Consider the following 144,179-nt stretch of genomic DNA (forward strand, 5'->3'; position numbering starts at 1 on the left):
CTTCGCAGTCTCTCTTATATAGATGTGTTGTTGAATAAGCGGACATTCATTCTTCGCGTATCTACGATAAATACTTTTTTATTAACATCCAGTATAGTTATAGAAATTTGATTTTCCAAATTTGGTGTTAAAATGTATATTTGAAGATGACCAAAAATACGAGTTCATCATTTAAAAAAATAAGACAGATTTATCAAAGAGGATATATCAAAGAGGCACGTGTGAACTTCTGGAAATCTTTAAAAAAGTCAGGACACAGCAAAATATGCCGACGCGATCAGCGGGAAGGATTAATTATCTTGGCCCAACCACTTACTCGAAGCTAGCTCAAAGAAACTTTACCTTCCTGGCTCCGAAATTTTTTAATCAAATTCCGGCAGCCACAAAGAACTCCACAAGTTCCAATGTTTTTAAGAAAAACGTTTGCAATTGGTTGCTGCACATCGATAGAGAAAAGGTTGTCAATTTTTTTTGTTATCAGCAATTAGCAAAAAATTGATAAATCTGCTTTCCTTCCATACTTTAACTTTTATTTGCTTTTTATGCATCTTGATATTTTTTAATTCTGTATTTTTGTATTATTTAATTAATTACATACTCTTATTTGGCAAATTATTTATAACTCTAATTTCTTAAATTTCTTATTATTATATAGGGTATAGAGTGAGTTTTTAGAAAACATACCTCAATTATCATTTTAATTGTGTTTACATATATATTCCTTTTTAGTGATTTCAAAGATACTGTTATTTTGTTTTTTTTTTTAAATAATACTTTATTTTACTATTATTTTATTGATTTTAATAATAAAATTATGCTGTCTATTTGATTATGGATGAATCTAAATTTGTATAATTTATATTTTACTATTTGTACCTGATTTTTTGTATTGTATTCTTTAAGAATTTTATTATTTATAACTAATCCCTTGTTTTTCTAGATCGTAATTCTTTTGCATCACATGTCATTATAATTAAATCTAATCAATTTTATTATGTATTTTTATTGTGAATTATTATGGCTTGACACAGCGGGCATTACCTCAAAAGCCTTTATAAGTACATTTATATTTTTTTAAATCAGTGAAACTTTAAGAGTCCAACCCTCTCCTCGGTACAGCAACACTAACAATACGTGAGCTTTTATTTATCTCGTTTGAAAAAATTAATTCCAATATTTTGTTAATGTCAGAATTTCTGTGAACAAAGACTGGATTTCACATTTTAGGAGTTATTGGGGTTGAAATATAACAACAGGAATGAAGAACAATTAAGAAAAGAAAGTATGGAAGTCTGTGCATTTACATGGCATATGACTTTTCCAGGTAAAAGCGGGCACTATACATATGTAATGTTCACCATTCTGCCTATTTTCAAATACTCATATTCCTATCATTCTTCCGTTTGTTAATTTTTGAATATGCAAGTAAACACAATTTCTGCTACAATTCCTGTTTAAAATGTGGTCATGAAGACAAGTGAGAATATCTGACAAAGAACCACCAAGTAATTTTCCTAACTCACGGTGAAAGGGGCAGTGGAAGTAGTAGAGGTGAATTAAATTAAAATCGTGAAACATGGAATTGAAAATTGACCGACTTAAAAGAATACGCTTTTATTGACAAACAACATTGCTTTTTTCAATTTAATTCAATTCAATTCATTTATTTATATAATACATATACATTACAAACTTACATTCAATACGTAGATATTATAAAAAAGAAAAAAATACATGAAAGAGATTCATGTCAAAGTAGTAGGAGAATCCTGCTCCGGAAAATCCCTTCGGATACATGGAACAGATCAATATCCAGGGAGATGTTGTTCAGCATAGCGGTAGCCCTTCCAACAGGCATAACCATCGTCAGGTTGGTTCTGTATACCGGAATATGAAACAATCTATGAGCGAAACCGATACGAAGACCCAAGGCTTTTAAAAACAATGTTCGGGTATGTGGAGGAAGTACTTTCACTCTTTATTTTTGTGAAGGTACACAGTGGGCATAGTGGCCACTAAATTCAGCCAAGGACAGGTCATAAGCCCTGTAAATGCCTCAACTTCCATATTTCCTTCTCAAAAATGTTTTTTTCTCTGTTGCAACAAATTAAATCTTATATAGTTTTATTTATTTTTTATTTATTAAACACTTTATATTACATATACAATATATATACATATAAGGGCGGGCATATTGCCTTAAAGCAATTTCTTCCTACCTACCCAAACCGTTCAGTTTGAGAAAATTACGAATACATAGACATATTGAATCATACAATTTTATACAAAAATTAAAAGCAAAGATCAACAAAATAAAAAATATATACATAAAATTAACACAATACTAAGAATATAGAAAAAAATAACACTATACTATGAAAAGAGGAGAGGGGATGGGAAGGAAAAAAGAAGGATAAAAGAACAATTTAAATATTTACAAAATCACATTTTAATCTTGACTTAAATGTAAATGAAGAAGGGGAGTCTTAAACATTAGTGGGTAGATTATTCCACAATCGAGCGGCTACTACTGTGAAAGAGGAGGCAAAAAAATTAGAGCGATGACAGGGTATTAAAAGGGTTCTCTTGTTACTAGAACGAAGAGATATTCCGTGTTGTGAAAGAGGTTGTAAGAGCTTTCTCAGATAAACAGGCGAAGTGGGATTATTTAAAATATTGTGAAGAAGTGATTGAATGTATATGTTTCTTCTATGCCTGATACTGAGCCAGTGCAGTTGCGTGCGATACTTGGTTATGAGGTCAAATTTTTGAAGACCAAAGATATAACGTATACAAATATTCTGCAATAGTTCCCTAAGGAAGAAATCCAGATTGTCTACGATAATTTGGACATAATCAAAACATTGTTAATTTTTTAAAAGCTCACTATTAGAAAATGAAAAGTAAGACGTGTAATAACGGGGTTTGAACCTTGGACCTCTGATCCGTGTGTACGCGACACTTGCCACGGGACCAAAACCAGGTTTACGTTAAATTTATTTGATTATCCTAAATCTTAAAATAGAGCGCACATAAACAGTTTATTTCGTGTGCTCTTATAACAACAGTTCAAATGTATCATTTGTAAATATTTTTTAAAAAGCTTAAAATTTTAATGTTTTATTATCCCAAAATGTTTTTTCCTCATTTCGTAATATTTTTTCACTGCCTCATATAAACTTTTTTTTTATTATTATTTCACCCACTTAATTGTATTTGTTATCCGCTAGGACACAAAAATTATGTTTTCAACGTTTATATTCAACTGAAATGTTGAAAATGGTAAAGAGAAGTTAACAATTTTAAATTGGAATGCTTGAATGATAAAACATTTTTTTGCATAAAAATTACTATCATTGCACACAAAATAACCAATAATTTATGCGCTGTCTAATGAAGTTCAATAAATTCATCCATAATTAGGGCTGATCATTAAGTTTGGCCGTTTCTATTAGTGCGATTCGTAATGCAAATAGGGTTAACAATTTATGTTTGAGTATTCATAAAAGGGGCTTATTTATTTATTTATTCATATTGTTCTCTTACAAACTATAAACAATAATAAAAATAATGTGACCTGACTGAGGTTACCCGTGCCAAGGACACTTAACAATGTACCTTTTTGAAATGTTTTTACATTTGAGATTAAACAAAAAAGACTGACTCAATAAACAAAGATAATTAACTAAATATTCACAGTTTTAAAAACATATGAAAAAGATATGTATGTACATCTATATTATTTATATTACAAAACGCGCAATAAAAATAACAAAAATCTAACATAAGCTATACACTTGTGGAGCAGTTGATTCAATATTGGTTTGGGTGAATGAAACAATCCATTTTACTTCTACCTAGCTCCACTATCCATTTGTTATAGCCTTTTTAAACATTTTCACGTTACTAATTGTTTTGATAGATAGTGGAAGTAGGTTATAGATTTTAATTGAATAATACTCAAAATCGCTTTGTCCGAAAGTGTTATTAATTTGTATTTGTTTAAGTTGTCTTTGTGTTGAGGATCTAGTGATTATATTATTTGTATGTTATGTATTGTAGGGGTTATGTCTTTCATTTGAGTAAAAGTAGTATTTGAATCTGTAAATGAGTATTATTTTAGCATATAATTGTTTTGGTGTCATAAGTTGTGATTTGTGGAATATTTCTTCAGTAAATTAATAATGATAGATTTCTTTGCAACAAATACACTATTTTAAACTGTGTCACTCGCACCACCCCAACCGATTATACTGAACTCCAAAATTGATTGGCATTTTTATGACCGATATTGTTTGTTTTTATCATATGTGCATGCTTATAATTTAATTTTAAATAATAATATAACACCCAATTTTACCATTTTTTACTGTTTTGCAAACAGTTACAATGCATTATTTACTAAACGCCGATTTTCGGCACTGAACTGAGCTGAAGTGAAACATTGCATTTCATAACAAAATTGAAATAAATATTTAAAATTATTTTTGCTGTGTCAGAGTTGCTTCACTTTAAAATTGTTTGGCTTTAAAGTTAATTCCGCAATCAATTCCCCTCGTAGAATTGAAGAAAGTGTTTTGTCTAAAACAAGGTGTTTTATGATGTAATTCATCCCCGTAATTGGGGTTTCTAGCCTGTTGTGTACATATCAAATTAATAAAAAAGAAAAAAAAACAGGATGGAATATAACGTAACGGAACGGAATATAACGTAACGGAACGGAATATAACGTAACGGAACAGAACGGATAGGAGTGGAACGGAAAAGAAAATAATGAATCGGAACGAAAGAGAAATAAAGCAAAAAATAAATAAGACGAAGAAAAACAAAATAAAACAAAACAAAACCAAAACCACAGATAGAAGAATGAAAGAATAATAATTTTTCAAAAATTGGCACATAAATAAATAGTTCGACCCGAAGGAATATACCAAGGCCGAGAAACAACAACTTTTATGATACAAGTAGAATTATTTTTATGTTTCATTTTTAGTACTTCGGTTTTGTTAAAGAGTTCTCCAAAGAGCTCTAGAAACGATCTCTTGTCAGCAGAGCAATAAATGAGTCTGCCTCGGAATATTCCCCGAAGCCGCATTACCGCTCCGATTGGGCTCATTAATGCTTCTATGAAATGAGTTTCGGTACCGATATTTATTTTTGTACACAACGATTGAATGATACAAGATATTACTCATATACTTGGTGTTAAGTTACGCCTAGAGATAGTGGTAGAACTCATATGAAAATATCATCTTGACACTGAGTTTTAAAATATTTTTATAAACATATTTATATATTGAAAATGTTTTTTACTATGTTTTCACTACATTTTTTACTATGTTTTCACAACACTTTTTACTATGTTTTCACAACCTTTATTACTTTTTTTTAGTATTTTTTTTTGCTTAATTTTTTTACTACATATTTACTATGTTTTTACTATATTTTTTCCTATGTTTTTACTTTGTTTTTCACTTTGCCCACTATCTTGATAACACTGTTTCCTTATATTGATTACTTATAATACCAATAAGAGTGATTTATATGAAAATTTTATTGTTGTTTAATCTTAATAATTACTTCTAAAATAAACGTCAATAAATTTTTTTTACATTAGAATTTTGTCAGTTTTCCTATTTTTCACATTCATATTTATATTAAACATGTCTTGTCTTAATGTCTTCCTTTTATCTACGCCTGATGATACATAGGTACTGCATTGGTTCATCATATGCAGCATAATTGATCATTTTTACGTGAAGGTAAATAAATAAGAGTTGTCCTTTGGGCGAACAATGAAATATTGCGGTGGAGAACTAACTTTGAAACTAATATTTGAAAATAATCATCAAGAATTTAGGTTTTATTTCATAAACAGAACGGCACTCCTTTCGATTGATTGTTTTCTCAATAAAATACAATATAAATAATATGTTTCATATCTCTGTTAAACGAAAAAGGATGCCAGAAATTTATTAAAATTGAGTTATTTGCACTATCATGTTTGTAAACTGTAGTAACTGCATCAATGTTTTTACTGCTAAGTGTTAGAAAATCTCAAAAAGCTCTATTCTATTCGATGCTCTTTTAGTACTTAAACAAGTAATTCTGGTACTAAACATGTCAAGAGCAAGAACCTTAATTCGTTACTCTCTGGCTTAAAGTAATATCCTTTAGGAAATTACACTCATGAAGAAAAACGTTTATCTTTTCAATTGCTGTTTCAGAGGAGTAATTGTAAAATAGACCTTTATAAAAGACACATTTTTAATTTGTATTTATAGCGGTCGCGTTGTAGTTTTGCATTACAATGAGAAAATAGAAGATTATTTTTGATCTAAAAACCTTGAAGTCATTCAAGTATCCGAAATATTTGATTTATTTTACTGTTTTTGAAATGTACAGAGGTTCATTGTTTCAGGTCTCAAAAAGTTAGGAATCTCCGACGTTTAAGCATTACCTCTTTAGTACATGTTTTAAAAAAAATTGAATGATGATAAATCAATTATTTTTTTTATTTTTTTTCTTTCTTTCTTTCTTTCTTTTGACGTCCATGGGGCTTTTACATTATACATACTATAAAATAAGAAAAAGTAAGACATTAAACATAATTAACATTTCTTCAAATATAAACATTAAAAAAAAAAATATATATATATTTAAAAATAAAATTTCATAGTTAACATAATACACTATTAAGACATAATACAAACATGATATTATGTTTATAATATAAGGCATAAAAGGATTCAAATAAAACATTTATTTTTTTATTTTATTTTTACACCGGTAAACTAAACTTTAAAGTGAAGTTATCCAAAATGTTGAAAACTGAAAAGGGTTTTATAAACTAAAAATATAAAACATAACACGGGCTAACTTTTAAGCATACATAAATACGATCGAAGATTTATTGACTAGACTCCGTCGCGTCGGTCGCCTGTAGTACTTTGGTCTTGAATATGCTCAATGAGTAACGAAATATATCAACATCGCCATATTCATTACCAAGGCGATGGAGTCTAGCTATAGGTGAATTTACATAGTAGTTGTGCCCGCTGGACACCTCGACAAACACCGACTTATTTCGTGTGCGGCGGGAAGGTATTTTAATATTAACTAGTCCCGTTAAATCAGGGCTGTCCAGCGCGCCATTTACTATTTTATATAGGTTTACTAAATCGGTTAAGATTCTCCTATTCGAGAGAGTAGACAATTTTAAATTATTTTATAGGAAGTTGTAGTCGATTTGGTCAACAGGAATATTAAGTTTAAAATTTATGAAGCGAAGGAATGTATGTTGGACTTTTTCTAATTTTATGTTATGTATTTAATTAGTAATATGAAATAAAGAAACACTGACAAAACATAATGTGAAAGAAAAAATTCACAGGGTAATAAAAGGTCTACATTTTTATCCACCTGATTATCATCGTCTTACATTATCTTGACTGACAGACGTCTTTGTGTCACGGTCCAACATATTAAAAAAATCTGTGGCACAATAACGGACCCACGGATTAATAGTTATTGAACAATTTTAAAGTTCATGTCCCGTCTTGCTAGAAAATTTTATGTTAATTCAGGACTCTCTTTCGCTAAAAGTCAAAACAAAGATATTTTTATAAATATTATGACAGACATCAGTGTATAAAACACATAATAAAAACAAAAATTAAATATTTCAAACATGCTACTTAGTAAAACATGGTATACTAGGATGAAGATCTTTAAATTTAAATTTTACGTAGTTTCATAATTCAATTGACTAAATAATTGTCACAATAAAAACAGAAATAAAATAACTCAATAAATCGGGTAGTGGTCCAAATCAGGTCCTGTGGCTAGTGTCTCAGACTCACGAATCGAAGGTCTGTGGTTCAAACCTCACTCTAACCTAACTTGACTCCCATTTTCTTATAGTGAGTTATTTACAACTCGCTGAAAATGCCCCTCAAAATGAAATATTTGGATAAATAATCAGAAAGAAAAAAAAATTTTTTCATTGAAAAAAAAAAGAATAATAGTAATGTAACATTTATATGGTACACTTTATAAATAAGTACAAAAACTTAAAAAATAAACGTAATTGGCAATATTAAGTTTACATTTGAAGCAATAAGTTTGTGGTTATTCATTATAATAAAATAAATAAAACAACTTTGTTTTTAACCACCAATTTTTTATTTTTATTTTATTTATTATTATTCGAAGAAGCTTGTTTGCTTTGAAGCCGGTCAGTGGAAGAAAATAATGTAATGTAATAAGAGAATAATATTTGTCAATTCTCAAGAGTTAATACACATATTTACAAATAATTAAATATTAATTACTTTTCATGATCCCAACTGTGTCACCAGAAGTTTAAATGAACTATTTAACAAATCGTCTAAGTGCAACTTTTGTTTTTATGCCCAAATGTCCAGAATGTGTACATTAGTCAATTCGTCACACAACTTAGAATGCTTTGGGATAGATTTTCCGGCTTTTTGTAAATATTTTTGCAACAAACACAATGTGAGATGAAGATTGATTGGCATGAGTTAGCTCAAAGTCTTATATGTTGACCGTGTTTATGAATATATTGTATATTATTATTATTTTGCCCTCACTTGTCTTTGCTACATGGTTGAATGTTATTTTTATAAAGCTTCTTGTACATTTTTCTTCATATTTTCTTGCGGTACTTTATCAAGTCCCCCCGACGCTGGCGATCACTACAGCAAAAGCATCTTGGTCCTGCGCTACTCCGAGGCCAATACAACTGCTTGTTGGATGTATTTGCCGTAGTGATTCCTGGGAAAATATGACTTGAGTGGTTTCCCGTTGCCTTATCTGGTGGAATTTTATGTCGGGGTAACCTTCCCTTAGCTGGTTGGTTCTGGTTTTGATGCGCCAGAAACTCGACTTTCATCTTCTCGTTATCTGCTGTGATCACACCGTTATGAGTGTGATCCCATTGTCCGGGGTTCGCGACGTGGGCGCTAACAAGTTGGACTAGTCAGTAGTGTTTCCGATGGAATGCAACTAAGCATTCGCAGCATTTAATAGAATCACACCCTCTAGCAAGATGTGACTTACTGTGACCAGACTGACGGATCAAACCCTTTACTTCATAAAAACTGTTGTTATCAGCTAAGGCCGTATTTTCAAAATAAAAATAAATCAATGTTAATAAAGATACACCTTGTGTAAAGTGTTCGTGGTTGGCATTTACAAATGTCGTCACTAACTATAGTAGTTACATACATAAATATATTATGCGAACACTCTAATATCAACCACAATCACAACACGATGACACTCCAATAGGGATCTGATATTAAGAGAAGTGGTCAAGAGGGTTCTGGAACGAAAGAAACATCATTATACTGGTAAAATGGATATTAAACGTTTTCCGGAATAGTGGAAAAGTGGGAGTGTTATAAAGTTGAAGAATGTGTTAACCTTGCCTTTTTATGATGTTGATCAGAAGAGTTATGTTTTACCTTTCTTCTACCTTTATCTATCTCGGTGTTATGAAAGTAGCTCTATCGACATGTTGACACGTGTTTTCAGGAAGATAAGAAAAAATGAAATTATAGTATTTACTTTGCATAGTGGCAATATTTATTTCAAAGTGTTGCTATTGCACCTTACGGGGCACGCGCAATGAGCATTATGTTATCTCAAACGTCAGGCAATTTCGCGCATGCGTTGAAATTACCACAAATTTTCAAACTTCGATCCCTAAATGTTGCTGTATAAGCTGGCATTAATTTTTTTGTATGATAAAAGTAGCGACCTCAAAACGATTTAAAATTTAAATAAGTATACCGCAATAAAGGCCAAAGGTTCTCCGTTGAACATAATTTTACTACTAGTTATGTACTTACCTCAGCATTTGAAAATACATGGTCAGTAGTGTATTTTTTCAATCGTTTGGGGCAATTTCTCTTCAGCTATTCCGCCACAGAAAAGATATGTCAGTTCTGGGCTGTGATTATGAACGGCCATCTTCATCGGTATTTGCTTAAACGGTTTAAACTCATATCGATATTTGTATACTAAAGTGTTTATTTGTATAAAAATCTGAAATATCTTCGTCGGTAACCGGTAATCAAACATGTTTAGAAAAAAAATATATTTTTCATACAGAAAACTTATTTTACTTTGTAGATAAAATTGAAGATAAATTTTAACTTCGCATTAGAAAACGTACCCAGAGCGAAGATATGTGTACCGGTAGGTACGCGTTTTCTTGGTATGTATCGATGTACCTACTCAAAACATGAAGATACAAGGTCGGTAGTGTATCTTCGTAATCGCTCGGGAGAATTTACTTTCAATTATACCATCGTTGTGAAGGTTTAGCTTGCGTATCTTTCTACTGTAATTCCCTCACTGGTTGTGTTCAACTTTTCTCCTGTAAGAATACATATTTTTAAGTTATGTCACTATTATTCTTGGGCCGATAAGCAAAAACATTATATCATAAAATCAAATAAAATAATTTTCCTGTCTTGACACATATCATAAAATTATATTAAATAACGGATGACAATTGAAGGTAGTTATGTTAAAAGCAGCCAGCCATAGAAACGTGAAACTGAGATACTCGTAATGGCACTTTTACGAAAAGAGTGAATAATCAGATCTTCACAACAGTGTTTGTGGAATGTTTTCAACTTTGACAAATGAATAATAATACAATATTTGAGTGTGTCCAAATGTTCGTAGACAAAATACTGGGTTTCACCCCCCCGGTAATAATACTTTAATTTGTTTTGTTTTATAACAAAAAAAAAAATAACAACGTGTTTTACCAGTTTTCATGATTTTAAAAGTAAGGCAGACTATAAATTTTCAAGATGTGTATTTTGGAGAACACATCCAGCCCTAATAAAACTTTGATGTATGTTGTGTCATTATTTATTAAACATGTAATTTTATCTAGATTTATTGGAATAGAGGGAAAATATTTTTGAGAAAGAAATATGAAAGCCTAGGCATTTGCAGGGTTTATGACCTGTCATTGGCTAGTTTAAGTGGCCACTTTACATTCACCATTCTGCCTATGTTTGAACATTTACATTTCTCTCACTCTTCCTTCTGTTGACTTTCGTGAAGTAAAAGAGCTGAAATCCTTAGCATGTGGGTGAATTCCATCCGAATGAATCAATTCACCTACTAGGTAAAGCTTAAAATTTAAATAACTCTTTAGGAAGAAAATCCAGCCTGTTTATAAACAATCGGACATACTAAAAACATTGGTAATGTTATTTAACTTGATTCTTTATTCTGTTTTCAAACATGTTTTATTAATCTGGGTATTTTAAAAATAATGAATTTATAAAACTAAAATTTTTAAGTATTATTTACTTAAATTTATTAAATAAACTAGATTTCTGAAGGCATTAATCTCCCCATCAGCATCTATACCGTAAAAAAAATATCGAGCAGTGGATGTTTTCTGCCAATTGAGAAATGTCGTTTTTATAATCAAAACTATTTCAAGATGGTAATTATTACAGTTTTTTGTATAAAAGTGGCGTGGCTATTTAAATCAGAACACATCAATAACAGAAAATATTATTATTATATTATTGATATTTAAATCATTAACTGTACAGTCAAACATTTTAATAAATATTATTAAATATTTTTACATAACTACTTAGCGATTTTTCGACGTTTTACTACGTAAATTTTCACTAAATATTACCAAACCTGCTTTTTATAAAAACAACAATTCTAGTTAATTATTGTTTATCAATTAATATTTTAAAAAGTTGATTAAAAAATTCAGGTGTATACAAATTAAAATGCAATTCTTGTCCTTTATTTAACGTCGGAAGAACATTAAAAAATTTTGGTATCAGAATCAAAAAAACATTTAAACAGGTGTCTTCACAATAACCATTTCTCCGAATTCGCAAATCACCTAGTTAATTTCAATTATGATTTAATAAAGATACACGCGTTAAAATCTTACATATGAATAATAGAGGGTAATAATAAAGGTCAAAATTTGACACTATGAAAGCTTTAAAAAATAATGTTACTTTGATCAATAATCAAACAACCTTTCAATATAGCTCATTACACGATGTTTCATTGAAATGATCACCCTTTACCTATTAAACTCACGCCCCTTCTTTCATTCCCACCCTCTTTTTTCAACTATTTCTCAAACAGAATAAAATATGTTCATGTGTCGGGTTGTGGTCCCGTGGCTAGTGTTGCGGACTCACGGACCAGAGGTCCGAGGTTCAAACCCTACTCTACCCCAATTTGATTTCCATTTTCTAATAGTGAGTTATTTACAACTCGTTGAAAATGGCCACCAAAATGTATGTATTAGGGTAAATAATAAGAACGATAGTATTTCTTTTTCAATAAAAAAAATAAGAAAAAAAACCTATGCAGTGCATCTAAGGTATGCTTATTGAAATGCGTGTCATTTTAAAAATATTTTTGTGCAACAACTATGATGAAAGTGAATGGTGGGTTGTGAATGTTGGTTTAATTGGTGTCCTGATAAAGAAACGGGTACATCTCGAAACCGGTAGGCAAAGAAAAGTCTGTTAATAGTTATGTACAAATATTTGGTAACATTTAATATCATAATTACCTTACTGCACACGATAACATCATTCCGAAATTGTGGACTGGCTGTTTTCTGCATAACTACGTCCAATTTGTCCGCTATATACATTTATGAAATGAAAGAAATATAAATGGTAATCTACACAGCACTTTAAAATGAATTTATTGTAAGGTCTGGAATGTAAAATATGATACTTGACGTGACAGACGATTTGGAAATGGTAAGAATATAAAGAACACTTCGGAACGAATGTGAAATTTCTTGTTTGTGTAAAGAAAATTCCGTTTCCACTTTACATTTTATTTTATCCAAGGGATTTTGTGATTTTACGATATTTTTATGGCATTCTGGCGTTGAAATATTCGAACATTCTTGATCGTTTTCAATGTTTGATTGATAAATCCCTAGTTTTTTTTCACTCACATAATCGCTGCCTTAAAAAAACATTATTTTGCCATCGTTATTAGTAAATATATCACGGTAACACATTTATTTTTTTTATATGAAAATTAAATCACTTATCGCTTATATTTCCGAGTTTTTTCACAACATAAACGTTTAATGTCTCGAAATTTTAATTAAGATTTATTATAAAACTAGCTTTAAGCCGCGGCTTTCTTCGCGTGGTGTTAAAGAGAAATTAACAAACTAATTTGTTTTGTCGACAATAAAACAATAAAAATCGTCCCAATGCGGTGAAACTATATAAATTTTTTTTTTTAAACAAAGAAGTGTTAAAACTACTGGTTGTTAAATAAAAAGTCGTACGATCCCTCAATGCGCTATGCCTTTTGAAGTGGCTAAACCATTTCCATCACCCATCTTGCTGACCTTTGACATACCAAGATCATGACATGTCATACTCAAAGTACATAAATGAAAACATTACTCCTATTTCTGCTGACTCTTTTTTCTTCAAACGGGCCTATCTTGATATAAGTTTTTCAACTATTTTTATAAAGTTAGATAAAGTGATTTCATCAAGCCCACCAGTGTCGGGTTTATCTTCTATTGACTCTATGCCATCTCTAAAAAGACTAAACTATTATTAAATTATGATTTTTCTAGGAAAAGGGTCCCTCGCAAACTGCTGATATCTCTTTCAAAATAATATGCTCAGATTTATTGCGCTTAGAGAGAAATTTAAAGACGGTTCGAATTTAAATTTTATCCATACTTGATATTTTTTTCGGAATGTTCCACTTATTTGGGTATAACTTGAAAACCGTTTACTCATTTTTGTCAATACCAATGGTTAGTCACACTATTTTTTTATGGATATTAGAATCCGCTTCTCTCTGGCAACCTTTCCATTCCGACAATTTTCGGACTTACCTACGTACTTCAATGTTTCTATCAACAATTTACCTACGTGCAAATAATAATTATGGATTTATTTTTATACTGTTACATAAATAAACACAATTTTATAATTTTGTGGATGAATAGTTTTCTTTTCATAATATTTAACAAAAAATTATGAATTTTATTTATCTTTCAAACAAAAATAAGACATGATCTAAAACAAAGTCAATTTTTCAGTTAGTCTTAATGAGTTTCGTCATAATATTTTTATTATTTTTTCAACATGTAAATATTAGGAGATTAGAGATCGGGCTAGAATAATTATAATTTGATTGATTAAAGTATTTTTTTATTGTACAATTACTTTTAAATATGTATGTATTTCAAGTAATTTATAATGTGCATAGTACGAGTATATTAATAAATCATACTTGATTTTTTTTTTTTAATTGTTTTCAAGCACTTCTTAGACTACAAATGTGTAAATGGCAGAAATTCCGTATATTAATAAATAAATAAATAAAGTAGAGTGCAAGATACTGGGGATAAATCAATGTTGAAACTTTTGAAACTATCTTGATACAATGCAAAATCTTAACCATTATTTTTTTATTTTCAGATTCCTTAATGAAAAATGAAAAGAGTTTTCATTTCTTGCCTTATCCCTGACTGGAGCAACATTTTGAACATCAGCAAGACTCGGGACTTTGTATGATTTCTCAAGAGACTCACATTCTTCACCCCATAAATTATAGTCACAATGTTGGCCATATACGTAAACAACCATTTTATGTCTGTGAAATGCATACTAAAAGGGCAATTATCAGCATGGCTGGCACAGAGGAAAAATTGACAGACAAAGCAATGCTAAAATGCCTAAAATATGACTCACCTCCAAAAAAGGGAAATAAGTTTACAAAAAAAACAAAGTTTATATAAATGAGTTCGCTAAAATTGTGCATATTATATTAAATACATTTTTAAGAAATGCGTTACTTAAATCAATTGATCTTAATTTTAGAAATGGATTTGGTTAATTGGTGACTAATTCTCAATAAAAATGAACTTCCAAGGCCATGGATAATCTGGAAGACCTAGATTTTCAAACTAGTGCATCATTTGCGGACTATTTCGAGATGATGAACATTTCGGAAGAGCATTCAGACTTTGAGTACGATCTACAGGTGTTCAGAAATTATAGCAATGGCTGGGGACCGAACAGGGACCCACTTTTCATAATAATACCAATCACAGTGATCTACATAATAATATTTATAACAGGGGTAATCGGCAACGTCAGCACGTGTGTAGTTATATCAAGAAATAAGTCTATGCACACCGCTACAAATTACTACTTGTTCAGCTTGGCAGTTTCTGATTTGTTACTCTTAGTAAGTGGGCTTCCACCGGAAATGTATTATATTTGGTCCAAGTATCCTTATATCTTTGGAGAGGCTTTCTGCGTAATACAAGGGTTCGCCGCTGAAACTTCTGCCAACGCAACAGTCCTGACTATTACAGCGTTCACTGTGGAAAGATATGTGGCAATTTGTCACCCCTTCCTGTCACATACAATGTCCAAGCTGTCGAGAGCAATCAAGTTTGTTATGGCGATTTGGTTGCTAGCTTTGTGTTTGGCGATTCCGCAGGTAAGCAAAACCTTTTATTATACTTAATAAGACTATGTGTTGACTTTTTTTTTTATTCAAGGAAAAAAACATCAGTAATTTTTATTACCATTTAATATTTTTAAAAGTAAATTTACGGTACTTTGCGCGTATTTTCCTCCTGATTTGTTTTTTTTTTAAATGGACTACTTTAAGCAAGATATAACATCAATACTGTTTTGACTATGTTCAAATGCTTGTAAACACACTGGATTTCCTTCCTAGGGCTTCAAACATCTGGACATATTCAAAACATTGTTGACTGTTATAAAAAAGTATTAAAATAGAAAAACTCTTTTCGGGCGTTGCCTAGTAGGTGAATTGGTTCAGCTAGATGAATCTTGCCCACACGATTAAATTTTTCAGCTCTTTTACTTCCCAAAAGTAAAGAGATGGAATATATTGAGGAAATGCTGAGGAAATTCAAACAAAGGCAGACTAATGAATGTTTCACTGTCTGTAAAGTAGCCACCTTTACCAGCCAATGACAGGTCATAACATAAGCCCTGTAAATGTCTAGACTTTCCTAGTTTTCCCTTCTGTTGCAACAAATTTAAAGTCTTTCGTAATTAAAATAAATCAAACATAACTTTTGATATTTTTTGGTTCACGAAGGTATTAAGGTAATAAGGATTATACTTGGCCGCGTGGTGCAGTGGTCAGCGTGTTTGTCTACCATGAAACAGGTCTAGGGTTTGATTCCCGACATGGTTGAAATGAAACATTTATTTGAAAGGGTGTTTTCACACTAGAATATTTCATAGTCCCTGGACTGGTACCTGAAGCGTAAGACTGATCATCTTACCTTCATGAAACAAAAATGATCAACATACACTGCGATTGGTGAACTAATGCGCACGGCATATGCACCATTAGGTGTCGAAAGGAATGATGATTATGATGAGTTATGAAAATGTACCACAACATCCAGACCATTTAAAAAAAACTTTTCTTGGATTTTTTTTCTTGCAATTGCTTATAATGCATTGAAACATTGACAGCAAAATGAATTATAAATGTTAAACAGTATCTTAAGTGGCCCCTATAGTTCATGAGCCCTGTAAATACCAAAACTTATGAACTCCCTTCTATAAAGCTCATTGTATTCATCTTTTTATCAAAATTTTAAATATTTTAATAAAAATAATAATAAAAAAATGTTCTTCATTTCTGTTGTAATATGGCAATATTCTTAGTATATTTAAATATTTATTGACGAATATATAAAACTTTTTTGCTTCAATTTAGAAATGTAAAAAAATTGTCTGATATTACAAATATTTAATGCAGATACTTTTTTTTCAAAGAATTACTAAAAAGTATTTTTTAAATTCTAAGTGATACAGAGTAGAATCAAGATATACGGCATGATATAAAGTCGGTTATATGAAATTGGTTTCTTGAATACAGAAGGCAAGAAACGACAGTTTCCCTAAAACGATCTCAAAAAGGGTAATGACTCCCGAAAAAACTACGTAATCGAAAACTTAAGTCATTCCTCCACTTTCATATCGTCGCTTACGCAAAAATAATCCTTTTGAGAAGTAAAAGTTTGGAGACCAAGAAAAAAACTGCTTTTTGTGTTTCGGAGGTTTTATTTATTCAATTAACACCCGGAGGGCTTTTACGTATTTTAAGTATGGTACATAAGTTAAATATACAAACTAAGAAATAAAATTAAACATTTGGTACATTCAAATACATATAAGTAGTAAAATTATAAATAACATGATATACATAAATTATAAAAGCATAACTACTACCCATTCTAGATTACGCTGATGTTTCCATGACTGATTTAAGCTTAAAATAAAAATCAAAATTGTAACTGTAAATACACAAACAGTCGTAAGCGGGTAGAAAAAAAAATGCACACAAATTATGTACACAACACAATTCATTTACATTTATTTTATGGTTGTTTTAAAATTTTTCCATCTATTATATTAAAAAATCTTGATAGTTTTTAATAAGGGAAATGGCTAAAATTTAGTCAAGTGACTTTTGCTTGTTTTTAATCTGACTATCTGACTATAAGAGTAACTGAAAGGAAGAAAATAGTATGAATAATTGTGATAATGCTGTGGTTAATAATTATTTTTTATTCAAAGAAATATTTTCAAAAATGTTTCAATTGTGAAAAATAATTAATTCGAATAAAGGTAACTTTTTTCTTATTCGGATAAGTTACTTTGGTGACGTTTGCCACTTAAATAACATAACTTTAAATTTCTAAGGACACATTGAACGGGTTGGTGACTTAGTTATCTTTTACAAATAGTTTTTTATCTCTGCTGAAATAAATATCAATCATGAAAACCTCCCGAGGGGCATGAATCCAATACTAGTATTACAACATTAGGGATGTAATAATTGATATTTAATTGGAAGCCCGTGGTGTAATAGCTAACATGCTTGATGGAGTAATCCAGGTTTAATTGAAAATAGATAAAAAAAATAATTGAAAAAACAAGAGTTTTTTACTTAAATCATTCGACAAGTATTAAATAAAATCCTATTGTGTTGGTTTATAAACACTCATCAAATTAGTATAAAATATTTATGGTAATAATTGTACACATGTTGTATACAACATTATTTACAAAATATATGTTTAAGTTCTCAGAATATAATTTCTTTATAAAGAAATGGATAGCGGAGGTGGGTTGCGCACGGATCGATAAGTGGATCAAGCCAAATAGGTAAAATGTGTGTACTTTTTATAAAATTTATTCCATTGGTCTATATAAATTAGTTATGTTTTTTGTGATAATTTTAGTTTTTTATTGTTTATTATGTTAATGATAATTAAGTTAATTAGTTTAATTACGTTTTTTTATTGTTATTATTATGTAAACTTTGTTGAAAAGCTAATCTTAGGCATGTTTCACATTTTGTAAAATGTTTCCCTTGGCACGGGACACCCCAGTGAGGTAACAGCAAATACAATGCAAATAGAAGTGGCGCGAATCGGAACATTGATGTTAATTTTAGATCTTGAGCGTCCTTCTTCCGGATAAAATTTTATGTAAACTATTAATGAAGCTAAAGTGCTCCTGAATTCCAGGCTTTAAATATGAAAACATTTCTGTCTGTCGAAGTAATTATTTAATGGATTGATTAAATCGTTTCGATGGGTAATTGTTTTTAGAAATTTGCGTTGCACGGATTCCACAGCTTTTTATGGATATCGTAGATAGGAGACCATATTGAAGAATTGAATTTTAATATAATCTTTACCAAAAATTTACAAAGAGTAAATCCAATAACTGGACTATTAAATGGTTTTAATGTTCGTAAAATGAATTCGCAAATTTCAGAAGATTTTTATTTTTTATATTTTATAAAAAGAAATATTTTCTTTCTTATGATTTACCCAAATATTTCATTTTTAGGGCCATTTTCAACGAGTTGTAAATAACTCACTATTAGAAAATGGAAAAAAAGTTGGAGTAAAGTGGGATTCGAACCACGGACCATTGATCCGTGAGTCCGAGACACTAGCCACGGGACCGCAACCCGATTTGTTTTGTTGTATAGGCGATTTGGTGATCGCATTATCTTGTGTGATGCAAAATCTCTTTTAGTTAAATCATTTTCTAATATATTATTGTCAATTTCGTATGACTAACAAGTTCTTATTACTTTATTTCTGAATTGAAAGGATATGCATTTATTTTTATTGAAGTAAAGGTCATTATCGTTGCGCCATGTGACTAATGAATCAAATTCTTTTTGTAAATCATGACGGTCTAGAACTTTCTCTATGGTTTTGAAGATTTCTAGATCGTCAGCAAACAAAAAGAATATAGTGTCATTTTTATCAGAAATAAAAGGGATCCGAGGTTCGATCCTTGTTGTATATTCGAAGTCACGAAAGATAGATCACCAGAAAACCCACTAATTCCTATGATCAGTGTGTTCCGCGTGAGATATATTTTTAATCAATTCAGTAGTGAACCATGTATACCAAAACATTATAATTTTATAATATATTTTGATTGATTCTGTCTAAAACTGTACTGAAGTCTGTATATACGGCATCTACCTTTTGTGTATGAAAAAATAACATATTGTGATAGTAACAATCAATATGAATAAAATCGTATTCAAAAATATACCTACTAATGTCAGCGACGCTACTTTACTCACATTTTAATCACGATTAGAAAGTCACGATCTGAATATTTGCGTTATTACCTTATTCTTTCATTCCCCCTGGAGAAGCCGTGTAAATAGACTTCTCCTTTTGCGATTTACATATATTTTTTATATAGCGGACAATTAAATTATTTGCTCCAAAACTGCCAATGTGAGCTAGTGGATTATGCAGCCAAGAATCTATGAAATGTACTCAAACCAGAGAAAATCAATATGTAAAAACACTGACTAACCGGGTATTGAGTCTTCTTCTTTGTCGGCGATCAACTCACGCGCTAACGGGAAAACTGGTGATCGGGAAAACTGCACACACACAATTGTCTGGAGTTTGGAGGCGGCGCGGCGGATGATGAATGATGGCGATAGATGATAAAAAGGTTCGTGGCGTTATATTGACTTTTACAGCGAAAATGCGAAATACTTTCAACAATAAGAAAAGCGTGTGAACATAACTCGTTGAAAAAAGCGAAGAGTGTCGCGGAGGACGAGCAATGTTACCAACCAACAAATGCCTCGTCAGGCGTGGCAACCTCACAAATCAAAATTAGCCAGTGTCTACTTACATACGATTATTTATTTTATTTTATTTTATTTAATAGCATAATTCACTTGTTATATTTTCACTAAAACTAAAGTCCCACCAAGCCACTTTTTGTAGCTTGTTGGTGAAGATTATATTTATACTGACTTAATAATATTATTTACGTTTATAAAAACCATGAATAACATATAAAAATTAACAGCCGAAAAGATCAGAATAAACATGTTTATACAAATAATAATATATAAATTTATTTTTTAAATACAAGAAAATACATGAAAAAATAAAATATTTACACCTAAGCTACTATTCATATATAAACTCTTGATCGAGTAGCCACTCTCTTATTCTTCTGGCTAAAATACATTGGAACAAATTATCGGCTCAACCACCCCCTTTTACCCCCCTTCTTTTCATAATAAAGTGTAGACTTTTCATTTAATTAATTTATTTTTCTTAAAAAAAAACATGTACAAAAGTATTTTATTTTTTTATAAACCAAAAATTAAAACTGATCTGTATATTTTTCATTCACTATATATTATAAATTTTAATTCAATACTTCCATCTCTTTTATGTATAATACATTAATATTGACTATTTATTTTCTCAAAACAAACGGTTTGGATGGGTTTGAAAAAATTGCCTTGATACAATATACCCGCTGTTTTAAGTAATTATATTGACTGTACACATTTTTTTTTTCTCCGCATAATAATCAAATTTGTTGAACAACGTATAAAACAGGGCTGAACAATCAAACAATTATAAATATTGTGTATCATTTTTATACGCATGATTTTAATTTTATCATTCATTTAATGTAATTAAATGAATGAATAATGGAAACTTATTTATGTAATAAATTAATAGTCATTTTTTTTCTTGGAGGCTTCTGACTTAAATCTCCTTTAAAAATGCCAACTCACGGAAAAAATGGCAGTAAAAACCCTACAATTTAATAAATTCAAATCACGGATTTAGAATATGAAATTAAAAAAAATATTCGGTATCCGGTATTCGGAAAACAAATGTTTTCAGTATGAGTGATATTTATAAAAAACCGCCAGTCAATAGTTGTCGGGTATGTAGAGAGAGTGTTTTCGCTTTGAATTTTTTTAGACTTGGGTGTTCTGAGCTGGTTTTCACCAGGTACTGTAATGAGGCCTCCTGTTCTATTGATCTATAAAATAATACAAACACAAAGACGTAATATCGATGTAAGATTGTGTATGCATGTGGCAAACATACGGTGATAGTATTGCGTAACCAAATCCCACGGTTTTCGACCTTTGCTTTAACAGTCATTCATCTTCCTAAAATATGAATCTAAATATATCGTCCCCTTTACCTTACGACACAAGAATGGAAACATCGGCTACCCTTATCTGGAGAAATTGACAATAAATTCTTGGGTCAATGTACCGATTCATTTCAACCATTACTTCAACCAAACGTTTTTTTTTTATTGCATGTGATCTTATTAAATAATGTTTTTTTTCTACCATGAAATCTTATATGGCTTAACATTAAATAATTTCACAAAAACAAACTTTGCGTTCTTAAATAATTGAGCTGTGTAAATTTTCATCTCTGTCTCCCTATCTGCTCCTAAAAGATAGTGCACTGAATTGGAACAATTGTATTTCAATTATCTGCTTCATGAAGGTAAGGCGATAAGTCTTACGCTTCAGGTGCCCGTCCAGGAATATATTTTTTTTGTGCAAAACTTTTTCCGTAAATATTATAAAAATATATTCAGAAGCCTTGACTTAGGGATGTTATGTTAGTTATGGTATTATAATAAAGTGGAATTGTACGACAGGTGTCTTAATTTCCTGTCGCGTCGATGTGAATTTCGTGATCACTAGCCAACTATCTAAATATTTGAATTGTTCCTTTATCCTTCTTCTTTCCTTCCCATCCCCTTTTCTCTCTTCATAGTATAGTGTTTATTTTTTTTTTTACATATATTTATTTTTGTTGATCTTTGCTTTTAATTTTTGTATAAAATTGTAAGATTCAATATGTCCATGTATTTATATTTTTTTCAAACTAAACGGTTTGGGTAGGTAGGAAGAAATTGCCTTAAGGCAATATGCTCGCCCTTATATGTATATTTATTGTATATGTATATAAAGTGTCAAATAAAATAAAATAAAACGCCGCGCTGGGTAATTTTTGAGTAGAAAACAGCACAGATGACGTAGCAATAGTATTTTTAATGGCGTTACTAAATTTTCTGTCACTACAGCTTACCATTAGGGAAATTGTCCCGATCACCAGGCAAAGATGGGTAATTTTTTTTTCCCTTAATAATACTATCGTCCAATAAATACTAATTTTGACGACGTGTTTAAATTCTATATCACTGCTACTTACCTTTGCTGAGATTATCAAATTTACCAGAATAACGCCGAATAAATTCAAAGTTGGAAAATAAAAACAAATTTAATTTTAAATTGCTTTTAAAGAGTCTTAATTTCACACTTCTGCATCTTATCATTTGGGATAACCAGTTTTAGTTAGAATTTAGATTCTTTTTCGGTATAGATCAGTAACGCCGGTAAGTTTAAAGCTAAAAAATAATATCTGGCCAAAAATATCATTTAAAATGTTGATTTAAAAGTTTACATTTCTACGGTTAATAAATAAAAATATAATTTTATGATTGTATAAATAATACAACGGTTGATTTAGAAATGTTTCTATTATAAACTTCTTCTCGCTACGACTTGCTGTTAGAAAGTCGATTTTGTATATAGGAATTCCGAAAACAACTATATTTTTTGTAGTATGGTTGATCTTGAATTGGAATTTTCAATTTCATGTCGCTTTGATGTGTACCTCCAAAAAGTTTCTTCACTGAGTAAGGCCGAAAAAGTTATTGCTTGAAAATGGCGAAGTTGTAATGACAATGACATGCTGTTGAAACGCTTAAGGGCGGTAAAAATAAAGCTTTGAAACAGCATAATAATTGATGTAGAAATGGCATTTTAAATGCTGATTCCTAACTTTACGTTGCAACGACTAACCGTTTAAAAGTTTGATTTTACCGAAAATGTCGGAAAAAAATAACTATAAAATGGCGCATGCCGAAAATAAATTGGCTAACAAAAAGGATAGTTGATCTAAAAATAGTATTTTACATGTTTATCAAAAATTTCACGTCTCCACGACATACCGTTAAAAAGTTCGATTTGGTAGCAAAAGAGATAGCGAAGTTTTTTTTTAGATACGACCATGGCCCCAAAAATTTCATCCAGAAAAACGTGTCCAAATTTTACTTACTCACTTCTTTACAATATTACTGTTTTGGCGGAGTTGTGACGGATAAAAAGACAAACATTTTTTTATTTTAGTTTTTTAACTCTTGTGTGACTGTGGTTTAACACGAGCTTATATAGAATACAAGACTTGATATATCTCTCTTATTTTTTTAAAGATAAAGTTGTATTTGTTGTTGTCTTCAAACGGACATTTTCACATTAGATTTGGAAACCAAAATTCGTATGAATTTGAGGGATTTAAATACAAAAAATATTTATCCTGACTACGCGAAGAATAATTACATTAATAAAATTGATGATAATACCACAATATTTTTTTTACTGTACAAGAAAGAGCAATGCAATAGAAATTATAACTAGCAAGACAGAGACGCGCTGTTCTGTGGCCGGTATACGCGAGCAAGAGACAAAAAAAAGAAGAAATTTATTTAATCAGGTGGTTATTGGCATTAAGCGGGAGTGCACTCTTGTTTTATGACTGGCGTATTCATGTTTTTTTTTCCTATTACAGGCCTAAATTATATTTTAAGTTTTAAAAGATTCATTTACCAGTGTATCGCAATGTTTTTTTATTTTTTTTAAATAACTAAGCTTTAGAATATTCTGTCTTTCTTTTGAGGTACCACAATTTTACATCACCGCGTGTAAGAGAATTTTCAAGCACGGCCTTCAAAAAGATAATATAGATTTAGCAGGCCAATTTTTAAATTCGTCTTTAACGGCTGACATTATACGGATTTTACATCTAGCAAGTCGGGGCATGAAATAAAAAGAGTCCTTTAGGTGTTTAGGTGTATTTCCAATACGGTTATTTACAGTTTTTTCACATTTGTTTTCTTATTTTTTTCACATATTTTTCTGTTTATCAACAAAAACGTTTTGTCGATGTAAAGTTTAATTTGTTTGAAGAAAACAGTCCACACTAGCGCGCTTTTGTGAAGTGGTTTATTTGTTCAACTCCTTAAATGAAAAGTATTTCTAAACGTGTCTTTTTGTGTTGTTTTTTGCTAATGAATAACATTAAAATTAAAATTGAAGATGTCATTTGATTGAACTTAAAAAAATTACACTCACCTCATATGATGTTCGTTAAAAAAATAGCTGAAAGTTTTTTTAATTATGATTGTTTTTTTACGGCAAATAATTATTTTTTACATTTGTCCGTTTTCACAATTGAACGAATATATTTAGGAGATTTTTTGCCTTACGCAAGTTGACTTGCTATTGTATAAACTTCCTGTCATAACAAGTAAGAAAATTTATTTTTTAAATACAAAATACAGTGACTATCAGAGAAATAAATGTTCAGTTTGATATGACAAACAGACAAACAATTAAGTTTTTTGAAGTAAGAAATGATCAAATATATTTTTAATTTTGATACGTTCTTTAAAAATTTCATATTCAAAATGTTGATGGCTGGTTTGTTAGAATAATCTACAAATAAGCCACTTAAAGATTTCTTTATCTGAGAAGATCTTAGGCAATAGATTATCTCTTGCCGTTTTGTCAGCTTTAAGCTTTTACCTTCTACCCTAATTAGTGGAATCAGACATGCGTAAAACCCTTCTGTTATCATAATGCCTACACATATAATTTTATATAAACACTAAATCTTTGTTGATCCTTGTCTTGAACTCTAGCAAAGTACAGAATGCAATATTTATTTTATAGACACGTGTATTAGGTTGAAGATATAGGATTTTTTTTGATATTAATCAATCTCTGCTTATTTAAACTCTTTATGAAACCATTTTTATCTAAATTTTTCAGCATGCCGTGTCAATAATAACATTTTAAAAAACCTTTGAGATTGAAGAAATATTTTTAATTCGCGCATATATTTGTCAATTTTTTTGTAATTGTATTTCAGAAAAAAGTGTTGCATAATATATTTCAACAACAATTGTCTCGACTCAAGATATTAAGATAAATATGTTTTTAAAAAATGAAGGCCAAATTGACTGATTAGTAAACGTAAGGCTGGGTTTAAAGCTACTACTTAACCCATCCGATGACATATCGTAAGTTCTGTAAAGACGTAAACTTCCATTTTCATTAAAAAAAATATCCTTTGAAAAAATATCTTATTTTATAAGAGAATTAAAAAGGATGGATATATAGACCTTTTCATCTCCTCACTTAAGAGCCAACCAATCACGGGTTTATAAGCCAGAAAATTCCCAAAATTTTTTTTGGGTTTTCAGTAATATTTTTTAGTGTTGAATTAAGCTGAATATATTATGTAACTCTTAGAAAAGTATTTTCAAACCTATTTTTTCACTGTTATGACTTAAACGTCATTTTGACATCAATAAATTATTCAAATAGTACAAATTTCGCACAGGGAATAAAACAGAAACAAAAAACAAAACTATTGGAAATAAACAAAAAAAGGTAATAAAATTTTATTGAATAAATAAAAAATTATACCCGAACACAAACTTATGCCCTTTATGAATAAAAATATGTATTTCTGAATAAAATGAATAATTTTACGATAGTCTGACAATTATTATAAAAGCTTTTGATGGAAATGGAAAAATTTGCATGCCTTTGAATGTAATTTAAAGATACAAGTTAGATCGTTATCCTTGTAATATGAAGTCCATTCCGTGAAAAGGAATATTACTAAAGTATCGACAGTCAAGGAGAAGATAAATATTATAATAACGAGAAAACCGCAGACCAATAAAGATCACATCTGATTCGTCAATAAAACCAAATCTTTATTTCTTCGCTGACTCGTTTATGGGAACCGTAAACCAAAAAGTGACATCTTTAGACGAAAAAAAGTTAGTGAATGGATTTCATTTAGTTTATAAATAATGACTTCCACAAACGACATCATGTCTGTTATCAGGTTATTTGTATGTCATTCGTTATGAGAATTACTATTATTTAGACTGACTAATAAAGCAATAATCCATAAGATAAAACAAAGTTCTAAGTTGTATTAATCTTACTTATCTCTTGTGTGGCCGTGATGTCACACTAGTTGATATACGATACATGACTTGATATATTTAAATGATGAGGTTGTATTTTTTATAATATTTTTTTATAATCAAATTGACATTTACGCACTAAAAGTTTGTGTAATTACGCTGGATTTTAACAAAAAAATATTTAATCTTGCTACCCAAATAATTATGTCCACAAATACAGCAATGTATCTGTATCGGAGAGAGTACGAAGATAGAACACAAAACAAAAAAGACAGAGACGCTGTTCTGTAGCCGGTGTCGTGTGAAACTAATTTAGTCGGTTGTTTACAATAATGGGGGATGCACGCGTGAATTATAAGCGGCGAATTTATGTTTTTTTTTTTGCAATAACACGGCTTAATCATATGTTTATCATATTTTTGTAAATTATCGAAAAAGAATTAATAACCATTATGTCTCCCTGTTTTTTTTCAAATGTCTGAACTTTAGAATAATTCGTCTTTTGCTTGTGGTAACACGATGTTACATCACCGCGCGCTAAGGGCCTATTTAACAGCCTTTTAAAAGTTATTTTACACGTATACTACAAACGATTAGATGGTTTTTGGACTGTTTTCCGATATAAAATGCGAATTAAAATGAAAGTCGTAGCTACTTATAAATGGTTATAATGTTTTTAATTTTACATTAATGGTTTTTTTAAAACAATAACCCGCTAAGCCTCTATTTTGAGGTTCGTCAGCAGGCAGGATAGAGGGGATACAGGAGAAGGTAGTGAAAAATACACCACAACACCCAGATCAATTGAGAAAAAATAATTCTTTCTTGGATTTTTTTCTTGTAACTAGCGAAAATCGAACCCGCGACGCCAGTTTTATAGTTGGCCGTTTAACAAACTGCGCCACGGTGCCTAGTATCAACAAAGTGACGACCAAATTTATTGTAACGTTATTCTAATACAGATATTTATTGCCCACTATTAAAATACATGTCTGTTTCTCTTATATCAATTACTTACCCGATAGAAACTGCTTAGATTTAATAAAAAGACAGTAATTAAGTTGAAAATGCTGTAACCAATTTCATCATCATCATTTCCCCATCCAGATCCAATGGTGCAAATGCAGCGTAGTTTGATCATCTGTTGCGTATGAAGTCCGATCACCTTACCTTCCATGTTACAAAAATTATCTAGATTGGAATGCCGATGCAGTGCCCAACGCAACACTTGGTGCGGATAGGGAAATGATGATGGTGATTTGAATTAAGGGACTATTGATTAAAAAAATCAATCGTATCTTCCAAAAGGTACAACGTAAATGTTACACTGTGACAACGACAAACCATAATCTAAATTACAATATTTGAGTTTGTTCAAATGTTTGTAGACAAAAGACTGGATTTCACCCCCTCGGGAGTCATTAAGATTAACAAATTACAACAGGGATGAAGAATACCTTAAAGAAAAAAAAGGAAAACCAGCCAATGTCAAGTCATAATCCCTGTAAATGCTTAGACTTCCATATTCCCTTATTTAAGGTATTCTCCATACCTGTTGTAATTTGTTCATATAATCTTAATGCTTTTTAATTATTACATTTTACTATCTCTGTTAGAATTCGAATATGTACAAAAGTTTAAAAAATCCTTATTTTTCCAAAGTTTAAACACGTCCAAAAAAAACGTAAGTTTTATACACGCATAAAAGTTTTCTACTAAATTAATTTACAACCTTAAAGTTATGCAAATAAATTTTCACTACATTTATTTTTGTTGAAATGTTTATTTTCATCCCCAACGTCAAGTTAAACCTCTTTTTATTATCATAAGAGCCAAAACTTAAGATTCCCACCTTTTTTGTTTGAAATCAACTTTTATGTTGGTAAACCTTCTAATATGAGGACGTTGGGATTTCAACGAAATAATATTTGCTAAATAATATATAACAATAAACTTTTACCAGGAATTACTACTAACAAACTTGAATAATAAACTTTTAAAGCTACACAGGTTTAGCCTTTTGCGTGCAAATTAAATGAAAAAAGAGACCTCAACCTTGTTGACCTTATTCTATGAAACACTGTAAAAATTAGAGCATTAAATTGTATGCAAAGTTTCTTGAAAATGTACGGAATTTTTTTTTTTAAATATACATATTGTGTATTTTTTTAAAGGTAAAAATAAATATTTACGTCCTTATGATTGACCCAAATGTTGAATTTTGAGAGCCATTTTCAACGAGTAATAAATAACTTACTATTAAAATAGGGGAATCAAGTTGGGGTAGAGTGAGATTCGAACCACGGACCTTTGAGCCGTGAGTCCGAAACACTAGCCACGGGATCACAACTCGAGCAAATATAAAAATGCTTTGAACAATATCACTATTACATATGAATATCGAATGTTTTTATTTTCCCGTAGAAAGCAACAGCCATTCTATAATGTTGTTATCAACAGAAAAAAAAGCATTTAAAAGTAAACCAAAATTTTAGGATTCTATATACAGGGTGGCTGGAGAGGCGACGTCCAAAGGTAAAATGTAGATGCCTTATGCTGAGGGGTATCCGAATAGCCCCCATATTAAGTTCTGCGATTTAGCGTAGTTTCCGAGTCATGATTTTTTAAATGGGTTTTTTTGAAATTTTCGACCGGATTAGTTTTTAATTTATATTTTTTAGTTTGTCGGTGATATTGCAAATTTTTTTTGGAACTCATTATTTTCAATTTGTACCTTCACACATGAAATATTCACTTTCATAATATAAGTGGAAGCTATGAAAGTTTTGACCTAACATATAAAATTTACGTTTGAGCGAGTTAGTCTTGAATTTTTCAACTTTAATTTAAAAATCTAAAAAGGCAATTCCTTAGTTTTTGACTTACTTTAAAAACTGCGTTAGACTTTAGGTTTTTATAATAATACAAAAAAGAAGTACTTAAAGAGCTTCGCTTAAATAAGCCTTCAAATATACTGAGGTGGAAAATTCGTAAGACAGTAATTTTATTAAAAAAATAAATTACTCAACTCAGCTAAATTACAAACTCATCGGGACGTCACGCGCAGAATAATTTAAAAAATGTATGACGCTGATAATACGATACATAAAAAAAATGCATAGTTTAATAGTCTCTTGACTAATAAAAAATATTAAAAAACCGCTGAATTTCCTCATTGGAGTATAAATGCAATGCCTAATGCATGACTGCATATGGATCGAAAAGTGATAATGTATTTATTTATTATTATTAAACTAATATGTTTTGAGAATTAGACATTTAAAACCGATAAACGCTTTCTGATAAATCCGTGTATCGATTCAACTTCATTGAGTACAAAATCAATAAAAACGACGATCATATTTTCCATGTAACAAAAATGATCCATATGCAGTGCAATAACCAATGCAGTGGCATATGCTTTAATGTGATGATGATGCTGTTTTCGTCTTAAAATCTGAATTTCCTTAAGTTACAAAAAAAACATGATTTACCCTTCATTTCACTTGGATGTAACATAATAATTTTCACCAGTCTGATAATGTCGGTCATGACGAAACCCGGTCACTAGTGAAAACGATTACAGTTTTTATTATTGCGAGCTTTGCAGTATAATTTATTGTTTGTAATGCTATTATATTATAGAAAACATGATTAAAATATAATTTTAGGAAACAGGTTATTGTACAAATAATAAATAATAAGTAAATTAAGTATTTTTATTATAAAACCGGACACCTATATGACTGAGCATTATCTTTGTGTACGCAAATATTTATCATCTCAGTAGAAATATATATAATATGTCACTTTTTTAGGCATTTCAATGAATTTTCTTGATGCTATTTACAATCTAGCAAAATACGTCATTGTTTAATAGAGTAAGAGTGTACCATGTTTTCTTGTCACTTTATAATGTGTCTATTTTTCTATTTCTGAAGACAACTAATTGAGATATGCCACTTTAAAACTAACATAACATGACAACAGATTTGGCTTCCCATCTTTAGTAATGGAATGATGGTTGACAATTTATGATATGTCTAGTTTTATCGTCATTGTTTAAGATGGAAAAATATGATATCTCAAACATATCTGGTTTTAACTAATATAAGTTAATATAAGAATATTATCACCAACCGATTTTTTTATTTCTGCCGGTTTCAAGAAGTACACGTCTCTTCGTCAGGATACTCACCTTTTAGTATCTTCACTTTTACCTTCAATTTAGTAATAAGTACATAAAAGTATTTACGAAAAAAATATATACCATGTCCAAAAATGCACTAAAGTAAGGTTAATAATATTTAAGGATATGTTGCAGAATGTGTGGAAGTAGGAATTAGGAAAGGGAGAGGTTTGGATGTTTGAAACTACGTGATTGATACAAAAGTCGGAAAGTTTACTATTATTTACTAACATTCGTTGAAATGTTTAACCACCAAGCTAACTGTTTGAACTTAAAATTATGTTTTGTCAAGTATAACTCAATTTTTGAAGATGATATATCATGTCCGTTGAAAGAAAGCTAAATATGGTAAATCAAACATATATACTGTTACCGTTTTTGTTATTTTTCTTCTTTTTCTCCACATCCGCTCTTAAGTGGAGCATGTGGACATCACCAGATGTCAGCTGGAGACTCTATCGCCAGCCAACACTCTCGCCTCCTCCCAAGTCAACCCAGCGCCCCTTAATCCCATCAAATAAAGTCAAAAGATCGTCATCGACGGCTTCTCAGGACAGCGCGAGCCCGCAGGTTTAAAAAGAGGCAACTTGGGTTAAGGCTCTTCTTAGGCATGAGCAGCACCTGTCCGAGCCAGGTGGATTGCCTCAAAACGCTCGTTATAAGGAGGCTGCTATTGCTGTTGTCTTTGTTTTAGACGGCTAAATATGATTGTCAACACGCTTAAAAAAACTATACTTGTATAATGCATTAATTGGCACTAGAATTAGGATTGTAAACTAAAATTCTATATTTTCATAGCCAATCAAACTTTAAAAATTATCTGCTTCAAAATCAACAAAAAGTGACATGCCATAATTAACCGTCTTTGAATAAATAATACAATAAGGTGTTCGAAGGGTTGTCGTTATTGCGGGAATAAATTACGTCATTTTATACATCTCTTGCTTCAGATATCCTCATAAATAAGAGGCAGTAATTCAGGCCTGTGGTCTTAGAAACCAATATACTAACTTAGGGGGGTAAACTTAAATACTTTTAGCATAATATACGTGGGTTGATAACATTAAAACTCTTGCAAGGTTATTTAATTACAACACTCTGTATATAATATGTATCACACCCAAGTTTAATATCAGAACACTAGTTTCAGGTATTCCGAATTACCCATCATCAGGTGTGAAATCAACTAAACCAAAGTTATTATTCAGATTAGTAGTAAGGTACTGATAGCGTTGGATTGAGGGGGTTAGGTTGGGAGAGTTTGAGGGGGTGAAGCAGGGTTTTTACTTATAAGGGGATTATTGATAGCGGTGGCGAAGAATTTCGGAATACAATATTATTTAATAAATTTGCAAGAATTCCTTTTATGTAATTATTCTTTATTATGCCTGCATTTGTGACTAAATGAAAAACAAATATTAGTATATAACCATTTACCGCATTTTTGCGTCTACTGGTTTTAAGACGTTTCAAGATGTTCCGAAGAAGAGACGGGTGTCTCTTCTTCGGAACACTCACTTCACCAACATGCAAATACTAAAATCTCTTTCACCTTTACCATCACAAAAGTAAACATAGTATTTACGAAAAAAAAGGAGGATTCAAACACCGCCATGTCCGAACATGCACTTAAATAAGGTTAATAATATTAAGTGGTATGTTGGAGAATGGGTGGGGGGGTTTTGAGCAAAAGAGGGGCAAAGAGGTTGAAAGTTACACGATTGATTAATTTTTAAAAAAGTAGGCTTTATTGAAGGTATTTGATTGTTTTTTCAGGAAAATATTTTTTATAGCTTTTTTAATGTGAAACTTTTCCATGTCATTTAATTTGATTCCTTTTTGAGCAAGCTCTGTAAAATTATTATTATTATAAACATCTCACGTGTTTTAAAATGCGAATATTAAAACTACGTAACGTTCTCCCAATATACCTTGATGTTATTGCATTGTAGTTGATACGTCCCGAAAAATCCCTTTTATCTATAAAATGAAAGAAAAAAAATATTTATGCTACTGAAAAAAATGATTTGCATGTATAATAAAAAACTGTTACGTGGTCGGCATGAAATTAATTTCGGGCTGGTTAATTTAAAAATGCTACATGCTTAAAATATTGAATGTTATTTTTGTGCCGAATTTTTTAAGTGCATCCAAAAATATTTGAAGACTTTGCTGGATTTCACTTTCTAGGAAGCTATCAGGATTGATGCTCATTGCAACAGTGAGAGAAACATTTTTGGAGAGGAATATGGAAGTCTAGGCATTTACGAGGCTTATGAGGTTTACGATGCCTTTCTTTCTCTTTCTCAATTCATCATCTGATTCCACGTTCCTCATCCTTTTAATATGTAAAACATAATGTTATTTTATTTTAATTAATACTTGCAAGCTTTATCTCTTTATTAAAAAACATCATGTAGTACGAGGTTTCATCACCGTGCGTATGGAAATTATTTACCTCAGTCTTTTTAGACTAAATCAACTCGTGCGCGGTGCAAAGTAATTTAATGTTTAATTAATGCCGTGTTTGGTTTATCAATGCAATGTTCTATGCACCATTGTGTGTGGATAGGTAGTAAATGAAGTACACGTGATTATATAGCCCAAAAACCTAAGGGTCGAGTAGTAAACAAACCACCGCATTATGAACTACAAAACTATACATAGTAACATATTCCGTTTCACTACTTAAGTTAATCATGTCATTTATCTGATAGTTTCATCCAAATAAGATAGAGAGAGAGTTTCCATTGACGTCACAGAAGGTCTAAGGGAGGAAGTAAAGGGGAGATAGTGCTATCTGAAAATGTAAAGGGGAGGTTTTACGGTTAAATAAATCATTCAATTTTCGTGGTGAGAATTTTATGTTACAATTATGCTACCAAAATAAATTAGTTACGTTTATTTAGGTATTTTAACCCGACAGTGTGAGGTAGGGTGTGTAACATACCGATGTTTTTGGTGAAATACTCAAGAAATAGGTGGACGGATTTTTTTTAACTCTCTGTACTTTTAACCTTCATACTAACGTTTTGTTTAACGACAACGTACTTTTTCTGCTTGCCGCTGGCGCTTATGACATGTGAGCTTGCCAGAAAGAGAGAATTTGCTGCGATTCTCTCGAGCGTAATACGCGCGACCGTTGCGTCGAGAAGGAGCGTACCGACGCGCGAGCATTTCGGGACAAATTAAGTCAGTAGAAAACATGGAGATGAACGAAGCGCACTTGATATGGGCACTCGCTCTGGAGTTCGAGCGTCAACTGGACGCAACAAGGCGTCTCTAGTACCTCGACTCGCGCGCAATATGCGCGAATCAAGCGCGAGTCGAGAGTTTGGCGAAGTGCACGCGATTTACGCGTATTTTGAATTCGCGCGATGCTTGTGGACGGGATGTATTGGCGCCTAGTATCTCACCAACGCGGGAATGAATTCGCGCGAAACGTTTCGCGGTGAATTCGCCCCTTCTGGACAAGCTCTATATTAATTGAATGGATGAATTTTAAATTTGTTAATGTTGAAAAAAAAACCTGATATTTAATATCAGTCATTCAATTTATTAAAAAATATTTCATGTTTTTAATGTAACTTATTCCTTTTTTTGAAAAATATTTCGTTAGTTCGTTACATGTTACAGTTCGTTACATTTTTAAACCATTTGATTTAAAATATTTAATTTATCAAATTTCAACAATCAATAGCTTAAAATTCAAATAATATAATCCAGACACAATAAAGTATATAATATATAAAATAATTCATGGTATATATTCGTGATGCTTTAATAGTAAAGATAATAATGAAAAATAAAACTTTTATTTTATTTAAACAAGATGAAATAGTTGCTAAATAATAACTGCAATTCTTGGTAACAAAGGTCTACGATGTATGCAAGAGAAGCGATTTGCTGATGAACGTCGATAAATCGAATGTGATGGTTTTTGAAAGAAATGAAAGTATAACTAAATGTGAAATCACTGTGAATGGAGTTATAGTAAAACAAATAGAGGAATTTGTGTATCTGGGAAGTATGTTCACTAGGGATGGAATGACTGAGAAAGATATTGAAAGGAGGGTGAGTGCCGGGAACAGAGTGAACAGTGCACTTAAATCGACCTTGGCAAATAAATGCTTGTCACAAGAGGCAAAATTGACAGTTCACAACAGAGTCCTGGTCCCGTCCCTGATGTAAGTAGGCTGAATGCTGTTAAATTGCGATCTTTCAGGCGAATTTGTGGTAAAACTATATACGATAGATCCACAAATGTTCAGATCCGTACATTATGTAAGGCTGAGACAAGCATTATCGACAAAATCAAGAAAGGAGCTCTGCGCTGGTTTGGACATGTAGAACGAATGGACAGCGAGAGAACCGCTAAGAATATTTACAATGCGAATGTTGATGGATGCAGAAATAGAGAAAGACCGAGAAAGACATGGCATGACCAAATCCAACAAATACTTAAAGATGGACACGTCAAAAGTTGGAATAATCGGCGCGCGTGCATGAGAAGATGTATGAATGTAGAAGAAGCGAGATGTGTATGCAAAGATATGGTGTTGTGGCGTTCTATCCTCTCTGCCTACCCTTACTGGGAAACGGCGTGATGGTTTGTTTGTTTGTTTGTTCGTTTAAAATAGTTTAATATTTTTAAGAAGTGTGAAAAAAAAACGCAAGTAAATTAAATAATAAACATGACATATCATTTTATGCTTTAAACGCTTTTATGAGAAAAATAAAAGCTGCTCATAAATTTAATTCAAATACAATAAGAAATAAAAATAAAACGCAAGTAAACCTTGATAAAAAATAAATAAAAAATATTGTATTCAGATTAGGATCTAAAAATATATAAACAAAAAAGAGAAAAAAAATCACATAAATTATTCTAAACGGATAGAAAAATTTTCATTTTAAAAATAAAACTGTTAGTGAAAATGAAAATGTTTTGGCTATTTTCCTTTATATGTGGAATTTAGTTAAGGGGTTTTTCGAAACCCGCCTCACCTCTGGCCCTTTTCACACATGCCACGCCAATCCACTCGGCGCGGTAATTTTACCGAGTTCACCCTACAAAAGCTGACACGTGTCAGTTTTTGTAGTATGAACCGGTAAAATTACCGCGCCGGGTGGATTTGCGTGGCATGTGAGAAAAAGGCCTCTGCCGTAACATATCACTGCTTAAATACAAAAGGGCCATAAATGCAAGACCCCGAAATTTCGTTCAAATGCAAATATTAGATTTCAGTCAGTTATATTTTTTATCGGAAAAAAACTCCAGTGAATTTAGAAGTATAAATGAATTAAATCGCACGACAGCTCTTTTGGCATTTTTCGTTTTAGTGGCTAACCTCAGAATTTTCTGCGTAAACTCCATAATTAGATAGATTATGTTGCATTTAAGAAGCAAGCGGTGTTATACTCCTGACTTGGGTTGACACACTTTCCATGTATACCAAAATCATACCATGATTATACCCATTGTAAATTTAAATAGATTCTAGATTTATTATATAAATAAAACACGAGTGATACTTTAATCCACAAATTTGGAATATCCAGTGACCGATTTCATCGCTTTCGCGACATCTTCGAGACTGGTACCTTTATTAAAAAGTTATCTATATTTTAATTATATATAGTTAATGATTTTTATTTTTATTAGTTAACCCATAGAAAATTTGTTGATAATGATCCTTAAGATAAAATTAACTTAATTTAATTTACTTACATATAACTTTGAATTATGTATCCTTACCTCGGTTTTGTATACACTGAATTCCTTAATAAAGATACCAGTCTCGAAGATGTCGCGAAAGCGATGAAACCGATCACTGGATATTCCAAATTTGTGGATTAAAGTATCACTCGTGTTTTATTTGTATAATAAATTACAATGAACTTCCATCAAGAATTTTCACTTACAAACTTAAATGTTTTAGATTCTAGATTGTTAAGGTTAAGCTTTATGGCATAAACGCCAATCTATAAAGGCTCTTATAAGCCTGTTGATTGACTGAAAAAAAGGTACAGCTTTAACTCTTAAAAGACTGTGGTAAATAATCCCTTTGCGCGCGGTGATGTAACATTGTGTTACCACTAGTAAAAGATGGAATATTCTAAAGTTCAGACATTTGAAAAAAATGGAAAACATGGAGACTACTGTTTAACAACTCCTTTTTCATTGTTTATGGGAATAAACATATTATTTAACCCTGTTATAGCAAAATAAATTGAAAATCACGAATACGCCGCTTATGTTACGCGCGTGCGTCCCTCATCATAGTCATTAACCGACTGAAAACTAAATCTGTTTTAGATGACACCCACCGCAGAACAGCGTCTCAGTCTTCCTAGTTGTGACTTCTATCTTCGTGCTCTGTCTTGTATAAGGTATCTGTATTTATGTGTTGCTGAATTAGCGGACATTCATGCTTCGCGTAGCAAGGTCAAATATTTTTTGTATTGATACAAATTTTACTTTCCAAATCGGGTGTGAAAACGTCCATTTGAAGATTACAAAAAATACGAATTCATTATTTTTTTAAAATAGGAGACATATATCAAATCTTGTGTCCTATGTCGACTAGTGTGACATCACAGCCACACAAGAGTTAAAAACGCATCAAAAAAAATTTTAAACATAAACATAAAAAGCAAGATTATAAAGAAAGTAAAAATTCATTTTAAACAGTTTGACTGACTTAACTGAGAAAAGACAAATTTCGATTTATGGTCCTTTTGAATTTAAGCGGGGATAACTTTTTACCTTACTACTGGAGGGTTAGCAGAGACCGAGTAAATTATTTGAAAAGGAATATTAAATGTCTAGACACTTAATAGTTAATGTACTCAAAAAATGTACTTTAAGTACGCAGGTAAAATTTTTTGCCGACGTGTGCTTGATTTAACCGTCTTAAGGATTTTATCGAAATTGAAAAACATGTCCATAGATTTTTAAATCAGGAGTGTGAACTTAACAAAAAACGTAGTGATTACCTTTACCAGCTGAAAAAAGCGTCACTTAAAAAATGAGCTCTGGAAACACCTTAAAAATTTGATCGTTGTACATTATATTTTAACTGTAATTTTTTACAGTTAAAATATAATGTACGACGGCATAATTTTTAAAACGTATTTTTAATATTTTTTAACTGTACGGTGTCGAACGAATATAATCGTTTTTGGTGTTGACTTTTCCCATGTTAGTGAAATTGCATTTTTCAGACTTAAAAAAACCCTTAGCGGGTAATAAACTTCTTGTTTAGAGGCTTGTCAGTGGGGAAGCAATATAGAATATTAAAGGAAGTTGAGAAAAATACAACATAATAGAAGAACAAGTTTTTCTTAAATTTTTATCGTAAAACTAGCAGTCAGTTTTATTTTCTGTCTGCTGACGTACGGTGTAAAAAATATGTTTACTTTTTTGAAAAAAATGATAAAGCACCGACAAATTTTACTACGGTACTCATTCTAATAAAAACGACAAATCGGTTTAGTTTTGAGGTGCAGAAAACGGGACAGTGAAACGTCAATAAGAATAATCAGTTCGACGTGCACTTGTCTTTTTCACACATGCATATTCATCCAATTTTTTTTGTAATCGCATAATATCCGCTTAAAAAAAAAAAAAAATCATTCAAAAATTTTCATTTGAGCATAGAAAAACAGACTACAGCTTTAAGAGATATGCATCATAGACTGTTTATTATTTCTGAATGCAGAACAAATTTGCCGTTGATGATGCCTGTGGAAAGAATGATTGGTATGTTGAACAACCTACCGAGCGAGGTGTCCCTTTTTTATGCTGAGATTACCAGTTTTAGCCTCTTCCTCTCTAACTATGTATCATAATATGGGTTAGTGACTTATTTGTCCTTGTTTTCTAATGTTTTTATTAACTACTCCATACTTGTATGTTAGACCTTAACAATCTAACATGGTTTTTTGTAATTACTTGATAATATAATATATGCACATTGTAATTAACAGTCATGCTGTATTGTACATTTAAATAAATATTCCTTATAAAATTTCCTATTTCAAACATCATAAACTTTTCTGCTTACACAAATTTAAAACTTACATTTAATCATGAAATTCACAACTATAATACACGACATGCAAAAAATCTTCACATTTCTAAATTTTGTTCCACGAAGTTCGGCAAAAGGTCTCTGGAATACATTGGTCGTATACAATTTAATAAACTGCCTGATGACCTTAAAAATGAAATGTCGAGTGGTAAATCTCAAAGACCAGAAATGAAGACCTATTTCTTGAATCTTTTTGAAAGTGATAGTTTTTAGCTCAGTTTCTGTGAATAGTCTATATATTGTGTTTTAGGTTTAAATGTTTTTCTTTTCTTTTTTGATATTAAGTTCACAGAATGTTTAAATGTTTTTATTTTCTTTTTTAATATTAATTTCACAGAATGTTTAAATGTTTTTCTTTTCTTTTTTAATATTAAGTTCACAGATTGTTTGAATGTTTTTATTTTCTTCTTTAATATTAAGTTCACAGATTGTTTAAATGTTTTCTTTCCTTTTTTAATATTAAGTTCATAGATTGTTAAAATTTGTTTAAATTTTTATTGTTTAAATGTATACTATGTATTGTTACAAGAAATGTACTATTTTTTTTATGTACCGTCCCAAATGAGTTTTCTCGTACAACTCCTGGGAATATAATATCATGATATTCATGTCTTATATGTTTTATTAATAAATAAAAATAAAAAAATAAATTAAAAAATAAACTATATTACCATACAGTCACTGTTTACTTAAATATATAGTACATCTTCATATACACATAATTGCCGTAAAATATTTTCTCTGGATTTAACAAAAGGTTTCTCCTTTCTAGACGATTTGCGGACCAGTTAATTCAGTAAATTACGCCCAAATTAATAGCCTCTATTATTTGCTAATCTTTTCTCATTTGGTGGATAAAATAAGCTAAATATATTGCTTTGCGTATATTTTTAAATACATTTCATTTAACTGAAGTACTTCTAATTAAGAAATGTTGGATTAACCTCATTGTGATTATATTTAAAAAATGTAAGAAAATAAAGATTCATTTGTTATCCAATAAATGTATTTATTTTGTTAACAAAATAATTTATTTTAATTTATATAACCACATTTAATTATTAACGAAACATAAATTTTTACCAGACTACGTCTTATATGTATATTCACATTAAGAACTTTTCATAACCATATTACTTATTTTTATTTTACTTTTATATTATTTGTCTTGCAGGATTATGAAAATTATTATTAGGAAAGCTCTTATACCGGTTGGAGATGCCAGAAGAAAAGATGTTGAAATGTTGATAAAATTAAATTGTGAATAAATAAATATAAAGGTTTCAGCTCTTTAACTTCACAAAAAACAACATATTGTAGATCTGATGGAATATATATGTTCAAACAGAGACAGGACGGTGAATTTTACACAGTGTGTAAAATGTTCACTTCAACAGCGAATTACTAAGTAAATGCCTAGACTTCTAAATTCCCTTATTTATCTATTTATTTATTAATGAAATCATACAGTCTTTATATAAAACAAGGTACAAAAGAACAATTTTATAAAGTAAGACCAATTACAGATTTCACACTAATGAATGCAGGAGGAGAGGGGAAAAATAATTTAATTCTAAAAAAGTAAAAATAAAAATATTACATAAAAAGTTCATAAAAAGGAGAAGACATTAAAAACTTTCCTCCCTCTCTCTCTGCTTCCATGAACATTTCAATTTAATTGTAAAAAAAATCACAACTAACAATAAATTATTAGATGCAGGTAGTAGATGTAATTAAGTATAAATTAAGAGTTGAAATCAAATGACTTATGTAATATGTTTTTCATTTTTGTTGATATGTATTTATATAAATAACTCCCAAGGGGTTAAATCCAGTTTTCTTCTACAAAAAATTGGATAGACTAAAAATATTGTGGTCACATATATAATGTTTAAATTTTTATTCATTAATTCATACAAATACATATATATTAAAAACAAAAATAACAATAATAGCGTATCCCCAAGAGCCCTATGTTGACTTGGGATACAGCAAAATGAAAAATGAAAGCATGTACATTATGACATAAAAGCAAATATTAAAATTAAAAATGATTACATATACATGTATTTCAATGAACATCTTGACAACACGCTTAACAGTATATAAATCTATGCAATATCTCGCAGCAGTCTCCTACCATGGTCTCCTTCCATAGACACAACCCAAACTTGTACACCTCTCCTGAAAATGGCTTTCGTTTTGGAGCACTTAATATGTTCATCCGGGACATTAAAAACTTTTGGAGCCACAAAAGAGAAATTTCGTACTTGTTTTTGGTATTAAATCATTCAAAATACAAGAAAATCAAATATCCAATTTTATTCAAATTACAAGAAGAATGAATTGAAACAATGTCTTATATGGGAAAGTGGAGGGACATCGAAACATCACTCTTAAGTATTAATTTTTGTTCACTCATAATAAACGCCGTGCAACCTCCCCAGCCCACTATATTTTGCCACTGACTGGAAAATATCATAATACACATTTCTGAGAGTGCTAATATCCAAGATGTGCCTAAGTGGGCAGAATACACGACACAGATTTCTCAATCTGGAAATCACCGATTGGACCTGAACCTCTCATCGTAGATTTCTGTCAATAATTATTCTTAGATATCTTTTCTGGCACAGACAATCAGATCTTATTTCCAGATTAAAATGACATTCATGTGGTAATTCGTTACCTGCATATACTAAACGCGATGTACTTGGTTTTATCTACTTTCACGATTTGCAAATTATTATATAGCCAGGTTTTAACCGCTCTCATATCACAATTTTCTTTTTTAAATACAAAGTTCCATGCTTCAAACTACGAAACTCTGTTATTGGCAAATGCTTAATAATCTGGATTGGTATTTTTTTCAACAAAGAGGAATAACCACTTTGAAAAGAGGATATGGAAGTCTCTGTTTTCATAGAACTATCAACATCTTATTATCAAGTATAAGAGAGAGATTTTGCGCACTGTGTAAATTTACCATTCAGCATTTAAACATAGTATAATCCAAAACACTTTTCTTTGATTTTGTGAAGGTTCTACATATATTCTCTGGGGGGTAAATAAATATCTTCAAAGATTCGAATGCTTATATCAAAATCTTTTTTTATACTTCATTATTAATTTTTAATTGATCAAAGAACTTTTAGTTATTTCACAAAGCTTTATTTTCTTGTTACAAACAAAAGGTCAAGAGGGTACACTTTAATTATAAAGCTCAAAGAGTCTATCGAGAATCTTACAAACGAAAATAAAGTGTAACAAAAATGAAATTGATTGAATCGGGTTTGGTCCTGTGGCTAGTGTCTCGGACTCATGGACCAAAGGTCTGTGGTTCGAATCCCACATTACCCCAACTTGATTCCCATTTTCTAATAGTGAGTTATTTACAACTCGTTGAAAATGGCCCTCAAAATTAAATATTTGGGTAAATCATAAGAACGCAGATATTTCTTTTTTTTAAATAAAAAAAAAAATATAAATATATAAATTCTGATAACGTCGTCAATAAATATATTTCTCAACATAAATCTTTTTGTTAAATAAGAGATAATTTTTTATCAAATTCCTTAGTAATAAAAACTTTCATTTAGTTAAATGCACGGCGGTGTTTGTTTAGCCTAGTTTTAAGGTTTCGCGCTGTTTGTCCAATATAGACTTTTTAGCATTCGCATATTCGCTTATCATGCGAATAAGCATTCGCTTATCATACTATGTTCCCTTTGCGACCACCCTCACCGCACTCACCCTCTTAGACCCGCGTCTGTTAACACTCTCTTAGCCGAGCGATGTCTTCCCACACATTAAATCTTAGACTTACTTATTGCAACTTCCACTTATGTGCTAAATTTTAAGAAATAAATTCGACTTAATGTTCTGTCCATGTTTTCATATCTGTACTTCAGATAACCATCCATTCATATGCCAACACCTTAGATAAGAATAAAACCCCCCTACTCTAAGTTTCACTGATTAATCTGTTTATTTTTTGTTTAGATTCGATGACACTGTGAACAATATTCTGTGCTCATTATATTAGTTTTATATCACCCGTCGATGGGAGGAGTGCTCTCCCGAAACTATAGTTTTGTTCTTGTAAAAGAATAAAATTGTGTAACACTGATAACAAAGTTTTATTTTCATAATAATTTAGAACTGTACTTATTTATTATCCATTATCAAATGAAATTTCACTAGAAACATGATTTCAAAGTTATTTTATCGCTCGTCAATGTCAAAATACGTTTTTGAGATTTATTTAATGCAAAATGTTTTTAAAATCCATTAAATGAACTTAAAATATTTCTAATAACATGTAGATATGTGTTATGTCAAGGGCAAATAATCATTATAAATGTTGCAGTGTCTCAGTAAAACATTTCATAATATTCATACACAAAATATTCAACGGAAGAAGTCTGACAAGACACAACAAAAGTCTACGTGTGGCAAGAGAGCTAGAGATAAATACGGATTTGTTAATCTAGCCACTTTTTCATTTGTCTTTGTAATTGAATTGTCGGAGGGTTTTCAAGAATGGCATTATGACAAAGCAATCGAGAGACCCCATTGACTATTGTCGAGTGGGCGAAAAAATGTCACATCTTTCCGACATAAGACTCCTGACTGTTTTCTGCAAAATGCTAATTTTAGGTTTTGTGGTCACCCAGACTTCAAAAATATCACCAAAATGCACATTTTAGGTTGCCAGCCAGACTTAAAAAACAATTAAAACTGGCCAAACACGTAATTCAATTCTTATTCGTATTATAAAAAAAGCAGGTGCTGCATTATTTATCACATGTCAAAGTAAAAAAATATTCCAACTGATGGTGTAGATTTGATTATTTACTCTTTTCACAAAAGTGGTATTATCTCAATTTCAATTTTTTAAAGCTGGCTGTTTTCTGCATAATTACAAACAATTGACCTTCCAGTGATAAGAAAAATGAGCGTTAAAATTAAATTTATGCACTACTTGCAGGAGACAAAATAAATTGGCATTGTATTTTTGCACTCTTTTCCGTCATGACCTCGAGTCGCCTATCTTAATTTGTTATTCCATAAACCAGTGCATCTTACTATTATTAACCATTTAAAGATATATTTTAGCAAGTTAGCCAAGAAAAACGTAGCAAAAATCCCGAAAATATTTTGATGACAACCCTTCACAATTAAACACGATTTCAATGGATTAGTTTGAGTTTTAGTTTTTTTTTTTCGATTTATCACAAACATTTACTTATCTTCCAGGCCCTTTCATTTGGTATCGTCTACCAGCATTCTGAAGACGGAAAGATTCTGGAGAATGATCACTATGTCTGCGCAGTGAAGAGGGAACTGGTTCCTCACGCCTTCGAGATCAGCACCCTGGTCTTTTTCGTGGCTCCGATGAGCCTCATCATCATCCTGTACGTCCTTATCGCAGTTCAGCTCCGGAGGTCTAAGCTCGTGAGAAGAGGATCCAAGGGTAGAAGCATTGAACTGAAGGTATGTTGGAAAAGTTTTGAAATAATACGATCCGTTATAAGTCTACACATTGGATCTAGAGTATTCTATTATAAAGAAAGTTTAACTACTAGAATTATTCAATCAGAGAGATAACAAAATACTCCTTTATAAATAACTTGAAACTCTGCCAGAACAAGGAATTTTGTGGTTTTGCATCATTTTAGAATCATAATCACAATACTCGTTTTACGTATAATGATGTTTTAGTGATCCTTAAAATTGGTATTAAACATGGCAATAAAACATTTAATTATATTGTACCTTACATTTTTATTTTATTTCTTACTGACCTTAGATTTAATAATTTACTCGTATGTAACAATAATAAAATTAGAAATTGATGGATTTTTGAAGATTGAAGATTTGAGAAGATTTGAGAAGATGGAGAAATTTGTGGATTAAAGTATCACTCGTCTTTTATTTATATAATAAATTACAATGACTTTTCATCAAGAATTTTCACTTACAAACTTAAATTAGAAATCGGCTTTGTAATCAAGAGTTTTACAGAAATTGCCTATAAATAATGTGTTCAAATTTGATCAATATGTTTATTGTTTCGTTTCATTATATAAGTATTGTTTTTTTTTCTTCTTATTTTTGATTAAGATGATACAGTTAAACTACTGCTCCTTATTTTGAATGTAATTGTTTATGTTAAGATATTTAAAAAAGAATGAATTTATGTAAATGTAGGTTTACTTCACCAACAAACCACAAAAAGTGGCTTGGTGAAGTTTTGGTATATTTTCAAATATACATATAGTATTCCTTGTTTATGTTACTTACTTTTTATCCATGTGTACTTTTTAATTGCAAATATAAAAGAAAAAAAAACATTTTAGATTAAAAGAGAAAACAAATCGTTTCTGATCACGCCACTTGCCAGATATTGCTCGAATTACATTTTTGCTGGTTCGCGGATTTTGTAGTTGCAAATTGCGTTATCTTTATACATATATTGCGCTACTGAACTTCAACACAAATTAATCCAATAACATTCCTTGTTATGGGAATTTTCCGACCTCATTGATCGAAATTCTCTCACGGCATGCCCTATCAAATGTCCTGTGTTGAACTAGGAACTTTTCCTTTTCCTGATTCGTGATGCATGCAATAACACGACACATGGGATTCAATAACTTATAGATAGCATAAATAACTTTTTAGCAATCCAGCGTTTACAGCGCGATGTATTTTTACAAAGAACATATCTACATTCTTTTGCAGTTCTGGTTTTGTTGGCCGAAAAGAATAAGAATATTACCAACAGTAGAAAAATTACAACAGTCCGACCGGGGCTTAGAAGGTTTTTAATAAATGTACGCAGCAACCATGGAATTAAGAATAGTCCAGAAGGAGCGTAGAATCATATTTGAATGCATCGGACTTTCGGTGCGCGCATGCGTGAAGTCGCCATTCGATGTTACCAGATCGCAAAAAATATAATCATTACACAAATGAAAGATAATTATAAATTTATATTTTTTTTAATTCTCTAAAATTTTATTGTACATGCGGAAACATTGATTGACACAACAGGGTGCATTAGGACAGGGTCATTTAATAAGAATAATAGAATCAATGAACTTTGAAATTTAAAGATGTAACAACATAAAGCGCATATATTTTGTTGTATATAATGGCAAAGTAGCATAAAAAATTGACTACCCTAGGTTGCCCAGCAAAGTTTCCATTTTGTTTTCTTTGACAATCTGACAGATGGAAAAATAATTAAATTTTTAAGTTATTCATTTGCTTCTTATACATTAAGTGTGATCCCATTCATTTTTTTTTTCTATCCCAGCAGTATTTTTACACTTAAAAACGACACGACACGGCATAGTTAAATTCAAATCGGGACTTGCGTACTGAGCGAATACAAATAAACTAATGGGTCAAAACGTGAAACTACTCCTTTAAGAAAAGTTTAGTTGCCTTCTGTTTGATGCGCGTATGCAGTTTCTGTACTATTATTAATTCTATGGGTCTGACATGCAGTTGTCAGCAATTCTATGGCAGCAACTAATTAAATGTGAAAAAAAACGATAATCATAGCTTATATGGCACAACCATTTTCAGATCAGGAACAAACCATAAATTACCATAATTTATACCAAACATGTATAAAAGAGGATGTAACACTCAAATTTATCCAACAAAAATAGATTTAGTTCTTTTGTATGCTGATGATGCCGTGTTTCTGGCTTACAACCAAGAAGAACTAAATTTTTTGGTAACAAATGTCTACGATGTATGCAAGGAAAGCAATTTGCTGATGAATGTCGATAAATCGAATGTGATGGTTTTCGAAAGAGATGAAAGTATGACTTAATGTAAAATCACTGTGAATGAGGCTATACAACAAGGAGAGAAATTTGTGTATCTGGGAAGTATGTTTCCTAGGGATGTAATGAATTAGAAACATATTGAAAAGAGGGTGAGTGCCAGGAGCAGAGTGAACGGTGCGCTTAAACCAACCTAGGCAAATAAATGTTTGTCGTAAGAGGCAAAATGAGTAGTTCACAACGGATTCCCGGTCTCAGACTTGGACAAACAGGGATGAAAATAGGCTGAATGCTGTCAAAATGCGATATCTCAGGCAAATGTGTGATAAAACTATGTACGATAGATGCACAAATGTTGAGATTCGTACATTATGTAAAGCTGAGATAAGCATTATCGACAAATCAATAAAGAAGTTCTGCGTTGGTTTGAACATGTCGAGCGAATGGACAGCAAAAGAATGGCTAAAAATATTTACGATGAAAAAGTTGATGGATGCAGAAATAGAGGACCGAGAAAGACATGGCATCTCCAAATCCAACAAATACTTGTAGATGGACATGTTAAAAGTTGGAATAATCAGCGCGCGTGCATGAGAAGATGTATGAATGGAGAGAAAGCGGGATCTGTATGCAAAGATAGAGTGATGTGGCGTTTTATCTTCTTTGCCTACCCTTACGGTTAAACGGCGTGATAGTTTGTTTATTTATTTGATTTAGTTATTATTGCAATATTTTTAGCATAAATTCTTTTGTTTTATTTTCAAAAACGGATCTGAGTCTGTATGTGTTAAAACAATGCATTGAGCCTGAACAATGAGGTTCAACATACATACACAAACACGACTCTATCAAGATTTAAATACTGTAAAGAAACTATAACAACGGTTACTAAGCCTCTGATGAAGTTATCTTAAGTACATCACAAAAAGTACTTAAGGGTGTAAAGTCGTAATAAAACACGAACGCTTTGTAAGTTTGGAGAAAATTTTGAGTTTAATGAGCTATTAAATCCTACTTCAGCATTTAATAAATTTTCCGCAGAAAATTTGGTACGGTATAATTTTGTTTACAATTTTATTATAGTTTTGAAGGTAAAAGCAATAATAAATAATTTAAAAAACATGTTACAAGTCAAAGAAAATGTCATTTTATTTCGTCGGTAGTTCTTTCCATCTCTTTATTCTCTAATAAAACTTTATGGCGATAAGACGTTACGCTACGCAGAAAAATCTAGACGTGAGCGATGATAAAATACTTTAATAACACGGTTACTGCTAAAATTAGCTCAGATTATTTGTTTCATATGTAAATACAATCCCATTTATTTAATAAGAAGGACATTGGTTATCTTTAAAAGCTTATTTTAGCTATGACCTTTCATGAGCAGAGCATTGTTCCAACAGCCATTAAAAAAGAGAAAATTACTCCATTTTTTAAAAATTTACTGTTAGATGTGGAAGATCTTTCCAATTTTTGCCCTATTTTAAATCTTCCCATCGTATCAAAATTATACGTAAAAATAGTTTCTCATAGGCTCGTTAATTATATCAAACAGAATTTATTATTTCCGGAAAGGCAATCGGTATACCGACGTTTTCATTCTACGGAGACAAGAGTGATGTCTAACATTATAATGGCGGTTGACTCTGGTTATCTGGTGTTTTTTGATCTTACGGACATAAGTGCTGCATTTGATACTGTAGACCATAACATTTTGCTTGAGCGTCTGGAATAAACTTATGTTATCCGCGATCAGGCACATATGTGGTCCGATTTGTTTCTTTATGAAAGAGAATGTGCAGTTTTGTTCCAAGGTTATAGACCATCTTACTTTCAGATATCCGATGGAGTACCTCAAGGGTCGGTACTCGGCCCACTCCTCTTGCTCCTGTACACTAACAATATAGAGAATATTATCAAAGAATGTGGATTGAGATTTCCCTGTTATGCGGATGATATATATATTTATTTTTATTGTGAACTGGGCGAAAGAAATGTGCTTGTTAATTTCATTATTGGCTGCATTGAGAAAATAGGAAACTGGATAGCTGAAAATTGACAAACATTAAACCCATTTAAGACGAAACAACTATAGATGGCTTTCTACTGAGTACCGCATAACCCACCGTTAAACTACTGAGAGTTTCCTTAATTCTAAGCTTTCTCTTGACGCTCAAATGTGTAGAACAATAAGTTCATACTTTTACCAGCTGAGACAGATTAAATGCATACGCAAAAATTGGCCAGTTGATGCCGCCCGTCGCGATGTTGTGCATTTGTAGTGTCTAGAGTCGATTATTGTCATGGTATATACGCAGATCTACTGATGAATAAAATGACTCACCTATAGTCTGTTTCGAATGCTGCAGCGAGATTTATTTTGGGAATCTCTTAGTTCAGTCATATCACTGCACTACTTCGGGAATAACACTATCTTCGTTTTTCAAAGAGGGTGGAATACAAACCTTGTTGGCTTATGTATAAGTCACTGCACAATTCTGCTCCAGAATGTCTAAGGGAACTTTGCATTCCAGGTGAACTAGCTGATATATGTTTTACGCATAGATCAGCTACATTTTCGTCGAGAGGAAAAGTTATTATACCTTTAATCAAACATTGCACTTAATTCGGCGAACGAGCATTTGCGGTCACAGGCCCTACGGCATGGAAACTGTAAAAGTGAATCGATGTTTCGGAAAAAACTTAAAACCCACTTTTTTCTAAATCATTTGAATAAAACAGCAGCATGTGATAACAAAATTAATTATTTTGCTTAAATTACAAATTAAAAAAAGTTAAAATTAAACATATTTCTTTATATAATCACTTTGTCAAGCGTCTTTGAGGTGTTATATTACAAAAATGATGCCTTATAACCCTTACACATACGATGTACTTATTATTCTATATACCATAAAACAAGAAGCAAAATAGATGGGAGTTGCCTTCTAATTTACTTTGTTTATTGTGCACAAGGTTGAAATTTTATTAAAAGTCAGTTTTTATGTTTTTTCATAAGCTTATATTTAAAGTGCAGGGATCGGGAGAGCAATTCTATAATGGGCCTATCAGGATATTTTCAGCATTTCCAAAACTGAAGAGGAAACCACTTGAAACTCTTCAGGAAAAGCCAACCTGTTGACAGTCATCAACAAGCCTACGGTTCAACTAGTAGAGTTTTCAAATTGAGACGTACTTTGGTTTATTTTATCACCAGTGGGCCAATGGTTGAATCTGAGGACGTGAGAGCACTTTCTTCCTACATAATAACCCGATACTTTAAGGACAAACTTGACCTTGAAGGGAGAGATTTATTAATAAATATGAAAGCATTGACAAGGACAATAATAAAAATAAAGTACAAATTATAAAAATTTAAAGTGAATAAAACACTTACAGCCAGTATTTTGGCTATGGTTAAGACAACGCAGCATAAGTTGAGGCCAAAAAACACACACAAACAGGTTTGTATTGTATTGGTGTGTCTGTTTAGGCTTCCGAAGTCTACAATAGTCATGACTACCGATGTATTTGAGCCATACCAATTATTACGCCACGACGATCAGTCGCTTTATGATATTGGTTGGACTGCAAGTCTTTTTCATTTTATTTACAATTTTCAGCCGTTATCAGATAACGGATCATCCTATTTCGTTGGTAAAAAAAATTCAAGACGCCAAATTAGTTTTATTTACTTTAAATGTTTTTAATAATAGTTATTAAATTTATATTAGGATGGGCGTTTCGGTTATTTTAAAGGAGTAGCAGTAAAAGTAACTGTTTCACAAATTAAACTGTTTCTATGTTACAGTTTAGGGCAGAGCGTGAATGCAACCCTGGTAGGTTGATGTATAAAACACTTATTCTTCTAACTATAGTTTTAAAGATAATATTGCAGATATTAAGATTTACAAACATGCGCAGCTCAAAGTTCAATATTCTGCGGAAAACTGCACTGAAGTTGGTTAAGCCGTTTAGGAGTTAAGTGACATCGCACATATATAATCGATGAAATTTAACTTCGAACCCTCTGCAAAAAAAATCCGTTATGAATAAAATCATTATAACTTTCTCTATTTATTAATTCTTCCTTTTATAAAATATTTTATCTTTTTAAAGTAACGCGAGTGATTTAAAATAAGTATGTCCGGTGTTGAGGAGTGGACGAAGTGTAAAGAATACCTCGTCCTAGGAGGAGGAAAATTTAGATAGTGGACTGTATTGTTAGGGAAGTAAGGTTGCGCAACTCTACTAACCTGCTGATGATGAGGCGTGACGTGTGCTGGAACCTGTTGAAGCTGGCGGTCATAAAATAAGGTTCACGTCCCGTAATTCTGACATAAACTGCCGATGAACAGTCAGCAGTGGACATCCAGGACGTCGAGAACCCGATGCCTTGTAAAGTAGACAAACCGTGTCGTCTTCGCTCGATGACAGTTGTCACCAGAGTTTGCTGCGTCCGTTTTCTTCTTACTTCATTTCTCATAAAGTCAAACCACCGCACACCGAAAATTCTTCTGAGACGCCTATTCTCAAAACTTAGTACTTTGTTCATTATGAGTGAGGTGCCACGATTCGCATCCTTAGAGGAGGAAATATATCAAGTAGGCGTTATATAGGTGGCATTTGGTTTTCAGCGAGAGAATACCCGATCTTTAGACAGTCTTCTTACTGTTGAACATGTTACGCCGGCTATTATTTTTTGATGCTGCCATTTTCTGTAACATATACTACTCTACTACTACTAATTTAATCACGCTATTTCCCTGTAGGGGTAAGCAGAGAGAATGGACTGCCACACACGTCTATCCTGGCATATATTTAATTATAACTTCTTCCACATTCATACATCTTGTCATACATGCCGTTCGGTTCGGTCTGCTTTTGACTCGACCAAACTTTAGGTTTTAGTTTATCTGATCATGCCACGTCTTCCTTGGTCGTCTTCGTCTCACGTTACCGTTCATTATCGCCATATATACTTGTTTTACTATTCTTTCATCGTCTATTTGTTCTACATGACTAAACCCTCTCAGAGACCCTTTCTTAATCTTATTAGTTATACTTGACTCAGATTTACACTCTCGCCTGATTTCATCATTTGTAACTCTATCATACATTGATTTTCCACACATTCGTCGAAGAGATCGCATTCAACCGCGTTCACTCAGCTTTCATCCTTCCTCTGTTAGTTTCATATTTTACTTACATGCATAAGTGTTGGGAATAAAACTCCGTTGTTCATTGCCAGTTTGGCTTCGATTGACATATTTTTATTGGCAATTACTGTTCCTAATGCGCAGTTTTTTTTTTGGAACATATACACCCAGGTATTAAACTCCCGAGCCTTTAAAGATTTGGTTTGACAGAGTCAGGGAATTTTGAGCATCAAGGCACAAAGTATTACACAGTACATGAGTTTTTTGCAATATTGAAATTTAATATATAAGAGTAAAATTAAAAGAATATATTTTAAAAATAATTTATCGATTCGCATAAGATAGGGGGATGTAAAGCTAAGGATGAGACCTTTGTTCGCCATTGAACCCGAGGGTACTGATGGTGATAATAACTTCCAAAAGTTGTGTAGATGTGGAAGTTACAAACTTTAGGTGTAATACTCAATGTGGCAGTGTGTAAATAAATGATGACCTAACCCGGCCCATGCCAAAGCATTTATATTTTCAGCAGTTTCATCTACTTTGATGAATATCTAAATGATTGAAAAATATTCTCAAATCTTCAAATCGTCATTTGTTGGCTTGTATTTATTAACTTTTTACGATATTACTATACTAAAAATAAAATTGTTATTTTATCCTCCGTCGCACGGAACGCCCTATAAAAATATATTGGATTCACATTTCTGGATATAAATTCGAATCCTAAGCATCCTAAACGCCACGCTAGAACCCTCAAAAACCCTGCCTGGCAAATATTAACAATGTGTCTTTATGGGCTATAAAATTATTTGATCTTTATGTTATAAAAATTAAATAAATGATTAAAGTAGTCGTCTCATGAGCGCAATAATAATTATGTTAACTAGACTTTAAGTCTGTATTTTATCTGAATTAATGCAACTCTATCTGTAAATCATAATATCATTCGATTTTTAAAAAAAACATTATTTGTTGTTTTCAATATTTTTTCAAAATAATTTGTTTTATTCAAAAAAACATGGTCATAAAAAAATAGTAATAAAAATGTTTTTCCAAATAAAAAAGACCTATTACGTTTTAAAAAATTAAATAAAATATCCAACGTGATAATCCATGTCATCCACACATATATGAACGCATACATGTATATTATATACATATTATGCATATGCACATTTACATGCGCATATAAAACATTCACAAACACATACATTACGAGCGATACATACACATATTATAAACCACTCAAAATGTACATTTATCAACTATCCCAAATAATCAACTCCATGAAGAAATTTTCTGTATAAATGTGCAGTTAAAAATGTCTACATTACTTACATATAAACGTGTTATATCATAAAACGCTTTAATTTTCATTTTATGCCTGTGGTTTAATAGCCCTTTGGGCGTTTATAAATAAATTAATACATTTAAAGCTATTGTTTGAATTTACGATTAATAGTACAAGCTGCTTATTTATTATTCTTAACATTAAACTAAAACTTGGCTTTTTATACATATGTATTGATATCATTTACAGTATTATTAAAAATATTTTCATTAAAAGCAATGTTTTTACCATTTCCAAATACCCGTAGACAGGCTGGATCTCCTCACTAGGGAGTCATTCAGATCGGAATTTGATGCAACAGAGAGGGAAAATATTTTTTTATTAAACCAGCCAATGACAGGTCATAAGCCCTGTAAATGCCTAGACTTTCATTTTCCCTTCCCATAAATATTTTTTTTTACTGTTGCAATAAATTTATATCACGGTTTTTATGTTCATTGCCCTATTTGGTGACAATAAAATCTGTGTTAAGTCGGAACTTTAAGAATATTTCGGTACTTATTTAAGGCTTTCTAATACAGTGTCCTCTTATGCTTCTGTCCTAGTGTGTGTCCGGGCAGATAAAGATTTATATTTAAAAAATATTGAAACCTGGACGAGCGTTAAGGGTTTTATTGTTATGTCGTGTTGTGTTGGAAGCTATCGTGGCGTGATGTGTTGGGGATCTATCTGGCGCGTACCACTTTTGCGTATTATTATATGGTTAGAATCACACAGTTTTAGCATGGTCTGTTGTAGCGCACTACAATATAATCTCGATCCAATGAATTTTAAGATTACGCCAGAGTGATGGAAGGGGATTATGGCGCGTCACAACTCACAACACACCACAACAATGTGTTTCTAAAAACGTCTCCTTAACTCTTTAAATCACTGTTCATGGCTACTCAACCAAGTTAAGCGAGTTAAGCAAACACAATGAATAACATAAATTAAAAACGACAAAAACACTCAACACACCTTACTACTCCACAACTCGACACAACAGTATAATCCTACCTTTATCGACTCCATAAAAAAGCGGAAAATAGCCATAAAAGAAAAATCGAAGAATCGAATCGAAGATAAGTTCACCTGGCAGTGTAGTGGTTGGTGCATTTACCTACCATGCATAAGGTCTTGGGTTTGATTCGTAGCGTGGCGTACGTGAACTATTGGTTTTAAATTTGGAAGAAAAAAAATTTTCGTCGAAAACCTAAAATATTTTATTGTTCCTAGACTATCTGAAACTTAACATCTAACAAAAATGATCCAGTGCCCTATGCCCCATAGGATGCAAATAACGAAATTATTAATAAAGTCTATCTCTTTATACTTGAGAGTTATTGTATGTGGAAGAAGCTAGGAATGTATGTTGGGAAGGACGTGTGTGGCGCACAATCCTGTCTGCCTACTTCTACGGGGATAAGCGTGAGATGGTTTTAGTTATTTTACTTATTTGATCAAAACGGGTTGTTTGTCATATGAATATTTATAAATTTTATGTTTACCAGTCTGAAGATTCCTGTTCGAGGGTGTCGTAATTGTTTAAATAAAAAAGTAAAAGTAAATATTTTATTTATTATATACTACTAAGTCATTCCCTAATTACGATCATGTCTGTACAGAGGAATTTCATAACGAATTAAAAAAAAAATCTATACTTTTGTAAATTAATAACATTAACATAATAATCGAACAATTTACCGCAAACTTATTTATTATTTTAATGACAATGAAATGAAGGAACCTTTTTGGAAAATATTTTCAAAGCGTTAACTGGTCCCTATTAATCAAACCGAGTATTAAAGGGGTTGTTCTTTAAAAGGGGTTGAATTAGATTTTTAATAAAGTTAAAAATAAAGGAAAATAAAATTTGACCTAGCATTGGGTCGCACCAAAAAGTTAATAATTTAATTACGCCGGCACGGCGCGGCGCTGTGGACGAATCTCGAGTAGAATTTAAAATTGAGTTATTGTCATATTTCAAAATTGTTGCGTACTGTTGATTGTTATGAATAAAAAAAAAACGAATATTTTCTTTGATTTCCCTCAAATCTGACATAATTGTTTTAATATTTTTTTACTTAATTTAAATTTAATAAATATATACAAGCTAGTGATTATTTGTTAGATACAATACACGAATTTTGATTAACTGCACATCCTTTATAGATATACTTAGTTTTATAGTACCGTATAAAAAACTTGAAAAGATTTAATGGTTTCTTTATTTGAGCTACTGAACAATTCTCTCAAGATTAATTTCATTGATTTCTTTGTGTGCCTCAAGCAATGAATCTATTTCTGTCCTTTATTTTCCTATCTCAGTAACGCAATTATGTTCAAGACTAAAGTATTGCCAGAAAATAATGAAAGTAAGTGTAATTGTTACGATTAGATTATTATTTTGCCTAATTATTTAATTGACAATTTGATTATTTTACTGTAGCAAAAAAAATATTTATTTTATTTTATTTCATTATAAAGCCAACAGACATTTATAAAATACAATATTAAAATATATAATTCCTCTGTACGTGTGATGTCACTGAATTCTCCTAAACGGCTTGACCGATTTACGTGCGTTTTCAGAGAAATATAGATCTTTGCGCTGTGCGTGTTTGTAGACATTAAAATCTTCAATCTAATACGAAAAAATCAAGTAAGGCGCATAAATGATTTATTTATCGATCTATCAGGGTTACATTCAAAGAGAATGCATTTACAAAAAAAATTAAAGATGTTTTGTTTTTGTGTACTAAAAAAGTTTGTTTTTGAATTTTTACAAACAACATTTGTTTTTTGTGGATCTTAATCAGATCATTTCCCTAAATTCCTTATTACTTCTACCCATTTATTTCTTATTACTGGATTTTTAGTAATACTTAAATAATATTAAATTCAACACATTTTTCTAAATCGTTTCCCTACATACATACATCCCTCTGTTGGTGAGAACACCGGAGTTTGACGTTTTCAAAAAGAATGCCATATTTAAAAAAAATATGTATTTTATGTTTTAGAATTCAATCATAAACAAGTACCTACTTAAATACAATATTTGAATATTAACAATTTTTAGTTTTGGAATTTAATCCTAAACAAACCTGGGTACCTACTTATCATTGAAAAGTATTTTTCAGGCTAATGGCAGGTAAGCCAACGTTCGGGCAGTACAACGTCTGTCGGGTCCGCTAGTTCTATTATAAATACACATCACAAAGTCCAATTGGAGGCTTCCACATAATATTGTTGTCACATAAAAATTATGCATATCATAAAATATTTAATCATACAAAACTTATAATGAAAATGTAATACATATTATTAGAAACATCTATCTACTTCTGAATATTGGTCACACAGTTGGACATTATAATATATAATACAACTATAATTACCATACAGTGTACATTTATTATTTACCTACATACAGAACTGCAAATAACCTACATAATATAGGCTGCGAATGCAAGGCGCAGCATCATGACTCGAATTTTTTTGGAAATTTAATTTTCAAAAGAAGTTAACGATATGTTATTAACAACAATATAATTTAATTTATGATTACAAATATTGCAGGTTGTATTTACAAATTTATTTCGAAAAGATTTAATGGAACATTTAGAAATTTTAAATAGAGTTTTTGGTTTGCGTTACTGGGACTCTAGAATTGATGGGTGATAGAATCTTAGGGCAATTAATCATGTTACTGGAAGTTTTATAGATAAAAATGGCGTCAGCCATGTTTCTGCGAGTTTGGAGAGTTTGGAATTGATGTAAGTTTGTAGATTCATCTGAACCTGTATTCAGAGTCAACCGTCTAAAATTGCAATACGATATAAAGTTTGATTGTAAATATTTAATTTGGTTAAAGTATTTTTTGTAGTGAGGGCTCCAAGCGGGAGATGCAAATTCTGATAGACTTTGAACATATGTGAAGTAAAGAATTCTGAAAGTGCGCGCATTCTCTCTCTATTTGGAAGAGGAAGCCTAACATTTGATATGTTTTTTTTACAATTGAGTTTACATGTGACTTAAACGTTTACTTATTGTTAAGTAGAACCCCGAGATCCCGCATCTCATTAATTTTAGTAAATACTCGATAGTCAAGGCAATAATTATGGATAATTTCAAAGTTATTCTTTGATAATGTGAGCCTAGAGCATTTTTTAAAATTCTATTTATACAATCACCGTACGTTTGACTAATGGTTGTATTTAAACTAAAATGGTAATTTTAAACAGATTAGAAAAACTCCTTAAGCAGAGAAACATAATTTTAATATCTAATGATCTGAAATTAGCTAAATAGTAGCGTAAGATTTCACGTCACTCTATAAGTCTTATCCCGTATAACTTGGATTCATCCCGACATTTCAGCTACCATTGCATTAGTCATCTTAAGGCTCATCTGTGTGTTTGTGTATAAACAATATGTATTTATGTACTAGTCGTTTATACAGTATCGCCATATCGCCATCAGTAGTAGGCATATTCTGTGTAGTTTTGTGGTTACCGGTAACCAGTGATGGGCACCCTGGAAAATCTGCAATAGCGGAACCTTTTATAGACACAGAACATCTTTTCGCCTTCGAACCAAAGCTTTTGCATAAGCCTATAAATTACAGAGCACAAATAATAAGAGAGGCAATTAAAATATACAAATATCCAAATATCAAACAAAAGCGGCTGACTAAAAATTAATTCAATATGGTCCCGGCAATAAACACTATAAAAATGATACGGAATGTGCCGACTGCGACACGGTACAAATTACAGTAGATAAACACTTACGCGGGATCACACAAAAAAAAGCGATGCCATTAGATAGTTTAAATAATCGCTTTATACATTTTATCAATAATTATTTTGCCTGGGTTTGAAATTATGCAATCCTTTTTTTCTCTTTCTTCATCTATTGATTTGTGTCAGGTGAGAGAGTGGAAAATTTTATATAAGTATGTGCAATTCCATATTTTAAAGATTATATGATACGAAATCAGGTTGATGAGTTGATTCATTTAAAGTTTTGAATATTCTGCGAGTAAATTTGCAATATTACATAAATTTATTTACTAGCATAACACTAGATTAGTAATCAAAATAAATGTACCTAACTATACTGTTTCTAGAAATCTGGATAGTATAACATTATGTATCTCTAACGTAAACAAAGTAAAGATTGAAAGATGGGGAGGCTTTCAACTTCCCTGGGACTATTTAGCAAGTCAGTTAACATTTTCCAACCTATGTAGTCAAGGTTGTTTGAAATATTAATGCCAGTCTTACCTTAAAAAGCTTGAAATCCCGTCCACTGCTCTTTCCATACTTGTGAAAATCCTTATTTAATTTAATATTTTTTAACATGTATCCGGTAAACTGTCCGTTTTTTGACTTGTGAATGATACATGAATACGATTTGATTCTTATAAAAAAATGTACATTCACATGGCTATTTTGTGACACTGTATTTGACATTCCCTTAAAAAAATTACAATGGCATTTTTTAAAAGCTTCAAGTCTGTTTCAAATTACAAAATAATAAACACGTATGCGAAAAACAAAATAATGTTAAATGCTTCGGAATAAAAAGACAGCATTTAAAATCAATCAAAACATCACGCTGTTGTCAATAGAATACCACTTTAATCAATCTTTCAGAACTCGCCTTTTTTACATTTATGCATCTTCTCATTGAGATTTTACATATCTTTCTTCAAGTTTATACTTGTTTTAATTATCAACACTATGGCTGTCTGGAGATTGGATATTTACTCAGTGAAAACCAAACGCCTCATGAGAGCCTTAACCACTAGCTTACTTTACAAGGCATCAGGTTCTCGACGTCCTGGACGTCAACTGCTGAGTGTTCGTCGGCACTTTATGTCAAAACTGCGGAACGCAAAACTGTCTTCGGAGAACGCACAGAAGCTAGCAGCCGATTGAAATGCATGGAGGTCTTTTGTGGACAACATACGCTCCAACTAGGGAGCGGACATGGAATGATGATGATGATGATGATGATAATTAAATCATGCTATTTCTTCCTTGGTCTTCCTTGTTTTCTGCACCTACTTGTATAAAAATTTGAATTGTAAATCTTTCAAATCGTTCTTCCGCTGACTATTTGTTCTACATCACGCGGCACACCTTTTAAATTTGTTAATGATCTTTTTTTTTTAAACCAACACAGTCATAGTAATAAACAAAACATAAAGAATAACAACAAATAACACAAATAACAGCTTGTATATTACATGGATTACGCTTTTGTGCACCTATAGTGCATAGTTTTACCACACGTTTGCCTGAAATATCGCATTTTGATAGAATTTAGCCTGTTTTGTCCAATTTCGTAATTCACTTCCATATAATGAAAATTATTAGTAGGATCGCTTCCGAACATTAAATGTAATCAAACATGTTAAAAAAAAAAAAAACAAACTTACTTTTTTAAAACTATAAGAAAAATAATCAGCCTAAAATAACTTTCTATTACATATTATTTTCTATTCTCTAGTTTTATTTAAATTCCCTGGTTTTAAATATGTATACTTATATTTTGTAATAAATTTATAAATAAATTATATAATCATTAATATGTTTGACAAAAACTTTTATAATATTCCATAAATCTTAAAATCAACACCAAATATTGATACATTTATATCTAAATTTTTAAAAACGCATGAGACCTACCCTATCCTGAACTCCATAGAGCAATAAATTGTGTTTATTTTTGAAAATAACATCTCATTTCAAGGAATCTGTTTTAGATAGTAAAAATGAAATGTTAATAAAATATAAAACGTATGTTCATAGATTCAATATAATATATAATTCTACAAAAATAAATGTAAAACGAAATCTCTCTCTAAACAGCTGTGTTCACTCAATAAGAGAGATAGAAACGTTATTATTAATTATGTATGTACTAACCATTTTGTAGTTTCATAGTTATTTTGTCAAGAATTTTTGAGTTCGACTCTCGGTGGGATCAAAATACATAATTCAAAAAGTATCTCACACCTTATGAGTGTGTATTCAAATTCAAATCAATTTATTTTATTTGAATAACATAACAAATTAAATAGAGTATTTAAGCCGTTATATTGGGACAACATATTAGACAAGAAACCCCTTTGTTCGACAATAATAAGGTATAATACTTTCCAATAGCGAGAGTTTTTGCCTCTTAAACATAGTTTCACTCATGTGAAAAATGTCGATCTCCAAAGTCATAGAGTTTAGTTGCCTGACTGCTTTTCTAATCGGCATAACCAGAGGCAGGTTGGTCCTGAAAACCGGGAGGTAAAACAGTATGTGCTGGCATTGTCGGAGATAACCATCAGTAACTTTAAAATGTATAGTCTCCAAAATTGTAATAATATATTTTGGTGGTAAAAACTTTTTACGTTATTCTGAATTTTCTTCATTTCGAGGCAACAAACCATCTTTCTTGTTTTTGTTTACATTCACATTTCATTCAGTTAATTAAGTAATATAAATTAAGAAATAAGACGTTAAATGCTGTAAAAGGAAATTGTAGGGTATTTTCTTAACAAGTAAAACAGGAAATGGTACGGGGGCGGTTGAAACAAAATGGCCTAATTTTTATTGTTGAGCGCATCGTAAAGGAAAATTGACAAAGTAAATAACAATGGTTTTTCGTATTTTACATTGACTGTATTTATTTATTTTAATATATAAATACTACAAAAATTTGTAAATAATAAATTGAACTAAATATTGTAACGAATTAATTTCTATGCAAAGGTACGATATGTTAACTAGACCCAATATTCGCGGCACATTTGGAATGTCAGAATTGTTTTTTTTCCGAATAAAGGTTGAACAACTTAACGGGACAATTCTCTGTTTCTTAAAAAAATCCGTGGACGAAGGAGGTCGAAATTTAAAGAGCTGATCTCCAAATCATTACCGCAACGGGGCCATCTCAAATCAAAAGATGTAAGCTCAAACAAAACCCGTCGGGCGTCAAAAGTTTACGTAAGTCCTTGCTATTTTATTTTTTTTATATCGAGCTAGCTCAAAGATCGATTTATCTCATATTATGTGTAATTTTTAAATCATTTGGTCCTACTTGACCACGTGAAAACCTTACTTTAACCATATTATTAAAATCGTCGATATATTTACATTTAGAAGATAAAACCATGTATACAATTTATTCAGCAAAATGTCAGGAGGCATTAATTCTACAATTGACGAAAATTCCAACCCAAAACCTCGATAGTCAAAATTTCATTTTTAGATGGTGTCAAGTATTCCACAAGAAATAATAATTTGCATGAAAAATCACAGGATGACTTTCTCCGCTCAATATTACAGACGTTTTCAAAGGCAAATCCATTAAACTTATAATTACCCAGTAGACGTGAAAGAAGTCATCTTTAGGATGAGAAAGCATAAATTAATTTTAGGAGTAAATTCCGTTTTATTAAATTTGTCTGAAATGTTAAATTCACAAAATACCTACATTAGGAGAACTAAATAGCTGATTTTGTTTTGATCTCTATATGCACGTTATTCATTTACAAAAGACATTTTATTTAGTAAATTTAAATAATTAATTCATCTTTTTGATTTATATACCTATCTGGTTTTAGACAGTTCATTTAAATAATTTACCTTTCATTTCTTTTAATAGACAAAACATAAACCCCTGTAATATTATTGAAAGAGGTAAATAGTTTATAGAACTTTATATTCATTTATACTCATGTAATTTCTGCCTAATCTCGATGTTTTATTGGCAAATTCGAGTGTGAACTTCTTGTTTATTTATATACGTAATTTGTAAATGTTAATCTCCATCTGTCTTGATAATGGTTTTATTCACTTGTATGTTCTGATGTGAATTCTTTCTTGGTTTGGGGAAAATACTTTTCTGGAATTGTAGATCAAGTTATTTAAATGTTGTTTTGTTACCATTATATTATAAATACTTGTTACAATAAAATGATTTTATTATGTGATTCCGAAGGCCATTCAATTCATATGATTGAGCACTTAAGATATCTTCTCATCAATATTTTGAGTTTGTCCAAATTTTTGTCGACAAGGACTGGATTTAACTCCCTGGTGAGCTGTTTATATAAACATTTTACATCAGAGATGAAGAACATTTATGAGAAGGTAATGTAGAAGTCTAGGCATTTACAAGGCTTATGACCTGTCAATGGCTGGTTTAAGTGGCCACTTTACACACTGTGTAACATTCACCATTCTGCCCATATTTGAACATCCATATACCTTCTATTCTTTCATCTGTTGATGATTGTGAAGTTAAAGAGCTGAAACATTTATTTATGCGGGTGAGATTCATCTAATTGAATTATTTCACCTATATACTAGGCAACGCCTGAAAATGTTATTTTTTTAAATTTCTATACTTCTTCATGGACCAGGTGGATTTATCAACAATATTTTGAGTTTTTCCAAATTTTTTGTAGACAAGGACTGGATTCAACTCCCTGTGGAGCTGTTTATATTAACATATTACATCAGAGATAAGGAACATTGAAGAGAAGGTAATATAGAAGTCTAGACTTCTAAATTACCTTCTCTTAAATGTTCTTCATATCTGATGTAATATGTTAATATCTTCTCATGTTTAATTGTTTAGAATGTTACTTAAGTAATTGTTATATTGAACTCGCCTACTCCTTAACAACTTTTCTTCATAGTGGGGTCTTATTTTCTCTTGACTGATCTAGACAATAAATACGGGGCAGGCATTAGCTATTTAGTATTCTCTTAGATTTTATTTATTTTTATTTTTCCTTCTAGTCCCATAAACTGTGTATTATATTGACTTCTTCATTTTATTATAGTCCTCCTCTTTTAGGATTTCTTGGAAAGAAACCTTTTGTTAAAGTCCTCTAGAAGACAAAAGTTTCAATTGTCTAGAACCAATTTGGTATTTGTGGGTTATTTTATGGAAGGAAAGCCTTTATACGGGATACTTGCCCAGCTGGTCATTCATACCATGTAGGTTATTTTATGACCATCTACATGCGTAGAAAAGGCCAATACGATATGTTTCAACATACTGCAACAAAATTTGTAACATCATTTTACAAACATATGTATTGATGTGTAGATAATACAGTTAACTCTTAAAAGACTGTAGTAAATAATCCCTTTACGCACGGTGATGCAACATTGTGTTACCACAAGCAAAAGACGGAATATTCTAAAGTTCAGACATTTGAAAAAAATTAAAAACATGGAGATTACTGTTTAATATAACATTTTTTTACAATTCATGCGTATAAATATATAATTTTGCTCTGTTATAACAAAATAAATGATTTCTGATTTCATCATTTATATTTATATTTTTATCTGTCATACATTGATTTCCCCCACATTCGTCTTAGAGATCGCATTTCGACCGCGTTCACTCGGCTCTTATCCTTCCTTTGCTCTTTCTGATAAACTTCAGTTTTGACGATGACATCGACCAGAGATAAAATTAGTGCCCTTCTACAATATCATATCATATCGCTGAGGGAGCAAGGCGACTTGTGCCCGTATTCCATGTTACAAATTCGATCAAAATATTTGTAAGAAAGCACGACTAGAGTCAGGTCAATTGTCTTTAATACTATTTTTCAAATGTCGGCTTAGACCCAAATGTAAGATCGCTTTTTTATCGTTATGGTAAGGATTTTTTTTACGATTCTTCATTTTATTTATGTTTGTAAATGGAGTTTCAAATTATATTGAAAACTCAATTAGGCAAAAAACCCGACTTGTGCCCCTTTTTTGTGTCAGCACAGATATACACAATACAAGACTCAAAAAAACATCTAGACACATAATATTTATTTGCAGTACAATAATTTTTCATAAATGTCTATCTGTGTTTTCCTTACTAATCCAAGATCTCAAACCTACTTCAAACTTTACTAAAGATTAAACATTTCGCGATTCCTTCGGTAGGAGAGTAAAAGATCTTGCACTGTGGAATGAGTACCTTTGTGCGCATTTAACTCTTGTGTGGCTGTGATGTCACACTAGTCGACATAGGATACTAGACTAGATATATCTCTTTTATTTTTTAAAATGATGAATTTTCATTTTTTTATCTTCAAATGAACATTTTCCCACCGAACTTCGAAAGAGACATTTGGATAACTGTGCTAAATTTTAATACAAAAAATATTTATCCTTGCTACGCGAAGAATTAATGTCCGCTAATTCTGCAGCACATATATAAAGATATTTTATACAAGAGAGAGCACAAAGATAGAAGTCATAACAAGGAAGATATAGAAACTGTCCTGCAGCGGGTGTTGTCTAAAACAGATTCAGTCTTCAGTCGGTTAATGTCAGTGATAGGGGACGCACGCGCCTAACATGAACGGCGTATTTGTGATTTCAATTATACTAAAACAGGGCTCAATTATGTTTATTCGCATAAATTAAAGAAAAGAAATTATTACACATAATGTTTCCGTGTTTTTTTTTTCAATGTCTGAACTTTAGAACATTCCGTCTTTTACTAGTAGTAACACGATGTTACATCACCGCGCGCAAAGGGATTATTTACCATAGTCTTTTAAGAGTAAATTCTGCATCCTGGAACTGACAAAAGACTTTCTAATCTGTTATCATGCCTTGTTTGCGTGTACATATTTTTGGCAGTAAAAAAAATTCACATCTGCGCCGCAGAACCTACATTTAAAAGTTTCAGAAAGGTTTTTTATTTAAAAAAGAAAATCTTTGCGTTCTTTCGATTTATCCAAATATTTCTGTTTTTGGGGTCATTTTCAAAGAGTTGTAAATAACTCACTCTTAGAAAATACTAATATAATATAATTATAGCTCTTACTTGCTTTCGGCTGAGCTTTTTTAGAGCGAAGGAAGACCTTTGCGAGTACCCTTGTAGTAGTGTTACAAATCTTCACAAAAATCAACTAATATGAGAAATATTGATTTTCAAACATAAGCAGAATGGTGAACCATTTAATGAAAGGTCATAAGCCCTTTTATGCTTCGATGCTTAGGTCAATATGTTACGAAGAAACTTTTTTTTCCCGTGTATTTTTATATGAGTTGAAATTTTGAACGGTTCGATTTTTCTCATCATTCATCATCTTTTTAGTATTTTAGTACACTTTTTTTGTTCCTCGGGAAAGAAGCGTGTTTTTTTCATATAAATAAAAATAATTAATTCAGTATGACTTAATGATTGGAATCTGAATTTTTGTATGTTTAATATGTTTAATATTTATGATAAATAAATTTAAAAAAAAAAAAAAAGTGACCTTAATTTCCATATCATATTTTTAAAAATATTCCGTAGTGATTAAATATTTACAAAAAAGTAGTAAAAATAGCCCCAAAACAAGTGTTTTTAGAAATCATAAGAACGCAAATTAGTATTTCGATACGGTTTAAAACTCACATCTCAATTTCAATCGATCAATTGGAAATTTTTCACCCGTGACCAGGCTTCTTCGAGACCCACCAAATTAAATTAAACTTAGTCAGTCCCAAATTAAAATGTCAAAACATAAAACAATTATTTATTCGTTGAATATTAATTTTAATATTTCCATCTTAATTTGTTGTATCAAAGAGGAAAAAGTTTTGCCTCTACTATTCCATCGTTGACTTTTGTGTAAAATTAATGAGGTAAGATTCTTCAATAATTACAGTTAGAGTTGGTATGAGTGGTGGCAAAAGTTGGTTTGCAACCAGTAGTCTTTGGGTAAGTCTGCTGCTTTTGGGTGCGCTGCCGGTGACTGGCCTTGACTGTCACCTGGGGGCGTTCTGGTGCCCCAGAGAGTAGTAACTAACGTTTTCTATCACTGTCGACATAAAGGGGTTTGAAATGGGTGAAGGATTTATTTATTTATTTTATTTATACTTCCCTTTGTCTCTACCTTGTAGAAAATGAGGGGTGGTTTAAGAGTGACAGTGAAAGAGACATTGAAAGTTGTAAGTGTAAATATTTGTTCGCGCTTTTCCTTACTGAATTTGGTTAGTAAAGGATACAATATAATCGATTTGTAATGAAAAAAAAAATGCTTGCTTGTATGAGTGAATCCGAAGAAAGACATTTAGTCTTTAAAACGGATTCGGGTATGTGGTGGATGCTTTCAAAAACCTTTTTTTTTTAATTCAGCCAGTCTTCAAACATTTGGAAATACTTAAAACATTGGTAAATATTTCAAATTTCAAAATCTGAAAATCGTTAGCTTGATATTTATTTATTTACTTATTTAAACGGCTTATAGGCTTATATATGTTTTACATACATGTATACATATAAAGACAGAAATGTAGTTAATATAAAAGTAGCCAAATAAAAGATGTAAAGAAGATTAATTTAAAAAAAAAAATAAGAAAAATCATCTTTACGTATTAGTATAAAATACACGGGTATACTATTTATATAGTACATACATATATTCGTTATTTAATCGTAATAAATCATTCGATCAAGTTCAATTCGAAGTAATTTATTTTGTACGTGTTGCAAGAGTTAAATCGGAAACATTGATTCGGATACTGTATCAATAATTTACGTGGATAGCTTCCGTGATAAAAACAGTAAAAAGCCAAATCGTTTGATGTTATCTTTACTGCCAAACCAAAATACTAGAACGCAACGATCTAGGCGGATATAAAGTTTATTTTTTCATATGTGGACACTCGGAATAGGACACTGTGGGTTTTATATAGCCTTTCAAAATATATTCACATAAAAATGACTTATTCGGAAATAAAAAGTTATTTTTGAAAACAAATAAAACTGATTTTTCGACTTATTTTTTCTTCACAAACTTTTTATTTATAAAATCACATTAACTTTTTAAAATATTTTATTTGAAATTAACTTATATACCTTTACGGATTGTTACACTCATTTACCAAAAAACGTCCTCCATGCTGTGGTGGTTAAGTCTATTGACTCACGTACGGAAGGTTTCGGGTTCAATTTCCGGTGAAAACACAATTTTATTTTATTTAGATTTTTCTCCAGCCTGGTTATTCTGTACCGCAAAATCACCAGCGTAATTGAGCTTTCTGTGAGGCCTGTTGTGGTGCAAAAAAAAAGTTTTTTTATTTTAATTAAAATCACACTTTTTTGTTAATCAGAAAATTTCTGACACCTTTGTAAAGGTTGTTTGAGTATTTTGTTTAGTTTTGTCGGGTAGTTTATTGAATAATTTCAGTCCCTTGTTTATGAGGCTCGACTGTTCTTGTCTCATTTTAGATATTGTCCGGATATATTCGTATTGTGTACGTGTTAATTAAAATTTTAGTTCTTTATTGTAGAAATAAAAGACGAGTGACACTTTAATCCACAAATTGGGAATATTCAGTCACCGGTTTTATTGCTTTCGTGACATCTTCGAGACTCGTATCTTTATTAAGAAATTCAATGTATTTATTCGAAACAGGGGGTATGAATAGAAAATTTAAAATTATATGAGAGCAAATTAAATTTAATTATTTTTGTCTTAAGGATCTTTGACAAAGTGTTTCAGGTTAACTAATGAGTTAATATCATTATATTTCTAATAAGTTTAAGTATTATTTACATATTATTTTCAACTGTCTCATCCTTCGTGAGTTTGATTTCTGAAAAACAAAAGGTAAAAAGTCGAAATAATTTTTCTATTGACTTTCTAAAACTCACTAAAAATATGACAATTTAATATTAACAAATTAAACTCATTGGAAATATCATTATATCAACTAATTAATTAACCTAAAATATTTTGTTAATGATCCTTAAGAAAAATATAATATAATTTAATTTACTCTCATAAAATTTTGAATTCTCTCTCCTTACCTCTGTTTTGTATAAATACACTGAATTCCTCAATAAAGAAACCAGTCTCAAAGATGTCGCAAAAATGATGAAACCAGTCACTGGATATTCCAAATTTGTGGATTTAAGTATCACTCGTGTTTTATTTCTTTAATAAATTACAATGAGCTTCCATCAAGAAATTTCGCTTAAAAACTTTAATGTTTTAGTTTTTTGTCTACAATTATATCAGTGACTTTTTTATGAATAAATTTTAAATATTCTAATTAAATCAACTTCCTTTAAATTAACCTCAACTAATTCTAATATTCTGTAATTGTAGTTCAAGTCATTTCGGTTTCGTATTTCCTATATTGATTTCTCAGCTCCGTGGGAGTTGAGTCCTTCGTTGGGTTCGAACGAATAATATACTACAATCATATACATCAACATAGAGAAAATAAGTAAACATTTTAATGAAATGAAACAAAAAACTCAAATAATCGAAAAATCTTTAAGGAATTTCAAACTCAAATTCCCCCAAAAAAATCCAGTCCTAAAATTCTTTCTTGAAATTTGATTTTTTTTTCCTTAAAAACTTAGTACGGCCTTCCGAAATATTAAACAACCTCTCTGCTGGCGGCAAAGAGAGGTGCTTCTGAGCAATAGTCACACTGGCAAAATAAAATACAATAATTTATTTATTTATTCATATAAAACTTAACTTTAAAAATATTTGAAAAATACTGTAATATGGTAAGTGAAAGAAAACACATTATTAAAAAATAAAAAAATAAAAATTATATCAACAAAAATCATAGTCAACATCTAGACAACACGATTAATAGTATATAAATATATGCAACATCTCCCAGCAGTCTCCTGCAATAGTCTCTTCCCTTAGACAAAATCAAAACATGTAAACTTCTATTTAAAATGGCTTTCGTTTTGCAGTACCTAATATGTTTATCTAGGACAATAAACACATTATGCTGAGACCTCTCTTTATTCTTTGACCAAAAATTTGTCAATGCTTCTTTTAAGTAAAATTGTTTTTATAATATGTATCTCCATTGCTGTTTCTTGGTGATGCTGCATTTTAATTATACAAAATGAAATAAGTTTTTAAGTGACGACCACTTTAAATTCAGAACTTTTAACAATTGAATAAGTTTAATCGTGACCGACATCGTCAGAAGGGTAGGAAAATAATCATTTTATAATTTTATTTTAGAATAAAATATCAACAATTATGTTTGTGTCCGGGCAGAAGAAGGATAAAGTTCTGTGTGTAAAATGGACCCAGAACCCTGGACAAGCGATTTTGGCTCTAAAGCTACTCTAATAGTGAAAATTCTGAAAAAAAATATCGATTGAAAATAAGTCCGCCTCGTTATTAAGTGGTTGGTGTATTTGCTAGCCACACTTAAGTCCTGGATTTGATTTCTGAGAAGACCAACATGGAACATTAATTTATAAATTGGTTTTACCGTGCAATACGCCATTGTCCCTGGACTGTTACCTGAACCGCAATAGCCATCACTTAACCTTCATGTAACAGATAAATCAAAGTTCTAATTACTTCATAAATTACAGCAGAAAAAATTACATGAAATTTTAAATCAAATAGTACAGCTCCCTTAAAGAGATCACATGCAAACTCAGCGCTATAGATATGGTGAATTTTCATAATTATTTTTAAGAAATGAGTTTAAAGTTCAGTCAAAAAGACAAAGATCGTTCCTTAAAAAATACGAGTGGTTTGTCAGATGAGGCGCGTAGGGCCAAACGATTAAGACCCGAGGGATTAAATAGCTAAGGTCAGTAAGCCCAACTTCCTAGCGTGTAACATTCGGCAAAATAAGTATTTTTTAGTTTTTATTTTAATCTCCCTTAAAAAATTAAATTTTATGAAATAAAAAACATGATTTTTTAACTTTGAAAAAATAAATTAAATTTAACATTTAGATTTGATTTAATACAAAAAAACGATTTTTTTTACCTTGTAACATATCACAACAGAGATATATACAATTTGAGAGAAATAGATATTTAAGTCTATGCATTTATAGGGTTTATGACTTAATGGTTAGTTTAAATGTTCAATTTAATATTTTGCTGTGTGTAAAATGGCCACTCAAATCAACCAACGATATTTTATAAGTTCTGTTAGTTTCTAGACTTTCCCATACTTCCTTCTTTAAAACGCCTACTATTACTGTTGTAGTATTTCAATGAGTGATAAAAAAAAACATTTAAGTTTGTAAGTAAAATTCTTGATGGAAGTCCATTGAAATGTATTATAGGAATAAAAGACGAGTGATACTGTAATTCACAAATTTGGAATATACAGTGATCGGTTTCACTGTTTTCGCGACATCTTCAAAGATCACTCTTAACGTATCACTTGTCTTTTATTTCTACAATAAAATAATAAAAAAGTGATAAAATAAAGATGGAAAAATTCAATGCCTGCCTACAAAACACAACATATTATTTACAACGGTGCACAAAAAACACTCACAAATTGAATTAATTTATGATATTATTTATAACTTGTAAATGCGAGATCTTATTTCATCAAAACTTTTATCCAGGCGGTCTTTGTGGTGTAATTAGATACATGATTGCTATTTTGCTTTTCAAACTTTCTAGACACACTTAACGAACTTTTAAATATCGTAAACTTACCTCACATTAAATTTCACCTTACAATTTTGTACATATTTTATCACTGAAATTTTGAAAGGAGTTAAACACATTTAATCAAGACTTAGTTTTTAACATATTCCAAAAATAAAAAAGTTTTAAATAAATATATAACACACCTTTGTTTTTAACCACTTATTTTTTCTACTGGCCGGATTAAAAATCACACAATGTTCGTTATTGAGGCACTTATGAATTATATCATACTTTTAACAGAAATAACGAAATATAACATCAACACATATGTTGCCATGTTTTTCTTGTAAACTTACTAGCCAAAACCGCATTGAAGAAACAAGGTTCTATGTGGATTCATATTTTTTTTGAGATACAAAAGTTTGAAATGAAAACTTCATAATACCTTATCTCTTTTATTGATACTGTCTTAATAAATTTAATAATTATTCAGGATTGATTTCGTTTTTCTTTAAAAAATTTATGTAGATAGAACCGATATTAAAATCCAAATACAATAAAAGGTAAATGAAAAAATGTTTCCTTAATGCGACAAAAGGTTAAGACCAAGATTGCCTGCTTAACAAAGCATCAGGTTCTCGACGTCCAGGACGTCCGCTGCAGACTGTTTGTCTGCAGTTCATGTCACTTCGACTATGGAAATCTGACTTGGGAGGATTCACAGAATCTCGCAGCTGACAGAGATGCCAGGAGGATCTTCGTGGACACCATATGCTCCAACTAGTTGATTTAAACTTTTAAAAGGCTGTAAAATTCCATTACACGTGGTGGTGAAGCTTAAACTTTTCAAAAAAAAAAAGCATATAGACACACTGTTCAATTATTTCTTTTCCATAATTCATAAAAATTAATGATTTAAGCCAAAATAAACTAAAAATCATAAATACGCCCGTCACGTCACTATCGTATACTCCCGCTAACTGCCAACAACCGACTTATTAAACGGATTTCTTCTTTTGTTTTTATTTCTTTTACACAAACACCAGCCTCAGAACAGCGTCTCTCTCTTCCTAATAAGTTCTTTTCTCGTGTTCTTCAAATACAGTAAACAATATATGGATTTATATTGGTATTGGCATCACTTTCATTTGTATATTTATTATTATTCGTATGGTAAGGATAAATATTTTTTGTGTTAGATTCCAGCATATCTAAAATATGAATATTGGTAGAAAAATATACCCAGGAGATACAATATTAATATTGATAATTGAAATATAAATTCTGTGGACGAAATAAAATATCTCGGGGTTTACTTATAAAGATATTTGAATTTCAAGACACATTACCAATATGTAACAATTTTTTTTTCTTAATAAATTTTTATTTATTTAGAGATATATTTATTATAAGGTCACAATATTTATATGTACATTTATTTGATAAAATGAAATATCTTGGTGTATACATGACCAAAACGTAAAATGGAAAGACCATTGTAGTGAACTAGTTAAACGTATTAGAAAATGTATAAACATATTTATAAGATTAAAGAAAATTAAAAACAATCAACAATTTTAAAATAGCTTATTACTCAATTGGACAATCTTTGTTACAATATGATATTATAGGATGGGGTGGTGCAAATGCCAATATAATAAACCCTCTTAAAATAGTACAAAGATTATTTTTAATAAAGTAATTTTAAAGAAACCCTCAACATTTAATACGGAAAGTCTATATGACATATTTAAGGTTTATACAGTAGACATTCTTTATAAAATAAATTCCTTTCTACAAATTTATAAAGAAGAAAAATTAAAAGAATTTGAGATGAACAAGTCACTCAAATACCAAAATAATTTTAAAACTCCTTAATTCCACACAAATAATGGTCAAAATAGCTTTGTCTTCAAAGGTATAAAAAAATATAATTATCTCCTTAATGAACTAAAAACAATTAAATATAATATATTTAAAAATAAATTTAAAGTAAATACAAAGAAATTTTTCGAACACGTGTAAAAACTGTATTAAATTGTAATTAGTATGAATATATTATTATTTTTGGTTTTTTTTTTTCATATATTCCATGTTTAATTTTTTTTTTCTCATATACTCGTATATTCAAAATTATACAAACTATTATAAATAAACAACTAAAACAGTGTAAGTCACTCGCCAAGCACAAGAGTTAGCCTCTTTTTTTGGAGTGTTACAGTGATAACATTTACGAGATGTATAAAAGTAGATCTGGATAGAATTTAAAAAATACATTAACCTTTTATGAAATTTATTAAAAAAAAAAAATTTAAATAAAATAAATTTGAGTCACAAAATTAACATTCTATCTCGCATGTGTAGGCAGTATAACAAATTACACAAAGAGAGAAACATTTATATCTTTGGATAGTCGTCAAGTGGAGAGTTTTCCAATGATTGTTGATTTTTCATTTTATGAAATGAATTTATTTATGAGCGGATTTTTACAATTCTATTGATATAAATATCAATGTGTTCAAAACATGTTTTATTTTATAGTATTCGGTTTTTAAAATGAGCACATAGCCGTAGGCTTCACGTCATTTTGACGTCACCTGTCGTGCCCGGCGACTTCTCTTCTAATAAACATTGCGTAAAAGTGTGACATGTTAACATCATACGAGCCATTTAGTTGAATTGAAACGTCAATTTTGTCGTTTTAGGATAATTCAAAATATGCTTATTATAAACATTTGTAAAAAAATACCCGACATCACACGTAAAACATATTAAGACGATGATAACAAATAAGGTTTTTCCTGTTAAAAAATAAAATATAACAGACTCAAACTAGGTATTTTTGCTGTAAAACTGTTTTTGTGTAAGCAATGATTATTTGGAATTTCAATTTACCCAAAAGTTTGGTTGTTTAATAACGAGCGTGTATAAATAAAAGATTTACGTGTTAATGTGGAGTTTATTATTATCTAAATAGACTATAACAAAGAAAAAAACAATAAAATGAATGCCGCCAATACTAGCTAAATCTAACCGTGATACGTGAATTTGAATTTATGTTAAATGTTGAAAATCGTCAACAAGGTTTTGATGAAACAAACGAAATCAGCGCCTGGCGAAGAGAGTCTGAATTTATTTTTTTAGTTATTGGTTACGTGTTGCGTGTTGCTGCGTTGGCAGGCCTGGCTCCCAGTGTTGAAAGTGTCCATACTATTATTACTTTACTGATTGTTATACTAAAAAAAAACTTATTTTCATTCCGAGACTGTTTATAAATTACTAATATTGGTGGGAAAACTAATTCCCACGCGGATGCGGGGCGAAAAATTGCGGGAGGCGAAACCCTAAGACATCTACAATATTATTGAGTGGAGTTGACTGTATTTTTATCTTAATGAAATAAGTTAATATTCTCGATATGTGGTATGCAGTGTCAATCGGTCACCACCCTAACGAATGAGATGTATTGGATATGGATACCACCAACCTGATTCGTTCTTGATGGAATCACTGTGGTCTGACTGGTCGCTTGTAAACGGCACCAACACTAGGACAGGCTTCCAATATGGAGCTGAACACTGGTGGTTGGTAGAAACAAAGTCCATGATGCGGCACACGATCAACAAAATAAACGCGTGATTCGTGACACGAGGTATTTTTTTGCCGGATGATCAAAAGATACTAAGGTGGGAAGTGAACAATTGCTGTGGATACAAAGGATGCTGAAGTTGTTACAATAATTTGAACAATGCATACCCTAATAATTTGCAACCAAATTTAAAAATAAAATTTTATTAAAATGTAAAAATTGTATTTATTTAGTGAAAAACCCTATGTGGTGCAGTGATTAAAAATTTCTATGGTGTTTACTCAAATATCTAATAAGTGATTGCGTGACGATACACAATTTATGCATTCACGGTGACAGTCAATACATCATTGCCGTAGAGAAAAACAGTTGTCACATTTTAATCTGAGTTCAGGATATATATAAATTTAACGTAGGGCATGCGTAACGACCATAAGCAGTTATCTTAAATAAAGCCCTAACTTTTTTAAGAGAAGAAAATGAAGTAATGTGTAAAAACAAAGAAATCTTTTATAATTTTTTTGCCTTGCAAAGTAACGAGACAGTAGTTTACTTATTCATGGCGTGTTTTCTTCTGCTGCCGCAGAACAACTGTTCCAATTGGTAATGTAAAGTATCGGAATTGGTGACAGAAATAAGTATTTCTACAAATCTCCAGAGAACACTCGTAAATATGTAATTCCGAAGCAAACATAAAAACGCCTGATACCAAAGAAAGGTCAAGTTGTTCGATAAAAAAACTATGTTACTGGTCGTCCTTCGTAAAACGTGTGTCGAAAATATCTTTCGAAAAACTTCAAAATTACAACTGAAGAGGGAATTTTCTTCGTAAAAATGAAATCATTTCATGATTTACTTGCGAAATTAGATATCGTAAAGTAGTTGAAATATGACGGCAAATGAAACTTCATAAACATATATTTATTTTTCTCCCGAGTATTACGATATACGAATAAAAGGTTTACTTAACTTTTAGATTTAAAAATTCCCAAAATATTTTCAGCAATGTTCATTTTTTTTAAATAAAATAATGCGTTTGCGTTCTTGTGATATACCCAATTTTTGCTATTTTTGAGGTCACATCCAACAAGTTGTAAATAATTGACTAACAAAATCCCAGAGTCTGAGGGATTGATAGTGGATGTGAAATGACCAACACACGTTTTTATTTGAATTTTAATGAAATGTTTTTACTTTTTTATTGATTGAATTCAAAGTATGTTTTTTTTAATTTATGTATAAATATACACACATATTTTTTAAAATTTATATATTTTTTTTAAAAATACGTTTTCCGCTAAAAAAACACATTTTTTACTGTCTTTTACTACAATTTTTACTTTATTTTTATCCTCAATATTTTACTTTATTTTTATCCTTAATATTTTACTTTATTTTTACTTTGTCTACTACCTTTATTAACTTCTTCTATTTATTGATTACTGTTGTAACATATGTTTTGCAATTTTAGAACTGTGTAAATAACTTTAGTTAGACAGTTAAGGCAACTTTGTATAAATAATGTATAATTTTATGTTTATTAAATGATAAAAAATAAATTAAACAAATGAAAAATAAGAATAAAGTTTTGTTGAACTTTAATTCCTGATTCTGCTACATTGATTCTGAGTTTCACTAAATGTTTATTAACAGGGACTATATTTTACCCCCTAGGGAGAATTTATTACAAACCATTTAGTACATTTGAAAAAAGGGTACGTAGTGAATCTATTTTTGTGTGGTTATGATAATTGTATAGAATTATTGTTTTACCAATAAATTGTTGCAAGGTGGCGAAAATAAAATATTTCAATTCGCATATTTTTTTAGAATTTTTTTTACAATTTAATTAACTATAATTTGATAAAATTAAACTAAAGTAATACAAAACAATACTGTTCAAATGTAACTGTGATTATTGGAATAAATTTACGGTAAATGTTATGAGTTATAAGTAACGTCATTTTTAAGACAGCGTTTAAATTTAATTTTTAAGTCACTTAAATAAAAGCAGGGTGGTGAATTACAGAAGTAAAATAACCACTTAAACTAATCAATAATCCGCCGATCCGTCAAAATCCGCCTTCTTAAAAATGTTTTTCAGTTCTGTTGTAATAAATCCTATAGGAAAATTTCACAGTCCAAACAATACAAATAATAACAAAAATATTTAATCCAGTGTTCGCTTTTCCCTACTTTTAAGTTTATTTTAATTTATTTACTTAGGAACTTACCCATGTTTTTTATCAATATTTTATCTGTGTGACAGTTGGAATGTTTTTTCCTCCGTTTTTGTACAATCTTAAATAATTTAGAACTTTTTTAAAAACAAGAATTCATTAAATGAATAGCACAGCTTTTTTATCGGTCTATCGACCCAATAATGTAATAAGCTCTTATAAATTTCAGCATCGAATACCTTCATGTTCCGGTGGCCACTCCGCAGTCCAAACTATGGTGATTCCTTGTGAGGGAGTGACGGAAGAGAACTTGGCGAGGACAGGAAGTGCTGTATCAACAACAACCCCTTCACAGAACGAGGACGGAAGGAGGAACTACCCCCGGAACATGCACACAAAAGCCACTAAACACGTTGTCAATATGCTGAGTGAGTTATTGGTGTTTTATAGTCATAAAATAATCACAGTAAATTTTTTACTGATATTTTAATAAACAATGCTTTGAGTTTTTCCGAATTTGCGAAGACAAGAACTGTGTTTCATCCCTAAGGGGGGGTTATTAATATATGCGTATAACAACGTAGATGACGAACATTTAAGAGAAGGTAATATCTTAGTCTTGGCATTTACAGGGCCCGTCATTGGGTAATTTAAGTGACCACTTTACACACTGCATAACCTCACAAAAATAAACAAATATTAGAATTGAAGGAATATGGACGTTCAAACATAGGCAGAATAGTGAATGGTGGATGCAACATAGTGTGTAAACTGGCCACTCAAATCAACCAAGGGCAGCATAACCCCTGTAAATGCCTAGATGTAAATATTCCTTTTTTTTAAATGGTTGTTTACCCTTGTTTAAATATGTCAATTGATATTTAAATAGTGAATATACTTCCTCTACAAACTTAAAAACCATTTTTAAGACCGTGGGTATTTCTATCGGTTTCGATTATACTAAAAAGCAATGATGGATCCCAATCAGATTATTTCCTTAAATTCTTATAATTTCTACCCGTTTATTTCTTTTTACAAAATAATATTAGCTGGAAATTCAATTCATTTTTCATGAAATATGTTAAAATAATCATGATTTACCTTTCCGCGCCCAGTAGTTCATAAGTCAATGCAATGTACTGGTAAACCAATTGCACCATATTTTGACTATCTGTTTCATGAAGGTGAGGTGATCAGTTTAACACTTCAGGTATCAGTCCACGGCCTCGATTATGATAAGGACGTCATACCTTCACCGTCACGGTAAAGTTGAAAATTCTCTCGAGCGATTACGATGATATACCACCGACCCCCCACCTTCAAGTTTTGGCTAGGTACATCGATATGAAACAAGGGGCAGCGTACGTCACGGTACACATATTTACGCACTAAAGTAACATAGCTTCAGTATGACGTCATCGTTGAAGATAAGTTCTCCCGACTGATTACGAAAATATACTACTGATTACCCCGTTTTTACCGACGGGTCTAGTACCTCTCGAAACACATATCTTTACATTGAAAGTGACAAAAATTTTGCTTCACGGAGAAATTTTTCCTTTAATTACGATTTAATTGAATGTTATAAACTCGTTATTAGGTTAATACTTGTTTTTCTTAAAAGGCTATTACAAATACGAGAAAAAAATATGTCAATTTTCTTCGTCGAAATAAATTCCGACAAACCTGTCAGTTAAAAAAACAAACGCCTAGATGCTAAAAATAATGTTGCTAGATTTTGCCCTATTAACATATAGCGTAAAAGGTGTAATTACAGTATTTGTAAATAAAAATATTATTCTTAGCTTAATAGTCTATTAACAAATATAAAATCCACTGTATTTCCTCATTAATTAGACCAAATCTTGTCTTAAGGAAGTAATTTTTATTTATTTTTTGGTCCTAGATTGAATTTTCTTTGGTTGTATTTTTTTTTATTTACCTGTTTGTATTATAAGGAAATGTATTTGCCATTGTTAAATGAACTAAATAAGTCCGTTAATACATTATGACTGTAATTCAATACTTTCTCTTTTAAAACCTGCCAAAGCAGAGTTCAATGCATCAATTCAATTACTATTTTATTTACTTGAGAAATGATAATTAAAAAAAAGTGCTTTTGATATTAATAATATGTGTGCTCAGAGGGTAAAGAGTGAATCAGATAAAACAGATTTGAAGTGGGTAAAAGTGTTGTGTGAGAATAGAGGAAAATCTCGACACAGTAAGGTAAGTAGATCCCTTGAATTCACAGCTTTAATGAATTGTTTACTCCAGCGGAGTGCTAACGGAAGATAAAAAACTTAAATATTTAACCAAGGAAATGAATTGAAAATGTCCTTAACATAATTCAAATGAAATTTAGAAGCTTGTTTTCGTAAATGATGAAACAAAAATTCTAAATAAAATTCAAATTAGTATTTGTAAAACCACTTTGTAAAGTGCATTTGAGGTTATTCATATTAAAAATAATAATACCAGTTTGTTTTAAGTTGATTGAAAGATATTACAAAAAACATCATTGCCCCCAATGTTCTTATTGCATTGTACAAAAAAAAATTAAAGCATTGACCGAACCGGTCTGTGGTCCCTTGGTACTGTTACCGACTCACGGATCAAATGTTCGAGGCTCAAATTCCCCTCTACCAAAACTTGATTTCCAATTATCCAGCACAAGTTATATACAGTGTGTAGAAAATGGTGGGAAACTTTAAACATTAGGGTTAATAAAAAGAAAGAAAGGATAAAAAGCGAGTTTTTGACGCCTCTAAACCAAAACCATCATCTAATGGAAAGTAACCCCAACAGAAAATCTACCAGAAAAGGCAACGGGAAACCACTCTGGTCATCTTTTCCCAGGAATCACTACGGCGAGTACATCAATAAGCAGTCGTCCTGGCTGCGAAATGTAAAATTAGCGCAGGACAGATACATATGCTTTCGCTGTAGTGACCGCCAACGTCGGGGGGACCCGGCAAGGCACTAGAAGAGGAAGAAGAATAAAAAGAACCCACTTTTTTTTTTTATTATATTCGTAAAAAAAAATATTTTTCCTTTAATTATTGTCACATAATAACAACTTGCAGACAAAGATAAATTAATTAATTTATAAAAAAAAACTATTGATTTATTAAAAAATGTCATGTTTCAACTACATTGTTTTTTCCCACAAAATATGATTTCAAGAACTCAATGGGTACTTTTAGATGAAAAATCCTGAAAATGTTGATAGAATGGAAATAAGATCGCATCGTCTTGCAGTGGTTGGCGCGATCGTCTATCAGGCTTGAGGTCCTGGGTTCAGTGCATATATTACGGTGATCATGAAGTGTTGGTTTTAATAGTGGTTCCAAACTGAAATATTTCTCTGTTTCTGAACTCATACCTAAAGCGTAAAACTGATCGCCTTATCTTATAAATAAATTATAGTATCCTGATTAATTGCTACTGAATTACAAATGCGGTGTATTGTGTTATAAAAATAATGGGAATGAAAATGTATTTGTCCGTTAACGCATTTGAACACAATGCAAGAAGATTCAAGAGACTAAAAATATTGTCATAAAATATTTATTTTACATTGGTGCGCCAAATTCAGAATATCTCGATCATCCACCCGATGGTAAGCTGGTTAGTCTTACGTTAAAGGAGCCTATTCGGGAATACTAAAATATTGCATTGAATATACTCGTTTTTCTAACCCGGAAACCGTTTTAAAGGTTTTTTGTTTAATTTACGGATACTTTACACAATGTTTTATTTTTTAGTAAAATTTTCGTTTTTTATTAATAAATTAATATTCATTTAACACGATTTTAATTTAATTCTACTTAGCAAATTAAACTGTATTTTCATTCGAAAAAGCAATAATATACTGCGGTGTTAATTCACTTTTGAAATAAATATTCCACATTAACCCTGCCATCAATCGAATTCCAGGACTTTCAACCGCATCGCTTGGAAGTAGACATTTCCTTATCTAATTAGCTTTTTTCAGGGATTTTTAAAGAGATTAGTTGAAAACACTCGTTCAAAGTACACAAAACTGTATCATTTATCCGCTTGAATACGGATAACATTATTGTATAATATACTCCTAAACATTTGGAAAAATGTTTTTCGTTCGAAAATAGCATATTTTATTTCAATTACGTTCCGATTTAAATAAAATTTTCCTCAATCTCTGAAATATTAAAAACCTCGAAAACAGCATAAAAAGCATCATAAAAATTTACCTTATTTAAATTTTTACGCATATTTGAATTGTAAATAAATTTATGTAAATTACAATTTTATGAATGTGTTTTATATGAAAAAAATTGCTAGCCCTCATATGGGATATTTAGTGAAACTTGCTTTACAATAAAATGTTTTTATTAGATACTAGCTTATACTTACGGCTTTGTTCAAGTGATATTAGGACTAAGTTATTTTATGTATTCTGTCGTTTATCAGAAAGACTTGTGTTTGAATATTTTTTTTCCATAATACATTTTAACGGGATTAAAATAGCTCGGTCTTCCAACAATTACTATAAAAAATATGATGATCCGTTGCAAAATGGCGACGTTGAATCGTTATTCTGTTCCCAAATCTAAAATCCTACTAGAAAACACAAACAATAAATAAACCAAATTTACCTATGATAAAAAAAACAAAATAAGTTTTTTTTTGAAAAGGAATAACCCGCTAAACCTCTTTTAAAGAGGCTTGTAAGCAGGTAGGAGAGAAAGGATATGAAAGGAATTTTTGAATACTATACCACAATATCCAGGCTAATTGAGAAAAAAACTTTATTGGATCTTTCCTTGCAATACAAACTTTCCTTCCAATGCAGACTTGAGCAAAGACACTCATGTTTCATAGCTCCAGAACTGTTCAATGCATTTCATATGAACAGTATGATGAATATTAATTATTTGAATATATTTCGATTTAAAATTTTATTTAAATTATGGATAAAAAAGGATTTGAATGCCTTCTTTTTGAATGAATATAATATACTTTTACTCTAATTTTCTCATTTTACGTGACAAAAAAATATGTTAGTATATCTTTACTCATTTTTAACTTATTGATATCTATTTTATTCTTCCAACAGCCTTTATGTCAATTAAAAATAAAATGTATACCGACACACGGGCCATAATGTTTTTGTGGGATTTTTTTTTGTGTTAATGTTATATTTTTTTTTGAGTATTTTTAACTAATGTATACCTCAACATATTGATAAATCCACCTGGTCCATAAAGAAGTATAGAAATTGAAAAAAATAACATTTTCTGGCGTTGCCTAGTATGTATGTGAAATAATTCAATCAGATGAATCTCACCCGCATTAATAAAGGTTTCAGCTCTTTAACTACACAAACATCAACAGACGAAAGAATTGAAGGAATAAAGATGTTCAAATATGGGCAGAATGGAGAATGTTACACAGTGTGTAAAATGGCCACTTAAACCAGCCAATGACAGGTCATAAGACCTGCAGATGCCTAGACTTCTATATTACCTTCTCTTAAATGTTCTCCATCTCTGTTGTAATATTTTAATATAAACAGCTCCCCAGGGAGTTGAATCCAGTTCTTCAAACTCAAAATATTGTTAAAAAATGTTTATGTTTACAGTTGCGGTTGTGGTCGCATTCTTCATATGCTGGGCTCCCTTCCACGCCCAGCGGCTCCTGGCTATCCATGGCCACTCCATCATCACACCAGACATCATCTTTCTTTACAACATCTTGACGTATCTATCCGGTGTCCTGTACTACCTCTCCACTTGCATCAACCCCCTATTATACAACATTATGTCCAACAAATTCCGAAATGCTTTCAGAGTGAGTAAAAACTTAATAAGCGCAATTAATTTATTTATTTAACACTTTGTATACACATACAATTTATAAACATATAAGATGGGCATATTGCCTTAAGGCAATTTTATCTCACCTACCTAAACCGTTAAGTTTGAGAAAATTACAAATACATGGACATATTGAATCTTATGATTTTATACAGAATAAAAAACAAAGGTTAAACAAAATTTTAAAAAAGAAAAATTAATACTACACTATGAAGAGTGGAGAGGGGATGGAAAAGAAAGAAGAAGGATAAAGGAACAACTTAAATATTTAGATAGTGATATTTAAATATTGACTTAAATGTAAATAAAAAAGGAGCGTCTTTAACATTAGTGGGTAGATTATTTCACAATCAAACAGCTACTACCGTGAAAGAGGAAACAAGAAAATGAAAGCGATGAAAGGGTTTTAAAAGGGTTCTCTCGTTACCAGAACGAAAATATAGTCCGTGTTGTGATAGAGGTTGAATGAGTTCTCTCAGATAAACAGGCAAAGTGGTTTAATAAAGGTTATGAAGAAGTGATAGAATGTGAATGTTTCTTCTATGTCTGATACTGAACCAGTGTAGTTGCGTGCGATATTCGGTTTTGTGGTCGAATTTTTCGAAGATCAAAGATATAACGTGTACAAACATTTTGCAATCGTTTTAACTTATCAAGTAATTCAGAGTTGACATCTGGATAACATACATCCGCATAGTCAAGGAGTAGAAGAAGTAACCTCTAGACTAATGTTTGTTAATGTTTTATTAATTTAGTGAGTAGGTTTTTGGTTCAGAATCCAAAATAGTTGTTCCAGCAGTTACGCAATCGCAGGTGTTTATCGACGTGGTTAAAAAGCCCTTAAGAAACTTGACCGATCACGATGAACGAGATAATTTATCGCCGTCACGTGGCCAAACATCAGGTGCCGCTAAATAGCACTTGATGAATTATGCACAAACAATAAAAATTATAAAACCAACTTCAAAGATCGAAGCGCACTCGTCTTGATTCCCATTTTCTAATGGTAAGTTATTTACAACTTCTTGAAAATGGCCCCCAAAATTTAACTACCTAGGATGGTATTCTAAACGCAAAAGCGCACGTGGAGAATGCATTTTTAACGCGTATTTACGTACTAAATACACGCAAACAGAGCCATCTCTTCGCGCCCTATGCCTTTCAAAATACCAGCCCTGAGTAAATCATAAACAAGACAAAAATGTATTTTATTTTTTAAAAATACATACATTTATTATTTAATATATAGTTTTTTAATAATTTCCATTGTTTATTAATATTATAATTTTACAATGCCAAGTAATATTCAAAAACGCTAAAGAGATTATATTTACACTTCGCAAAACGTAAATATTTCAAATGATAACATTTCATATAAGAAGTTGCTACCCAATAATCCCGATCGATAAATTAAAAATCATAATAATCCCGATCGATAAATTTTAATCCATGTTCCATCGAAATCGCTAAAACGATGAAAAATTGCGATGAGAAACTGTAATCGCTTTGGTTATTTATTTATTCATTTATTTTATCTTTTTATTAAGTTAGTTCATAACACCTTAAAAACTAATATGAACTTTTTTTAACATTACATTTTTTTTTTTATTTCTCTAAAACATATTTTATCAAATTAATTTTTGATAATTCAATTTTTTTTGTTTCTGCCAGGTTGATAAACATCTGTGATTGAGCAACAGGTGATTTTGACAAAATTCTATTATTAAAAAATTGAAATAAACACGCCAATTACTTAGTCTTAAATTTTTCCATCTGTTGATGTTTGTGAAGTTAAAATCTGAAACTTTTATTGATGTTTTGAGTTTGTCCAAATTTTTGTAGACAAGAACTTGATTCAATCTCTTAAGGATATGTTAATATAACCGTTTTACATCAGAGATGGAGAACATTTTAGATAAGCGAATCAGAAGTTTTTTAATAGGTCGAGAAAAGTTAATTACTTTGACGAAGGCCGTCAGCGCCCTTTTTTATTTGTTATTAAAATATTCCGTTTATTTTTTTACTTCTTAGATAACCATAATGATATTTGGTGATCCGTATTACTAGAATTAAGATAAATGGAGTTGTATTGTAATGCGTAGTCAGAAACAAGGTGTTTTGTTTTCGTTTTATTTATTAATTTAATTGGCGGACATATGCAGTCCATTCTAACGATAGTAAATACAATTTCTCATAACAAATAGAATAACTTATCAAATAAAATACAACTGAATAAAATTAAAGCTAGGACGAAAAAAAATACTATCTTAAGACTAGATCCAGTCTATCTTAGTGATTTTTTAAATCTATAAAGACTTCCGCCAAAAAAGTCTAAATCTTGTCTCGAGTTTACAATACGACACAATCGGGACATTGGTGCATGCAAGCCATAGTTTGATTTTATAATGAATAACTAGAATTTTTTTTGCTTCAAACATAAATTTTATAATGTTTGAGTATGTCCAAATGCTTGCAGACTGGCTGGATTTCCTCCCTAGGGAGTTGTTCATATTTGAATTTATTATACTTCACAAAGGTCAACAGATGGAAGAGTTGAGAAAATGTGGATGTTCAAACATGGGCAGAATGGTGAATGTTACACAGTGTGTAAAGTGGCCACTAAAACCAGCCAATGAAAGGTCATAAGCCCTGTAAATGCCTAGATTTCCATATTCCCTTCTCAAAAATGTTTTCCCTCTCTGTTTAAATAAATTTAAATAAATTTTATATGTCACGATCAATATCAATTTACATATACATTTTATTTTTGTTCTAGGAAACGCTGTCCAGATATTTCCCTGGAAGAAATCGAGTTCCAGCCAGGCGTTATTCCACATTATCCCTCCCAAGAAGTGTTTCCATTACAAAATCTCAGTCACTATCGCACTCTGGCGGAACATCGAGGCAGACTTCGCTTCGATTCGTCGAAGGCGACGTCTCTAGAAGACCACTAGTCGTTTCGTTCAGACGACCAACACACGCGACTAAACCAAGAACCTGCATCCACGCCGCACACTGCAACTGTTTAAGAAGTAACGAACTCAGGAGGGCCATATACACCAATAGATTTGAACCTCAGATCACGGAAGAAACCAAATTCAATCACAATAGCGAAGTCATGTTGTCGAAACAAAATCCGAAGCCTAAAAGAAAGTTTAGAAAATGGGGAAGAAAAAACAAGAACTCGAATAACTCTGAATCCAATCCTTATAAAATTGTTTGCGCCGAATGTCACAGATATCTTAATAAAGAAATCAAATCAGAACAAGAAAAAAAAGTTGTGTTAGTAGGTAATTTAGCCAGTAAAAATTCTGAAAACTCATATGTAGCTAGTGATAGTTTCAACTCTTCTTCAGATGCAACCAAGGACTGTATATGTAACTATAAAAAAAATGGTTTAGCTATTGAAACATTTGCAACGGAATGCGATTTGATCCCACGACACAGGTGTCCAAATCAGTTTCAAATCGATTTCCACGACCGCATGCAACTATCTAATAGCAATGTTAGTTCAAGGAACAAATTTGAACATCTTGATAAAAACAAAAATACCGTCCAGCATTCTAAAACAATGTCAGACATTGTGGATTTTGCTTTGCAGGTTAGAGAATCGCTTGCTAATGAGGCTTACAAGTCTCCGAATGGATTTAAAGATCCCTTAATGGCCTTTAATGCTTTGTTAATTTTAGATAAACCAATTTCTCGGAAGGATATCTTGCGGCAGAAGATAATTGACGAGTTGGGTGGTACGAGAAGGAAATGGGGAAGTGTTGATAATTTGTTTATTTAATAAAATTATAAATAATGGCCAATTAAGATGATTGATTCGTTTTGTTAAAAAATTAACTCTACAAGAGATACATTTCCTCTCTGAATTAAACAATTCAATATCGTAACTGTTCTAAATCTGGAAATTTTCAGTGCCTATTACCATTTTATGAAAGCCACTGAATAATTTATGAATTTTATTTTAAACACTTATTTTTGTACTTAAATTAAAATAAGTAATAGCCACATTATTTTCAGTGATCGTTGGAACAAATAAAGCATGTGGAATTTTTGTAGAAAGATAATAAAATTAACATATTATTAATTCGTTATTGTTGTTTTTTTTATATTTTAATCATTATCGCTTATATTCATAATAAGAACAATTGCAAAAGGCAAAGTTTGAAAGAATTTGGTTAAAGAATAAATGTAATCAGAAATTCAACTACTCCTTCACATAAACAGGAATACTTGATAACCTGAAGCGGTTAAATTAAAATATGGCCATCATTATCATGTTCCTATCCGCACCAAGTTGAGCATAGGGCACTGCATTCGGTCACAAAATGCAGGATGTATTGTTCAACACGTTAAGGTAAAGTGTTCGGGTGAGTCTTGAAGGGCTCTGTCAGTTGAGCATAGAGGAAAGTTAGCGAAAATATTATACTTATATATATAAACTATGTGTAAATTGACGAGGAGGGAGGAGAATGTATAAACAGAGACCAACACCTCGTCTTCACTACTCAGGATCCCCTCAACGCCTTTTTTAAAAAATGAAAGTACTTATGTACAAAATTTGCCAACAATTTACATGAATAAACAAATACAAAAATAATCACTAAGGACTTGAGTACCGCTAAGCATAGTAAAAATATATTCTTAAATTATTTTAAAATGACTTATTAAAGTGTTAAAAAAAACAAATGAACTTAATTGCTACTTAATAGCTACTGTTGGAAACAATTCAAAAGCATGAGTGTGTATACGAAAATAAAACATATTTCATATTTAGAAAGAAAAAAAATGAAGGTACGAATATATACAAATTACAATACACAGAACTTTAAACACTATTATTTAAAATGTAAGAACGGAATTGAACAAAGGTGGCCTTCCTGTGTGAAAAGAAGTAGTGGATCCGAAGATCCCCCCCGTGATGGCAGAGAGGATAGAACACCATATCACTCTATCTTGGCATACTGACCTCGTTTCCTCTACATTCATACATCTTCTCGTGCACGCACGCCGATTATTCCTACTTTTGACATATCCATCTTCAAGTATTTGATGGATTTACTCGTGCCATGTCTTTCTCGGCCTTCCTCATTGCCTGCATCTATCAACATCCGCACCGTAGATCCTTTTAGCCGTTTTTCCGCTGTCCATTCGCTATACATGTCCAAACCAGCGCAGCACCCCTTTCTTGATTCTATCGATAATGCATATCTCAGCCTTACACAGTTCACGGATCTCGACATTTGTGCACATATCGTACAACCTTTTTGCCACAATTTTGCCTGAGAGATCGCATTTCGACAGCACTTAACCTACGAAATCATCATTTTTCCAATTCCATACTTCGCTCTCATACATTAGAGTTGGCACTAGAACTCCATTGTGAACTGCTAGTTTAGCCTCCTGAGATAAACATTTGTTTGCCAAAGTAAATTTCAGTGCACCGTTCACCCTGTTCCCAGCACTCACCTTCCTTTCAATATCTTTCTTGGTCTTTCCATCCCTAGTAAACATACTTCTCAGATACATAAATTATTTTACCTGATTCAGAATATCTCCGTTCACACTGATTTCAATGTTTTTTTATTTTTTTTTAAATAAAAAGAAATATTTGCGTTCTTATGATTTACTTAAATATTTCATTTTTGGGGGCCATTTTTAACGAGTTGTAAATAACTCACTATTAGAAAATGGAATCGAGTTGGGGTAGAGTGGGATTCGAACCACGGACCTTCGGTCCGTGAGTCCGAGACACTAGCCACAGGACCACAACCCGATTTAAAAATGTTCGAATACCTATTTATCAAAATTCTCTGTCCTCACAATTTATCTAAATCGAAACACAAAAATTTTCTTGGACGAGTATACGTACATTTATTTAAAAAGGTGTTTTAACACTAGAATATTTCATAGTCCCTGGACTGGTACCTGAACTATAAAACTGGTCATATTACCTTAATGTTACAAAAATGATAAAAATTGCCGCAACTGGTGTACCAATGCAACGCCCTATGCACCATTAGACGTGGAAAGGTAAAGATGATACGTACATAAGACTATATAATAATAGATATAAAATATTCGACTTACGAGTATGTAGTTAAATCTAGCAAAAGCAAAGCAATGCTAGATTCAGCTCGTATACAATACAAAACAAAAATGTTTATAATTTCACGTATTTACTACTGCAAAAGTATTGCTTATAAACAACGACAGTATTTTCTTTGACAATTAAGCGTTTATAATTCATTTTTCATTGGAGAAGCTTTAAACCGCAGTTTTCTGTTTGAATATATTTATTTGAGATTTGAGACATCTTTTGATAATTTTCCTAACTTTAATACCCCGTTGTATGAAGGTTGGGACTTTTCTCTTCAGGGTTGATAATATCAATTTGGTGTTCCGGCAATAATGTTATACTTTCAAACTCTCAGATAAACCAAAGTATATTGTGGAAATTCCAATAGATGTCACTATTGCAAAGAAAATACAAAAACATTTTTTTTTTTTAATTTTAACTTCTACATATGATAAAAAAACATGATTTTTATCTTATATTTATTAAAATGATAAATTAGTATTATTTGTTATCTTCAAACGGATATTCTCACGTCGGATTTGGAGAGTAAAATTTGTATGAATTTTATTTTTTAAACCTGAAAAATACTTAATCTTACAATATTTTGAGTTTGTCCAAATTTTTGTAGAAAAGAACTGAATTCAACTCTCTAGGCAGCTGTTTAAATAATACTAACATATTACAACAGAGATGAAGAACATTTCAGAGAAGGTAATAAAGAAGTCTAAGCATCTCTACAGGGCTTATGACCTGTCATTGGCTGGTTTAAGTGGGCACTTTACACACTGTGTAACATTCACCATTCTGCCCAAATTTTAACATGTTTATTCCTGCAATTCTTTCATCTGTTGATGTTTGTAAAGTTAAAGAGCTGAAACTTTTATTTATGCGGGTGAGATTCATCTAATTGAATTATTACACCTACAAACTAGGCAACGCCTAAAAAAATATTTTCAATTTCTATACTTCTTCGTGGACCAGGTGGATTTATCAACAATATTTTGAGTTTGTCTAAATTTTTATAGAAAAGGACTGGATTAAACTCCCTGGGGAGCTGATTATATTAACATATTACAACAGAGATGAGGAACAGAGATAAAGGTTTTAGCTCTTTATCTTCACAAATATCAACAGATGAAAGGATTGAAGAAATATCACCACCATTGCCTTTCCGCACCTAATGGTGCATAGGACACTCCATTGATACATCAATCGTAGCGTATTTTAATCTTTTTTTGCTACACAAAGTTGAGATCATCAGTCTTACGCTTCAGGTACCAGTCCAGGGACTTTGAAATATTCAGGTGTGAAAACACACATTCAAATCAAACCATGGCGGGAATCAAACCTGAGATCTCTTGCGTGGCAGACTAACGGGCTGACCATTACACTAGGAGGCCGACAGGAGTATAGAGGTTCAAATATGAGCAGAATGGTGAATGTTACACTGTGTGTAAAGTGGCCACTGAAACCAGCCAATGACAGGTCATAAGCCCTAAAGATGCCTAGACTTATATATTACCTTCTCTTAATTGTTATTTATGCCCGTAGTAATATGTTAATATTAACAGCTCCCTAGGGAGTTGAATCCAGTCCTCGTCTACAAAAATTTGGACAAACTCAAAATGTTGTTGATAAATATTTATGTTTTTTAAATCAATGCAGGTATATTCATTGTCCATTAAGATCATGAATTTATTCAAGATTTTCAGTAGCTTTTATTTATTCCTTTTCCATGTAAGCTTTCGATTTTATTTCCCATTTTCCTACAACTCGAAAGGATAAGTGAACCAGAAAATTATGTAAATATTTAAAACCCTTTTTCAAACACTCCTGAGAAAACGCAAGTTTCTCAACAATTTGTTTTGGCTGTAAATGAAAATTTTATTCTAGGACTTTTATCTCGTGATAGTATAGATTTACAATAGTTATAGTTTGCTACCATTGAAAAATTTCTTCATGTTTTTATTCAACGCGTTTTTGGTATCATCAAAATCTTTTTATCCGCTCCTTATGCTAAAACATGGGTTTCTTTTTATTTTACTTTTTGTTAATATGTGTTGGTATAATATATATATTATGAATATATTCAAGAAAATGTGATAATTATCACACATAATCTCTCATAACACAAACAAAGTGATGTTGTACAAAGTCAAAAATCGTTTAGAATATTTCACAGACTTACAGATTCCAGCTGTTCAGCTAGTTCTAATGAGATTTGTAAAACGTTAAGGCACTCGTAAATAAATAACAAATGTAAGCTGGATTTTGAAAAAAAACAAAGAATTCAATATCCCAGTTGTCATGTGTTTTATAGACTACGAGGAGGCTTTTGACTGCTTGCGGTGGAAGTGTTTATGAGACACCTTCAGAGATATGAGAGTTTCAACTCACCTGGAACTCCCATATCTTTGAGGGTTTCCTATAAGCACTCCAATTGAACGCAGTCTAATATCACTGATTTGTAATTCATAGAACAACACAGCATAAGCAAATGTAAGCATAGAAAAGTTTCTTCAAGGATGTCTCCATCTTTATTCAACTTATACGTGAAGCATATAATGAAAAGAATACTGGAAAGCTAGAAAAAAGGATTAAAAATTGGTGGTTGCCTAGTCAATCACATTTGATTTGCAGATGATGCCACACTGCTTGTTTGAGATGAGCAGAAAATGGCAGATATATTTTCTTGTGTAGCAGGAGAAAGTTGCAAACCCAAATGGGTTGGAAATAAACAGAAATAAAACAAAGTTCATGATCGTTGACAGAACAAATATGCTACAACTATCAAATAGACTCCAAGACCTCAAAAAGTGAAAGATTTTGTCTATTTGGGATCATCCATTTCTGTTGAAGGTGCATCAGAAATGTAAAGACGTATCTTAATCGCTAAAACGCCATGACTCGTTGACCAAAATTTGGCAAAATCAGGGTATCTAGAAGAAATCTAAAATGTACATGGTGCATACGCTTGTGTTTCCAATATTCTTATATGACGTAGAAACGTGGACAGTTAAAACACGTGAGCAAGAAAAAAAATATGCCTTTGAGATGTGGTGTTAGCGTCGAATGCTGAGAATCACATGGAGACAGCCATAAAAACAAATTTCTCTAAACAGGAGAAATTCTACGTGAAAGTTCGTTTATCGGCCATATGCTGCCAACGTATTCTACAGTTCTTCGGACATAGCTAGACGTAACATGTAGACGTATATTATTATCAGCAACAAAGTATGAATAAAAATATTTAAAAAAATTGTAAAATAAATGTAATTATCCTTACGGGTTAATAAATAAATTTTCAAATCAAAAAAATCCCAAAGAATCTTGATAAAATAATAATCGCGGACAGTATGCCAGGACGGAGAAATAGAGGCAGAACTGGACGTCAATGGATCGGCCAGGTGAAAACAATGTTATGGGTGACCCTATATGGAGCTGTGGAGAGGGTGCAAAGCCGTGATGGAGAGACGCATAGTCACTCGAATGACTTGGCAGAGTACCAATGATCACGACCCTCAGAACTTATGAACGACAGAGAAAAATATTTAAATGGCAGGTTTATTTAAATTTATTTTAACGAACCAATTTATTCAAAAGTATTTTTTATAAAAAAATACGTTTCACAACATGGATGACAAAAAAAATGTGTTCAAAAATTGAACTTAATTTGTTGCGACATAGAGAAAAAACATTTTTGAGTAAAGAATATGGAAGTCTACTCATCTTAAAGGCTTATGACTTGTCATTAGTTGTTAAGTTTCCACTTTACTATTTACGTTTAAACATCCCCATTTCTTCAACTATTCCATCTGCTGACTTTTGTGAAGTATCTGGCTGATCCATTAGGGAAATACTAGGCAACGCCTGAAAACAATCTAGATCTAAATGACTCTCTAGGGAGGCAATCCAAACTTGACATATTTGAAACGTCGTTAATTAAAAATATAACTAACAATATGCGCATTAAATAATTTAATATTGATACTAGTTTGCTATGGGAAAAATGTAATAAAGGGTGTGGAAAAGAGAAGACATAAAGGATGAATGAGGTGATGTTTCTTAAGGTGAGATATAAATAGTATTACTAAATCTATTGCATTGGTTTATAAAACATATTCAATAAATAAATACAAGCTAACTGTTGGTACATCTTTCACAGTGAATGCAAGATACGAGCTACATAAACACTATGTATACGAGTTAAAAAATGAGGAGAAAGACGCCGCATTGAGCTGGGCCACGATTATAAAGAATATCTTCATTGGTACATGGCAAGACGGTATACTTAACTTTTGTTCTATCTCTATCTACCTTGGTATGTTCTACCGATTTGTCATATGATCGAATCCAACCAATGAATGACAGCGAAAATTTAGTCCGCGTTCCTTACTTAATAAAAATTAAAAATAATTATCATTTATGTTTTAAATAGGCTTCTGTGATAAAAAACGGCAACTTCAAAGCGACTATAAACTCCAATAAATCCCAATTCAAGAAAAAATGCTTGCTTAAATATGATTTTCGGAAAACTTTTGACAATTACCAAGACAGTATGCTTAACTTAAGTCTATATTTATCTACCATGGTATTACAAAGCCGGCTCTAATGACATCTCGATATGTACGAAGATACATAGAAAAACCGATAGAATTAGTATTTTTTTTATGGTGGCTACGTTTTTGGGGCTAGATGTAATTATTTGTTAATAGGGCAGCATTTAGTCAGTCTAGCCACTACATCTAGCCATTCGTATTCAAAACTGACAGTTTTGTCAGAATTTAATTTGGCTTGAAAATTTACTTGTTTCTCTCTCTTATTTTAAATGGGCTTTCAAAAAACTGGCCGCCTCAAAACGATTATAAAATACAAAAAAATGAAATAAGCTAATACAATTAAAGCTACAACAAATTTTTCTGTCAATTTTAATGAGTAAATATGTGTACCGTGAGGTGCTAGACCAGTCGTTACGTTTGCGGTAGTGCATATTAGTAATCGCTCGGGAGAATTTATCGTCAACTATGACGTCACAATGAAGATAGGTTACTTAATGATTTTTATTATCCTATTAATTTTAAATTAGTAATTGTTGTTTGAATTTACTAATTGTGTAATTAGATTTCACAGTTTAAAGTCATTGACGTTTATAAAAAAATTGAAAAGTCCTATGTAAATGAAAACGAAATTAGAAATATAATGAAAAAATAGAATATTTACCTCAGAGTAATAATACGCCAAGCTATAGAGGAGCCCAAACGTAGAAAAACTATTCTATGACTATTGGGTATGAAGTTAGCTACAGTTCGCAGCAAAACAATCGGATGTACTCGGGTACTCGGGTGACAAATGGATATTAATTTGCATTGTAATTACTTTTAAATATGTACCTGTGTATTTATCGTTGCAGGGTTATTCCAATCTATTTTTCTATAATCCGCCTATATTTATTTTATAAAACTGAAAATACATATATGTGTTTATTTTTTATTTATTTATTCATTTTATTCTCAATGTATTTATGTTATATGTATTGAGACATAAATCCCAACTCCATTGAATCAAAGTCCTGTGTTGAGTTTGTTTGTTTGTCCGTCACATCTCCGAAATGGCAAGTTGTAGCTACCTGAAAGTGGACTCATCATTTAAGATACAATTTTAAGGTTAACGTTGCGTTTTTTGAGTAAAATTTTAATCGACCTTTACTCAATAAAAACTCAAACTTTATATGGATACCTAGTGCGGCCCTGACATATTGCCCATAATCAACTATCAATATCAACAGTAAACACACTCTTATTCACAAATGTATCCTCAATTGAGAAAAAATAGTTTCTGAAGTAAATTTGTTGATGTAAGAAAAGTTTTAAAGCAAAATAATTCACGTGTCGGAACAATAAATGCCTAAAATCAATGTAAATCATGGGAAAATATTCGGAATTGATTACCTGTGAAAACTGACTCCTTTAATACCTTTGACGCTCCTACTGCTGCAACCAAACATACTGCAATACACCATACATCTAAGATATTTACAAACAAAGCCAAGCAAAGCTACAAAAGCATCCGATCTAACCGTTATGTTCATATATTTAATATAGTATTATTACATAAAAACATATTTCGTAATCAATGAATTAGCACCTAGAGCATTACGGTTGGTGTTCTAATCGAGCACCATTTGCACCATTAGATGCAAAAAGGGAATAAAAATGAAATGTTGTAAGTTCTAAGTAAATTAATTAAAACCTTTCATCCGCCATGAACTGTCTTCGATTCTAAAATTCTTAGATATAAAACATAGCTTATGTACCTTTACTATCTGCACAATAATAAGTGCAAAAATTTCATATTTTATTAATAAGACATTAAATATTTATGTTTGGAGGATTAAGTCACTGACTTGAAAATAATTATTTGGTTTGAGGTTCTTATTAAACCACCCGGGGGCGTCCCTTATCGTTTCTTAGCCTGTGGGTCGCAATAATACATGAGGAGAGTAGCAATAAGATATAAAGTGGTCGCAGTAAGGTAATGGCTGTCGCAATAAGGTATCAGGGGGGTCGGAATGATGTACATATAAGAGGGATCGCAATCCTTTCAAAAATCTTTGTGGTTCGAGCTTTTTAGTTTGTTTATCAGTATTTGTGGAAAGTTTAAAGACATTTAAAAAAAAACAATCACGAAGAATGGATTCCGTTTTTCTACTTACATTTTTTGGTGGAACTGTATTTCAATTAAAATAACAAATTTACAAATTGTTTTATTTTACTTTTATTAATATTTTTTACCAGTGCCCGGGTCAGACTGGACCTGTCTCACAATGTCTGTCACGACGAAACCCGGTCACTGGTAAAAATTATTAATAAAAGTAGAGTAAAATTATATCATCATCATTCCATGTCCGATTCCTACTTGGAGCATATGGTATCCACAAAGAGTCTCCATGTATCTCTATCGGCTGCCTGCTCCTGTAAAGTAAAATTAAAACTGAACACGTAGTTTTATTATTAAAATCATGAAGGTCAGTGTTACGGAAAATTGATTTCTTGCACGTGATAAAAATTAGAGCATTCATTGTTCAGCGAAAGTTTCTCGAAAATGTTAAAAAAAATTAACAAAAATTAGATTTTATTAAAAATTATTTCACAGGTTCAGGTCACAAATTGTGGTCAACGGCTATTTAGAATAACCAAATAATTATGTGTTGTGATATACAGTTTACGAGAAGCCATTTTTCGCCAGTTTTCATACCTACGGGGTTCTTTTTATAAATGTCAGCTCAACTCACCGACGACATTTGAAATTTCAAAATCACAAAACTTAAAAAAATCATAGGGATAATAAAACAGTTCATCATTTTATTTCTAAAATTTTAATTTTGCCTTTTTTTCGAACATAAAAAAATATAATTAATACATTTGTAATGTAAAACTTAAATTAACGTTAAATTAGTATAGTGAAAGGGTCACGACACTCAGAAGGTTTAGAAACGCTGGGTTATATTTACTTACCAATTATAATGTTTGAGTTTAAGTTTTCAACGAAGTACTGGAACTGCCCCCATAAAGCAAATTTCAGGAACACATTAAACTTTCACATCACAGTCTTCTTCCGCCTGCCAAAACTCAAATAATATGTCTAGAAATTACGAGTATAATGTACAACAGTATTATTATCTTAATGTTAACCAACCTATTGAAACAATTTAAAGAAGTCGAGTTCTCAAAAGAGCACAAAAGCATACCAGGTTTGTTCAACGAGCAGGAACAGGATAAAAATAAAAAAAACTGTTTTTAAATGGGAGTCAAAGTTTGCACATGTAAACATAACAAAAATAGGTACATTTTGTTTTACACATTAAAAGTAAAGGAATGTGTGATCAATTTATGAGTTTAATAAGAGACTGGAAGAGGAATCAGGAAAGAATAAAAAAAATAAAAAATGAAGTGGGTTAGGGTTTTAAGGATATGTATAATGTATATTACGTTTCAGGCGTATCTTGAAAGTGGCCAGAGAAGGTGCATTTTTTACATCATGATTGTTTAAGGGAAGCTTTGGATATATTAAGCTTAAATGAGACTAATTTTATCTTATTCGTTTTAATATTTTTGTACAGTGAACCCTCCTATAACGCGATTAATTTGTACTGCGTTATATAGAAACCGTACTATAAAAAACTCGAAATTAAAACAAAACCAATTTTAAAAAGAAAAAAATACAAAAGAATAAAAAAGAAAACTAAAAATCAAATAAACAAAATTAAAATAAAAAAAAACGTTAAATAAAATAAACTGAAAAAGAATAAAAAAAAAATGTTAACAATAAATAAAAAGAGAAAGCAAAACACAATATTAAAAAACATTTTTAAAAATATGTAAATGAACTGAAATAAATAAAAAATTCATTAAATGAAATGAAATAAAAAAAAAAATAATAATTTTAATTTAATCTAATTAAATTAATTTCAATAAAGTCAAATTCAGTAAAATAAAATAAATCTGTTTACAAACGTAAAAGTGTCTCTAACAAAAAAAACTTAATTATGTATGTGTATATTATATGGAAACCGCATCATAGGAGGGTTGTTCGCAATTTTCACTTCGTGTTGTATAAGTCAAGTATGAGTATTTGAAGCAATTTATAAGGAACTGCTGACGAGTTGTAAGTATACAACTCAGCAGGAATTTAATTTAAGATTATTATGTAAATATTTTTGAAAAATAAACAAAAAATTACAAAAAAGTATATTTTTTTAAAAAGGTAATTGTGCCGTAAAGGTTGAATAAAATAATAATGATTTGAATTCATATAATGAAATTCATACAAAAAAAAATATTTTCGTTTATTTTTTTTTTTTTAATTAAAAAATGGAAACCGCGTTATCAGAACACCGTGATATAGGAGCCTTCACTGTACCTTAATGTATTTTTTCATCTTTGTCGATTTATTATTACTCCAAGAGGTGTCTATTCATTTACATTTTTTGTGTATTTTATATATATATATATATTTTTTATAATATATAAAAATAATTTAAATAAATATATATATTTTATAATCCCTTAAGTACAGAATACAACAGATTTTTCGTATCCACTGGATTAACTTAATTCAGATCTGTAAGGATAAATCTTAATGTTTGCTACCTAGCACTTAACAATTACTGTCACCCAAACAAAAATCTAATGATTAAATGGAATTAAAACAAACCCGTTAGATAATTGAGGACAGACAAAACAAATAACAATTTTGAACAGAAGGGTTTGATAAATATAAGGAAAATCCCCAGCTAATTTTTTTAAGTGCTTGTTACTATTGAGATTGTAGTTTTTCTAAATGATTGTTGGAGATACCACACAGAATTCAAACAAAGAAAAACTTTGTTTCATTCTATGAAAACAAACACATTTTCAAATAAAAATACTGTTAAAACAATATCTGAAGTGGCACAAGAAAATCGATTTTATAAGCTTAGCATATTATTTAATTTAGTATTTCTAAGATATATACAAGAAATTTTGAATAATTTGCGTTCGAGTTTTTTTGTTGAAATCAGTAGCAATTTTTTTATTCTGAAAAAACTAAATTAAAAATTAATCAATCCAATATTTTTGCTTTGGTTATTTTCATCAGAAAATGATTGAATTTTAAATAAAAACGTTATAATGTAATTACATAACACATAAACAAAACATGAAAGTTCTCACTATTAAACGCAATTAATATTTGACCTTTAAAAAAATTATGTAAAAAAAATATGTGGGCAAGGTCCTGACTAAACACAAAAAAATATTTGACTGTCAGGACTCAAAACGAATAACCGCTGTACGTTGTTGAAAGTGAAACGAATAAATAAATAAAAATAATTGAATAAAACTTAAATTCTATTATCCAAATTTATAAAAAAGAAAAAATAAAAGAATTTGAGATAATAAGTCACTCAGATACTAACATAATATTAAAATTTCTAAATTTCACACAAGTCATGGTCAAAATAGCTTTGTCTTTAAAGGTGTAAAAAATTAAAATAATCTTCCCAATGTACTAAAAACTATTAAAAATATAATATCATTAAATAAATTTAAAGTAAATCGAATGAAATTTTTTGAACACGTGTAAATACGACATTAAATTTTAATTAGTATGAATATTTCATTGTTTTTTGTTTTTTCTTTATACATCCTATGTATTTATTTTCTTCTCATGTACTCGTATTTTAAATTATAAAATCTCTTTTTAATAAACAACTACAACATTGTAAGTCACTCTCCAAGCACAAAAGTTAGTCTCTTTTTTTGGAGAGTTGCAGTGATAACATTTACTAGATGTGTAAATGTAGATATGTATGGAATTTTCAAAAAACATGCACCTTTTATGAAATTCATTAATAATAAAAAAATATGGTTATTTTTTTTGTTTTTTTTTATATTTTCAATTCTCACTACATTTTCGAGATTTGCAATGGTTAAAAAGCCCAGGGAGAATAAAATATAAGATTTTCTAGACAGTATTCAAATTCTTTCATGATATGGCTCCAATATATCTATCGGACTTCTATATTAGGGTAAATACATGTCAAAGAAAATCTCAGAACGTCAGCATTTGATTCAGTTGGAGGAAAACTTATCGGACATCAGCTGTTCTGCCTAGAACCGATTGCCTTCTCTCACACGAATCGTTATCAGAGCCAGTCAATTCAGATTTAAACTGGAATCTCGCTATTTTCGTTTGTCATATCCTCAATTATAAAATCAGAAAGTAAAGAATGCAGTTTGCTTAATTGGAATGTAAGTTTAAGTTTATAATTCTTAAGTGCCGTCGAAGTAATTTTGTTGATAAAAATGGCGCTATGTAAATCAGCCAAATATTATTATTATCATAATATGTATAAGCGAATTGAAATTTGAAAATAAAAAATAAAATATTTTGATATGAACTTAATAAAATGCAACCTGTTTATTTGGATGAAGAATAAAAGATAAAGCTCACTAACCTTTTATCCCAAAAATAACTCGAATGTATTTTTTTTAGTAAAATACATCGCGTGCTATTCGGGATCATACGATAACACGGTTTATTTACATATTTCTATTGCATTGAAATGGTGTGTTTTCCTTTATTTATTATTGAATAATTTTTTATCTAAAGAAATACAAAAGAAAAACATGCTTTGTGAGGCAAGATATTCATAGATTGGTAAAAATTCGTGAAAATATATTTTTCAAAAATCTTTTATAAAGAGTTCTACCTTTGATCGCTTACGACATACGAGTATTTATAATTTGCAAAACAAAATATTTTGTATTTTCGAGTTATTTCTAGAATTCACTGGAATTCCAATATCGAAAATTTAATATTCAATATTGGCACCTCGAGGAGAACAACACAGAGAACAAAATCCAACCCTAAAATGTATTATTATTTTAGGGGTTTATTACACAAATACGTATTATACTATCATCAGATCCCTATCCGTTTCCAATGAATCATTGAGTACGTCGGAACACCTAATGCACGTATCTCGATCATCTGTTACATGAAAGTAAGGTGATCAGTCATACGCTACAGATTCTCAGGGACAGATGAATATTGCAAATCACGTCAACCATGCCAGGACTGAGCCCGGGACCGCAAAAATGGCAGACAAATGCACCAACCACTTAACTGCAAATCCAAATTATCCCTACACGATTTCCTTTTCTTGGATTTTTACCAAAGAGCAGCCATCGAGCCGAAAATATCCGTCCAGTGTTCTAGTTCTATTTCACGCACATAATTTTTCTAATGGAAATATGATTGCCTTGCGGTTATTCAAAAATTTGGTACAGTAAAAAAAATACGAAGATTTATTTTTAAATTGTATCGAAAACACAAAGATCAAGATCTTTGACAGCAGATTGTTAAAATGTTTAGGTGTAAGAAATGTGTATAAGATTATTAATTAAGAGTATTTTGAGTTTGTCCAAATTTTTGTAGAAATGCTCTTCAAAAAGTTATTTATCGATGTTGTAATTATTAAGATTATTAATTCATTATTAATTTGAATCATTATTAAGTTTAACAATATTTTTCATTAAATTTTAATAAATTAGGTTCATTGCTATTTTTATTTATCACATTTTTAAACCAAATAAACATATTGTTATTACAGTTATAGAAATACAAAGTTCGTAAAAAATTTGGTTCCCTTTGCCCAGCTGTATGAAACAGTACTTACGATTTTCTTGTTTTATAACTTTAAAATATTTTATTCTTTTATTTTTGTTTACTTTTATTCTTAAATTGTTTAAAAATTTCCACTGAATATGTTGTATGATTTTTAGGTTTTTTTTATAAATCTTGTATAAAGGAAATTTATGTCTTTAAAAAAATATATATAAAGCCAAAAATGTTAATGTTATAATTTTTTGTAAAAGGCAGATCTGCCGCTTATGTTAATAAATTAAATAAAAAAAAATAGCTTTAAAGACACGGAGTTCTAGTTAATCACCAATTCAATAAATACCAATGAAAACGTATTTATAGTATTTGAGGATGTTAAGAAACTCGATAGGCTTTTTCATTTGATAAATCAGTAACAAGTAATTGCGTTTCAAAGAGCAATTTGTCACATTGTAAACAGAAAAGTAACTACTCTAATAACTTTTCTTTGACTTTATTCATTAACTACAACTGTGTTGTTACTTTTATAAGGTATTTAGTCTAGTAACATACTTGCACACACATTTTTAAAAAAATACAGTACGGTTGTACGTAGGCGAATAAAAGAGTGAAATACAATTTATTTTGATAGGGTTTAAGTAAGATAGTAGAGATAAAAAGGACACAAATTAACTTGCAAAATGAAAACAGGACGTACTGACTCTTTCAAACCCGGTGGCTCTTCTCACGTGAAAAGCCATAGCAAGAAAATCAACTAAAGATCGCCCACCTCTTTGTATACTGGTATTGGTCTTGAAGTGAAATCTTATCTTTAAAAACTCAATTTTAAGAAGTTAAAAGGAAGTATTTAGGTGGATAAATTGTCTCAAACAATATGTTGTAAGCAGTCGTATAACAAAAAAGAAATAAATTTGTGAGAGGGAAGACCGTGGCATTTAGGTACGAGTACGTGTCACTAAAATTGAAAAAATGAGTAAAGTATACGGTTAAACTCTAAAATGTCTAAAAAAATATAGAAAAAGAGATACAAGTCGCGAAATAATATATTTATTGCTGTACTTCGATAATAAAACTGGTTGATATCATTAAAATCACAATTTTCAAAAGGTAAACATGTACATGTAACTTGTGTAGAATTTTGCTAGTTGTTTTGCGTTCATTGCGTATTTATTACATGACGAATAAGATACAGCACTTTGTCGTGAAGCGCAAGAGTAACGGCGATGGTAATTTGAAGTAACTGAACTAAGAGACTATATGGTGAAACTGACTGATTTTATGCATAACTGGATTGAGCTGACAGATTTTACCATGCCCGTAGTCTTTTTACAAGCCTCCGTGACGGGAACGAAGTAAATGTACTCCAGGACTTTGCACTGAAGTATATAATCCGATTTCGTTATTGAGTTAACCTCCCGAGTGGAATCCTGTTAGTCTTGCAGAATTGTACTCAATAGATGCTGCTGAGATGCTTTTTGAGTCTTTGCCATATATTTCAGGTAATATAATTTCAGTCATCGATCATAAGACTTCATCAAAACTACCTTTAACAAAAAGAAAAAAGTAAATAGAATAAACAATACAACAACATGGCTTGTACCGCTGCACCGATTTAACTCTGCATGTTATGTTAAAGTTATTACTCCATGTCTCGTGGTATATACCATTTTGTCTATTCTGTTTTGAAGTTTGAGAGCCTGCGGTTTTGTTCTATGGTTTGAATTTTAAACAACAATCAACGAAATGCCGATGGGTGGTTTTGTCATTTCTCCTCATAATTATTAACCTAATTTATTTTAAATTTTAACACAATCAAATATTCAGTGCTTCTAGTATTATATTATTACTGAAATAAAAACCAAAGAACATCCAAATTCAAAGAACACGACATATAATGGATCTACTAGGGAAAGGAAGCAATTCTGACTCCGGTGGTAAGCTAACATTTTTATATTTTTACTAAGCATTTATCAAAACACATTATAAACATATACACTTTATAATATTGAATCACAATGAAATATTTCAATTGAAAACATAGTTCAATCAATAAAAAATTCTTTAATTAAAAAAAAACGTGTCAAGGAGTACATTTTTCAAGTTTAATTTTATTTGAATAATATATTTTTTGCACAAAAAATAGTTTAAGAATTCACTTTTTAAACAAACAATAAATATTTGATTACGATATAATGTTTGATTTTTTTTTGTTCTATTTATTGGGAATATCAACAGTAATACATAAAAAATATAACAAATAAAATATACAGAGAATAAAACCAATGACAGATATCCACAGAAATACATTGAATACACATACAATACATACAAGTGTGATTGTGTGAGTGTAAGTGTGTGAGAGGGTGGGTGAGGGGGTGTTAAATTGGAATGAGGGTAGACATGTGTGTAAATATTATTGCACAAGTGTCGAAAATATAAATATAAATATAAATATAAAAACAAAACAAAATAAAATAAGATAAAATAAGACTTTATTATTGAAACTAAGTATAAGACAAAAAAGTATGTTTTAAGACGCGCATTTTAAATGTTATTTTTTAAAAATCAAATGGGTCAAAAACGGGAAAGTTCCAATTAAATTCACGAGCAAAACGTATAAATGGAGAGTTCTGGGCATAGTTCGTACGAACTGCTGGCACATGAAATAGAAATCTCGACGTGTGACGGGTGCGGTAGCCAGGGACATTTAATGATAACTCCGAAATAAGAGCTGGACTATCAAGGCGTCCACTAAGTATGTCATGAAGCGCCCCCATGTCTAACAGTGGACGGCGATCTTCAAAAGTAAGCAAGTGGTGCTTTTTGCAGGAAGACATATAATTGAGATCGGTATTCCAGCTTCTCCAGTTAATTGGGTAAACTAACAGCAAGTTCAGAAATATTGTCAAATTTTATGTATTTAGTGTAGAACAATCGTGCCCACACCAAAAATATTGTTTACACTTAAGATAATCATTTTAATTATGTTAAATATAACAAATGCAAGAGATAAGAAATGAAGAAATACGTGTATAATATAACAAATAATTAAATATCTGCTTCTCTAAATATTTCTATGATTTTTTACGTAGATTTACTTGAATCGTCATAAAAAATATCAGCCTCGGTAAATCTATTGTTGTCTATTGTTCGCATATTCTAGGTATTGTAGATTGTTTAAAATAGTTTGTTGACGCGTTGTTTGTGTAAAACAGAAGATTTTCTCTTGTCGGTCTATTACGCATGGAATGAAAGTCTTTCTGGTAAGTAAGGGAAATCAATTTTATTATTTATCGATTTGTATAAAAATAACTAGTCTAACATATTTTTTTGAATTTTAAAAGTGTTTATATCATGGTACTGCGTAGTTAGAGAAGTTAAGGTTTAAACAGTAGTCGATCTTTTCAAAGAATTTTTGTTGGACCCTTTCTATTAAATTAATACTAACATTATAGTAGGGTGATTGAATAGGAGTACAGTATTCTAGCTAGGGACGAACAAATGTTTCATAAAGTTTTTTATGTCGGCATATTAAAATGGTTTTGATACCCGCGTGATAATTCCGGCCATTTTGTATGTTTTTTTCAGGACTGATTCAATACGAATATTAAACGTAAGTTTAGTATCTATAATAACAACTAAGTCGCAAATTTGACCATGTATGTGTCCATGTAAATAATATATTCATTCATTTTATGTTTCACAGATAACTCCACTGATAATATTAATAAAAAATATGATCGGAATCAACATGATGTTTCATCTGGTAACATTGAAATGGATATTGAAATAAAGACTTCTCGGCTATGTATTCAAGAACTCTAAATTTAGAGCAATTAGATGTAGCTCAATAAGCAGAAATAAACTTATCTGATGATGATTATGAACTTTCAAAAGGCTAAGGCATTATGATGATCGAGAACAGACGAGAGAAGAATATCTAATCCTTAGTTCTCTCTAAATAATATAAATTATGATATTCCAACAGTTTGGACATAAAAAGTTACTATAGATCATGTAAATGGTGATCCAACAGTAACTGTGGATCAAAAGCCTAAAAACACAGATACTGTGTATTTTATGAAACAAAGGAAACCAATGAAAGAAAACAAGAATAAGGCCAATCTGTGCATATTAAAAAAAAAAAAAAATTGTGATACAACGAGAATAAAAAGAGTAAGAAAACTATAGGGAAAAATGTAATGATGATGTATCAATCGAGGAAAGGAAAGTTTTTGATTATTCTGATAGAAAAAAACGTTTTGTTTCTAGTTTAATTCCAGACGTGCCATAGAAAATCATTTGAAAAAGACGGTCAGAAACAACCACTACAAAACATATATTACACATAAATATTTTTTGAATTTTAGAAGTACTGGAGTCTCTCTTCAATCCGTGCCTCATGTCTGAGGATGGTGATTACGCCTGACTTAAGGCATGGCTCGTCTGTGGACAGTCTCCTTTCACCTGGAACGGTCTTGTGCTCTTCCATAGGCATTCGTCAGTGATGATTCTGATAACTCAGTGACTGTGCCGTTTCATCTTGTCGGTTTACGTTCTCGCGACCTTGTTCCTTCGACACTTCCCAGGAGAATAGCTTTCTCCAAACTATCGGAATCTCCCCTGGAAATATGCCCAAAGAACTGCGGGATTCTTATTATTATCTTCTGATTCTGCAGAGGTACTGGAGTACAAGCATGTAAATCGTGTTTTTAAAAAATAGTTTTTGTGTTTTATTTTGACGGTCATTGGAAAGCAAAATACAATGACAGGAGGAATGACAAAGCCTGAGAAGAGAGGGTCTTATATCCTTCGCAACAAGACTCCTGAACTTTCCGTTCCAAGATTGAGGCAAAACATTTCTTCGTTTTCCGCATATAAATTGCACTGTGGTAGGAGGCATACTTCTCTGAAGTATCTAGCTTCAGAATTAAATAAGCTAAATGTATGATCTCTTTAAACTAACAGTGACAAATCCAGTATCTAAGAGTGCTCACTCTAAGATATTCAGTTATACGGGGCTCTCCTTTAAAAACTTGCTGTGGGTACTTGCAACAAGTACAATGCATTAGTTGTGAAGCTTAAAAATCAACAGAAAACGTTAATCTGCTTGGGGAATGAAAAATGCATCACGACCTAGCTGATGCAGCGATTGACGCCAAATTAATAGTCGAAGGAAAAGCTAAGATGTATCCAACAAAAAAAAGTCAATCAGAACAGTGTCTTTCTACGCCAAGTCCTGCATTGAATATAGTTTTTTTTATAAACGCCAATCTATGTTTTTAATTTAACGATGTAAAACGCGGTAACTAACCAGTCATACCACTTGCGTGGCATTAGGGTAAAAGAAGTCGGGGTGCAAATCAAATTTCATCTCGTTTAAGCATTTTTTTTGTTCTATTCCACAAGAAGTTTCTGATATAAATTTAAATTCTGATTCGTGTTTAGGACAAAATTTTTTTTTTTTACATAGCTGCAAGGGTTTTGAAACTTTAAAAAAAGTAAATAAAGGATATAAACCATTTTTTTTTGGTCCCAGTCATACCAATATTATTCCCACAATGATAGTATAAAAAAGAAAAAGAACGGTAGCTTTTTTTCATCACCCACTGTCACTGAAAATAGTCAATGAAGATGGTAATAAATTTGTATGGGCACAAGAGAAATAGCCCAGATACAAGTCTGGAAAATTGGGTAAAATACTATTTAGGTTGTCGTTATAAAAAAAAACATTACTTATAATCGGTGACTTGTTTTCGGTTTTGCTCAAAAAGCCAGACCAATTTCGAACAAAAAACTTTAATAATCACTTTCTGAAAATAGCGTCAATCACAAAAACGATATTTGTCAATTTGCAGAAAACACCCACCGCACTATAATAATTTTAAAATATTAATGCTGATGGAAAAATTAATGTCTCCAGAAATATAGTTTTCTTTTTATAAAATGATTAATTTAAAAATACCTTTAATAAAAAAAATTGTTTTAATACAGAACTCATACATTCAAAGTTTGAATGAGGTATCATTCAATATTATACCTGGATGTTTTCTGCAAAATGCATATTTTAGGTTTTGTGATGAGCCAGAGATGAAAAAATTCCCGAATTTCTTTTGACTCTTAGTTATATTTTAAAAAAAGTTATTATAAAAAACGAAATAAGTAATTCTTATACATAATGACACAACGTACATCAAAGTTTCACTAAAGTTGGCTGTTTTCTGAAAAACGCTTATATCAGGTTGTGTGGTCAGGCAGACTTTAAAATGATTAAATCTGGTCAAATACATGATATTAAAATAGCGAACACATTATTTATCATTTGGCAAACTTTAAAACTTTCCAACTGTTGTGTTGATTTGATTATTCACTCTTTTCACAAAAGTGCTAAAATCTCATTTTAAATTTTTTATGGTTTTTTGCATAACAACGTTCAATTAAAAGTTTTAGAATTAAAGAAAAATACAACAACAATAAATTATGTAATTTAAATGCTTGTATTTTTTTAAGAAACGAAAATTTAAGATTTTTCTGCTACAGTTCTAATGTTCAATTTATTATCTTTAAATCTTTTGAATTTTTTTTATTTTGAAACTTAGTCTTAACATGAAAATAACTGTATCGAAATTCGGTCGGAATTGTAAGAGACGTAATCTACCGGTCAAAAATCGATTATATTTAGTTATCTAAAACTTTTGAGCATATTTTTGAACGGAACTACCTGAAAAAGTATCGTCTTTATTATTGTTTGCTTAATTTTTTTATTTTCGTGATTTTGATAAAAACAGCGTTAAAATAGCGAAATAGTATGATTTACTAACTTTCTATATTAAATTAATATCCTTAAATAGCTCTTCAGAACACTCAGCTAAAATAGACATGTACGTATTTACCTAAATGCCACAGTAAAGAGTTTCCATTACTAGGGAATAAAAACCTATCATCAGATTTACACATTGATTTGAAGAGAGAATTGCAGTTTTTCAATCTGTTCATACTTCATATTTAATTACTGACACGTCACCAATTAACATTAATAATAATAATAATGTTTTATTAACAAAAATAACATTTTTTCTATCTACTACATACACACTTAGGTAATAGATTTCTCTGCATGCAAAATTAACAATAACAATACTACCTACTACTTAATTTATTATACAGTTAAACAATATTCATTTATACCATCTATTATTTAAGAATGTTTTTGCGTAAATTTTATGATTGTTCTCTACTTTGAACCTGTAACCATTTTTTTACAAATTTATTTAATTGAATCCGGGTCATGGTTTTGCAATATTTGGGTAGCAAATTGATAATTTTGGGGCCAAGAAACCTGAATTTTCTTTGCCCGAATTCATAGTTTGAGGTAGACCCCCTGACCTATACTTTATTTTGGCTTCTGGTAGTGTGGGGGTGTACTTTTTGGGATTTAGTAGAATAATTTGCTTTCACAAACATTATTATTCTAAAAAAAAAATTGTCTTAAATCTAAGATCTTAAATTCCTCAAATAACTTGACGCTGGGGTACCTGAAGGGCTTTTTAAAAATTGTTTTAATTATTAATTTTTGAGCAGATTCGAGAGGTTTTTATATTAATTTATTAGTGCCTCTTCATCCTATTATGCCATAAGTTATAATTGATTTACATGAAATGAGATAAAGTTATAATAAAATAAATAAAACAACTTTGTTTTCAACCACTAATAAGTGGTTAAAAACCAAAATTAGTGGTTAAAAACAAAGGAGTTTTATGTATTTTATTATAATGAATAACCACAAAGTTAGTGCTTCAAATATAAACATTAAATGAAATAAAGTTTTTTAATCTGAATTAGGGATAAGATGTTACTTATCGAGCTGAAGATATGTTCTTCACTTTGGTATAAAAATCACTTTACATAGGACTTTATTATCATTTAATATAATGCGCTTTGTTTTCTAATCTATATAATATTGCACCTATCTAAGTACACAGGTAAACCCATTTCTGTGTGATGTGGTGAAGATACTTAAAACAAGCACGGATAATACAGCTTGCTCATCACATACTGCTCACCGCATTTGACTACTTAAGTCACGTCAGCGGTGCCTACGTACAAGAAGATTGTTCGTTATCGAACGAGAATAGCTACTTGAAGGAGTTTTCTGTAATCTAGTAGCTTTGTAATCCAGACACCAATGGCCTGACCTTTAGACAACACAACAAGAGACGACAGAAAAGCGATCGACTAACACTCTCTCAAATATGTTAATACTCCTTCAGATGGCATTAAAAGCCCACACCACTTATCTGGATCCGTTCTAGGGGTATTATGACCTCTTTTTAGACCCCCACCTTGCAAAAACTAATTTTAAGCTTTCAAGAGCCGTAAACATATATTTTTTAAAAGATTATTTGTTTGTTAATGAATCGAATTATTTTTAATTTACATTTACTGCTTTCAATTTTGTGTTTCAGTTGACATAAATTTTGAGAACAGAGAATTTCGATAAATAGGTATTCGAATATTGTTTTCCTGTCACTGTCTTGCAGATGCTTCCCCGATACTGTGCGAAAATGAAAACTACGTGTCAGACGTTTCGTTAGACTAGACAAAATCGAAGTATCGTTATCCCGTTTTCCGCACCTCAAAAATGAACCGATTTCGTTATTTTTTTTGAGTATTAAAATCAACAATATTTTGAGTTTGTCCAAATTTTTGTAGACAAGGACTGGATTCAACTCCCTGGGGAGCTGTTTATATTAACATTTTACAACAGAGATGAAGAACATTTAAGAAAAGGTAATATAGAAATCTAGGCATCTACACGGCTTATGACCTGTCAATGGCTGGTTTAAGTGGCCACTTTACACACTGTGTAACATTCACCATTCTGCCTATATTTGAACATCTATATTTCTTTAATTCTTTCATCTGTTGATCTTTGTGAAGTCAAAGAGCTGAAACCTTTATTTATGCGGGTGAGATTCATCTTATTGAATTATTTCACCTACATACTAGGCATCGCCTATATTACCTTCTCTTAAATGTTCTTCATCTCTGTTGTAAAATGTTAATATAAACAGCTCCCCAGGGAGTTGAATCCAGTCCTTGTCTACAAAAATTTGGACAAACTCAAAATATTGTTGATAAATTACCTGGTCCATGAAGAAGTATAGAAATTGAAAAAATAATATTTTCAGGCGTTGCCTAGTATGTAGGTGAAACAATTCAATTAGATGAATCTCACCCGCATAAATAAAGGTTTCAGCTCTTTAACTTCACAAACATCAACAGATAAAAGAATTGAAGGAATATAGATGTTCAAATATAGGCAGAATGGTGAATGTTACACAGTGTGTAAAGTGGCCACTTAAACCAGCCATTGACAGGTCATAAGCCCTGTAGATGCCTAGACTTCTTCATCACCTTCTCTTAAATGTTCTTCATCTCTGTTGTAAAATGTTAATATTAAAATCAAATTTTCTGTATCGGTACATTTTGCGTTTTTAAATTTTTAATGACATATTAAGGAAAAGGTTGAAAAACATGCCAGTGATATTGCAAAATAAAACTACAACTGCAGGAAACATGTAAGAAAATTCCAGAGGAAAAGTAGGCTGAATGCTGTCGAAATGCGATCTCTCAGGCAAATGTGTGGTAAAACTATGTACGATAGATGCGCAAATGTTGAGATCCGTACATTATGTAAGGCTGAGACAAGCATTATCGACAAAATCAAGAAAGGAGCTCTGCGCTGGTTTGGACATGTAGAACGAATGGACAGCGAGAGAACGGCTAAGAATATTTACAATGCGAATGTTGATGGATGCAGAAATAGGGGAAGACCGAGGAAGACATGGCATGACCAAATGCAACAAATACTTAAAGATGGACATGTCAAAAGTCGGAATAATCGGCGCGCGTGCATGAGAAGATGTATGAATGTAGAGGAAGCGAGATCTGTATGCAAAGACAGAATGTTGTGGTGTTCTATCTTCTCTGCTTACCCTTACGGGGAAACGGCGTGATGGTTTGTTTGTTTGTTTATTTATTAACGATGTAGCAAATGTATTCTCCTTTACTCGTTTTTGGCTCATTGCGGAAGACAATAAAATTCTTAAAATTATTCAAAATACAAATGATTGTTTGCTGCTTCAGTCAGATGTCAGATATCGATTCTTTTAATATGTCTTGCAAAGCCAGCTACCTAGAATTAAATATTAAAATATATAAAATAATGTCTTTTTATAAAATGAAAAAACCTATCTCCTTTGATTACAAAATAGAAAATGTTAATTAAGATGTAGTCAAGTCCATTAAGGACCTCGGAGTTATCATGGGGTGTTAACTTACCTTTAATGAACATATTGATACTGTGATTAACAAGTCACTAAAACTCTTGAGTTTTGTTAGCAGGACATCTAGTGACTTTACTAATATGTTCACAGTTAAAATATTTTATTGCTCACTTGTTCGTCCTCTTTTAGAATATGCATCCGTGATCTGGTCTCCCTTCTTTGTAGGCCGGATGAATCATATCGAATCGGTGCAACATTATTTGCTAAGAAAAGTAGCATGGATGATTGGCCTCGAGAGGGGAGACTACACTTACGGAGAAACGGAGTCAATGTTAAAAATCTCAAGTCCACAAAAACGTAGAAATAACATTGACTCCATATTTATGTTTAATTTGTTAAATGGCTTAATTGATGTACCATCGTTACTGGAACAGGTGGCATTCAAATCCGCCGGTTGCGAAATAATAATGTGCTGTTCCTCGATCAACACAGCACAAACTATGGGTTGCATGCACCAATGTCGCGATTGTGTCGTATTGTAAATTCGAGACAAGATCTGGACTTTTTTTGGGTAAGTCTTTATAGTTTTAAAAATTCACTAAGATAGACCGGATCTTGTCTTGAGGTAGGATTTTTTTTTTTGTCCTTTCTTTAATTTTATTTAGTTGTATTTTATTTTATTAGTGCCTGTATTAATTATAAGAAATTGTGTTTACCATCGTTAAAATAGACTGCATAAGTCCGTCAAATAAATAAACTTAAGGTCGCGGGATTGAAGGTGAAGAAGATTAAAGTACTGTCTAGCGATAGGGTCTCCTGGAGGGGTCTTGTTATGTTCACATTGATAGTATCTTATTCACATCATAAATTTGTTTCGTATTTCTAATCAAGTATCAATCGGGAGATTTTAATTCATTATTTAAAATAGTTTATTCTCTATATAAATGGTTTTACCACAATAACTCCGTTTTAATAAATTTACATTTTTAGTATCTAAAATTATGTCTCAATAAAGAATGTGAATAAAAAAGTTGGGTGCTATGGATTAATAGTTTAACATCAGCTTCGTTGATCCACTTAAAAATTTATTGTATGTTAAAGAGTAAATGATAAGATATTTTTAAAGTTAAAGCATATTTCGTCTTAGAGTACTGATACTTTAACCTAAGCACCACTGGATGCGGAGAGGAAAATTATGATAATTGTTGAAGAGGAAATTTTTGTTTACTTAAAAAAGTTTTATTAATTTTAATATTCCAATTACTAGGCCCTTCTTACATATCTCTATAATATGCACTTCTTAGAAAAATTACCAATCTTTGAAGAACCACAACATTAGTGTTGACCTATACCACAAGGTGTTATATCCAGAATCTGCTTGTGTACAATATTTGGATGTACCAAAAATAATACTTTTTGCATTGCTTTTTGCGTTTGCTAATTTTTTTTGGCTTTTCTGTATTAAAGCACAGAATAAAAACGGTTCTTAAACTAATTAATATCCTTACTATTTTTTTATATTTTTTTTAAATATTGAACCTAAATATTATATTTATGTTTCTGATAATAGTTTTTACCGTTTGAAAGGAGTTTTGTGGCCATTTCTGTGTTAACCATTTAAAGCTTAAATTCTAGCACTCAGATGAAATTTTTTTGGATACTGTGCAAAATTAAATTTTTATACAAATATACTAAGAGTAGGCCACGCCTACTAGATTTTTTTCTCAAAATGCGTATATACTTCTTTAAAACATTAACCTGTAAAATCTAAGGTCAACTTTAAGAATGTCTCTGGTAAAATAAAATGATAAAACGTTTTAAAAACTCTATGTTTTATAATACTAAACACGTTCTTAAATATAAATAAATAACAATAATATTATATAAATAGACACCTTCTACGTACTTGATAATATCGTAACCCAAAAAACGCGATTCAAGAGGAGACGGATTAAAAAATATGTTTGTCTAATAAATCTAAATATACACTGAGTTTTAAAAAAAATAAGGTTTTAACTTGTATATTATTTAATTTTGTATCTTTATTCAAATATGCTTACAAAAGGTTTGATATGATTTTCGGTTTTAATAAAAACGCTTGTACGATTTTATACGTCGGATTAGACATTAAGTTAAATATTGTTTGATGCAATATTTAAACTTATTCATCATATTTACACTGGCATAGATGTGAATATGAAAACTTAAACTTTCCTTTTTTTATGTCTTAAAAAAACATTTTATACAGAATCATAGAATTTTAACAACAACAACAACAAACCATCACGCCGTTTCACCGTCGGCGTAGACAGAGAGGATAGAACGCCATAACACTATATCTTGGCATACAGACCTCGCTTCCTCTACATTCATACATCTTCTCATGCACGCACGCCGATTATTCCTACTTTTGACATGTCCATCTTCAAGTATTTGATGGACTTGATCGTGCCATGTCTTTATCGGTCTTTCTCGTTTTCTGCATTCATCAACATTTGCATCGTAGATCCTTTTAGCCGTTCTTTCGCTGTCCATTCGCTTTACATGTCCAAACCAACGCAGCTCCCCTTTCTTTATATTTTTTTAGAATTTTAATAAGTAAATTATATAAAATTTGCATAAAAAATGAGTGCTTGTCGTTTTTTTCAAAGTTACTTAGCAAATAGACTGCATTTTTTTAGGATCAGAATTTATATATGTAATACTAAGACTGTTATACACGGAGTCCCACAAGGAACGGTTCTTGACCCTTTGTTATTTCTTATATATATTTATTATCTTTGTAATATAGCTGTCCCTGGTAAATAAGTTTTTTTTGCAGATAATACTGAAATAATTTTACAAAGTGATGCCTGGGATAATATTTTAATCAAGGAGTGGTTAGATTGAAATCTTTTCTCGCTAAATTATAATAAAACACTGTTTATTCCATTTTATAACTCAAAATCATCACCTTTAATGTAAACTTTTAAAATAAATATTGTAATATTCACACATGTAACAACTGCATGAAAATGAAATTCGAAAGGTGCATAAAATACTTGGGAGTAATCATTGACTGTCAACTTAAATGGACTAATCATCTTGAAGAAATAATAATACACTGCGATATTTAACCTATGTGTTCAAACGGTTAAGTATTTACGCCCAGCTAAATACTATAAAAATGTTATGTTATGCACTTGTACAGTCATTGCTTTCTTATGGAATAATTGGATGGGGGGAAGTTTTTGACAATCATATTTAGCCATTAAAAACTGTTCAAAAATTTAACTTTAAAATAATGCTTCACGAAAATCGCACTCTTCCCTCTTTCCAATTGTTTCAAGAAGCAATACTTATAGAAATAAGACAAATATACTGTTTTTAATGATTAAAATATATATTTAAGAACCAAAATTTATTTACAAGTAATTCAAATAGATCAAGTCAAAGAAGGAATCGTGTGCTAGAAATATCACATTGCAAAACGAAGCTAGTACAAAAATATGCATATTTTATAGGCCCCAAAAATGCTTAATTCTTTTTTGACTGATAATATTTCATTGATCCTAAACATTCAAAATTTTCCTTCTTTTCAAAAACGCGCACTATTCTGGATTCAAACAACAGATATTTACTCTTTTATTCTATATATTTTCTGATATATTTTGTTGCTCTTTAATAAAAAGAGATGTTTTTATGTTTAAAAAAAAAAATATTTCCTTTTTAATTACTATAAAATAAAAAAATATCTTATAATCTTTTACAGAGTATTTCCTTTTTCTCTTTCTTACTCGTATATTACTTAAAAGTATTATACTTGTTTTTTTATCATGGGAGCAAAAATTCATAAATATTTCTTGTATATCCACGAACAGGCCTGGAATTTTGTGGGATTTTTGTTTACTATTTTCACTGTTAACGTGTATTTCATTTATATGTATTTAATTGCTAAGTAATTATCCTTTATTTTTGAAAACTCTGTTTTACCTCTTATATATATTGAAAAAAAAAGAAATATGTATATTTTTTTAAATTTAAAAATGACACAACATTTTACATCAGGATTTCAGAAGCTTCGAAAAGGTTTATTCTAGCGAAGTGTTCAAGTACCCTCTTATCAGTTATTTCGTATGGTGTTGATCAGGTACTTTATGGTCCATGACCTTAGCTCGTTACAAAGAGCACATTTGGACAACCCACAGTAGGGGTTGGGGTCTATTGAGGCTGTCTCAGCTCCCAGCCCTTTATCGATTAACTGTGTAATTTTTTTTAGAACCCTTCAATATTCAACAATTATTTCATTCTTACAAATAGCTTTTACCAATGCTTACTATCAATATGATTCAAATAAATAAAAAGATCGATTTTTCAAAATAATATTTTTACTTCAGAAAAATAGGAGCGGAAAAATAATTTTAAAGAAGTTTAAAATTAATATGGCATTATTAAATTTGTTCGTAGATACATGTTAACTATACGAGTAATTCATTTTTATTTAAGTTTTTAAGTCCATCAAAATATAACATGCTTTAACGTGCCTTAGGGAAAATACCAGTATAAGGTTTTTCTTTCTATCTCTTAAATTGAAAATTTACCAAAGTTAAAATGTTTAAGAGTATGCGCGATGCCAGACAATTTCTATGAATTTGAACATTGTTTTTCTGTCACTCTCTCGACAATACTTCCCCGTTGCTGTGCAAAAAAGGCAACTGCTTGTTGCGTCGGACTTATTTTGTCTAGCTTCAATCGACGAAATTGACGTTTTGCTGTCGCGTTTTCCGCACCCCAAAACTGAACCGATTTGATATTTTTTTTAGAAAATAGTATAAGAATGAAATTTTCTCTTTCTGTTTTTGTTCGATTTATCAAGATAATTTGTATTTGTACACCGTATGTCAGAAAATGGCAGATAAAACTGGACACTTTTTTGGGTGGTACTAGCTTTCATTAGAAACTATTTATGAAAAAGCATAACAATAGAGATACGCCGATGGTAAATATCGATAGTGTGTAGGAAAATCATTGCTGTAGCTCTATAATCCAGGGATAAAATACGGGAATACGTTTTTATAAAGAAAAGTGTGACAGAAGTTTAATGTATTATTGTATTAGGTAATGTCTATCTGTAAATCAAGTCAAGCTATAATTTTTATTTGTCTTAACACGTACACTATTATATTTCATATGAACATTTTTGTCACTTACACATTAACAATGGTCAATAAAAATTTAATGAACTGTACCATTCTTGACGTTTTTTACCAAAACTAAAACATTTATTAGGTCTGCACCTTTTATGTTGAATAGCTTAATTATTTTCCATATTAAACACTTACTTGTTTGTATCCAGGTGGATGAAGAATACAGTTCTGGGTGTGAAATAAAACGGGAATTCTGGACGAGCGATTCGACTTAATGATAGCTCTCAGATAAAAACCCTGAAAATGTCAATCCAGAGCGAATAAATTTAAACGACTAACCCAGAAACTAGCGTTCACTGTCATCTGACGGTGCAGAATTTGAATCATCCATTTCATGTGTGTTAACAATTGATTATCAAACCATTCAAATACTTAATGACAAACTACTGACAAGCGCAGATATCAAATCTCAGACAGACATGGAATTAGTACAAGACCTCAAACTACTACAAGTAAGAAAAGTGAACACAGGACAAAGCATAAGAAGTAACACACTTAGTCACACGGTCAGTTCAATCAGTCTCAGTCGGACAAGCATGTAACCCATCTCAGATAGTTCAGGACTTTCACACTTAGGCCCGGTTGTTTGATTGTTTGTAATAGTAAAAAATCTGTAGTAATAATTAAAAATGTACAAAATAGGTTGTCTCATCTATAAAAAATAACAGTGGATAGGAAAAGTATTAAACCATAGTTTAAAATTAAACGCCATTAATCGACATTAATCGCCAGCATTGACGAGTAAAACGTTTTAATATAGTAAAATAGACAGGCGCTTTGGCGCAGTTGGTAAGACGGCCAACTGTGAAACTGGCGTCACGGGTTCGATTCCCGCCAGTTGCAAGAAAAAAATCTAAGAACATTTTTTTTCTTAATTGTTCCGGGTGTGATAGTGTATTTTTCATTACTTTTTTCCATATCCCCTCTATCCCACCGGCTGATATTCCTTTAAAAAAAGAAAGAAAAAAATATGGCGTCATTTTTTGACGTTTACCGGTTGTCATTATTTGCTCACGACTCTCAGTATTGCTTTTATTTACAAATACGGAACGGATTAAGTTAATTATGATTAATATAGATTGGAGAGTTCTTTCAATGATGGAATTTTTTCCTTGTTGTCAAGAAAACAAAAACATTCAAAAAAAGGATTGACAATTCTGTGGCAGTCAAATATTGTCTTCTTTTTGAAAATAATTCGCTCAAAGTTTTTAATAATGTTTTGGATATTTTAATTAATTATAAATTGTGGCATAAACAAAGAATATTATAATATGGTATACTACAGTATAATATTCCAAAGATAAAATTTGCTCACTTCTTGGGTTGACAGTATTTTAGTTGTCATTTAATTTTTCTTATCATTCTTGTTTTCAAATAAGATATTATAATATTGGTATTAAAACTCAGTTTTTATTATATCTAATTGTATTTTTCTATTATTGTTATTATAAGATTTTGTTTATCAGTGTTATTTTGTTGCGTTTACCCATGAAATGTTGTCACATGGTTTAATTTATTCCGTGTTTTGACGTTTTTAAAGTCACATTCCAAAATGTAACCATGTGTAAAAAATGAATAAAATGCAATATTTCGTTTTTGAGCTTTGGGATCGAAGAATCAGTTGTTACATTTTACTAAAGTAAAAACGCGGGTGAAACAACGCACTGATAGTAAAACGATAGTAAAACCGAAATCGTTGGTAAATTAAACTACAGTAAAACTTTATTTTATTGAAATACCCTGCGGTTGGTGTACCAATGCAGTGCTTTATGAAGTTTGAATGTTTTTTTTCAAATTCGATGCTAATCTCAGAGTAATAATGCGCCAAGTTATAGAGGACACCAAATGTAGGATAACCATTCTAAGACCATTGGGTATTAAGTTAGTTACAGTTCACAGCAAAACAATGGGCCGTACTCAGGTCGATAATTGCCAAATGGGTATAAGTTTGCTTTGTAAATACTATAAATATGTACCTTTGTATCAATTATTGCAGGAAAATTCCAATTTATTTTTCTGTAATTCGCCTATATTTATTTTATAAAACTGAATACACATGTGTGTGATTATTTTTCTATTTATCAATTCATTTTATTCATAATACATTTATGTGACATTTATTGAGACATAAATCCAAACTCCATGGGACCAAAGTCCTGTGTTGAGTCTGTTTGTCCATCACATCTCCGAAACGGCGAGTCGTAGCGGCCTGAAATCTGGACACTTTTAGATGCGATTTTAAGGTGAACGTTGCTATTTTCGATCAAAATTCGAATCGACCTCTACTCGATAAAGACCCAAACTTTATACGGATGCCTAGTGCGGCCCCGACATATTGCCCGTAATCAACTGTCATTATCAACAGTAAACATACTTCAATTCCCAAATTTATCCCCTAAATTGAGAAAAACTAGTATTTGAAGTAAACATGTTGATAAAAGGAAAGTTTTTATGCAACAAAATACACGTGTTGGGACAATTAATGCCAAAAATCAATGTAAATCATGGGAACATATTCGAAATCAATTACCTGTGAAAATTGATTCCTTTAACAGCTTTGACGATCCTAAAATCTCCTAAGGTTTTGGGAACAAGATATTTAGTGGCGAGCGAGATAATTAGTGTTCATTGGACATCGGAATATTTAAGGTTAACTGGTAGGTTATATACATAATAATTTTGCCAATGTCAAGTTGAATTATTTTATAAATAAACTGGCTCGCAGTATGCAAAATGGCCAGATTGCCGGATCCGCAATTAAAACATAAGTAAGGGTACATGCAAATTGGTTAGGCCGATTGAAAATGTGTCACAGCGTAAATAAATTCCTATGCCTGTCTCCTTTTCTCTCGCCCACTTGAATCCTGTCCCTTTTGCACCTTTATAGTTCTAATAACTATTGAGTTGATGATTTTGCCACCTGGGGTCAGTGTCCGATTTGACCGCGATCGAAGTGCATGTTCTGTTGAAAGTTTCGCCGCTCGCTCCGCCTTATCGCCGCCTCAGCTAAGTTTGGAGAAAACAAGAAAATCAACTAAAAAGGTCAGTCCATTCACTCCATTTCCTTGCATCCATTTGCGCTGTGACATTTGCAAAATTTTATATACCTACTGCCGAGAACCAGCTCACGCATCGCCATTTTTGGTCCTTCGAGCCGGATGTTGTAAATTTATTCATTACCCGCATTTTTCGGTTAGTAGGTAAAACGCATTTATTATTTCTTTTTGTAAATCGCATTATATATTAATTTCAAAATGAATAAGGAAAGGGACGATAGATTATTTCAGCGACGAATGGATCGTCTTCAGAAAAAACTCGAAGTATATTTTACGCGCGCGCAAAATATATATGATTGTATGAATAATATAGATCATGATGGCATTCAAAAATTCTTAGCTAACGCTTCGACCATCGACTTGATAAGAACTGCTTTTTTATCTGCTGTAGAAGAGCAAAACGAATTAATAACGTCAAACTCTGATGGGCCAGAACATAACTATAGTGTAGTTTTATCATTTGAAGAATTATATGCAGAAATAAAATATACGTTTCAAAAATTAAGTTTATCGCAAAAACAAGCTGAGAAAAATAACGCAATCGAGGACGCTCCTCATAAAAATAATATTTTACTCCCGCGTTTAGAGTTATGTGCGTTTGACGGTGAACCCGGTAATTGGCCGATCTTTTATGAAAATTTTAGAACAATGATTCACGAAAATAATAATCTAACAGATGGGGAAAAAATACAATATTTGTACGGAAAATTAATTGGAAAGGCAAAAGGTATTTGTCAAGGAATCATGCCAAGCTCGCAAAATTATGAAGTTCTTTGGAATTCATTGGTTAATAAGTACAACGACCAACGTGTTCTTGCCGCTACTTATTTTGACCAGATTTTAAATATACCCGCGGTCAATAATTCCTCAATATTAAGTTTAGAAAATTTTATTGACACTTTTTCTTCCACAACGGCTGCGCGAAAACAATTAAAATTAGATAGTCTCGAGGAATTTATGTTTATTCATATAGCTTGCAAGAAATTAAGTATGGACACGGTTAAATCTTTCGAATTATCGATTAGAAACGAAATAGCACCTAGTTCGTCAGAATTCATAGAATTTATTCACGATCAATGTCGCATTATGCAACGGGCGCAGACAAGTGTAGGTACGTCCTTAATAGTTAATGCAAATACCCGTAAGTACGCAAGTACGTCAGGTAAATCGCAATTTAAACGCAGCAATAATAATTCGCAATCAAAACCAAACCCACAGTACAATAACAAAAATATTGTGAAAACATTTGTTAATAATATACCTATTAATAATAAATGTTTAATGTGCGGTGATATGAATCATATTCATTTATATCAGTGTGCAAAATTCACCGCCATAACGGCGCGTGAACGCTATAACTTTGTAAAACTCAAGAAATTATGTATTAATTGTTTGAGTCAGATGCACGTCATTTTGAACTGTAAATCAAAGAGCAGGTGCAAGATTTGCTCTCGCGCTCATCATACAAGTCTGCATTTTGACACAAATAACGCTAACTCTTCCGCGGATTCGAACTGTGTGATATCGCGAAATAGTTTTAACAATACGCAAATTAGTGAAAATGCCGGAACATCGCCGGACAATAACTCAAATGCATCAAGAGCGGTCGCACTGTGTGCCGTAGGCTCTCGAGGCATGAATGAATCAACCGTGTTATTAGGAACCGCATGTTGTGACGTCATTGACGCGTTCGGGAAAAAGCACACGATTAGGGCTTTATTCGATAGCGCTTCGCAGAGAGACATAATAACCACAGGTTGTTGTGAGTTACTAAAACTAAAAGTAAGTACTTCACAAAACAAATTCGTTTCCGGTATTGGCGACGTAGTCAATCCTATTGAAGGCATTACTTCGCTGATTATTCAGTCTCGAATAGACGAATCGGTGAAATTTAAAATTTCGCCTATTGTTGTCAAACAAATAACAGAAGAGATACCTTACACTAACGTAAATATCGCAGATTTCGAGTACTTAAAAAATATTCGCCTCGCAGATGAATATTTTGACAAACCTGCAAAAATCGACTTGATTATCGGTGCAGATTTATTTACACGGGTTTTATGCAATAAAACCATTTCGCGCGCTTTAGGTGAACCGGTAGCTTTAGAAACTTTATTCGGCTTTTTGATTATGGGACAGGCTCCCATACACACCGCAATAGATAACAATCGCGCATATTTTACGGTAACTGAATCATTCGAAAATCGCATGAATCGATTTTTCGAATTAGAAGATGTTCCGAACGCGTCCACGCAAACAATTGACGAATTGGAATGCGAACAAATTTATAAGAATACAACTACCCGCGACGAAACCGGTCGGTACACAGTTGTATTACCCTTTAAATCCGAATCGAGTCTCCTTGGCGATTCGCTCAAGTTAGCCGAAAGGAGATTCTATTCTTTAGAACGCAAGCTTTTATCTAATCCATCTATAAAAATGGAATACGATAAAATCTTCGAAGAATATTTAAGGGAAGATTATTTAACACCTATAGAGCTAAATTTGAAAACGCGCTCTAGTATTCAATATGTAGCACCACATCACGCAGTGGTACGCGAAGATAAAACAACGACGAAGGTTCGCGCTGTAATGGACGCTAGCATGTGTACCACGTCCGGAAAATCATTAAATGATATTTTGCATACCGGAAAAAATTTACAGAATGATTTATTTCAAATCATTTTACACTTTCGTTTGTTTCCGATAGCTTTGAGCGCGGACATCCGTAAAATGTATTCGCAAATATTAGTCGACAAAAAACATCGATGTTACCAGAGAATATTATATCGCTTCGATGTAAATGCACCGCTTCAATTATACGAAATGACACGCGTCCCGTTTGGTCTAAGGTGCAGCCCATATCTCGCCATGCGCACGATTCGTCAGCTGGCTCGAGATGAGCGGGAACGCGCTCCTCTCGCAGCCCAAGTCGCGGAGAGAGATTTGTATATGGACGACTTAGCTACGAGGTGTCTAAATGAGAGCGAGGCTATCGAACTCTCAAACCAACTGATTAGGTTATTTCTTTTTGGGGGTTTCGAATTGGTGAAATTCTCCAGTAATTCGCCACAAGTGATGAAAAGCATACCTCAGGCTTATCGCATTTCTGAAACGGTGGAATTCAGCTCAGAAGACTATTGTAAAATTCTGGGGTTACAATGGCTACCCGCTAGTGATGTTTTCACCTTCAGCGTCAACAACAAAACTCGCAAATGCACAAAAAGAAATATTTTATCCACGATCGCTCGTTTTCGGGATTTGATGGGTTTTGTTGCGCCGGTGACTCTTATGTCTAAATTAATTATGAAATACCTTTGGGAAAACAGAGTTGACTGGGATGATAGTCCTCCTGAAAATATAATTTCCATATGGGAAAACTTTGAATCTGAACTTCCGCTCCTTCAAAATATTCAATTGTCACGACATGTAGGCGTTACACAGGACTCTATTATCTCCGTTGTAGGATTCGCAGACGCCAGTGAAAAGGCATACGGTGCTGTAGTTTACATTCACGCTTACAACCCCTCAGACAATCAGATCCGAATAAGTTTAGTTTGCGCAAAATCTAGAGTTGCTCCATGTCGTAATATATCGTTAGCGAGGCTGGAGTTATCTGGAATTTTAATTTTGTCAAAATTAATGCGTGTAGTTATCGATACATACGCACCCCGCTGCAAAATTAATCATGTTTATGCGTTTTCCGACAGTACCGTAGCTCTGTCCTGGGTCCACTCGCATCCGTCTCGTTGGCAGACATTTATTGCAAATCGGGTTACTATAATCCAAGATAATATAGCTCCATGTAAGTTTTACCATATATCTGGAAAAGACAATCCCGCAGATTGTTTATCTCGGGGCCTGACTCCTGCTCAATTAATTGACCATCCGCTTTGGTTCAAAGGTCCTAGCTTTGCACGCTTACCGGTAGAAGAATGGCCGGTAAATAAGTTCGATCCAAGTACAGTTGAAAATCCGCCCGAAATGAAAACTAAAGTGATGACGTTTTCCGCTAATCTACCTAAACAAACATTATTATGTTCGCTCGCTTCGCGCATTTCTTCATGGCCTAAATTACTTAGAATCGTAATTTATATATTTCGCTTTATTAAAAAATTACCCGCCGAATTTGAAATATCTCATATGCAATTCGCGGAAACTGCTATTATCAAAGATTTTCAATATTTGCATTTCTCGGATGAAATCAAAAAGGCACTAGGAAGTAGAAAATGGTCGCCCGCTTTCCGCAAATTAAATGCTTTTATCGATACGAATGGATTGATAAGAGTAGGTGGTAGGCTGGCAAAATCAGACTTGCCCTACGATAGCCGGCATCCGATTATTTTACCTAGTCGAGGTCACATTGTCGATCTTCTGATTGATTATTATCATCGTAAATACCTACGCACAGGCCCGCAATTACTTATATCGCTTTTACGACAAAATTATTGGATTTTATCAGCGCGTAACATAGTACGCAAACGTGTGCAATTATGTAATATTTGTTTTAAGTCGAATCCAAAATCGCAATTTCCGCTAATGGCAGACTTACCCGCCTGTCGAGTAAATGAGGCCAAGGCCTTTTCCCATTGCGGGGTAGACTACGCCGGTCCTTTAAGTATCGTACCTTGGAGGAAAAGAGGTGTACGCAGTGTAAAATCATACTTATGCTTGTTTGTATGTCTAATCACTAAGGCAGTTCATATTGAACTAGCCTCCGATCTAAGCACGGAGTCGTTTATAAACGCATTCAAACGATTTTTATCGCGACGTGGACCAGTAAAGGTTATGTATTCTGACTGTGGAACCAATTTCATAGGAGCAAAGTCTCATCTCGATTCTGTCTACACTCTACTGGAGTCTCGGGACTTTAATAATAAATTCGCGACAGAATTACGAGAAAATCAGATAGATTGGAAATTCAATCCACCGTCCGCCCCTCACTTTGGAGGAATTTGGGAGAGTAACGTCCGATGTGTCAAACTCCATCTCAATAGGGTGGTCGGAAAACAACTACTTACATTTGAAGAAATGTCGACAGTACTTGCGCAAATTGAATCAATTTTAAATTCAAGACCGCTTTCTTGTTTAAGTTCCGATCCTTCGGAACCTTTGGCTTTAACCCCAGCGCACTTTCTTACGCTGACTCCTCTCAAGTCATTACCCGCTGAAAACACTTTCCCTAAGGAAATAAATCTCTTACATCGAAAACGATATGTCGATCATTTAGTTCAATCGTTTTGGAAAAGATGGAAAATAGAGTATCTTAATACTCTTCAAGCGCGTCAAAAATGGAACACAGACACAGATTCCATTCGGAAAGGCACTGTAGTTCTACTTAAATCAGATAATAGTCCACCATTCATTTGGCCGCTTGGGATAATCGAAGACATTTTTCTCGGAAGTGACGGTGTAGTTAGAGTAGTAAATGTCCGAACAAAAACAGGCATATATAGGCGTCCTGTCGTAAAGGTTTGCCCTTTGCCTAATCAATAAAACATTAAAAATACAGTCCACTTACTTATAATTAATTTAAAAATTTAGTTAGTTTTCGCTCTTAATGTTAATTTAGCTTGTTGTCATTACAACATAGTTAGGATTATTTGAATGCGTCCTTTCGTCGCTCAAACGCTCTATCACCTGCCTAATCAGGTGTTAATCTAAAAATGGAAAAGATATTCCATGATATGTTTATATGTAATTTATAGTTTGTTTTTTTTCTTTCCTTATCGCGTATATAAACATACAGTTTTTTTTGTTGTTGTTTTTTTTTGAAAGGACTGCGTTCTGTCAAGCTGGGGGGCATGGTTAGGCCGATTGAAAATGTGTCACAGCGTAAATAAATTCCTATGCCTGTCTCCTTTTCTCTCGCCCACTTGAATCCTGTCCCTTTTGCACCTTTATAGTTCTAATAACTATTGAGTTGATGATTTTGCCACCTGGGGTCAGTGTCCGATTTGACCGCGATCGAAGTGCATGTTCTGTTGAAAGTTTCGCCGCTCGCTCCGCCTTATCGCCGCCTCAGCTAAGTTTGGAGAAAACAAGAAAATCAACTAAAAAGGTCAGTCCATTCACTCCATTTCCTTGCATCCATTTGCGCTGTGACATTTGCAAAATTTTATATACCTACTGCCGAGAACCAGCTCACGCATCGCCACAAATAGTTCCGAGAAAGTTCTCTCTTTTCCCGTTTAAAAACTAAAAAGTAGAATTCCTCGCCAAAACGATCAATCTTTCACCCACACTCATAATATCTTACTGCATAAATATATTATAATATAATGTACTAGAATAGATCGATCTTGAACGGAGAAAAAAAAGATATTATCGGAATGTTTCTCTGCGGAAAAGATGTTTCATAGTATTCAGAATAAGGGAAAATTTAAAAAAAATATATTTTTTAAGAGCAAAGGTTTGCTGTGAGGCATGTTTTGGTATGATGATTTTGGATACTAAATGACTGTTTTTCTTGAATCGAAATAAACATAAATTTTAATCATTAATTAAATAATATATTACGATGGCTTTCATAACCAACCCGTTCCCCGCACCCTCTCAAATCAGTTCGTATAACTACATCAAACTTAGAGATCGGCCGTCGTTCTTTTTTTAAAAAATAATTTTAAATTCAGGTTATGAGAACAAATACAAAATCACTTCATCATCTCATGGGTATTAAGAGAGTGCCTTGAGAATTAGATGAAGAGGTAAACCATGAACTAAAAAGCGTTGAAATTTTTCCACGCAGGTATATAGGAGTGTTAGGACTATGAAGTACATTGAACAGAAGTGAGAGGGAGTGATAGTCTCTCAAATTTTGTTAAGAAAATGGAAATAAATCGTAAACGTTTTAGTGCGATAATTTTCTTTGATGTTCTACGTAGATTAAACCAACAACAGTGGGCTGATTAACTCACTGCAACTCACGGTGATGTGTTTTGCTAGTTTTCTTAATTTTATTCTGGTTGCACTTCGTTACAGGACAAATTTCGTGAAGGTCGTCCAAAATCGGCTGTTGTGCCAGAAAAAATCGATTATCTGCGTATAATGATATTGCAAGATCGTTATGTGACATACCGGGAGATTGAAGCATGCTGGGCATTAGTTCCACTTGCATACATTTGTTGTGTGCCAACCTCGTTTTAAACCCTTTTTGACTATTGTCATTGTTAACGAAAAGGCGGACTGTAAATGAAAATCGAATTTCATTCAGTTTTGTGAATTGGGAAATATTTAAGAAAGGATAGGAATATGGAATGAATACCTACCTTTAATACAATCTGAATGTTCTTCAATATTTGGCACTGGATCACAAAATACACTATTAAATGAGACAATGTTTTCCACGACGCGCGACGATTCCAACCACTATTTAATCCGATTTTATGTGAAGTCAAAAATGTTGTATTGTTTTTGTTCTAAATCCGAATCTTCTAATTTTGAACATATTCTATCTTGATGTTAGGTAGGTACCATAAGGATGGGTCAAAGGAAGGATGGAAACGAAAGGTAATCGGCCAGGAATAGTATCGATAAATGCTGTTATTTACTTAACAGTCATATTGAAAACTATCGCAATTCCTGGTTATATTCAATATATGTGCCATCTTTTGTATCCTGACCAAACACATTTTACCAAGGTGTATTGTATTCCAATTTCTTTTACACAAGAGTTATTTATTACGTATTTTCCGTTGGTTATCTCTGGTGGTCATTTACTTATTTAAATAATTTAATGTCTTAATGTCTTTTTTTGTTCAAATTTGTCTTTTATGCCTAAAAGAGCAGATGTCCCTTGGTTAAAGGATCATATCTTTAAGCTCTAAGGAGTTTAATTTAATACAATACTTAAATTTCGATTTTTAGATATTGGTTATCTTGCGATTTCTCCAAGTTGCACCATTCTTAACTGAAGGTATTATTATCTTCTCCATTTAATGTAAAGATACACTTTAAAACCCAATACATTGGTTCCAGGAGGACACATTGAAATTAGATTCCTAACTTAGTACGTCGTGACTACGACAATTTATTATTAAATGTAAACTTGAATATTATTCAATTATAAGTACAGTGAACCCGAGTGTAGTTGGAGACATATTGTTATCTTCAAAAGTGAACCAAACAATAACATCTTCGAAGCTGCCTTTTATTGACGACTGGGGGGGCGATTCAATTACTCTTAAAGTGCCCCTCAACACCTCACACGGCACATAACACATTTAATATTGCATGAACATTTGGTTATCAAAAAGATTTGCTCGCGTTGAATACTGCATAATTTAATAATCTTTTAAGGCTCGTGTCGATTTGTGCAAATAATGTTTTTTTTTTAATCCATCGCGGTGCTTTAAAAAACATCTATAAGATTGTGACAGGCGATGAATCATGGATGTATGCATATGAACACGAAACATGTTTATTTAAACAGAAATTGAACGTTTAGGTCTTTCAAGACGAGCCAAATCCAACAAAAGTTGTTCGAGCACGAAGCACTTCGAAGCAAATAGTAGCCTGTTTTTTCGGAATAACTGGACATGTCGCCACCGTTCCATTAAAACAACGCGTAGAACGGTCAATTTTGAATGGTACACTACCATTTTTTGCCAGAAGTGTTTGGAATAATAAGAAAAAACAATTGCAGAAGGTGAATTATTTTCCACCACGACAATGCAAGCTGTCACACACCAGCTCAAACAAGTGAATTTTTGAGCATTCAAAACATCAAATTGATAGGTCATCCACCGTACAGTCCTGATTTGGCACTCTTTGGGTCAACATTTTTCGACGCCTGAAAAGGCGGTTGATACGTTCAAATTACATGTTTTGGAGATACTTCAATCGGACTGGAAAAAGTGCTTCAAGAAGTTGTTTAAACACATGCAAAAGTGTACTGATCTTCAAGGAGAATAACAGTAAGCAATTTTCGATTATACATATTTGTTTTCACTTGTCTATCTCCAAGCTTAAGTAGCAACCCATGAGGGTGCATGAGCATATACTTTTAAAAAATAATTATATCCGTTTTGTTTATATTTTATCTTTGTCATAAATATATTTTTTAATATTTGCTAACCTAAAAAAAATATTTTATAAATCCATGAAAATGCTAATACATCTAATTTTTAACAGCCTTGCAGCAAAATTTATGATAATTTTGTTTTTGTTTTTTTTTCCTTGATCTGTAGTCCATAGAACATCTTTTCCGCGTAAGGCCGTTTTGAGTTTCCAAAGAAAAAGAAATCGAACCTCCTTATTATGTTTAAGAAACTTCCGGTCACTGAGTTGGACCAGTATCTACTCGCATGTTGTTTAACTCTTGTGTGGCTGTGATGTCACATGAGTTTACATAGGGTAAAAGACTTGATACATCTTTTTTATGGTTCTTAATGATGAAGTTGTATTTTTTGAAATCTTCAAATTGTAATTTTCATGCCGGATTTGGAAAATAGAATTTGTATGAATATGCTAGATTTAATAACAAAAAAATATTTATCCATGCGGAGAATGAATATGACGTTAATACAGCAATTCATATGTGTAAGAGAGAACTCGTGTTCTCTTCGTAGATAGAACTCATAACAAGAAAAACAGGGACGCTGTTCTGTGGCCGGTGTTTATGTGAAAAATATTCAGTCGGTCATTGGCGTATTTATGATTTTTAATATGCTTTCCTTAAGAGGATTCAATTATTTATTTGAATTATGGAAAATTAATTACTGAACAGAATATCTCTTTGTTTTTTTTTTTATCAAATGTATTAATTTCAGAATATTCCATCTTTTTCTTGAAATAACACGATGTTACATCACCCTCTGAAAATATTTTTTATACCGCAGCCTTTTAAGAGTTAACGAATCCGTTACGTTGTAATACGCTTTTATACGTTCGGTTTTTTTTATTCTTTGTTAAAAAAGCAATTTAATTGTAAAAATATGAGCACCTCATTTATTTTTGTTTAATCTTATAAATGGAATTTCTAAGGATCAATTCAATTCTCCTAATTGTTTTTCCATTAATTTTATCAGATTCACTTTTGTTCCATCAAACGCCGAGCCGAAGTGACTATGATTGATTTATTTTTTTCTTCGTATTCTGATGGATTTTACTTTCAAATATGCTGAACTCGCGGAAATATTAAGATTCTCGTTAGGCCGGAAGCTTATGAGGATAGACATTCAATATGAATGAAATCTGTTTTTTCCCTAGGGGCATTTTGTTTAACATCTTCCTTTTAACCTCTACACATATTGCGTTAACAATTATTATTTATTATTTTTGAAACGTAATTCACAGTCGCAAAATAAACATGTTTTTCATCTCTGTTGTAAGATGTTAATTTTTTAAAATCTAAATAACATTGAATTTAATAAAATAACCACAAAGTTAGTACTTCAAAGATTAAATTACACTTTTAATTTATTTTAAACTAATATCTTCAAACCAGCATAAATGCATACAGTATTTTTGTTCTTGCAAAACTGAGGCTTACGAGTATCTGCGGATTACATTTTACGTATTTATTTACGGTTCCATGAACCTTTTACATAATTACAATCTCAACACATTACTACAGAGATGAAGAACATTCCAGAGAAGGTAATATAGAAGTCAAGGCATCTACAGGGCTTATGACCTGTCAATGGCTGGTTTAAATGGCCACTTTACTTACTGTGTAACATTCACTATTCTGCCTGTATTTGAACATCTTTATTCCTTAAATTCTTTCATCTATTGATGTCTGTGAAGTTAAAGAGCTAAAACCTTTATTTAAGCGGATGAGATTCATCCAATTGAATTATTTCACCCACATACTAGGCAACGCCTGAAAAAATATTTTTTTAAATTTCTATACTTCTTCATGGACCAGGTAATTTATCAACAATATTTTGAGTTTGTCCAATTTTTTGTAGACAAGGACTGGATTTAACTCCCTGGGGAGCTGCTTACATCAACACATTAAAACAGAGATAAAGAACATTTAAGATAAGGTAATATAGAAGTCAAGGCATCTAAGGGGCTTATGACCTGTCAATGGCCGGTTTAAGTGGCCACTTTACACACTGTATAACATTCACCATTCTGCCTATATTCCTTTGATTCTTTCATATGTTGATGTTTGTGAAGTTAAAAAGCTGAAACCTTTATTTATGCGGATGAGATTCATCTAATTGAATTATTTCACCTACATACTAGGCAACGCCTGAAAATATTATTTTTTCGATTTCTATACTTCTTCATAAAAAATTTGGACAAACTCAAAATATTGTTAATAACAATCTAGTGAAAAAAATACAACAATAAATAGTATAGTATTTAAAAACGAGCAAAAATATCTATAAAAGTAAAAAATGGTTAACAGTATTTATGTATAAAAAAAAGAAATATTACATCCGTAACAAATATAAATATTTACCTACATAAAAAAAGATAAACTACAGAAAACAGCAGTTTTAAAAAAGAGGAAGAGAAGAAAAAAGAGAATAAAAAAAAGAAAAAGAAATTCCTTTAAAAGGAAGGTTAAAGAGTATATTTCATGATTTATATAAATATTGTTACTTAACAATAATACATTTAAAAAATAATTATGCAGATAAAAAGTGTACGTAAAGAGTGCATGTAAAGAGTTAAAACAAAAATGAAGAACTAATTATATATTCACATATGTTATAAACATTTTTTTTTTCTTTGTTTTAATTTCATAAACATTGTTTATTTTTAAAGGTAAGATACATATCATATTCTTTTAGTTCTCAGTCAGGTATCTTCAATGTTGGCAATCACTCTGACGAATGTCTCTTTGTCCTGTGATCTCCGGAAAATCTTCTGCACAGTACTGAGCCTAGTTCAATCTTGTTTATTACGCAACCAGGACATTTGCCTTCTTCGAGCCCCTCAGTGAACCTCAGGTTTGCTCTTCAAAACTAAATTAATCGATTGATACTTTTCTCCATGCATTATATGCTTCAGATACTAAACTTGACTATTTTTTGTGATGGTTAAGAGTTTTTTATTCGTTCTAGCTCGACTTAAAACTTGTGAATCCTTACCAGATAAGCCTCCAGCGTGTTCATAATGTTCACCTTCAGAGTACAAGTTTCACAGCCATACAACAACACTGACCATACATGACACTTTACCAACTTTGACTTTGATTTATAAAAAATGCGATATAGGTTATTGGCCAAACCAATATTTATTGTTTTGAATTCATAAATTTCTGATAGTGTTTTCTCTTCTGCATAGAAAACAGCATACTTAACTTACATTTTCAAAAACGGTCAAAAAAATAATAATTTTTTTACAAATTTATATTTTAACTCAACTTTTTTGAGATTTTTTTTAAATTCATAATTAATAAGAGCGTTTTCAATTATTTTTACTGAACAACATGGCTTTTTTCCGAGTTGATCAGTAGCAACTAACCTTCTATAATACTCCCAATTGAAACGATATTACCTACCTCTTATACTTCTGCTGAGATCTCTAGATCTCCTGTGTACGGAGACAGCTCCTTTAGTTATCAAGAATGCGGCTAATGCAAGACACCATAGAAACTTTAGATATAGGCTTACACAAGTTATATTTCCATCCCTACCTCTGCATTCATCTCAAAGTTATGATTAGGCCAAGCTCAGTGCAACAAGCAGTCCTTTCACTGTAGTGATTTCCAACGTCAGGGGGACCCGGAAAAGCACTAAAAAAAGAAGGGGGAGATAAATATCTATATATATACATATACATAAATATATTATATATGGTCCTGATTTTAGAACAACGACGGATGTGCAAAAACCACAACATTGACTTTCTTTTATAATTTATCTTGAAAAAGTATTAAAAGATTTTATATTCCAGGTTTAAAAAAAAATTATATTTGACTAATCTAATTATCAAAAGACATACTTTTATACTTATCGAGTTCAGACACAAAGCCTTAAAAAAAATTAAAGCCGGTCTCATATGCCGTTGAATAAAATCACACGCATCTTTGTTCTATGATCATGACGATATATATACGTACTTATTTCATAATTATTTTTCCGATTTCATACTTCGCTCCCACACATAAGAGTTTGCACTACAACTCTTTTGTAAATACACATACTGCTATCAAAATGGGTAAAAATGTTTGTTTATTATATTTATGACAAAAAATAACGATAAAAAATACATTATTTGCTGCCGTAGAACGGGAAAGCTATCCCTAGTTAGGTAGTTTAGATGACTAACAAGCAAAAACAAAAAATATGTATGTTTACTTTTACAGCTCAATTAATCTATTGTAAAAATTGTTTATCTCTAATTTACTTAATAATCGGATCGATTGTGCCAATTTTCTGGCTGAAATAATTTAAGATTATAATTAAATATTTTGTTTTGTCGCACCAGACGTACCACGTTACTGAGCAACGACAAATGAAACACCAAAGCAGCTCAGAATTCTCTATTAGGAAGAACAATTAGTCGGTTTTTTTAATTTGAGGAGATGTGCAATCTTGACTCATTTAACGACTCAGCTCTCTACTACCAACCAAAACTGAGTCTTATATACAATAATAATATTAAGTCTTTCATATCTCGCCTCTGTTAATAACATTTTGGGTTTGAACCGTCCGTATGGTTGCAGTGAGTCACATCTTGCTGGAGAGTGTGATTCTACTAAATGCTGCGAATGCCCAGTTGCATTCCACCGACAACACCACTGACCATTCCAACTCGTTAGCGTCCACGTCGCGAACCCTGGGCAATGGGATCACACTCATTACGGTGTGATCACAGCAGATAACGAGAGGATGAAAGGCGAGTTTTTAGCGCCTCCAAACCAGAACCAACCAGCTAAGGGAAGTTAACTTCGAAAGAAAAAACTGCAGGACCTGATAAGGCACGGCAAGAAGAATAAAAATAATATTTAGCCTCGTTAAGAAAAAAAATTGCAAATAAAACAAACACCAAATTTTACAAAAATAACTTCATAAACCATACTCCTTATTCAAAACTATACCAACAGATACCAACACAAATAGAGTCACGTGTTATACTACATAATATTCTCGTCACATTTTGTGTTCCTGTTCAGAAAATGTATTATACATTGTGTTGTGTACGTAGATGGTGCTGTGTTAGGTTTATGTTTTATTTGTAATAACGTCAATGTATTGTATGTTATAAAGCACTGTGTGCACAACATTAAACTCAAATAAATAAAAATAATTTAATAAATATAAATTGCTTAAATAAATATGTGAATACGTAACGAAAACAAAAAAAAACAAAAAAAAGTGTACATAATATATAATCAGATTATCTTTAAATTAAGTTTAAATTGTTAACAAGTTTTCGGACTCCTCGCTTTCCATATCAATCAACCATTAGCCTTTTTTTCTAAAACATTTTTATTTTCGAGTTAAAAAATTTCCATTGTAGCTACGTATATTTGATGATTTATGAGGCTTTTCAAACAATATTTTCACTCGGTAGAATATCATTTTATAATTAATCATATAATGTTAAAGTAATTTTGAAATGTACACATATTTTGTTTCTATACTAAATTAATTGTAATTGACACAGTAGCTTAAGTGTTGATAAAACAATATTATTTCCTGACATATTCTAGTAAATTTCCTAAACAATAGTGTCACTTGCAGGAAAGCAATATAGTTTAAACTTAACAAAGGAAACAAAATGAAGGGAGCCAGTGTAATTAAGTCAATGTAAGGGTTGATAATTATTATCAGCACAAGTTTCAATAGGCCTAAATTGATGTATCAATGCTTCTTTTATATATGTACGTAGTGTGTTGAAACAAATTTCAATTAGTCGATGAAAATTCAAATTAAATTAACAGAAACACTAACACAAATCGTAATTGTATTAAAAGGAACAGGTCATGTATTTTCTTTCTAATATATTTTTTGAAATTTTGGATCAATTTTATTTTAGTCGTAAGAAACCGTGTAAGAAAATGGAAACATAATCTGAATTCAAACCTTGGACCTCCCGATCATGAGTCCGTGACACTATCTACGGGACCTTCAACTCATCCAAAAGCAAAATATATTTTATTATATTACAACAGAGATGGTTAAAATTTTAGAGAAAGCTATCTAGAAGTCTAGGTATTCGCGAGGCTGGTTAAAGTAACCACCTATCATACTTTGTAACATTCACCATTATGCCCATGTTTGTTCAAATGTTCATTCATATTTTTTTCAATTCTTTGATCTGTTAATTTTAAAAGGATTTATCTTTTGGTGACTTAAATAAAAGAAGTCGGAGTTAGAAAATTTAAAAATAATGATAATAATAATCTAATCTGACGTAATTTAATTTAAAAAAAAAAAACTTTAATGGACATTGGCTATTATGACAGATGAATACAGTGTTCTCTCCCATTCGTGTTTGCGATATGGTCATTAAAATATTTTATTAATCCGGCAAAGGCTCTCCATATAATTTGCCGAACCCACAGTGAAAGGGACAGTGAAAGTAGTAGAGTAAAATGCAATGAAAATCGCGATACATGAAATTGAAAGTTTTAAAAGAGTAACTCATTTATTGACAAAAAATACACGACTTTTTGTATAAGTGAAACCGATAGGAATACCTAAGGTCTTTAAAACGGTTTTGGGTATGCGGAGGAATGTACTTTCACTGATGGTTTTTGCGAAGTTAGGGAGCTAAAATGTTTATTAATGTGGGTGAGATTCATGTGATTGAATTTTCTCACCTACATAGGTACGAGACAACGATCATTTTTTTTTTAAATTTTGATAGGTAGGAACTTCTGAAACTTTTTGCACAAACTGAAAATATTGTTGATCAAGCCAACTAGTGTAAGTAAAAGTATTTACCCGGCTTTGTTTGGGATCAAACTGGCTAAATTTTGATCTGTAATAAAAAATACAATATGGAAATATCTTTTTTTTAGCATTTATTTACGTGCATGAGTTTATTGTTCGTTATTAACTTCTCTAACCATGCTGAAAGCATACAGTTCCATGGAATAAACTCTCTTTAAAATCAAAGAATAATGTTAGACCAGTAATTTTTATTCAAATTAATAAATATTAAAAGTGATTCTCCTAACCAGTAAGTATGAAAGACTTCCATTCCGTGTGCCATCTAGACCAACAAGAATAAAATATTATGTTTTACACAGAAAACGCGTCAACAAACTATTTTAAACAATCTAAAATACCTAGAATATGCGACCAATATAACAATATATTTACGGAGGCTGATATTTTTTGTGACAGTGAATGTAAATTTAGTTAAAAAATTATAGAAATTTTGAGAGAAGCTGATATTTAACTTTATTTTTATGTACGTATTATTTCATTTAGTTTCTATTAAATTTATTATATGGAAAATAATTCAAATAGTTGTATTAAGTGTGCATGAGTGTCTTACAAAGAAATTTGCAATATTTGTGTGCATACTGTTTGTTTACCTAATAAAATAAATAAATAAATTATTTGAGACATAAGTCCCAACTTCATTGGACTTCAAGTCCTGTGTTGCCTTTTTATAAAGCAATAAGGGTCTATGAAATACTGACCAGAAAAAAATTTTTTTTTTGCTAATAATTAGTAGCGTAAAAAATACTTTCAAATTTATAATTTTGAATTCCCGCAAAAATGGTAATTTCATTGGCTACTCCCCTAATACGTCAAGATTCATATTAATTTGTTCCTTGCCATTGAAATTTCGTTTGTCTTAAATTGAGTCTTGAATTTGAATATCCAAATTAAACGTCACTACGACTAATCTTTTCGAAGGAGTTCTGGTGACGGACTCTACTTATTATTATTTTTAGTGGTGGGAGTCAGTGCTATGCAAGCTCCTGACGTCACTGCAACCTGTGAAGCTCTATTGTGATGGGTCACCGTGAATAGTTCTAGCTTTACAAGCCCAGGTTTACAAAAAGCATGGCTACTATGTGGAAGGCGAGAGTTTACATTTAGCTAAATCTCCCCCTCCGAGTCCAGATGTATTAAGTATCGGGCTATTAAGTAGGGGCAGGATCTTTCATATCTTTAGGTTTAACCAGTGGTCCTCCGAAGATAAAGCTCCTTTTATGATTTAAAGCACCACATTCACAAATAATGTGCATGGGTGTTTCCTCATCTGCACTGCAGAACCTACATCTAGAGGTTTCGGAAAGGTTCATTCTTCAACATATACATCGATAACTGTATGAAAGAACCGAAAGATTTAAGAATGGGAGCAAAAATGAATGGTATAACTGTTAACTGTCTTCTGTATGCGGATGATGCCGTGCTTCTTGCTAGCAGCAAAGAAGACCTTCAATTCTTAGTAACAAAAGTCTACGAGGTATGCAAGAAAAGCGATTTGCTTAAGAATGTTGATAAATCGAAAGTGATGGTTTTTGAAAGGGATGAAAATATAACTAAATGTGAGATCAGCGTGAACGGAGATATTCTGAATCAGGTAGAAGAATTTGTGTACCTGGGAAGTATGTTTACTAGGGACGGAAAGGCCGATAAAGATATTAAAAGGAGGGTGAGTGCCGGGAACAGGGTGAACGGTGCACTAAAATCTACTTTGGCAAATAAATGTTTATCGCAGGAGGCTAAACTAGCAGTTCACAACGGAGTTCTAGTTCCAACTCTAATGTATGGGAGCGAAGTATGGAATTGGAAAAATAATGATGAAAGTAGGCTGAATGCTGTCGAAATGCGATCCCTCAGGCGAATGTGTGGTAAAACGATGTATGATAGGTGCACAAATGTCGAGATCCGTGAAGTGTGTAAGGTGAGACATGCATTATTGACAGAATTAAGGAAGGGGTGCTGCGTTGGTTTGGACATGTAGAGCGAATGGACAGCGAAAGAACGGCTAAAAGGATCTACGATGCAAATGTTGATGGATGCAGAAAACGAGGAAGACCGAGAAAGACATGGCACGATCAAGTCCATCAAATACTTGAAGATGGACATGTCAAAAGTAGGAATAATCGGCGTGCGTGCATAAGAAGATGTATGAATGTAGAGGAAGCGAGGTCTGTATGCCAAGATAGAGTGTTATGGCGTTCTATCCTCTCTGCCTACCCCTACGGGGAAATGGCGTGATGGTTTGTTGTTGTTGTTGTTGTCATTCTTGCAAGGAGTTTGTTCAATCTGCAGTGCCTTAGGCGGGCTCTAGTGATAAACCTCATTTGATTTCGGCTGAGCTTTATTAGGTCAAATGCAAAACTGTGCGAGTACCCTTTTATCAGTTTCTTCGCATGGTGCTGACTGGGTACTTATTGCCAAAGCTCTACACTCTGCTTCTTGGCCCATGACCTAACCGCATTACGAGGAGCACATTTAGGCAACCCGCAGTAGGGTTCGGGGCCTATTGGGGCTGTCTCAGCTCTCAGCCTTGCCAGTTCGTCAACTGCTTCGTTAGCGTCGATGTTTAAGTGTCCAGGTACCCAAATTAATGCCACACTGTTACACTCACCGACACAATAAAGAGCCTGTAGGCACTACAAGGTTAATTTAGAATTGATCTCGACAGAGTTCAGTGCTTTAAGAGCAGCGTGACTGTCTGAGAGAATATTTTTTGTTGTTTTTGTATTGTCTGCGCAAAATTTCATGTGCGCCGGCATAGATTGAGTTCCATTTGGAAGACAGTAAAAAAAAACTCTAGGCTAATGAAAAAGCTTTTTGCAGCGTTTTTTATTTGGTAACAAACTAACAAACAGACGCATGTATTTTCAGTTTAAGAATACATTTATTTATATTTATTACAGCTGTTTGAAGTAAACTGATGTGTATTTTCATCATCATCATTATTCCCTTTCTGCATCTAATGGTGCTTAGGGCACTGCATTATCACACCAATTGCAGCGTATTTTGATCTTTGTTTTTGCTCATGAAGGTTAAATGATCAGTCTTACGCTTCAGATATCAGTCCAGAGGCTATGAGATATTCTAGAGTAAAACACCCTTTATAAATAAATATTTTATTTCAACCATGTCGAGAATCGAACCCGAGACCTCTAGCATGACAAACACGCTGACTATTACACAACGAGGCTGATGTGTATTCTTTAGATCTTATTAATATAAATAACTTAACTTTGTGATTTATGTTTGTGATTGACTTTGACCATTATATTTTATCAAAGTAAATCTGGATAAAAGAAACTTAATTAATTACTGGTAATGACGCAAAAAAATCAATGAGACACGCAGTAATCAGTACACAAGGGTGGTTTTCCGTAATTAATTACTTCCAAGTCTTTAATTTGAGTTGTGATCATTACTTTAAATTTGCTCCTGGCGTTTGCCTGTTTCAAAATATTAATTTTGAATCACGTATTTTTCTAGCTATATAATGCTTTTATTCAAATACAGGAATATTTTGACTCACATAATTGAACGTATTTATACAGAAAGCAGCCCGCCATAGAAAAGTAAGATAAAAGCCATTTTGTGAATAGAGTAAATAATCAAATCAACACAACAGTTTGAATGTGTTTTATTTCGACAAATGATTAATTAAATTATGTATTTGACCATTTTCAATGATTTTTAAAGTTTTGCTGACCACACAACCTTAGTGCAATTTGCAGTAAACAGTCAGACTTAATAAAATTCTGATATTTGTTGTGTCATTATGTATTGAACATACATATGTTTTTATATAAGGGTACTTAATTGTGAAAAATCACTTAATTAATTTATTATAACTATTAAAAGAAGAATATTATGTTTTAAATGAATTTTAGTGATTTTTTTAAGTCTGAGTGACCACACAACCTCAAATATGCATTTTGCAGAAAACAGCCAGATCAAATATTGAATGATATCTCATTCAACCTTTGAATATATGAGATGACATTCTGAATTAAAACAATTTTTTTATTGCATGTATTTTTACATTAACGAGATTATAATTACCCACATTAATTTATTTATTTATTTGGTTTACAAACAATGAAAAAATAATACACATTAATATTGAAACAATAAAAAAAAAAAGAGACTACTTATTTTTTATCAATTACATCATCTTATCATTACATCATATCAAGTAATCACTAACTAAATACACATTTATATAAAATGAGCAAAATAAATAATTAAATTGAATTTAAATTATTGTAAAAAAATTTTAAAAATTGCAAAAATTTTACGAATTAATAATAAAATAAACATGAATAAAATACACGTATTTAAATAAAATTAACAATAAAAGTTATCAAAATTAAATTGTTTTTAAAAAATCACTCATTTATATAAGATTAATAAAAATAATTAACAAAATATGCATCAAAACAAAACCATTTAAACAAAAACATTTTAAGAGATCTTTATTTCTGGAGGCATTAATTTTCCAATTATCATTTGAAATGTGAGATTTTTCTAGTGCTGTGAGTGTTTTCTAAAAATTAAGAAATGCGTTTTTAGTGATCTACACTATTTTCAGAAAGTGATTTTAATAGTTTTATGTATAAAAGTGGCTTGGCTGTTTTTAGTTGAACAAAAAATTGACCTTACTGTACCCGATAACAGCAGTATCGCATTTTCCCAAAATTGTGATCTGGCTGCTTTCTGCATAACTACATTCGTTTGTAACTGCACATTTGCACGCAGTTTGTTCAAAAATGTATGCAAAAATGTATGTAAAAATGTATGCAAAAATGTATGCAAAAATGTTCCACGGCGAAAAAATAAACGATGAAAAAAGCTTTGTACGGTAAGTTCTAGATCGCAAATATTTTAAAGTATTAATAGTTTTACCTAGGATAGTTATTCCAAGGCATAAACTCGGTAGAAGGAAATCTAAAGGAAGGACCGATGAAAATTAATATGAAATATTAGTTAATGACCACTGTTACTGCTATCATGAATCCAACCACTTCTCTCAAGGGATCGGAAGTACATGGTTATCTAACCGGCCAATTTATTTGCGGTGAGATAAAACATGTTTCATTATTTAAATAAAATTAGTAGTTAAACAATATTTAATTTCATATTTTGTTATTCTAAAAACACTCTGCCTTAAAATTTATAACGACAGGGAGAAAAAACACTTTTGAGAAGGAAATGTGGACAAGTCGGGGCATTTTTAGGACATCGCCCTGTCATTGGCATGTTTAAAAATCCACACTGAACTGGAAAATATATATGAGCGGAGTCTACGTTAGAGGCACGGAAATATATATATTTTTTAAATTTATCTAAACTGTTGGGATCAGGAAGGATATACTAAAGTGCGCCAATCAGGAATTTCTCAGCATTTGCATGAGCAAACCAAAATGAGCAAAAGAGAGGAAACCATTCAAAACTCTTCATGAGAAGCCGGCCTGTTGTCAGTAGTCAATAGGCCTTCCGTTCCACGAAAAGAGTGTTCGGCATTTTTTTCCTTACTTTGGTTTGTTTAAGCAATTGCTTGCACTATTTTGATCATGTATAACACTTATTGTGTGAGTTAGATTAGAGTTAGATCTTAAAAAAACGTTCGATACGGTCAACCATCGTATACTATTCGAAAAAATAGAACATTGAGGTATCGTTAGAACTTTCCTTGAGCTGTTTTGAATTTACGCATTTTGATATTCTCTCATTTTTGATAATACCATGCAATGAGATTGCAAAAGCAGTGCATCTAAGCGTTATTTATTCATTTATTTTTGTAATTTTATTCCAGTAAAATGGCCATATAGCAGAGCTAATTCTACCATATAATTATGAACATAATTATAAATATATACAAAAATATAACAATAAACATAAATTTAACAATAAACATAAATATAAACATAAAATAAAAAATTATATTTGCAGCACTTATGGTGGTCTTAGCATATCGTCCCATCGCTCGAACAACGGTGAATGGATCAACCTTGCAGTGGCTTGGAAAATTTCGTTACTAGAGCTTTTGAGGCGTTCCCATAGGCTCCAGGCTCTTTGGCGAAGTAGGGCAGCGAAGGTGTTTATTCGTCCAGCTGTAAACATTTCAGAGGCACTTCAGTACCTAGGCAATCCGAATAATTGTCTGCATGAGTTGTTATACGTGACCCTTAATTTATTTCATGCTGCTTGCGTATAGTTGTTCCATTGTTCCGCGGTATACATGGACGCCAAATACGAAGTAAAGATGATTTTCTTCACTATCTTACTAATATTGGCTATACTTTCAATCTTGAGGTCCACCAGTATGATACGCGACAGAGTCACAATATCCTCCGGCCTCCGTGATGTAGTGGTCAAGATGCTTGACTCACGCACGGAAGGTTCCGGGTTCGATTCCCGGTGAGAACTCAAAAATTAAAATGTAATTTTTCTCAAGCCTGGGTACTCTGTAATGTAATTTACCACTGTAATTAAGCCTCTTGGCCTGTTGTGGTGCAAACAAAAATGTAAAAAAAAATATTCACGTACTTGGATCACACACGGCAAGGTATGTTTTAAGGTATTTGCTGTACCTTGCTTGTAACGAGTACAACAGGCTACCGGAGTCCTATAGAACATAAAAAAATGACATTATGATTTTTTTTAAATACTTCTTGAGAAGGTACGTAGAAGGTGAAATTTAATTTTAAGTTCTTGTAAATGTTTTTTTTTTTATTGCGTTTTGTTTAAATTTCTTTGTATGTTATTTCAGTTTTGTGTATATATTTTTATTTATAACCATATTTTATGCCCCAAAATTAGTTTGTTGTAACTTCTGGGATCACAAATAAAAATTGTGTGGTTTAATAATAATATAATGATATCACAAACACCATTTTAAATACTTTTAATTCCTCAGCTCATTCAAATTTAAAGCAAATTTTCAAAAGCAATATCCATAGCCACAATACACGCAGCTCAAAAAACCTGCATATACCAAAATTTCATTCTACCAAGTTTGGTAAAAAGTCTTTGGAGAATATCTCTCGAGCGCTGTATAATATGTACTTCAAGGGTTTCTTCTTTCAGCACAATAATGCTAAGGCTACTAGATTACAGAGAGCTTCTTTGGGCAGTTTTTTTCGCTCAAGCAATTCTTCATTAAGGAGACTTATGTCCTGAGATGCAGTGTGCGGTATGTGGCCGGCCTTTTATTGTAGCCTCTATGGGCGGCTTCACATACAAAAACAAAATACTCATCAAATCCACTATTAGCCTTAAATCTATCCACCAAGGAACAATAAATTTAACATATTTTATGCCATTGTTGACGACCATATAACCTGTGACATCGTGTGAGTCAGCCATGTTGATTTTAGTGCGTAAAACGTGGTTTAAATATTTACTTCAGAAAATAGTAAATAACTCATAGTAACACGATCCAAAATAGTAATTACATTTTGAGGAAGCATGACTACTGTAGTGTTAATAACGGTTTTACCTTTTTACTGTTAAGACTTTTGAAATGGCGGCTATAAACCTTTATTCACTTTAACAAAGGGATGAAATGACTGTACTGACACGATATAATTCATTTTGTAATAAATTAGGCCCATGTACCCCTATTACTATTCATTAGGTTAATAAAGGCACGACTAGTCTGACAGTTGTGTAATTACAGATACTTCAGGGTTTTTCTGTTAATTGCACAATATGAAACTACGCTAACGTATATTTCGAAAGGATAGTAATCAAGCTATAACAATGTATCAAATTCTACCAAAATATAAAAATCAAAGAGGACTCTGGACGTATTATATTATCATAAAATTTAAACGTAAAACAAAGCACTTTTCGAAAGACCATTTGATTTTAATTCAAGGGTATACCAACAGTAAATAAATTTTATGCGCAGTCACAATTCACGGAATAAAACATACCTATAGTAAACTTTTTCGTAATGGAGTCTGGTCGCGTCCCTGTAAACGCATCCATTTCCATTTTGGGGATGCGTTCACTAATATTACTCGCATTTATTTTTCTTTCTTCTGTTTCGTAACTTTTTTCACCTCGCTACCACAGTGTTCTCATCATCATTCCCTTTCAGCACATAATGGTGCATTGGTACACAAATCGCAGCTTATCTTGATATTTTTTGTTACATGAAGGTAATATGATCAGTTTTACAATTCAGGTCAGCCCAGGGACTATGAAATATTCTGATGTGACAACGCCATTTGAAATAAGTATTTCATATCAATCATGCCGGGAATCGAACCCGAGACCTCTCACATGGTAGGCAAGCGCACTGACCATAACACAACGAGGCCGAAAATTCTAGCCACGATCTTTTTTCGTATATTTACACATTTTTTTGTTTACTAATATGAACTTACTATTAAGTATTTAATATAAGACCATTTAAAACATTCATTACGAGATAGTTACTCAATTTAAGTGCGGGCAGGTAAATAAGGATATTGATGGAGATTGGAACGTTAATTCAACGTTTGGGAAGTCTGATTCGAATTTATAGATAAAATAGTAGAAGACAGATACTTATTATTAAAGGTTCCCATTTTTGACATTATATGGTATAACAACTTTTTTTTTTTTTTAAGTTTTTTAAAAAGTAATGCCTAGTAGGAGAAGACCCGTGGTAAGGTAGAGTAACCTATATGTTTATATATATATATATCTTGTATACATACACACACACTTGTGCACCCTTATAAACATTCATACACATACACACATACATACGTATAAATACACACATATACATGCATATAAACATACTTATATGTATACGTATTATCAGTATGAGCAAGAAGGCATTGGCATATGAAAATAAATTTTTGAAACGACTTAAATCTCAAAAAATAAAAGACAAATAAAAAACAAATGGTTGCTTACTTCTGCAGGGGAGAAACGAGTAGGGGCGAAGGGGGAGTCTGATACAGCGTCAATCGCATGGCCGTGCCACCCTCGCTTTTCTCCTCGCTTCTCTCTTAGCAATAATTTGTTTTTTTTTTATGTTTTATCTTTTTAATTTTTCTTTGTTCTAAATATTTTTTTGAATATGCTGATATGTCTTCTTACCCATACTGATCATTGTGGTTCTTATCATTATGTATGTGGGTGAATATGTACGTGCATGGGAGTGAGTGTGCGTGTGCGTGTATATGTTTGTGTAATTATACATGCATGCGCATGCATGCTCATTTGCATGCATATATATATGCACTTATATATAAAAAAATGTTTTATATACCTTCATTATTTTTTAAAAATATATTTGTATTTTGTATAAAATTATAAATATTGTAATCCCACAGCAAGCACAAGAAATTGCTTCTTTATTAGTGTGGTATTCCGTTTCGTTTTTGTACTTTCTCTTTATT

At 31.5% G+C, this 144,179-nt stretch overlaps 1 protein-coding gene across 1 annotated transcript; it reads left to right on the top strand.

Moving 5' to 3' along the window:
* Positions 1-14,970: 14,970 nt before the first annotated feature.
* LOC148276325 (pyrokinin-1 receptor-like) lies at positions 14,971-85,094 on the top strand. Its single transcript, XM_088234428.1, has 6 exons — positions 14,971-15,543; positions 44,046-44,282; positions 69,270-69,296; positions 76,668-76,707; positions 81,906-82,114; positions 84,897-85,094. Exons 1-6 carry the CDS (start codon positions 14,971-14,973, stop codon positions 85,092-85,094), a joined length of 1,284 nt encoding a protein of 427 aa, XP_088090554.1.
* Positions 85,095-144,179: the final 59,085 nt, after the last annotated feature.

The sequence above is a fragment of the Micrasema longulum genome, unplaced genomic scaffold (genome assembly GCF_059751315.1).
Source record: "Micrasema longulum isolate JH-2025_06_02 unplaced genomic scaffold, ASM5975131v1 h1tg001240l, whole genome shotgun sequence".
Classification (NCBI taxonomy): Eukaryota; Metazoa; Arthropoda; class Insecta; order Trichoptera; family Brachycentridae; genus Micrasema; species Micrasema longulum.

Coding starts and splice junctions, on each gene's coding strand:
- LOC148276325 (XM_088234428.1), top strand. CDS start 14,971: ATGGATAATCTGGAAGACCTAGATTTTCAAACTAGTGCATCATTTGCG. Junction 69,297..76,667: donor CGTTATTAAGTGGTTGGTGT/ATTTGCTAGCCA, acceptor TACCCCCGGAAC/ATGCACACAAAAGCCACTAA. Junction 82,115..84,896: donor AATTCCGAAATGCTTTCAGA/GTGAGTAAAAAC, acceptor CAATTTACATAT/ACATTTTATTTTTGTTCTAG.